Source organism: Sciurus vulgaris (genome assembly GCF_902686455.1).
Source record: "Sciurus vulgaris genome assembly, chromosome: 6".
Taxonomy (NCBI): domain Eukaryota; kingdom Metazoa; phylum Chordata; class Mammalia; order Rodentia; family Sciuridae; genus Sciurus; species Sciurus vulgaris.
The window spans coordinates 37,615,096-37,759,274 of NC_136466.1; the positions used below are offsets into that span (position 1 = coordinate 37,615,096).

Genomic DNA, 144,179 nt, shown 5'->3' on the forward strand with positions numbered 1-144,179 from the left:
CTTTTGGGGGACACCACACTTAAACCATAGTACATCTCTTCAATCTGTCTAGTACAGTTGTCTTTGGATATCCCACAGTGATTGATTCTAGAATACTCTGCAGATCCCTAACACCTTGGATGTTTCAGTCCTTGACATAAAAGAGCATAATATTTGCACATACCCCACCCAACCCTCCCTTGTACTTCCAGCCATCTCTAGATTACTTATAATATCTTGTACAGTGCAAATGCTATATAAATAGTTGTTCTACTGTATTGTTTAGGGAATAAGCATGAGGAAAAAAGATACATGTTCAGACGCAACTTTACACAACATTTTTGATCTGTAGTTGGTTGAATCCATGAATGTGGAACCTAGGAATGCAGAGAACTGACTGTGGTTAAATGATAGAAGAGTGAAACAGACATTAATACCTCATGTACATATATGACTGCATGACCAATGTGATCCCACAATATGAATCATCAGGAAAATGAGAGATTTCACTCCACTTATATATGACCTATCAAAATGTATAAATGTATTCTACTGTCAAGTACAACTAATTAGAACAAATAAAATAATTTTTTTTAAAAAATGGGTTCACTTAGCTGGGTTCAACCTGGAGTTGACTGGTCAATCAGAAGTCAGATATAGCAGGAAATCATTTAAATAATGAACCTCACACTGCTTTAGCAAGTTATTTTAACTTAATGCATTTAAATGCGCATGTACCCAAACAATTTTCTGTGACCTTTGAGAACAGTTCTGCTGCTGGAATTCTGCATTCTCTTTTTTCCTATAAATCACAGCCATAATGTGTCAACATTATGCTTCAGTAAGTCTTAAAAAGGAACAAGAAAAAGCAAGCTGAGTACAGAATCCTTTGAGAATTTTATGGGTTGTTTTCCCCCCTAACACTTTACAGGTCTCTCACCCACATATAATTGAACAGAAATTAATATTTTTAGCGATTAACCTTTTTGAAGTCTTTCCAAAGCACTCAACTTGGTTCTCATAGAAAATAGAACTTTCTTTCTGATCCTTTTTTTTTTAAGTAGAATTTTTTTCCTTTATTTTATTTGTGATGAATTCACTATTTTAATTATGTTATTTAGTTAAATGTGATGAGAAGTGCTGAAATATGAGCGCAAAAAGGAAGAGTTCCTACTTATCCCTTTGAAAGCAAAGTTGAAGATTTTGGAAATGCTTCCATGGCAATGAGTTGTTGTAAGGTAGCAAATACAGCAGATTCTTGCAAAACTGAAACTCAACTGGCAAAATCATACATACGTGGATTGACTCAATTGGAGAATAAACCTACTGCCTTGCTATTCACCAGCAGGCAATGAGAGGTCTGTGATGAGAGGTCAATGATCCAGTGAGGCAGTGACATGGAGTCCAGGTAGAGAATTTCCATGTACTTGCTTAATATTTCTGTGACCCCAGAAGTACCTATGGTTCATATTATGGCCCACTCTTTATCCCACTTCTAATTCTCCCAAAGCAGGCAATGCAATTTTTTATGATTTTCTTTCTTTTATTATTGCATTATATTTATACATAATAGTTGGGTTGATTTTGACAAAAATCATACATTCATTGAATTTAATGTATTTATTCTATTTCAGTCCACAGAACCCTCCTTTCTCTTTCCTCCTCCCTAATCTCCTTCCTCTACCCTACTGGTCTTCCTTTCACTCATTTATTTATTGATTGATGCTTTATAGATACACACAAAGGTGGAGTTCACTGTGGTATATTTATACATAATGCAATTTTCACTACTGAAATCCTACAACATTGAACAGATTGCTTTTAGTAGTGAACTGGGTCACCGTGCCTAAAAAGACCAGCACAACGTTGGACCTATGTCTCTCTTCTCTTAGACTTAAGGCTCATGGCACTTATTTTCTTTTTTCAACTGGTGACAAAAAGTTAGGGGATGTATTTGAGAGGGTTGCAGAAGAGGAGAATATGGTAGCATATGAGACTGGGGAACAGGAAAGCATCCGTTTGTGAAGACCTTGGGTTCCTAACAAAGACACTTGAACTTTATCCTATAGGCCATAAAAGAAGTTGAATCTGTGCCAAAGAAATGACACTGAGGCAGCTGACATAGAGAATGAATCAGAGAAGAATAGAGGCAGGGTGACAGTGAGGAGGTTGCTACAGTCACCTGGGCAAGAGATGAGGATGACTAAAACAATATAGGGAACTAATACAGGAAAGAGGATATCATGTGCCACAAGACCTAACAACAGATTAGCTATGAGGAATGAAGAATGAAAAAGAAAAGTCTCAGACAATGCCCAGGTTTCTGTCTTGACCAATCCAATAAGGTGGGGAAGGCAGCAGGGAACATGAGATCGGGAAGATGAAAGCTTTTGTGTTGGCCATTTAAGCTTCTGCTGCCTGTGAAGCATCTGAGGAAGGATTCCAGGGACCCAGAGACATTCATACCTCCTGGGGAGATAACATCTTAGAAATGGAACTGTTTAAGCTGCTGAATCATATGAAAACTATGTTCTGCCTTGAGGATTTCTGGTTTCTCTTCAATTCAATAATTGGCAGCAGAGCACGTAGAGTGGAACAAATCTTGCTTCGAGGTCATCCAGATCAGGGTGAAAATTCCTGGCTCTGCTAATATGCTTTCCGTGTGGCTGCAGATGTGAGCCTCTCTGAGCCTCTGTTTCTGAGCCTCTGTTTCTTCATCTGTAAGTTTGAAATAAATAATAACACATTCTTCATGGACTATAATGAGCATCAAAAGAGATCGTGGATGTAAAGCACCAAACTCTGATCATAGCTCCTGACACATAGCAGGTGTTCCATAAATGGTGCTAACTAGTAGTTAGCTGTAGTGTTTTACTTGTAATCTATAAAATGTTATTCATTATTTTATTAATCCAATAAAAATCAAAGAGCTGTAATTCTGGAGTGGGGAGTCTAACGACTTGAAGGGATTTTTGAGAACTAGATATTTATTCATCTAAATTCAACAAGACTTTACTGGAATTCTCGGGGTGTGATAGATTCTGGAAATTTAGGAAGAGCCTCCGAATTTTTCCATGCTTTCCCATAGCCCCAACATACTCTCACAGACAAGCATGCATGCAAACAGTCACGATCACCCAAGGGGGGGGGGTTCCCCCAATCACGTAGGAGTTCTCAAGAGCTAAGTTAAACATATTCCACACTGAGCACCAGGCACATAAAGAACAGTCATGCCAAGCCAGGGCCCTGGAGGCTGGGAGCCCAGTGCTGGGCATCAGTGAGTCTTGAATGAGTTTTTACACCAGGAACCAGTGTCCACCCCCGCCTCAGGCTCCCTGCCCATGCACAAGGCTGCCAGCCCATCTGTGTCCTTGAGAACATGCTGGGCTCCTGACCCAGGCAGCAGCTGGTCTACTACCTGCTGCCCCCAACCTGGCTCCTGTCCAACTCTGAGGCAGTGAGGATGCAGAGATGGAATTTGAAGCTAGGAAGGAACATGGAACTCATCCAAGGCATGGAGCGTACAATTCACTGGACCTGGAAACAGAAAGAAGCTTGATTTTGAATATGCTTGGCCCTTTGCCAGCTGTGTGGGTTGGGGCACTTTTCACTCTGAGCCTCAGTTTCTTTGTTTGTACAAAAGGAATGTTAAATATGTTATAATGCTATTGTAAGGATTGTGTAGGATAATACACTATTGGGATTCTTGACTGGAAATGAAAGGTACCCATCTAATGGCAAGTTAAGCAAAATAAACAAAAAACAATAAGGGGCTAATTGTTGATTCAAAGTATTACCCAAAAATTTGAGAGCCGATCTAACTTTAGACACCTGAAAGGTGCACAAATATCATCAAAAAATTTAATTCTCTCTCTCTCTCTCTCTCTCTCTCTCTCTCTCTCTCTCTCTCTCTCTCTCTGTCACACGTCACACACACACACACACACACACACACACACACACACACACTCACACACCCTTCCCTCTCTTTCCCTCTCCATCTCTTTCTCAGTTCTAGTGTCCCCCAGATAGGCTTTATTTTCAGATAAACCTTCCCTTCAAAATGGCAAGATGTAGCCAGGCATGATGGTGCTTGCCTGTAATCCCAGCTACTTGGGAGATTGAGCAGGAGGATCACAAGTTCAAAGCTGGCCTGAACAAATTAGTAAAACCCTGTCTCAAAAAATAAAGAGGGTTGGGGATATAACTCAGTGGGAAAGAGAGAGGAAGGAAGGGAAGAAGGAGCAAAGGGAAAGAGAGAGAGGGAGAAGGAGGGAGAGAGAGAAAAAATCTTTAAGTCTAGCCAGTAGTCTTAAGACTAGCCCTCACTGACTCTGATTGAACTACTTTAGGTTACATGTTTACTTCCTAACCAATTGCTGTGCCGAGGGAGATATCACACTCCCACTGGCTAATGTTGGATCATGTGGACATTTCTGGAACCCTGGATTTCAATCCACTCAACTCTGAGAAAATAACAAGGACTGATAGTGGAGAAAGTAGTATATGAAGGAAAATACATATACTGTTATAGATAAAAGAGAGAAAGGATACTGGGCATGCCAAACTAGGAGACTTCAATAAACCTATGTGTGGATAATTGTCAACAAATACTACCATCTTCATCAGCATTATCATTCTTATTATCATTGGCATCATCATCATCACAGGTGAGTAATACAAAGCACCTGTATGTCCTCATGATCTACTGCTCCTTCTAGGTATTACATTCTCTACCTCTGGCACTTAGGTGGGGTTTACAAGAGCTTGAGGCTCCCCTCCTTACCTAGCCCCTAAAATCATCCAGCCATTGCCTCATCTTTTCTGTGTTCTGAGATGGATCTGCTCTTAATATGGTCTCTGCTCTCCCCAGAACCACGGTGAGATCAATCCCAAGCAGACCACATTTCTTAAAATGGGGAAGATGCAATTTTTCCAAGGCAACTATCTTCATCTCTTCATAGCTGGGGACTCGACTACCACTCTTTGAAGACTCTGCTATGCTTCCATTGTAGACAGAAGCAGAAAATCTGGAAGAGCTCTGGCCTTGTTCTCCAAAGCTCACCATACACCGTGCCATACTTCTAATGCTGTGTCTTTTGAAAAGTCAAAAAAACTTATCGGTTGATAGGCATTTAAAAATATCAGTAGATCGGGCTTCAGGCAAGGCTAGATCCAGCAACTCAACAACATCACTAAGGATCTGGTTTCTTTATCTCTGTTAATTCTGTCTTCTAAAGTGTAGAAGGCTGAAACCCTGATAATCCCAAGAAAACTCCAAGTAGATCCCCAGGCTAATATGTCTACTTGTGTATTGTTTTAGTCATCATTCTCATTGCTGTGACCAACATGCCTGACAAGAATAACTTAAAAGAGGAAAGGTTTTTTTAGGGGCTCAGTATTTCAGAGGTCTCAATGCAAGGATGGCTGATTCCATTGCTCTGGGTCTAAGGTGAGGCAGCACAACAGGGGAAGAATTCAGAAGAGGAGAGCTACTTAATGTTTTAACAGGGGGACCAGGAAGCAGAGAGAGAAGGAAGAGGGGAAAGGGCCATAGGGAAAATGAACCCTTCCAGGGCAGGACCCACTCACTGGCCTCCTCCAGCCATGCCCCGACTTGCCTACAGTTATGACCCAGGCCATTCAAATTAGGATGGACTGATTAGGTTACAGCTCTCACGATCCAATCATTTCACCTCTGAATATTCCTGCAGAAACACAGGCTCTCTGCAGGGACACCTCATATCCAAACCATGACATTTGTCCAGCAGAAAAGTATAATTCTTGGTACCAGAATTTCTAGCTTAATTCTAAGATTAACTCTTATTGGACCAACTTAGACCTTATCCTTGGTTAAGAGAACTATGGTAAGATCAAACCCAAGCAAACCATGTGTCCTAAAATGGGGAAGATATGGTTTTCCATGGGAAATGTGAGGTCCTATAACCATTAAAGAAGGGAGCAATTCCTAGCCAGCAACCAAAAGATGTCCATTATCAGATATTTTAGAGTCATGCTCAAACTGTACCAGGAGATACACTTTTGTGCAAGTCTTTGTACAAGACTTGCCCATGTTCTCTAAAATAACCTACCCTCTTTTCCCTTAAACTCTTTTATAATTGGGAGGCGAATAGTTGTAATTTTTCATCTCATGCCTGGATAAGTTGTGTTCTTGGATGAATCACTAGATAAGTAGTTGCCAGAGAAGTATTGGTGTTTTTGGATTATTCTTTCCATTTTTTTCTGTAATACTGAAATTATTTCCAAGTAGAAAATTTTAAATGAACTAATGTATAGTTCATGATACCAATCCTTTGGTCTCATGGGTAAGATTCATGTCATCTTGATATTTTCCCTAACTTTGTTGGAGAGAAAATTTAAAAAGGAAGAATAGACAAGACTTGGTCAGGATGTTAGGAGCATCAATCTGGAAAGAAACTTCTTAATGTGCATCAAGTAACAAATACGTCAAAGCTTTCCAAACAAAGATTAAGGAACAGGACCTCTAAAAGTAAGCACCTCAAAATGGGCCAAATCTTGCATTTTGAGGATCACAACTCCTGTCTCAATTACCATACTGTTTAATATGGGATGTGGGTTTTCAAGGTGATGAAAAAGAATTGACCAGTTTTGTCCCTTTTCAAACAGAAGTGTTACGGCACTGCACCTGCATCTAGTTAAGCCTGCTTTAGATGATGAGATCCTAGATCTTGAGCCTATACCTGTTGACATAATAGATAGTATATTTTGCACATGAGAGAAGCATACATAGTTTCAGAAGCTCCTCAGTCCAGAGGTTGAACTGTAATGGTTTTTAAATACAACCCCTAAATTCTTTGGCATTGTTCCCATAAAGAGGTATTGTTATGGTTTAGGTATGAGGAGTCACCCAAAAGCTTATGTATGAGACAATACAAGAAATTTCAGAGGTGAAATGATTGAGTGATAACAGCCTTAACCTAATCATTGCATTGATCCACTGATGGATTTACTGGGTATAACTGTAAGCAGGTACAGTGGCTGGAGGACTTAGGTCACTGGAGCACGATTTTTGAGTTTATATTTTGTTCCCAGTAAGCAGAACTCTCTCAGCTTCCAGGTTGCTGTGTCCTGAGCTTCTTTCCTCTTCCATGATCTTCTGCCATGATGTTCTGCCTCACCTCAGGCCCAGAGCAATCCATTGAGACCTCTGAAACCATGAACATCGAATAAATTTTCCCCCTCTAAATTGTTCTTGTTGGTCTTTTGGTCACAATGGCGAAAAAGCTAACTAAAACAGGTTTAATGTCTATTTCCTTTGAGCCAAATCTTGGAGTGAATCAGCCCCAATCAAAGATCCCCACATGGAGAAGAGACTAGCCATCCCTAAGGATCCCTGCCCAAATTGAAGATTTGTGCTCTAAATAGATGATTGTTATTTTCTCAAGTCACTAACTTTTGGAGTGATTTATTATGTAGTAAAAATAACTGGAATACCATGCTCACGGTTGCAAAACACTTCAATAAGAATAATTTTGATCTCAGAGTATTAAGAAAAACCCTTGGGAAAAAAATTTAAGTGCATGAATATTTTGTGCAAAATTGATCTAAACATACTATAAAACTCAAATAATAAAGGAGGCAATAACACCCTTATTGGAAAAAAAATACACCCTCAGAAAAATCATCACTTGATTCAATTCTTATTTGCCCTTGAAATTAGCACATAGTTCCAATTATGAATTGTGTTTTGTTAACTATGTATATTATTAATTTCATCTCATTGTTAAACTCTTAAAAAAGTCCAAGTCAAATCTATTAACTTGCCTTTATGCCAACATTTTAATCCCTCTTTGAGTGAAATCCCCATTGGGTGAAATTCTTTTTTTTTCTGGTCCCCAATTATTCTCAGAAAACTGTATTTGTCAGGGTTCTCCAGAGAAACAGTGTGTATGTGGGGCAGGTGGAGGGAGTGTGCTTGTATGTACATACACATACACAAGCATACACATACATATAGGTTCTGTTTTTCTGGTATATGTCACACACATATATAGGTTCTGTTCCCCTGGAATATATATATTTCTTCATATATACCTATATGAAGAAATTTGTTGTAAGGTATTGACTCGCATGATTATGGTGGCTGAAAAGTCCCACAATCTGCGGCTGCAAATTGGAAACCCCGGGAAGCCAGTGGCATAGTGTCCACTTCTCATAGTGTCCAAACACCTGAGAAGGGATGAGGGCAAGAGAAGAGGTGTCAGAACTTGAGCAATCAGGCAGAGTTAATGTGCCCTTCCTCCACCTTTTGTTCTATTCAGGACCTCAGTGGATTGGATAAACCCACAGATATTAGAGAGAGCCATCTGCCTTACTGGATCCACAGCGCAAATGCTACTCTCTTCCAAAAACACCCTCACAGACACACTCACATGTTTAAACAACTGTCTGAGGCCAATTGAGTTGACACATAAAATTAGTCATAACAGAAACCAATAACCTCTTCTACATGCCAGGACCATATTGCTGTACCCTTTGGCTCTAGGGCCTGCCCAAATAGTTTTGTCATTAGCACCAGAAGAGGTTGTTTCCCAACCTCTCTGAATCTTCTCTCACCACAGCTTGTCTGTCCATCAGTAAACGACAAGCCCTTCCTAGCACCCAAGGAGAAAGAGGATCAAGACAGCTGAAGACAGTTATCCCATGGTGCATTGCTCTAACTCTCCACCCACTCAGAACTTGTCTCTGTTCATCCTTTTCCCTAGTATTGCCCTTGGTTCTCCTTTCTATTCCATATGTATACTTGGATATGTATCTTCAAATGTGTTCAAGTGTGAATGTTTGGATAAGTATTCAAGCATGGTCTTGGATATGCATACAAGTATTTCATATGGATACTTGGATATTGACCTTCAATACATATGAATGTTGCAGAAGGAACCCATCCACAGAGCCAGAACAACTGCAGGGATCCACAACCTGGCTCTTGCAAGCTTGCAGGAAGGATTTTAAATAATTCACAGAGTAACAGCTAGGAGTTTATTAGAATGATGGAAGGTACAGACATTCAGTATAGATCAAACAGGTTGCCTCTGGGAGGGCAACCTGAGTCAGGGGTTTTTAAGGCTTTTGAGTCCTTTTGTTCTTGTTTTGTTCTCTCTGTCCCCCTTAAAAGGTTAATTACCCCTTTGTATAACCCTCAACAAATTTCCTATGTGAGGGTCCTGATGAATTAGTTACAGAATGTGGTTGTGACATCGTTTTGGTGATAACCTGGTCACAGATTAGCTGGGACATGGTCTTGAGGCAATAGTTTCCTTAAGAGCTTATAATTATCCATGGCTGGGGGAAATTGAACATTATAGTACCGTTTTACAGATGCTTGTCTGCTTTGATAAGTTTCCCTTGATTTTAAGTAAGAGTTCCCTTTGTGGTTTGGGGTTTACCTGCTTTGATAAATTTTTTCGTGATTCCAAGTTATAAATAGTTTCCTTCTTTGGGGAAGTTTAGACATTGTGGTTCCCATTTCCAAATTCTTGCCTACCTGGGATATATCTCAGTGGTAAGGCAACTCTGGTTTCAATCCCCATTATTGCAAAAAAAAAAAAAAAGGAGAAGCAGAAGAAAGTAAGAATGTATCAGAACACACAACTCAAACTGGTTTAAACAATAAAGGGAATTTATTGTCTAAGAGAATAGAAAAAGGTAGAGGTAGAGGTAGCTTCAGGTAAGGCTTGATCCAGAGAGTCAAATGATTCCACCAAGAATTCTATTTCATTCCATACCTCCTCTTTCCCTTCCTTAATACTCATCTTAAAGACTTCACTCTAAATCTGAAACTCCTTTTGGTCATGGGACATCTGTCAGTATATGCAAGTGTTACACAAGCCTATTCTCCAATGCTTCAATACCAGTCTCAGAATTGAGTCTTATTAGTTCTGGTTGGCTGACTTGGATTATGTGACTTTGACTGATCTTCATGTAATCTTTGTGGTCAAGAAGAAGTTGAGATAGACCAGTTGGTCTAAGCTAATAAGTCAATACAAACCAATGCTCATGGATGAGAAATGCAAGACACTCTTAGGAAAAGGAAAATGGATGTTAGATGGCTAGAAATTGACTCAAGACTACAAGTTCCACATAATCCTGGAGAGAAGACAAGGTAAGGTACTTAACTGTCCCCCAGGTGATAATAATGCATGTCTGCACATCTCTTTTTAAATAGACTTTATATTTTAGAGCAGTTTTAGATTCACTGCAAAACTGAGCAGAAGGTAAAGATCTGTACCTGCTTCTCCCTTCTTCTCACACATGCACAGCCTTCCCCATTATTAATACCCCACACCAGAGGGATTTATTACATTTTATGATTCCTTTATTACATTTATTATGTTTGATGAACCTACATTAACACGTCATTACCATCAAAAGTCCATAGCTTGCATTAGGATTAATTCTTGGTATTTTATGTTCTAAGGATTTAATTTCACAGTCCTTAAAATCCTCTGTGCTTTGCCTATTCATTCCTCCCTTCTCTAACTTTGGCAAAAACTTATCTTTTTAATGTCTCCATGGTTTTGCATTTTCCAGAATGTCATAGAGTTGGAATCACATAGTATAAAGTCTTTTTGGATTGACCTCTTTAACTTAATAATATGCATTTATATTCCCTCTATGTCCATTCATGTCTTGATAGTTCATTTCTTTTTTGCACTAAATAATGTTCAATTGTCTGGGTGTACCATAATTAATTTATACATTTACGTACTGAAGGACATCATGGTTGCTTCCAAGTTTTTGCAAAATTATGAATAAAACTGCTATAAACATCTGTGTTCAGGTTTTTGTGTAGATATGTTTGCATGCACACCTTTTTACAGTTTACCAAGTTCTTTTTCATCAATAACATCCTTGGAGCCTCACTTTTCTCTGAATGGCAAATAATAGTAACTCCAATATCCAAAGGAGCAAGTAAAGGGCACCTTACTGGTCAGTAACAGAGATGGGATTTGGGTTTTGGTGGGACTGGAGATCAAACCCAGGGCCTTATGCCTACTAGGCAAGTGCTTTACCACTGAGCCACATCCCCAGTCTCCAGAGATGGGACTTGAACTTCAAAATTATGTATTTGTTCTTGACATTGTCTCTGACTTCATAGGAGATGAGTTTCTAAAAGGAGAGAGAGAGAGAGAGAGAAAGGGGGGGAGGGAGGAAGGAAGGAAGGAAGGAAGGAAGGAAGGAAGGAAGGAAGGAAGGAAGGAAGGAAGGGAAAAATCTCAAAGTTGCACCCAAGTGACAAAGCACAAACTGAGCCCAAGCTCTTGGTCCCACACTAGTGTGCAGACATGCCAAGGACAACCTGTTTTGTGCTGTCCTTGGTTCTGGGCACCCTGCCCTCCATCATCTTAGTCTGGCTGATGGCATCCGCCTGCAGGCCCGCGGAAGGAGGGAAGGAGGGAAGGAGGGAGGGAGGGAGGGAAGGAGGGAAGGAAGGAAGGAAGGAGGGAGGGAGGGAAGGAAGGAAGGAAGGAAGGAAGGAAGGAAGGAAGGAAGGAAGGAAGGAAGGAAGGAAGGAAGGAAGGAAGGAACTGTGCCATTGGGAACATTCCCTGAATGCACCCCTAGCTCCAGCTAGCCCTTTGCTTTCCTCCTTCCTCTGTTCTTGGCTTTCTTCATCTAATGTTTATTGAATGCCTACCAAAGCCCAGTGTCCTCAGCATAGCATGGAAGCACTCTCACCTCTAGTTCTCCGACCTCTCCTCCAGCCGCTTTCTCCTCAGCCTCACCACTCCAAGCCAGCTGTCTTCTTCACAGTCCCTCAAGTATGCTGGCCACTTCAGGGCCTTGGCAGTCCCTGTTCCCTACAAACATGGTTCATTCCCTCACTTCCTTCAAGTTTCTGCTTAAATATCGCCCTACAAATGAGGTGTTCTCTGACTCCTCAGAAAAAAAATTTGCCTCAGTTCTCCATTTCTGTTTTAATTTTTCCATAGTAATTATCACAAAGGTCTGACACATTTATGTGCTTATTTTATATCTCCCTCCCTTCACAAGAGGGTAAGCACCTCGAAGGCGGAGGTCTTTGTTTTGCTTATCGATCATTTCTAAGTATCTGGAACTTTACATGGCATATAGTAGGTGCTCAATAAATATCTGTTGAAATAATGAATGTTGTCAGCTAGATATACTCTCTTGCCTTTACGGTTTTCCGGACATGAGTAAGATCAGTTTAAGTGGCCCCCACTATCAGGAAGTCCATATTAAACTCTCCCAGGGCTCTCCTGAAGTCCCTCCTATGCTTAAGTATTCTTCTCCCTCCTTCATGACAATGATGGGGTGACATGACACCCAGAACCCTACTAACTCCAAAGAAACCCTTTCTCCTCTCTTTGACTTCCACCTTTTTCACCCATGAGGCCAGTCAAATGTATTTCAAAATCAATTAGTGAGGTAGAAGACAAATTTTTTAGAAGTGGGGACCTTGGAGAATGGGATCCCACACCCCAGATTAAAACCCCAGGCTAACGCTTGATTGTGTTATTGTTGTTGTTGCTTTGGTTTTGAGTGCCTGAGTGGAGGGCCCCACTCACACTTGGATGCCCTTGCATTCTGTTGCTGCCCCAGGCTTCCTTGACCACCCGAATAGTCAACCCCCAACCCCAAAGAGTTGTTTTGAACCCAAGCAATTCTTTTGTTTTAGGGAAGAAGTATAGGACAAACTCAGGTTAACAAATACATTAAACCATCCCATTATGGGAATAAGAAATTAAAATTGTACAGTTGAACCAGAAAAAGAACAATCAAGAGGGACTCGCCAATAAAAGGCTAGTACACCAAAACCATATAAAACCCCTAGAAAGGGGCTGGAGTTGTGGGTTGGTGGCAGAGCCCTTGCCTGGCATGTGTGAGGCCCTGGGTTTGATTCTCAGTACCATATATAAATAAATAAAACAACAGATCCATTGACAACTAAAATAATAAAATAAAATAATTAAAAAAAAAAAACCCTAGACAGAGAGTTACAGATGTGGGACCCCACCCCTGCTGTGGGAGCTTTTCTTGCTTGTTTTTAATAAAGCTGCTACTAAATTCTCACCCTGTGTTTTCTGCATACTTCATTCTTCAGGTGTCTTAGTCAAGGACCCTCCAGTGCTCACATGACCCTGTGTTACACATTAGTATGTACTTCCTGGGTGGCACCTCACTTTGTCTGAGGGTACTTGGTGTCTATATTTTACTTTTGATCTGTGACTTCAGCTGACACTGAAATCAAACTGGTCCCCTAACATACACTGCTACACAAACATCATATCACTGAATGTTCACAAGGATTCTATAATGCATATATAGAAATGCATATATACAATGCATATATAGTCCTTATCTCCATTTTGCAGATAGGGAAACTGAGGCTTAGAGGTTTCTTCCACTCTGGTCTTTGAAATTGGAAAAATTCTTATGAACTATTGTTTCTCATTTGCCCCAGAGCAATATAGGTATTGCTGTCCTCAACCCCTGGAGATGCCATCCCTAACAGTAAGTCAGGGTCCGATTGCTGTTTTCACTGTAGTGCTCTGCCTTTCATTCAGGTATTAGAAAATTCCAGATTCCCGGCCAGGCAGAGCCCAGAGAAGCTGTGGACACTGGTCAGCTGGACTCTTGTCCGCCACTGCAATAAGCAGCTTGGTGGGGAGATAAACGGATGTGATTATTGGCCTCGAATGAGATTTAGGGATTATCGATGGATTTTCTCTATCCTTGTGGTGGACACAATAGAGAGGGAAGAAACTGTGGTTTCAGAACCCAGAGGAGGGAACTAAACACTTGCGTTGTACCAAAGCTTGAGTGTCAGATGGAACTGGGCTTGAATCCAAGCTCTGTGACCTTGACCAAGTCACTTCTCTGTGTGACTGTAATTTCCCCTGCAAATGAAGTAGAGACTTGCTGACCCATGTCTGTTCTTTAAAATCAGAAGAGGATCACTCTCCAAAGTTCTGGTTTGAAGAATTTTCCATACAACCATAAAGCTCTATGTTAATTACCTCTGAGGATTTTATCTTTTACTGCATCTCCTCAGTAACATCTTGAAATAGCAAGCTGAATTTCTATACACAACAAAAACAGCAACAATAACAGCAGCCAACAGTTACTGAGCTCTTTTCATATGGAAGCACATTACAGGCACATTACCACTTACTCCTCTCAATAATTCTGAGAATTATAGACTCTATTTTATTCTCATTTTGCACATGAGGAAACTTAGTTTCAGGTGTTTGCCTGATGTCACAAAGTTAGCAAAGGGTAAGACCAGGCCTAAAACTCGAGTCTAATTTACCCATAGTCAATACTTAAACCCTTTCCTAAGTACCTCAATTACATATGCAAGATTTCTATAACATATTCTGACATGGATTTGAACTGGCTTACAGAGACTAATCTTCATGCAATCCAAATGAATTACTTTTGTGGGCACTTATTATACTTTCCTCTGAGTCCCTACTTCTTCATTCATAAATTTGAGGTCATAACACTTCCCTCCAAATGGTTGAGGATTGGGTGAGGTATATAAAACGTGTTCAAGGATTTCAATTTTTCCTTCTTCCTCCTCAAAAATTAATATAAATTATCTTGAGAGCATCAATAAAACATAGGAAAAGAAGTCAGGTGCCAATGATGATGTTGGCAATTGTCTAACTACTCAGGGTATCACAATGCTACAATTTTGGAGAAGCTGTGCATTGCGCTGACCGTAGAGTTAATTGATATGGAGTGGAGAAGGCATCGTTCTTCCTAATTCAACACACGCATTGAGCCACTTTTCCCAGCACTGCAGGTGCTATGACTTAAACATGTCCCCCAAAACTTAACCCCCAATCCAGCAATGTTGGGAGTTGAGGCTGTGAGGTCTCCACCCTGAGGAATTGATTAGTTTTATTTTAAAAGAGCCCAGGAGAACAGGTTCACTCTCTTCTGCTTTTCTGCTATATGAGGATACAGTGCTTGTCCCCTTTTGTCCTCCACTTTTTGCCACATGAGGATGCAGCAAAAGGCCCTCATCAGACACCAACTCACTGATCTTGGGCTTCCCAGTCTCCACAACAGTGAGAAAATAAATTTATTTTCTTTTATAAATTACCCAGTTTCAGGTATTGTAGCAGCTCAAAACAGACTAAGACAGTGTGTTCAGAGATAAGCACAATAGACATGCTCCTTGCTCTCGCAGAGATTGCATTCTAGTGAAAGAAACAGAAAATAAGCAATAAAAAAGTAAACAAGACATTTCAAAGAGCAAGTGTTATCAAAAATAAAAGAAGGTAACCATGCAGTATAAGATGGGGTGAGAAGAAGCTATTTTAGGGAATGTGGGCAGATTAACCTTCTCTGAGAAAAAGTCATTTATACCAAGGTCTGAATATTGAGAATAGTCATCTTTGAAAAGAGCTGTGACCCAGAGCCGAGGATGAGAAGTGTATATTCAAGGAATAAAAAGAAATCTATGGCTGTCACAGAGTGAGTAACACTGATACAAGTCAGCCCTCTATAAGTTAGCCATTAGCAGGGTCTATGTGGATCTCCCAGAGGTGCAGAGAAACAGAAGGTAGATTTAGTTCTTAAGCCAAGACTGAATTTCATTAGCATAGTGATCACTAGCATAGAAACAAACAATGGCATATAATGTCATTGCCACAAAATAGAGACCATCAGGACCACAATCCAGGAGTCAAAAGACATCAGATACATATAATAGAGGAAGTCCTGGCTTGGCTGGGTGTTGGCCACCTACATGCCAATATGCTTTTCTGTATGTGGGAGAGGAGAGTGTTACAATAATTCAGCAATCATTTCGGAAAGCAAACCCAGCCTCCTCCCCAGAGTGCTCAGAGGTAAAGAGCAGTGAATTTTTACTTTCTAGAGTCAGCAGCCCAAAGAGTTCTACACTCATGGATTAAGTGATGCTTCTCATCCCTTCTCTTACTTGAATTATTATAGCTACCGCTATGCTAGACTCCTTGCGTTTAGTTTCTTCTAGTTCTACAAAGAGTCACTGAACACTTTCACTGGTCCAAGTTTTCTACAAGCTGTTGTGGAACAATAAGCATGCACCCACAGGTATGGTGCCCTCTCAGAGCTTCAGACATATATCACTCCAGAGTGATATTTCTAGTGTCAGCAGAAAGCACTCTGCAAATTGTAAAGAATTGATCCCATGTTGTTACTGTAGGGATGATCAAGGTGGTGAGGACAGTCGTTAAAGTAGAGCTCTTGCTTTTCAGTGGCTGTCTGCTGTCTATGAGATAAAGACATGGTAGCAGAGTCCAAGCCAATTCCAGTCTAATTTCCCATCCTCTAACACTACACCAGTTTTGTGCTCCATCTGCATCAAATCTCTAATGGTCCCTTAATTTCACACCACAAGGCTCTTGAAGGTTCTATTTCCTCTATCTGAAATATTCTCCCCCTTTGATCTACCTGCAGAACCCCACTAGATCCTTCAAGGTCCAATTTCAGCTTCTGAAACCCTTCCCCACAGCTTGTGTTTATCCCTACCTCCCTTTGTCTGGTAGTATCAGTGGGGAGACCTGGAACCAATCCCCCATGGATACTGAGAAATGACTAAACAATAATTTCAGAGAGTAATAAACACTAAAAAAAAATAAAAAGAAAAAGAAATGATGTTACAGAATAATTGGAGTAAAAAGCATTAGGTAGATGGTCAGAGAGGGCTTTTTTGAGGAAGCAACATTTGAGCTAAAATTCAAATGCCAAGATTTGGCCATGTGAGTCATGGTAATGAGGACCTCAAGCTGGGAAAATAGCAAATATTTTTTTTTAATTTTAAAAGAAACTTGGTATAAAACGGAGGTCATCATAGAGGAAGTCTCTGACTCAGAGAAGAGTTGTTGGTGATAAAGCAGGAATGCTGTCATGTGGGGCCTTGAAGGTTGTGGTAAAAATATAGAAACCAAATGAGCAATCACCTGGAGAAAAGGAAGTTACTTTGAGCCTTGCCTGTGTACATTCCTTAAGCAGATTAAATAGCACATCTATGGTGTGTCACTCGTCATGTTAGAGATGGAGATAAAGTGAAAAGTAAAATATAGAGCCAGTTCTCATGAGCTGGGTAGTTGAGGATATAGACGAATACATAATTATCATACAATGTGTTGGGAAACCTAATAGAGGGATGTAAAGGCTGAGGGAGGGTAAGACGAGGGAGTGAGACTGCAAACACTTTACAGATTAAACATAAGGGGAAAGAGCATTGCAGCCAAAGGGAACAAACAGCAGGTGCTAAGGCACTGTGACAAGCCTGTTGAGAAGGAATGGTCCTCAGTCATTCGGGGAACACAGGTGGAAAGGATGTACTGGGTCTTGTTGGCGAAGGACTTTAAAAACGCTATATCTTTAGAAAGACCTCTCCGGGGCAGGGTTGGTGACAGGGATAAGGTTCTAGAGGCAGTTGGTCTAGTGAGTGGAGCCTGCAACAGAACAAGTAGGTAAAATAAGATCTACGTTTGGTTTTTGGTCACAGAAATTGAGAGAGGGAGAGAGAGAGAGCTTCAAGGCAGGGTGCCCTAGTGAGGGACCCCATAAAGTCTCCAAACTTCAAGACAGAACTGCATGTATGGGGAACTCCCCATGTCTCCCTCCTGGTTTCACTGCCACCTCTGCTGGCGCCCTCTCTCGTCCCCGCCGCCAGCCCCCGCCTCTTTTCTCAGGAAGCTTGGGTCTCCCAGGGAGCGGGTCAGCCCTTGGGGGAGTCCTCTCGGCTCTGTGCCCTGCAGCTCGGCTGGCTTTCCGGGTGGACAGAGAGGGGCGCGGCGCCCCCCGCGCACACATGTGCTAACCCAGGCAGGAGGGAGAGCCTCGGCGGAGGAGTCAAGGAAGAGGGGAGGGAGAGGTGCGCCAGAATCTCGGTCCCGGGCGCCCTGGTCGGCCGCGGAGGAGCTGCAGCCTCCAACAGGTTCGTAGAACGCGCGCTCGCTCCCTGTTGCTGAGCCGCCACCTCCTCCGCCGGAGCAGGTTCGCTGGAGAGACCCTAGCAGAGGCCCCGCGCTGCCGAGCTCCCCGAAGGCGGCTTCCTCCGGCCTCTCCCTCTCTCGGCAGCTCTCAGCCGCCGCCGGCTCTTCCGGGGCGAGGCGGAGGGCGCTACGGCTCCTTCTCTGTTCCGCAGCACCTCCGGGGCCAGCTGCCGCGCCGGGCCGGGCCCTCTTCCCGGGGTCAGCCCTGCACAGGTGGACCCGGGCCGCCCGGCGGGTTCCTCTCCTCTTCTTGTCCCGGTTCAGTACCACGGCCGCCGAGGACAGTGCCTCGCCCCCGCCGGCTGCACTCCCCGCGTCAGCACCGCCGCGGCGGACAGCCTCTGCCAAGCCGCCAGCATCCTGGCGAGCGACGAACAAAGCCCAGGGGCAGGGGCCTCCGGAGTTCCGTGCGGGTGGGCGGCCGCATCGATTGGGAGATTTAGGCTTCTCCCAGAGTTGTGTCAGGGGCGAGCTGGAGAGGGGGGCCTAGTCACAACCGCGCGTCTCTGGCTTGAGTCTGCAGTTGGCCAAGGCCTGGCAGTGCAATGGCGGGTCTCGGCTAGAAGTCGGAAAGAGGGCAGAAGGGGAGTTGGGCATAGGAGGGTCTTGGGCTCCGGCTGGGCGAGCTGGGCCTAGTCTGAGTTGGCAAGAAGGAATGCGCCGCCCCCTCTTTCCTCAGACCTCCACCCTAGCTCAGGACCATGGACTTCAGAGACTAACCCAGATGCCCGCGGCTGGCAGCTGCAATCACTGACTCTGGCCGTCCGCGGAACATCCCTAGAAAGTGTGAGGCTGAGTTTCCGTGGGGGAGGGGGCCGAGAAACCGCCAGGAAGCCGCACGAAAGAACGGGGCAGCTGCAGGCTCCCCCTCCCTCTTGCCCAGTGTTCCACCCCCACCTCCAGAGAAATCCCAGCCCGCAAGGAAGGGAGAGGGGAGGAGGCGACTCGGGCTGCAGGTTGTGATCGCAGCTTAGCTCTGGGAGACTGCAATTAGCAAGAAAAGAGGTTGAGAGAGTTATGAGAAGCTGGGAGGTTCCCAAACAGGGAAGCCAGCTTCGCGGCAGGAAACCAAACCTGGAAGAGAAACCTTTTCTCTGGGAGCTAAAGCTGGGAGGGCCTTCGGATCACGTGGTCCTCTAGATCTCTGATACTCTCCCCCGGAGACTGGGCCTTGGGGGCAGAGGTGATTCACCAAGGTCACTCGGCAATTTGGTAGCAAAATTGGGCCTAAAACCCAAATTCCTTAATTCGTGGGACTGTTGTATAATGTGGAGAAGTCTTATAAAATCCCAGATGCAAGAGTGGTTTCCATTCTGAGTCCAATCTCAGCTCTGTCACTTACTAGCATATGACCTTGGGAAAGGAACCTACTGACACCATCTTCAGTTATTAAAGGGGAATGATAAGATTAATAGTACCCACTTATGGTAAGGATTTAATGAAAAAGCTACGTAATGAGTTTAGTGTCTGTCATATAGTAAATGCTAAAAAATGGTTACTGTTATTCCTTCTGTAAACATGTGCTGAGTACCTATCATGTGCTAAACACTGGCCATGTACTGGTGGGATGAAGTGTCCTAAGGATGTCACAAAACAGCAAGAAAGCAAAAAAGAAAACACAGTTTCAGTGCTGTAATAAGTATGGAGACTAGTAAACAAGGCTGTGAGATTTTGGAAGCAGGAGTGGTAGAAAGAGGAAAAGGACCTCAGACAGATAAAGCTGTGTGTAAAGGCCACCAGGGTGATGTCACCATGCCTGAAGGTCCTCAGGATGGGCACTGTGAATGAGAGTAGAGAGGCTGAAACCAGTTTCTAAAGGGCCTTTTATTATGGAATATTTCAAACCTATTTTGAAAAATACAAAACTCCTGTAATAAAATCCCACATGCCTATCATATAGCCTTAACGGTGGGCCAATCTTGTTTCATCTGTACCAGACCACTCTCATCACACACATCAACATCCACTCTCATCCCCCCCCACACACACACACACCAACCTATTTTGAAGCAAACCTAAAATGTTGTAGGATAGATCACATCTTTTCATGAGGAAAGATTTTAACATCAGTAACAACTTTTTACCATTCAGGTGCTGTACCACCTTGGAAGTCACTGACTCAAATCATGCCCTTCTCTATCTGTCCTGAACATTCCTGTTCTTAACAGAAAGATAGGACACACTTCAGTGATAAGCCACATGCTTTAGAAGAAACTGCTTTAGGAAAAGATAAGTGTGGGGGGAGGCAACTACCTTCAACAGGTGTTCCTAAGACTTATTTAACTCCACTGCCTACACTGGGGCCATAGTCCAGGAACTATTTGAAAGACAGACCAAGAGACAAATTGAGCCCCCAAAAGAAAAAGTGTTTCCCTTTCAAAATAATCTGAATCAGGGACTCATGAGGATAGAAGTTTTATGATTATGGAAATCACTGATTTAGAAATTATCAAGCCACATTTTATAGATGAGAAAGACAAGGGTCAGGAATGGAAAAGAATTTAGGGAAAGTTCTTCAGTGCTGAGATCAGAGCCAAGATCTTTGAACTCATAATTTGGAGTTCTTTTCAGTTCACCAGAGTTCAGCCTTAGAGTTTCTGGGCACATAAATATGGAATGGCATATTCTTCACCAGCTCATAGAGGCAGGAAGAAGAAGAAAGCAAGAAATTTATTCCTGGTTCTCAAGAGGATGGTCATGTTTGCCAGATGGTCTTTGGGACCCTTTCATAAATTGCTCCTCCACATATTTTGAAGTAAGTTGATCATGCTGGCTATCTCTGGCTGCTATGCTAATCTCCTGACTGGCCCCAAAGGCTCTGCAATCAGATACCAGACCTAATTTCTGTGGATTTTTTCCAGTTAACCAGATGCATAGGAAGTCCTTCCTTTCTCCATTAGCCCTGAATTTGGCTGCACATCCCTCTGGACTATAAACCACAGCTCCTTTGATGTGTTAAATGAGTAATGTTTGGCCCAGGCCCTAGCAGGACTCAGAGCTCTTGTGCCTTTTTGGAGCATAATGTCTCTCCAGTTACTGATGCAGTGTGACAGCTATGATGGGTTTATCTGCCCCAATCAGGCTCAAGGGCTCTGACTACACAAGTCAGCATTTTCATTTTTCAGTGAAGCCCTTCCTTGTCCTAATAAATGGGGAAGATAAGATCTCACAAGTTCCCCCAAGTCTTCAGTGGGCAAATAAGAACACATGAAAGGAGTTCTTAACATCCTCAGTGAAGGAATCGTCAACAGAGAATAGCCAATGAAATTGTTCTCTTCCTGGGAAGATGATTCAGGCAAGATAAAGGAAAGTGATCAAGACTGTGAACTTGAGCTTGTGAAATTATCCCAGCTATTAGCCTGCGATGAGACCAATTTAGAGGTATTATATTACTTCCACCTAGTTGGATTGCAATATGTAGAATCCCAAAGGAACTTGATGAGTCTGTACTCATCCTTCAAGACACTTATTCATTGAGTGGCTATTCTGTGTCAGACACTGTTCCAGGTGCTAGTGACATAGCAGAACAAGACACCTCAGATCCCTGCTCTTCTGGGGCTTGTAGACTCACAGTAGACACCATCATTAATAACAATTAAAAAGTAAATATTGAAACATAAATGGACAGACAGATAGGAACAGCCTGTCCAAAACAGTGACTTGGAACTGATGTCCAAATAACAAGAAGGACTCGGTATGTAAGACTGTGGAAAAGAACATTCCATGCAGAGGAATTAGCTCTGGCAAGATCCTAATGTGAGGCTGGGCTGCTTGGGCCAGTGTGGCTTGAGCAAGTGAGCAAGCAGTGGAGTGGCAGCAGATGAGGGCAGAAGAGGACAGGATTAGGAACACAGAGCATTCTAGGCCTGTTCAGAATTTAGGATTTTTTTCAAAATACAATGGATGGTTGCCAGATGGTTTTAAGCAGGAAAGTGATTAAAAATTAGTTGTGTTTTTAAATATACTTAAGGTTGCTGCATGGAGAATGGATGATATGAGGATGCTGGGCTGGGCACAGGGGAGGCAGGGAGGGTGAGACACAGCTTCCTCTGCATTGAGGTGCTTAGTATTCAACCAAGGAGAAAATACACAAACAAGAACAGCAGCACCCTGTCAGGAGGGACGCCTGGGGTACGCAGCACAGTTGAGAATCAATTCAGCATGGGGGCATCAGAGAAAGCTTTGAGGAATTAGGCAATGGATGTTGAGTTGTACCTGGAAAATGAGAGTTAGTAGGGCTGGCACACAGGTGATCAGAGAGGCAGCAACAATGGCAGTGCAGTGTGTGACCCAGGAGCCAGTTGGCCTGAATTCAAACCCAGCTCTGCCCATTGAATAGTTTGGGAAGTTATTTACCTCTGTGTACCTCCATGTCCTCATCCTTAAAACAGGGATGATGAGAATCCAAATCCTTATTTCAAGGGGTTTCTGTGGGGTTAAACAAGTTAATGTTGGTGAAGAACTCAGACGGTTCTAGCACTCAGAAAGTGCCACATGAGTACTGCTAAATTAAAATGTGGCAAAATGGGGGTGGGAGAACAGGAAGCACATGCTGAGGAATGTCAGCTGGAGCCCAACTTACAGAAGCATGGAATCCCAGGACAGGGAACTCCATCTTGCTCAGAAAGCAATGAGGGGTCATCAGAAACATTTAAGCAGGGATGTTAAGAGTGGAGAGTAAGAGAAAATCCAGAGGCCAAGAGAAGGAAGGGTACTTATTCAAAGCTACATAGTCAATTTCAGACAGGATTCTGTTATCTGTCTCCCCTGTTGATCCAATATCTGTAGGAAGGCAAAGGCATTTTTTTAAAATTTTATTCCGCCATTGCATCCTCAGTGTCCAAGATATTCTTAGTAAATATTTGAGGAATACATTGCCAAATTAGTAATTAAATAGAACAGGAAACATCAGAAGCCTTGAATCCTACAAAAGGTCAATGCATCTGGAAGAATGGAAGCCACACGCAGGAACTAGATCAAACATCTAGAAGTGTTGTGTTGGAATCTCAAGTCCCTCCAAACTCCAGGTTTTCTAGTGACAAAAGACACCACTGCCCACACTTCCCCTGCCACCCGCCCCTAATCCTCAAGAAGCATTGTCGCATAAGGTTCAGAAGTTAATCTTGGTAAAGTGCCTGGAAAATGAAATCCGTTCCCCAGACATTCCGTATGGTAATTGCCAATGCAGAGAAAAATCTATCCCTATGTTTGCAAGAGGCAGGTCTTTGTGTTTCACGGCCATTAGAATTCCTGTCTCTGACTCCTTGGGAAACTGTGATGGCCAAGCAGGCAAGTAGGGTCTTGCAGTTCAAGCAGCAGATGGCAAGAGGATCTGTTCCAACTCTCATTGCTGAATGCCTATTCAGAGCAGGGCATGGGCCCAGGCGCTTTTCCAATAGGAGAGAACCCCAGCCCAGGCACTTCCTAGCTGGGAAATCGTAAGCAAGTCCCATCATTTTTCTGAGCTTCAAGTTCATCATTGGTAAAATGGGGATAATACCGCCAGGCCTCAGAGTCATTTTGTTTAGTGACAGGATATGTGCAAACAGGCCTTCAATTCTGTCAGTTATCCTGAGGGGTTGATATTATCTCTCTTCCCACTTGTGGAAACTGAAGCCCAGGGATTGGTTCACTGAGTTATCAACACTCACTGAGTACCTATGTTGGATCAATATCTGTTTTAGGTGCTGGAAAGAATAAGACACACAAGGTCCATATCTTCACAGAGCTCAAGTTCTAGTGGGAGGAGAGAAAACAAGCACGTGAACACATGAAATAATGTTACCAAGTCCTATAAATGCTAGGAGGGAAAGAAAAAGAGGGGGATATGGGTAGGAGGATGGGGGTTATTTATTTTATTTTTTAAATATTTTTTTAGTTGTCAATAGACCTTTATTTTGTTTATTTTATTTATTTATTTATATGTGGTGCTGAGGATCAAACCCAGGGGCTTCACACATGCCAGGTAAGCACTGTACCACTGAGCCCCGGATGTGGGTTATTTAAATAATATCCAGAAAAGACTTTGAGGGAGAAGTATTGAAACCGAGGTCTCATGAGAAGAACCTGAACATGGATAAGCATCCATGCAGAGGAAGCAGAAAGTACAGATGAAAGAGCCCAACAAGGTTTCAGGATAGAAACAAAGTGGGGGGGGGGGTGGGATGAGGAGGACAAGAGAGTTGGATGGGGCCTTGAAGGCTATGTGGAACATATTTGTAAGACTGAGGGGTGGTGCAATCTAAATTGTGGTGAAGTCACACTCAGCCACGCAGGCAGTTAAGGGGCTAGATGGAGGGAAGCCTAGGCCAGAGTGATCCCCTGAATCTTCCTCAGGCCCAGAGGCCCCAGTGCCATCTCTAGTGCAGGTCAGCCAAAGGGCAGGCCAAGAGATGCATCTGCAGGATTCACCTGCTGGGAAATAAATCCTTTAGCTGGAGGACTGCCGGTGGGCACTGCAGTGCCATGCAGGCAGCATCCTAATAGATGAGGCTGGAAGGGGAGGGGAAGACAAAGGGCCAGACAAGAACTGGTGGTAAGAGAGCCATACTCCTCCCATGCAAAATTTAAGGAGGTTCTTAAAAACTCAGCCTTCAGGATAAATAATATTCTATGCAGTTTGTAATTCTGGTGGGGAGGTACTAGGGATTTAACCCATGAGCACTTTACCACTGAACCACATCCCCAGCCCTTTTTATTTTTTATTTTGAGACAGGGTCCCTCTAAGTTGCTTAAGGCCTTACTAAGTTGCTGAAGTTGGCCTCAACTTGCTATCCTGCCTCAGCCTCCTGAGTCACTGGGATTACAGGCGGGAGCCACCACGCCCAGCCACAATTTTTAATTTTAATTTTTTTTTTGGTGACCCTGGGGATCTCACCCAAGGGCATTTTACCACTGAGCTACATTCCAAGCCTTTTTATTTCTTATTTTGAGACAGGGTCTCACTAAGTTGCCAGAGCTGGCCTCCAACTTCCAATCTCCTGCCTCAGCCTCCTCCCAAGTTGCTGGAATTACAGATGTGTGCCACCACACCTGTCTGCAATCTTTTAAAAGAAAATTAATGCAAAAATTCTATGGTGACTAAATATCAAAAATTCTAATAAAGAATTAGAACACAAAAGAACTGGGATTAGGGTGAAGCAAGTAGGGAAAGTCATACATGAGCAAGATCTAGTCCTGGTCCTGGGAGTTTGCTCAGGGGCAGGGACACTGCCTAGGTCAAGCCCTGTTCCCATCCAGCATTGGGATCTAGTCTGCTCATGATAAACTGAGAGTAAGACGTAGTTCCTACTAGGGGGTCTGACCACTACCTGCCTCCTCTGTAGAGACAGAAACCCAAAACGAGGACCACACAGCAAGAAGGTGATGCAGTGGCTGTAACCCAGGGCTCTGCAATGTTGAGTTGATCTGGGTTCATGCCAGCCCTTGTAGATGCAGGACCCTGAGAAAGGTGCATCACCTCTCAGGCCTCAATTTCTTCATCTGTGAACCCAGGGCTGATAAAACCTAGTCCCCTAGGATTCAAAAAAATAATGTGTAAAGTCCTCTAACACCTGGCAACTTGAAGTGTGGTCCACTAAACAAAAGCATCAGCTCCCCCCTTGAGTTGATTAGAAATGCAGAATCTCAGCTGTATCCCAGACCTACTGAATAAGAATCTGCATTTTAACCAGAGCCCCAGGTGATTGGCATACACATTAAATCTGAGATGCTGGTCGATTCTTGGCACAAAAGAGATGCTCATTAAATGTTAGTGCTGCTTTCCTACCCACTGGGCCCTCAGTTAGATCTTGACTCCAGGCAAGAGGAAAAACTCAAGATGGAGAGAAGGGCTCCTGAGATAGACACCTCATTAAATCTTAAATACTCAATTTCTAAAGCCAGGGAACCTGACTAAGCTCTTTGTACATTTCTCCATGTGGGTCCTCCATTTTGTTCATCTGTATAATGGAAATAATAATAATGGGTAACTCATATATTTGTTGGAAAGTTAAACTTAGAGGATATTAGGAAAACACTCATCAGAATGTTTGGCATATAGTAAGTGTTCAATAAACACTTGCTGTTGTTGCTGATGGTGGTAGCTCAAGAAATTGTGACTGAGTACAGCTCATGTGATGAAATGGAAGAGATAACATTTGTATATCTCTTTGCTATTTATAAATCAATTTAGTTTATACTATTTCAACTGATTATAATAACCCTTTGGGTAAGAAAGCATGAGATATACCCATTTTACAGAAAAAAAAAATCTAGACTCAGGGATAAAGTGAATTGTCTAAGTTAATCAGAATTTGCATTCCTGGAGTCTGACACTAAAATCTGTGTTAGTAATGGAGCATCCAACCAGGAAAAAGACCAGCCATAGATTAAGACAATGTAAGGCTCTAGAGATAGTATTGTTCAACCTTCTTATTTTATAGAAGGGAAACTGAGGCCTGTGTTTAAGTTCACTCAGACAGAATATCAGCCATGAGATCAGAGCCCAGCTCCCAAGACTTCCAGTCCAGAACCCTTCCCAGGATCTAGACCCACCTTTTTCATCTCACTGGTCAGGTCCCTGGGCAGGTCTAGTAGTCAGGAGGTATCCCAGCTCCACCTTCCCTTCCAACCCAATCAGAGGAGAGTGAAGAAGGTGGTGTTGCCAAGGTGAGGACTGAGAGGTTCCTAGGACACCATTTGTGAGTAGTCAGGTGGGTTCTGGGCCTTGGGCCTGGGCCTGGAGCTAGAGATGTGGCAGGGACCAGAACCTACCACAGTGATTTTCTTGGGGGTCAGAAGAGGAGGACCTCTAACACCCCTGGGTGGGTCAGCCAGTGGGAAGACTGACTTTCATTGCTAGACTTAGTCCATGAGGCCAAGTTCCCTTCTTCATCAACTCCACACCTTATCAGGCACCAAGTCCTGCTTCCTACTCCTCCCATCTTTGCCACCCTGGAGCCACTGCCTTAACATGTCTCCCTGTCTAACTAACAGATCCCAGGTCCCCACCTTCACACTCCATTCTCATCCCCACATCCTCTGTACTCCTAGAAGGAGTTCTCCAGAGGCACAAAGTGAGCCTATCTCAGCCCCTCTCAGGACCCTCATCAACAGGCCCTGACGACTGTCAGTCTCATCTTTCACCCCAAGGCTCCAGTTGGACTATCTTCCTCCAAGTTCCCTGAGTGGAACACACTCCAAGCCATGCCTTTGTAGATGCTGTGCCTTCTGCCTGGAAACCCTCCCCATGGTCTGCTTGGCCTCCTCTATGCCTACGCCCCAAGCCTGCCTTCTCAGCCCTCCCTGCTGCTCCTGGCAAAGTGAAGCTCTATGCAAATCTGCATTAGAGCGGGAGTCACACTGCATACAACTCACTATTTTCCTGTTTGTGTCCCTCTTAGGCTATGGACTTTTTTACGTCTTGCTCCTGGAATAAGACAGGAGACCTGGGTTACAATCATGCAAGATCAAGTCCTCACTGAGCTTCCTTGCCGTCCTCTGTGAGATAGGAACTATGACATTGACCTTGCCAAGCTAATGGGAATGTCAAGATAGTGGTTGATACACTGAAAATGGGCCCTCACCTGCACAGTGAGAACAACTGGTACATGAAGGGGTTCTATAAAATAAAGCTCCACTCAAGTATAATTGTTCTGGAAGTTAACACTTTTTGATTCCCAAAAGGCTCTAGACCTAAGTCAGACCAGTGTCCTCTCTGCCCATCTGTCATCTATTCAACAAAAACTTACTAAGCACCTACTTTGTGCCAGGCAATACCTGCTATGTGTCAGCAATGTGCTAGCTGTTTTGGACTCAGCAGTAGGGCATCACTTAATTGCATATGTTTATATGTTTTTCTTTCCTTGCCATCTTAAAGGTCAGATGCTTGACCCTGCATACATGTGGCCCTGCCCAAGGACAGGGAAGCTGCCATTTTCTCTGAGATGCCCATTCCCTAGGTGGAGAGCAGGCTCCATCCCACAAACAAGCCCTCCTTAGCTCCCTGCCCCAGCACATCACAAAACAATAACTCTGCCCAATTTCCAATCCAGTTGTGAATTTTAAATTCAACTATTGTCAGCTCCCTGAGAGCAGGAGTCATGCTTGCTGTTTCCACTGCTGTGTTACCGGCACTTAGAAATGACCTGGTATACTCAGTCACTTAGTAACTCATTCCTTTACTCAGCAGATACTTAAAAAGTCCTGCAGAGACACAGGTTCTGGTGAGCAGCTGGTCCCTGCATCAGGGAATCCTATTTTGGCAGTGGGATTGAGGAATTGGGGGTTGTGAGGAAATGCCACATGGGCCGATTATGGGATAGTGCCATAGAGAAAGTTAGGCAAGGTTACACAGTTGAGACCCAGTAGTCAGATTGCTATTATCCAAGTGGTCCAGAAGACTGCTGGTAATATAAGGGACTTAGAGCCAGGCATCTCTGTTAGAACTCCTCCTTTACCCCATACTACATCCATGATCTGGAAGCTCTTTGTTCTTTTGAACTTAAGGTCCAACTCCCATATGTGATATTTGCTCCCATAGGGCCACTGTGAATAGGACTATTACAGTTACTGAAAAGAAGATAAAATAGAGGAGGAAGTTACAGGTTATATGCAGGGGAGGTTAGCAAACACTGCAGGCCCTTCAGTGGCCCAGACCTTAGTGCTTGGCCAAGAGAGGCCCCAGATGCAAAATAGAGCAGGGGCTGGGGTGCAAAGAGGAAGGATTGTAGGTTCAGGTCCCAGTTCCACACTTGCCTCCATGTGACCTTGACCAGATTATCTTCCCCTCTCCACAGCTGTATTTCCAATCTGAAACTGGAAATGAAACATTGACCTAATGTGTGAAAGAAAAATCTAACATGTCAAATAATGCTTAGTCAACAAATGCTTACTGGTTGCCTACATTCTGCCAGGACTTGGGCAAGGTCTGGAAACAGTCATGAAACAGCTATTCCTTGCTTCATAAGGAATGTTTGGTGCCCTCTAGAATAAAACAGAGGAAGATAATTAAAATTTGAGTAATAGGTATCTTCAGAGACATGGTTGTATTTAACAATAAGAACCAGAACTTATACAGTACTTAATGTAGGAAGTTGGTACCTTTCGAAGCCCCATTTTGCTGGGTGTGGTGGCACACTTGTGTTATCCTGGCAACTCCAGAGGCTGAGGCAGAAAGTCAGAAGCCAGTCTAGACAACTTAGCAAGACCCTGCCTCAAAATAAGAAGTGAAAAGTATTTGGGATCTGGTAGAGTGCCCCTCAGTTCAATCCTTAGTACCACACACACAAAGAAAAAAGAGAGAGAGAGAGAGAAACAGAGAAGAAGAAGCCCCATTTTACAGATGAGGAAACTGAGGCTCAGAGAGATATAATAGATGTCCCCAGAACCAGAAATGAAAACTAAATATGACTGACAGTGAAGCATATCCACTGACATTGATTAGAAATCATGTTATGAAACAGTATGTTTATACCATAAAACTGTGTAACCAGCATATAATCCAAGTATTGCCTAAACCAATGGGTATGGTAGGCAACTGCTATCAGGTTAGGTGAAGTGGAGTCAGCAGTTGGGGCTGATGCCTGACAGGACCCCATCCTGCCCAGACATTTGGTATAACTAACAGAATCAGTAGTGACCTTCAGAGACACTTCATTGGCACCTGGGGTCCCATGCCCATTCAGGAAGTCACCCCATAATCGCTCTCCTCACCTTCAAAATTCTCTCTCTTCCTCTAGGAATTTGTGCATCTCTGACATGCTCTCTGCTTTGCTCACTGACTGAAGGCTCCTGCATCCCAGCTTGACCAGGAAGCAAAGGTAAGGGTACTGCCCAGGGTCACACCTGTGGATGGTATTCAGGAAGCACCACTGCGTGCCCCTTCCCAATTTGGGGGCTCTGACAAAGAGGGTCATGATGACATTCCCCCTCTGAGTTCACCAAGAACACTCCCTAAGTTGGAATGAGATGAATCAACTGGGCTATATGGCAGAATGGTGTTGGATGGCATCTGCAGGGTCATATACAATGGAGAAGTGCTTTCTGATGTGTTGTCTTATTCTGAGCTTCCCTCTACCCCACAAAATGAGGTGGATGTTATTATCCCCAGTTACATATGAGGAGACTGAAAAGGGGGAAAGACTTACCCAAAGGTATACAGATGGTAAAGCTAAATAATGACCTATTTTTGCACTTTGTAGGTTGTTGGTATCTGTTTGATGAATGACTGAGCTAATTAATGAATTGCCCAAAATGATTACTGGTCTGAGCTAGAACTTATCTTACCTGTCATCACTAGGTCCTATGCTCTTTCTGCTGAATCTTATCTTTTTACACTAATGGGCTCAACACCCTCACCTCTACTCTCATCCGGTCCCAGGATCTCAAGCATCTTCCATGTGGTATCCATTACCCTCTTCTGCTGTAGACAGAAGGGCAAAGGTGGAGTAGTCAACCTTAGTTCCTCTTCCAGGTGGCTGGCCATACTCAGATCATATCTAGCATCCCTCCATCCACATCGTCTCTTCCCCACCACCCACTACCAGTAATCCAATGTGCCTGGTTGTAAACTTGTTTCTTTAAATAAACAGTCTTGAGTTTCATACCAAATAGTCTTTTAAGAGGAGGAACGACTCCAGGCCACCTCATATTTAGCATACAGTGAGCCACATATTTGCACAGAGTGAGTGTGTGTGGATATAGAGATCGCTTGATCGCTATAGATATCATTGCTCATCCAGATGGGAGCTATTTATGATGCTGAGTCATTTGCAGAGAATGCCACTGAGGGATTCCAGGCTGGGCTCCGAGCCCCAGCATCACAGACCTCATGGCTCTCCTCGTCGTTACTTTTCACAAATGGAAAGAGGAAAGAGAGAGAGAGTGGTCCCCCATCACAGTGCAGGACAGAAGAGGATAATTTGGCTGCAAGAAATACAGACTTTCTCATATGCAGTTCCTGCTTCTAGTCATTGTCCTTCATTCTAAGCTCTCCAGCCTTATAGGTCAACTAATCCAATGCCTCCATTGTGTAGGAGAGAGAACTGAAACCCAGAGAGAAGAGACTTGTGCAGTGTCACCTAGAGCATCAGCAACACAGCTGGTATGAGCCCTCAGATCTGATTGTTGTCCGTGGATTTTTCCACTCCCTCAGCTACCTTCTTCAATTTTATCTTCAGTGTCTTGGCACTTCATTCCTTTGAGGAGTTTTCTGTCCTCTGCAAACTTGGAGATGTCATTGAGCACTTTCTTCCTTAGGATCCTTCAGGACAGGAGCTAGGTCCTACTTGTTTTGGTAACCCCCATGTTTAGTGCAGGGCCTGCATACACTGGGTACTCAAGGCATGTGTACTGAGCATTATATAAAACCAAACTCAAAACAAGTTCCTGGGGAACCCTAGTTCTCCATTTGAAAAAGCACCCATTTATCTCCACCCTCTTTCTTGTCTCTAAGCCAGTTCTCTATCCATGCAAAAATAGACTCCCTCCCACTTACCACCCACCTCTGCCCAATTCTATAATGAATCAATTTTATTAATAGGCTTTGGGATAGAAGCTTGACAAAGGCTTTTTGTGAAAGTCACCCTTTATCTCCCCATATAGTTTCACTTCTCAAAGGATTATAATAAACCAGTCAGGTGGGATTCGGCCTTACATAAAATATTAATTAATCCACTCTTTCCCTCCATACACAATGTGTTTGTTTAAGTATTTAGTGATCTCTAACCTTTATGATAGACTTTATTTGATTGTTGTAAGATACACTGAGATGTGATGCAAATGAGTACAGACTTTGGAATTGGGAGTGGGTTAAATTTCTAGGTGGCCACCTAACTGGTTCTGCATCCACACTGATTGCACAGGTCTCTGTGAATTAAATGAGATAAAGTCTTTAAGGTGTCTGGCACATGGTAAGTGCTTAGGGCAAGTTTTGAATAAACAAATGAATAAACCCAGACTCATATGAACCAGATCCTAAAAGATGAGGGAACAACTGATTTCGTGATCTGAGTAGTTAGTGTCATACAACACCAGGAGGGTGATTTGGGAAGTCTCAGGAAGCAGACCTGAGAGATTAGGCTGGTTTGGATGTTTACAGGCTGGAAAGGGAGATTATTTTCTCTTGTGCAGGGAGTTCCCACAGCTGAAGGAAAAGTTTGAGTCTGGAATCTAAGTTCAAAACAAAAACACTCCTTGAGAGGCACAAGTGTGTCTTGTTAACTGCTAGATTCTACCTTTCCCATAGTAGATCCTGACTAAGGGTGATCGTGAAAAGACAGAGAGGAGCACAGTACTTGTGCACTGAGCTGAATTGACTGGCTTGGTTTGGCCTGGATAGAGTTGATCTGATTGACCTGCTCGAATTGGCTTGGATATTTTTGCATTTAGGGAATGAACCCAACTCTCAGACCTACCAAAAGAGAAACTTCCCGGAACTTGGGCTTAGCTAAGACCTAGTCCTGTAGAATAAAGGGTGATATTTGTAACATTTGGGGATCTTTCAAAGATGGAAGCATCTCAGAGAGGACCGGGTTTATAGCCAGGACTGAGGGGAAAGTGTAGTGATCTTGATATGGTCAGGGGACACAACAAGGCTAAATATCCTTTAGGAAACTTCAAAACATACAGAAATTCTGCTTGGATGTTTCCATATTTTTAAGGCAAAAGGATCCTCTCTTCCTTAGCATAGTACATACCCTGGTGGGAGGTTAGGGGGTCAAATAGTCTCAATGATGAGAAAAGTCAGGCTGAGGCCAGGAGGTAGGCAGAGTTTCCTATTGCAGATGCTGGGACAGTTGTAAATTGGTCCTCTTTTGGAATGAGGATTTGGGGTCTGAACAAGATATGATTTAACACCAAATTTACATCAGGCACTTTTTGCTAAAGGCAGTAATGACCTAGGAACTCTAGTAGAGAATCAGGTAAGACCTCTGGCATCACAATGTGGAAGGGAGGGGAGACTGCATCATTGGGGCACCTTGACCAGCCCTATCACTGCCCATCACAGAATGCAACTAGGCACGTGGGACAAACAGGGCCAGAGCCAACAAATTAATTTCAGGTGAGGGAGGTTTTCAGTATTGTTCTTGGTCATGTCTATGTTTGTCTCACACGTTGATTTTGGGACCATCAAAAGAAACATGTTCTTTCCCTCTCAGTCCCCACTTTGTGCCCTCTAAAAACCTGGATACTGTTTAGACATCAGTGTTTGATGAATGAATAATTAGGTCAGAGTGAGGCTTAGAAATCCAGTGGAATATTTCAAGATGGCAAGATGGAAAATTTCAAGATATCAAGATGGCCAAGGTCCAAAAGTAGAGATGCCCAACCAAGAAAGACAGCATAGACCCAGAATTTGCCCCTCAGGAGTTTGGCTCACAGGGAAAATTGAACTAAATGGAGCCAAGGGATAGGGTGGTGGAGTTTGGGTTTAAAATAAATTTCTCAGAGTCCCAGGCTTCTAAGAAAGATTCTCAAGAACCATTAAGATGGACTTTGGGGGAAAAAAGGTCCTAAAGAATAAGCACTGGATCCCTGAGTCTCACTTCAAGCACAAAAGCTCTACTTTTATTTGTTTTATGTATTGGATTTCCACACATAGTTTTATCTTTAAATGATTATTTGAATTTTAAAAATGTATTTGAAAAGCATGGGTGTCGAAACAGCCTAAGCATTCAGAGGTAGACTGTCTAGATTCCAATCTCAGTCCCATCCCTTTCCACCAGTGAAACTTCAGACATCTACATTCAGCATTTACACTCTCATCCATCAGCAATCCTCCCAGGGATGTGTGAGCATTAGCTTAGGTGCCACGGTATTGCCCAGAGACTGGCACATGTGCGATTAATGTTGTGTAAGGTGATTTTAGATGGTATACAGATGAACATTTATTAATTTAATAGCTCGCAATTGATAGATGTTAGAAATACATCAAACTCTGATTTATGGAAATAATATAGCTTTTCCTTTGAAATAAAATCAGGCATTTTTTTAAAAAAGGAAATCAATTTGAAGAGAAATTCTAAATCAGTGAATAGTACCCATTAGGCAAAAATCATAAAGGTGGCACATGAATGACTGCAGTTTGGGGGAAATTCAGATAACCTATGTAAAACACCAATCATAGTGTCTGCCACTTAGGAAGGTCTCAAAAATTTTAGTTCTCAAGTTGGGAGTGGTGGCCCACACCTGTAATCCCAACAGCTCTGGAGGCTGAGGCAGGAGGATCATGGGTTCAAAGGTAGCCTCAGCAACTTAGTGAGTCCCTAAGCAATTTAGTGAGATCCTGTCTCAAAATAAAATATTTTGGGCTGGGGAGATAGCTCACCTGGTAGAGTGCTTGCCTCACAAACACAAGACCCTGAGTTCGATCCCCAGTACCGCAAAAAAATAAAATAAAATAAAGTAAAATGAAGTATTTTAAAAACGGATGGGAAGTGGTTCAATCCCTGGTACAAAAAAAAAAAAAAAAAAAATTTATCCTTCTTCACTTTAATTTCCTGAGAAATCGGGGCCTAGAACCAGACTTATTTACTAGGGCAAAGCAGATGCCCTGGCCTGGTTGACCTGAAACACAGAATGAAACAGGCATGGGGCAGGGAGCAGTGGGGTCAAGTTCAGGAGGGAAGTAGGGGTCAAATCCAGTCAAGTAGCTGGTCACAGACTCTTAGAGCTGGCGGAGGCCACCAAAGCAGCATTTTTCACAAAGTAGATACAAACCATCAGTGGTTGTGGGACAGTTTTAAGAGTTATTCAGGCATCTGTTAAAACTACTGGGAGGGGGCTGAGGATGTGGCTAAATGGTACTTTCCAAGCACTCATGAGGCCCTGGGTTTGATCTCTAGCATGTGTACACACATGCACACACACAAAAGAAAGAAACACAAAAGTGAAAATTTTTGAATTTAGATCTTTTCCCAAGCTAATGATTTGTGATATCTCTCTAGAAATACTGGGTAATTATCTCTCTAGAAATGCTAGGCAGTGGCAGCAAGCACAACTCCCAATGAGCCATCTGATCATGAGGGGAAACAACCCGACATTGCAGCACACTGCCTTGCCAAGCTAGGGTGTCCTGTAGGCCAGGTGGCTCAATGCATTCTCTACTTGTGCTATTTTATCAGGACATAGCACCACCATAAGTTGAGAAGCATCTGTCCTGATTTTATGTTTTGAGAATGATCTTGTGTTTCCTTTTAAAATGTATGTACTGAAGGCTAAAGAAATGAATTTCCTACTTTTGTTAAGTATAAAGTAAATAATATTCTAAGCAAAATTTATACAAGGAAAAAAAGATAAAAGCAGATCTTAACTGAGGGAAAAGCAGCTAACCTCGCAGGGATACTACAGGGTTCCATGACCTCATAAGCAGCAATGTCTCAGGCCCCATCACAACCTTCAGGGCAAATCTTATCCTGCAAAGGGCAAAAGAGGCCCCATCCTAAGAAGGAGCAAGATTTCTAGGGAAGTAACCCAGAGCCTCCTACTAAGCCAAGAGCTCAAGGACCAGGACAGCAGCTTGGCCAATAGGACCATGGCTGTCATCAGAAGTTCAGTCTGAAACAGATCCCAGGCCTCTAGCAAGATGGGGCCTCGAAAGGATGATCCAGTGTGGAACCAGAAGAGAGTGGGGAAGGAACTGAGAGCCAGCTTGGCATTCAGAGGAATCAGTGCCTTTGAGAGGAACTGTGTATGAGCTGAGCTATGTTGGTAATAAGCAACAGAAACCGACTCTGCCACATTCAAACAAGTGGGTTGGGATGGGAGTTGTCATCAGCTAGTATCCAGAATCAAAGGTAAGGCTGGGATGATTGCCTAAAACAATATCAAGGGGCTTTGAACCCATGGAGGAGGAATGGATTCTGGGCAACCCAAACCAGCAAATATCTATTCTAAGGAACCAAAAGAGTCCCAGGCAACATGGTTCCCTGGCCTCACTCCCTGGGCCTCCTTTCCTTCACCTTCACTGACCAGAGGCCCCATTCCAATCTGGGGCCAGTGCTGAGCTATACCTGGAGCAGGGCCTCTTCAGGCTTCTAGTAAGAGGCTTCTCAATTCCCTGATGCTCTGGGGGCCCTAGTGGAGAGATGCAGGTGGACAAGACTTCATCCCTGGTCTCATGACTGAAAAAGATCTGCTGGGCCAAGAAAGTCTAAAGAGAATTAACTCACTCAGTGATTAAAAACCCTGCCATCTGCAGAGCAGGTAGGGAGCAGAAACACCACGGTAACCTGGTCTATGTATGCCTGTCTACACAGCAGCGACCACCTGCTCTAGTCAATTGTTACCACAAAAGCATGTGACCCCAGAGTAGACAGATATCCTGATTTGTTTCAAGTAAAGCTCCAAATCCAGATTTTCATGGAACACTCCTCGTTTTTCAGTGTTAGTTAACAAAAAAATCATATTGTGACACATACTAGCAGTTTGTACACACTAGACTATCTTCTATTCATCCACTGCAACTCCGCTGAAACATTCTATGACTTACCACTCCTTCTGCCCTGCCATCCTTTCTTCGGACACACACAGACCCCATATTTTCTCCTATCACAGTATTGACCCTCTTTATTATGAAAGCTCCTTGGTTCTTGTCCCTCTTTATTGTGAAAGCTCCTTGGTTCTTGGCTGTAAGCTCCCTGGGGTGGCCCACTCTGTCATACTGTATCCACACCAGGGTAAAGACCAATGCATACAAGGAGGTGCTGTGACATCAGTCAAAGGGGGATACAGGAACTTCAGTGTAGGAGCACTGGGTTATACTGTGACATTCCTGAATCTTGAGATCTTTGGGGCTTAATATAACAAAGGTCTGTTTCTCCCTCAAATGAAGTCAACTGTGGAGCCAGCGTCTCTCCAAGCATCTTCTTTCTAAGCCGTAACTTGGAAATCCAGACTAGCTCCACCTTTATACAGCAGGGGAAGGAAGTAACTGGAGAATTCACATCTAATCTTAAATACCAAAGCCTAGAACTGACACTTATTGATTCCTCTCACAAATCAAGGGGCTGGGAAAATAGGCAAGAGCACATGAGTACTCACCGAGTCCATGTTTCGACTATATGGACTCTGACCTGCAGCTGGCAGTGTAGGGGAACCTTGGGGTCCAAGAGGTGAACTCAGACTCCTGAATCCAGGCTGTCAGGGCCTGAAGTTCACAGGTAGCAATGGTCAATTTGCATGTGTAACTCAAGGTATCCTGAAAAGTGGGAAGAATGGGGAAAGACTCTCATTTACCCAAGATTAAAAATCTTACCTTGTTTTTCTAATCAGTAAACACTAGGAAATGAAAATCAAGTGGACAGAAATAGAGGTCAAATGCCAATGAGCATAACTGTTCCAAGTAAAATTGTCACCAGACCCCTTGGCATCTTATTTGAGATCCACAACAAACCAGAGGCTTCTCTTCTGTGATCAGATGCCATGTACTCAGAGATCCTGACCTTTACTGCACTGTCAGCCTTGGCCAGACCAGACTTGCCAACAGCAAGCCAATGAGCCCCACTCCAGGGAGATCCAAGATATTTGCCATGCCTTCATCAGACTGGCAATGATGCAATAGTCTCCTGGGATAGAACCATTGGATCTTAGACATGCTTTAGAAAAAAGGAAAGCTTGGACAGAGAACTAGCTTTTACTAGCTTTTTCCTAATAAGTTGAATTCTTTACCTCTCTGACTTTTGGTTTAATCATCTCTAAAGTAGGACAATGAGAACATCTTCCTCCCAGGACAATTGTGCAAAGTTATGAGATTACACATTTAAAGGGCCTGGAGCACAGTGGGACCTCAACTAATAATATTTTTCTTCCTTTTCCCCGTTGATGTTGGAGGGATTTAATCTAACCTCCCAGCAGTAGCACCCCTAACTATTGGCAATCATCTAATTCTCATTTGTAAACCTCTGATGACAAGAAGTTCACTGTTCCTCAACCTCCTCAAGCATCCTATGTTCATAATGTCTCTAGGGTCTGATGTCTTTAGGGACTAAGGTTTGAGGAAATGAATCTTGGTCCAACTCCCCTCCATACTCTGGTTGGCCAATCACTACCTTGGCTTCTAGGAGTTGTCCTTGGAAACAGAGTGGTAAAGATAAAGCAGGTAAGAGGATGGAGGTTAGGGAATGTGTGTCCATTTGTGGTTCATAAAGAGGAAACAGGGAAATCCATCTTGAGGGAGACAGGATAGGACTAGGGTCATTTATCGCAGAGAAATCTCTGGAAGACATGTCACAAAACAATGGTGTAGGTTCAACCTCAGATTAAATGCAGGGAGCTTTAGAGGGGCAAATAGGAATCTAAAATAAGAATAAGTTTTCCTTCATTCATTCTGCAAACATTCAGTTTGTCCATTGTGCCAAGTTTCATACTGAGCATGAGGGACAAAAAACAAATCAGTTTCTGGCCTGATCTTAGGGGAATGGTAGGTAAGTAAATATTGATATTAAAACCATATGAGAATCATTGAGATAAAGTGTGGGATGGGTACCACAGAAGTTCAGACAAGGGGTACTTAGCCCACCTGTGGAGGGGTATTCAGGAAAGGATGAGGAGGTAGACAAAAATAAGGAGAGAGGGGACAGTGGGCAGAAGTTGGTCATGGGCAAAGGAACAAAGGTGACAAACAGCCTGGTATGTGGAAAACCTACCCACTGTCCTCTACTGCTTGAGACATGGCAGGTGGGCCTCAGCTGACAATGAGGGCCATAAAAGACAGTTACAAAACTGGAAACTTGTCTCAGGTTAGAAGAGAGCCCTGGAAGGAGTTCTTTGCTTTTGTTATTGTTTTGTTTTCAGGGAAAAAAAAAATTCTTGAAATATAATCCACATTCATAAAGTACTCATAAAAGTTTACAGTTTAATGAATTTTCACAAAGGGGACATACCTGTGTAACCCACCTCAGATCAAGAAACAGAAGTTTACTAGCATCACAAAATGCCTCCTCTTATCTTCCTTCCAGTCACCATCTCACTGCAAAAGGAACCTCTCTCCTGACTTCTAACCTCACAGATTAGTTGGCTTGTTTTTGAACTTCATGCAAATGAAATTAAGCAGTAATTAAACTATTCAGTGTTTGACTTCTTTCATTTAATGTTATGTTTAAGACTCTCATGTCATTGCGCTTGCTTGAAATTCATTTTCATTGCTGTATTATATCCCACTGGGTTATCCTGCCAAAATGTGTTCATTGGTTCTAGTATTGATGGACATTTGGATTATTTTCAGCTGGTGGCTCTTTGGAAAAAATCTTCATACAAATCTTTGGATTAATGCATATTCACGTTTCTATTGAGTGTATGCCAAGGAGTGGAGTTGCTTTGTCTTAGAGGATGCTGTTTCAGCCTTAGCAGATGCTGTCAAGTGTTTTTCTAGAATGATAGTACCCATGTACACTCCCTTCTGTCCAGTGTGAAAGTTCTAGTAGCTCCAACTTCTCACCAACACTTGGCATTTTCTGTCTTTTCCATGTAGATATTCTGGTGAATATGTAATGATTATATAGTTATTATTTGCATTTCCCTTATGACCAGTGAAGTCAAACTCCTTTTCAGATCCTTACTGACCCTTGAACCTCCTCTTTCATGAACTGTCTGTTTAAGAGTCTAGAAGGAGAAGGACAAGGTCTCCATTTTATTTTAGAAAGTTATTTCAGGCAACCAAGAGAGGTGATGAAAATAATAGAAGTAGGTGCCCTGGATGCTCTGGCTAATACCAACGGCATCTCTCTTGGGTACTGGGCTTCATCCACTCCCTCTGCCTTCTTAAATCCTCACTGCCACCTTGAGAGAGATCAAAATTATTATCAACATTTCACAGAAGGGAATGGGAACCTCACAACTGGAGCCAAGAATGGAGTGGAGCCAAGAATGGGGGCCCTGTGTTCATTTTCAAACCAATCTCAGGCTGGACAGACAGCCCCAGGAAAAAATAGAACACAGCTACAAGGACATCTGTCTCACTCTGTAGCTTGCAGAAAAGGAACATGTTCCTCTCTTTCCCTCTTCTTCCTCTTCCCTCTCCTATCACACCCAAGTCATGGCAGAAGTGAGCAGCCATGGGAGGCCAGAGCCTCCCCAATACTGATGTTCGTTGGATGCCCAGTGGTATAAAAGAAGGAGTTAGACCAACTTGGATCTAGTCCTGGCCATGCCATACTCACTGTGTTGCCCTGGACTAGTCATTTTACCTTCCTGAGCCTTAGACTCTTCATCTGTTTATAAACCCTTTCTTCATAATCCCTTTCTTCATAATCCCTTTCTCAGAGACTTGTGAGAGTCTTGAGACAAGACAGATAAAGTGCCCAGCACAAGACAGTCCTAGTTTACTTGGTACACATTCCTCTCTACCCCTCCCCAAAACTCTAGGACTGGTGGGGATCCCCATCCTACCAGGGTCCAGTCCTTGACCTCCCTCCCACCCTAAGTAGCAGGTCAGCATTCAGCATTCTTTTGTCTCATGTAGCTGGTGGAGGGGGGGATGTGGAGCAGGTCTCCTCAGAGCTTGAGAGCAGGTGTGGTGGGGCGGGAACCATATCCCTCCCCCTGGGACCTCTGTCTCCTTGCAGCTGCCTACACTCCGGCTGACAGCCACACAATTAGCCCCAGTAGGGCCTTTCTCTTCTCAAGGGCTCTCATTTTGGAACCCAGATGCCTTTATTTTGGGAGCCTTGCTTTGTAAAGTGTTTCATCAACACTACCTCCAAGTAACATCCCCAGCCCTACCCCAAGCACACCACGCATTGCCATTCTGCCTGTCCTTCCATTCACTTAATCAGCTCAGCATTTAGTGAGCATTTCCATGTGCCATGCTATGTACCAAGATCCCTGTCATGGAGTATCCTCTGCAGTGGAAGAGACAGACAATAAATAAGCAGATGCATACAAGTAACAGGATAACTCTGGATGGTGCTCAGGACCACAGAGAGGATAAAGGGGAAAGTCGTGATGGAGAGGGACCATCAACCAGTCACTCGATCCCAGAGAAGAGTGGGGGAATTCACAGTGGATCATTTCTGGCAGTCTCTGAAGAGAGGGTCACACCATAGATCCCTGAGGGTAAGTCCCAGTAGGGAGCAGCACCTACAGGTCCTGGCTGCTCCTGACTACCATTAGCTAGCTACGTTCCCCCTCCTTTCCTTCATTGCTGAGTCTTACCAGCTCCTCACAATTGTCTTGCATCTCCTGTCCCCAGTGGCAGGGAGGAACTACAGGAACTCTTCCTTGAACCTGGCGTCTTCTCACCTACGCCCAGAGTTCCTTCCCCCAACTATATTGGATTCTGAGCAAATTCAATTCTTTCCAGATAGTTCTGCCACAAAACAGCTGAGACAAGGTACACTTAACCCCAGAAAAGTCCGGCAGATGTTCTCAAATCTTCACACCCAGTACTCATTCTATGGTCTCTCTTCTCAGGTCTTCCATTTCCCTGTTTTCCACCCCTCTCTGACTTGGTCTCTATCTCTGTGTCTAGCTTTCTTATCCCTTCTCTATCTTCCTGTCACTCTCATTCACATCCTAAATTTACTTTTTATCATTTCCTTCAAATAATTTTTTTTTAAATGCATTGAGCCCCTACTGGGTACCAGTCATGGGATTAGGAGCTTGGATCTAACCAAAGATGAGTAAGGCACTGACTGTCCTGCAAGAGGGATGAGTCATGCACTGAAATAAGAGAAGGAGGGATGGGAGCAGAAAGTGACCCACATTATAAAAGAGATGTTAATGGGGCTGCAAAGCATCAAGAAAGGGGATTCCTGGTGGCTTCCTGGAGAAGCTGACATTTTCAGTTAGACCTTGAAATATGGTCATGCAATAAAATGTGAGCTGACTGTGGGAAGGAATGTCCTCTCCAGTGTACTCGCTGTCCAGATGCCATGCATTTGGCTGGAATGGAGAGAATTTTAATGTTATCTTTCTTCTACTTTTACAGTTACCTGATTCTGATTCACTCCCTTTAAAAATCTCACCACCTTCTCTTTGCTCCTTCTCTTTTCCATTCATATTGGTCCCTTCACAGACCTGAAGGCAGAGCTTCCAAGCTTTGTCTTCAATTCCTTTTCCTTACATCCTGTCCTCTCAAACCTGTCTTCCCTCCAGCGTACCTTCTACTTAATCTCCAAGGTATCCTGAGTAAAGCATAGATTTTGTTGGCTGCCAGACCTGGGTCTAAGTCTGCTGACTCAACTCTTCAAGTCTTCATCTCATCATCTGTAAACAGCCTCCAAGGGCTGTTGTGAAAATCAAATAAGACAAAGGATATGGAAATGTTTCCTACTGTTAATGAGGCTCTTTACTGTTAATGAGGGCTCTTTTGACTGCAAGTGACAGAAAAATGACTCGAAATGGCTTACAGGGAAAAAGGAAAATCTGACATTGCTGGTGTCAGACACATCTGGATCCAGGGGATGAAATGATGACTTTAAAACTCTTATCTTTCCTTGTCTCCCAATTCTGGTCTCTTCTATGTTGTCCTCACTCTTTGGCAAGCTGTCCTCTTCAGGTGGCAACATAGCCTCCACCTCTCCACCAGATAAGCAACTCCAATGGAAATAGGCACCCCATTCCCCAAAGTTCTGGGATTAAACATCAATGAATTAATTTCTAACCCATTCCCATTGCCAGGCCTGGGTCACACACTTTCTCCTGGAGCTGGTGATGACTGTGCTCTTCCTGCAAAATCCATAAAGGTCATAAAGGGAAAAGGGGCAAACCCTCCCAAAGAGATACTGTTTGACTGTCACAAAAAGAAAGGGGATTGGTTCCCAGCAACCAATCCCCTTGAGTAATAAGGCAAAGAACAGAGAGGAAAGCAACAGGTTCACTCAAGAAGAGTCTTATCTGATTCCCCAAGGATATGTCAGGTGCCTCACTCCATGCTTCTGCAGCACTTCACTCCTCCCTTATCATCACACTGTTAGGGAACAGACAGATGAGAATGGTGAGAACATGAGGTTAGGAGAATAATTCTATAAAACAGCCCCACTGTGCTGACCCCCACATACTTGCTTTTCCAAGAAGCAATTTACCTGCAGCCCTGCCTGACCTAAGTGGACACAGAATTTGTCACCTTCCTTAGCAAACTACCTGTTAACTGCAGCAGAAATGCAGGCCCAAGATAATACTGATGGGAGGAATCCAGATTTTTGTGACCATATCCTGAAACTCTGGGAGACAAGAAGAGTTCCTCCTAACCATAAAAATCTCTAAGAATATGTAGTTAAGAACCCAATTAGCATGTATGTCTAAAAAGAACAACAACAAAAAAGTATCCAATTAGAATCAGTCAGCATGGGCCAGCCAAGGTGACCTAGAGTTACCATGACAGTGGGGACTTGAAAGTCTGATGTCACCTTGCTGTCAGTCAAAAGTCAAGAGGTGGACCTGGGTGGGACTCTCTGGAAACTTCTCTGGGATTCCCAATAAAACTGGAGTGTAGGAGAGAGACATTGTCCCTGTCCTCTCTGAGAGGACAAACTCTTTACCTTGAGAATGTCCCCTTCCTCTTTTCTTGGTCCTTCAATAGACTCATTCCTGTTTCTCAGAGTAACATGTCTGAAATCTTTCTGACTTGATCACAAGACACAGAGTTTGAAGAAGAGGTCTTCACACTGTCTCAGTTTCTCAGGAGGCCCCAGCTTCATAACAATATTTATCACATTTATTACAATTTTCTATTTACTTCCATCTTCTTCATATAACCTTAAGTATTGGGAGGACGAAACCAGTGCCTGTCTTACCTGTCACTCTACCTCCAATGTTGACAAATGCTGAACTCTTAGTAAATGGTGTATGGATACAAGGATGAACACTTAGATGAATGGATAATACATAGGTGGGTGGATAATGGATGTATGACAGGATAGATGATGGATAAGTAAATGAATGGATGAATGAATGAATCAGTGGTTGATAAATGGATGGATGATTCTATGAATGGATGGTTAGATTTAGGGATGGAAGGATAGAGAGATAGACACATGGGATAGACTTGGGACAAAACTGGTGATATCGGTTTGGAGTATACCAAGCCTGAACTGCCTATGAATAAACAGAGCTGTCCCTCAAGCTGTTGATAGATGGACTTTAAATTCAGAAGAGAGGTCAGGGAGCCATTAACATGGAGACTATAATGGAGGTCATGGAGTAGATCATGATCATGGGAGAGGGTGCAGAGTGGTGTACCCAAATTTCACACAATACATAAGGAACACTCAAATCCAGGGCTGTGTGATGTCAAAGCCTGCCTTATTCCCTCATTCCAAGGCAGCCTGGCCACTACTTGAGGTGGCAGTACAGAGTTAATAGCTCTCCCTTCTCCCCTCCCTCCCCCTCCTCAAACCACTCAGCCAGAAGGGAGCAGCTGCCTGGGAGGACAGAGAGACAGATTATGTAAACTGTGATTGCCACCCACAGGAGGAGGAGGAGAGTGAATAGGTATTGAAATGCGCTTTCAATAATGCATGTCCTCCTCCGCACAGGCCTGGGGCTTGGTGATGGGGAGAGGAGCCTTAAAGGGACCAAGCCTCCTGTCCCTAGAAATAGGACCACAGACCTCCCATGGCTACACAGGTCCTCTGTCCACAATTAGAGATCTCCCTCCATGGACATCCACATTGTGGGTCCCCAACCTCTCACCTGCAGGACACCTTTTCTTCCTGTCCTTGCCCCAATGAATTTGACTTTTTAGATTCTCTTTCCCAAACACACTGCATTTACATCATGATTAATTCATTCCCCCCATTTTTTATTAATCAAAGACACTTAACTGCCAGCCAGAGCTTTGATCAGCAAGAGGTAAGACACAAGGTGATATCACTCTAACCCAAAGCTAAGAAATATGACTATTGTTAGTCAGCCTAACCTTGCTGCCAGAAAATGCCCTCTCTCCCTACACCTCATTCATTACTGTCTTTGGAAAAACTCTAGAAATAAAAGGACCCCAGATTGGAGAGCAGGGATTCTGCCTAACACTCTGATTTCACAGAAGAGGAAACTAAGAAGCAGAAAGGCGAATGAGGATCATTGGGATCTGAAGGCAGAGGCCTGGCCTCTCTCCAAGTTTAACTGACCTAGAACTCAGCAATGAGGCCAGAAAAGGGATTTGACAAGGGGCATAGATTCATCACACTCAGCACCTTTGTTGTGCCCCAACTATGCCCCAGACCCACAAGATAGGGTTTCCAGCTTTGTTCTCATAAAACGTCCCTGAGAGTTGAGATTATCCTTCCTGTTGTGCACAGGAGGAAAATGAACATCCAAGAGGCTTTGTGATTTACATAATTCACATAGCTGGGAAGTGAAGGATCAGGATTCCCTGACTACAAAATTCCTTCTTCCTCACTGGCCTGGCTGGGAGTGGGGCAAGGAAAATATTGAGATCAGATTTGAAGTCCAACTTACTACTTAAAAGCTATATGAGTTTGGTTAATGTTCTTTCCTCTCTGAGCCTCCATTCTGTCATCTGACCATCTGGTTCCTTGAATGATCCAGTGATCACGCATGATAAGACAATGGCATTAAGGCCCCAGCACAGAGTTTAGGGCACAATATTTAAAAATGGCATCCGCTCCCTCCATTGTTCCTGCTTCATATGCAGAAGCCAAGGTGTGAGGACTGATCACTTATATCTTTGCAGATCTCCTAGGTTGTGAATCAGGAAAACATTGCCCAGTTCTCCCAGTTATCAATTACATGAGCTGTTTTCCTCTGGTCCAGTAATTCTAAGACAAGAGTCAAAGATGGGACAAAGATCTCTCCCTCAAGTTTCATAGCTCCCCTGGTCACTGCCATCTGCTTACAGGTCTGGGTTTGTTGATATTGGGTTGGCAATGGCTTAGAAATTTCCGTTGCATTCCTGGAAATCACATATACTTCCCCAGGCAGCCTAATGAAACTAGAGTAGAAATTTCAGCTCCCAGCAACTGGAGAGAGTGAGCCTGCTGTACTCACCATAGTTGCTTCTCCAAGACAAGATGGAAGTTGAATAATTGACTCTCTGGTTTTCCCCTGGAAGTGGTTTTCAGTGAGTAAATGGGGAAAAAAATGTGGTGACTGGGCTGTAGCAGTAAGCAGTTCCTTGGGCAGAAATTCAATGTATAGTTGCCCTCCATCCCCACTTATCTGCCGGGAGGTAGGGATAATTCCAAGACTCTGCAGTGGATACCTAAAACCATAGATAGTGCTGAACCCTTGTTTTCTTCTATACATACATACCTATAATGAATTTTAATTTACAAATTGGGCAAAGTAAGTAAAAAAAAAAAAACACTTATAACAATGTTATTAGAGTAAAACAATATACTATAATAAATTTATAAGAATATGCTCTCAAAATATCTGATTATATTGTACTCAACTTGCTTGTGGTAATGTGAGATAATAAAATGCCTCTGTGATGAAATGAGTGAGGCATTGTGATATAATGTGAAGCTACCATATAAGGATTACTTGAATGAAAGTACTGAGATACTAAGACAGTTGATCTGATGACTCATATGACTATTAAGTGATTTACAGATAGGTAACATATACAGCATGGATACTCTGGACAAGGGATAATTCTTGTCTGGGGCAGGAAGGTGTAGGATGGCATGAGATTCCATCACACTACTCAGAATGGCCTGCAACTTAATTAATTGTTTATTTCTGTAATTTTTCATTTAACGTTTTTAGACCATAGTCGATAGAGGCCACTTAAACTACAGAAAGCAAAAAACCTGAATAAGGAGAGACCACTGAATTGGAGGCTTGAGAGGCACTTTTCTTTGTGATATGGGCTGGACACCCTGGACTCAAGGAAGGATGTGTCCTGACCCTGTCCTCAAGGAGTAAACAGCTTTCGAGGGAAGAAATGGACATGGAGACAGACTAGAGCCATCAGGGAGAGTGAGGGCTGTGATAGAGGCTTGTGCAGGATGGACTGCAGCAATTGGCCAAAACCTAGTCATATGCCTCTACTGGAGCCTCAGGCTAAGCCTTAGCCCCACCTAATCCACCTGAAGGAGATTGAGAGAAGTTCCCACCTCCAAGGAAATGGGGGCACCCATTCTAACAGAAAGGGAAATACATGCTCAGAATGCAAAACTACCAACTTTGTTCTTTATCACCTTACCACATCAGCCTGGGGCTACCCAGCGTGCCCACCATACTTTCAGTGCTTGATATCCATAACTTGATATCCAGAGTTTCTCAACATACCTGTACAATCCAAAAGATGAATGAGCAGACAGATACATTAACCTTTTGCACACTGAAATATAAACCAACTGGAAATATCCATGTATGTACCCATTCTCTCCTGTGCACCCTGGACAGCTCTGGCTGTCATGGGTGATAAAGAGACTCCAATTCTACCCTCAAGGAGTTCACAGTGAGTAAAGTCTATTTAAGGTATAATTCTCTGATAATTTAGTAAAGCAGACTAGAGTCCAAAAAATACATTTCACTGCATATTTTTTCCTGGCACTTGGATGTTTTTATTTGCTTCTAAATTAACTGCTTCTCATGAAAATCATGAATTGAAAATGCCTTTAAAATTTCTCTTTCACTTCTGAGTCAATTTTGTTTTTACTAATAAAAAAAGCCAAATCGTTATCACATTTATTGAACGTCCTCATTGAGGCTGCCTCTGGGAGTTCTGTGGTATATTCTCTGAAAATCTGACTGAATCCTGAGAAGGTGTCCTGGTCCCTTCATTGACAAGAAGGTGAAAGTCTGGAAGTCATTCTATTAGAACAGGAGACTGTAAAAGTTTGAACAAAGGGAGACTCAGGGGCATGTGATCTCTATTGTCAAGTGTCTGTATGTGGAAGCAACTCTTGCTGATCCTGTGAGTAGCAGTTGTAGGGTTTAGGAATAAATTTTTAGCTTCATGTAAAAGAGAAACACCTAGGGATCAGAGTCGTTGGAAAATACATAGACAACCATAGAAGGCAGTGAGCACCTCATTCCTGAAGGTAATTAGGGACTTGGGTGGGAAATGGGACCACATAACCTCAGCCTTTTCAACGAAAAGATTCCTGAACAAAGGGTTGCAATTCTGACCCAGACACTGTTTGGCTATGTGGCTTTGGTTGAGTCCCTGCCCTTCTCAGAGCCTCAGTGACCTAGATAACCCCTGTAGCTTCTCCTCACAGGCATTCACACCTGCCTCTGCAGAGTCAGGTGATTTCTGTCCTACACACATTCCAAAGCTCCCAGTGCCTGAGCAAACCAGCCCACAGAGCCCACAGGTGCAAGGCAGCTTCTGTCTACTCCTTCTGTTCCTAGAGACACTATGATTCACAGCCCTAGAGGATGTTTCCCCCATCTGACAGGTGGAGAGAGTGATGTCCAGGGAAGGAAAATAGCCACCAGGGTAGGATGCATACCCTAAAAACACCTAACTGGGCTCCTTCCCCTCACCATCTCCTTGGCCCCATTGTTGGTCCTTGTTCCAAAGATGATTCTAGGAATTGGCCTTTTACCCCAGCTCAGGCCAAGGGCCTTTGGAGAGGAAGATGCAAATCAGTCTAAGAGCTGGAAAATGCATTTCCCAGGGGTCTCTTCATAAGCTAACTTAGGCTTCTTTCATTTGATTTTTATAACAACCTTGCAAAGAGGTTTTCCCCCAGCTCATGGAAATGAAACTGATGCTCAGAGAGGTTAACTATTGCCTGAAGCCAGCTGGCAAATAAGCAGTGGTGATGGAATTGGAAGAGGCCCACTTCCCAACCATGCACCCTCCCTAAGGATGATGCATGGAAGCTCACCTTCTGGAAGTGGGCACCAACTTCTCCTGGAAGATACTCCTACCAGGAGAGTCAGCCAGAGCCAGATCTGATCTCCAAGTCCCTCTGCCAGTATATGCCAAAGGATGAAAGGGTGATTAGGTAGGTCTGGAACTCCTCCTGTCCTCTGAACTCTGCTGGGTCTTTTAGAGAAGTCACTTGCTCTCTCTGGGTCTCCATTTCCCTATCTGTAAAATAAGGAACTTGTTTCCTCCAGAACTAACATCCTAAGACTCCATTATTCCTAGTCTTTTGCTCCCAAGTCTCCATCAAGGTGGGGATTAAACCTTCTGGCCATACATGGCTGACAGAATATCTTCCACCATATGTCTACCCTGATGTGACCCTGCCATTCTGTACAGATTGAAGAAACTGAGAGATTGTATCACATGCTCAAGATCAGACAGTTGAATGGCACAACACCAGGACTGAGGCCCAGGTCTTTATCACTGGAATAGTGCCTACCCAGAACTCTCCTGGAGACTTAGCTTGTGGCCACAGGATTCACAGGGATGTAAGGGTAAGCCAGTGACATTCTTATCCACCCCAGGGCCCCACCAACTGCCAGATCCTCCTTCCCAGGGCCTCATGGAAGCCCAGTTCCTGCACCATCAAAACTGCTGTGCCTTCTGCTCTTGTTGGGAACCAGTCCCAGGTTGCTCTCTGATGGTCCCTCTCACCCACACATCTGGCCAGATATCCCTCTGAGCTCTCTGATTTGAAAACAGAAATGGATGGTGACTGATTATCCAGAAAAGAAACAATGTTCACTGGAAGGGTAAATGAGGGGCAATGTAGAAAGAGGAGACTAGCGGGAGGAACGGAAGGGAGGCAGCTAGCCCTGTAGAGCAGGCCTGGAGATGCTCATGTGAACCAGGCTGTTCTCCACCCCTGGAGAGTGGCGAGGGGACACAGACAATGATGAGAGATGATCAGGCTTACTGCTACTGCTTAATTTCACAACTCACAAGGGAAGGAGAGAGGAGTAGCCCTCTTTTTTTAGTTGAAAACACTGATACTTACAGACATGAAGCAACTTGGCCAAAGTCAACAGCCAGGGAATGGCAGAGCCCAGATAAAAGCTACCATGTCCTGCTGTCTTCCTGGAGGTATGTGATGCCCCAGCCAGGAGAGGTGAGCAAGTAGCCTTCCTGTAGGAGGAGGAAGTTTAGTGGTGAAAAAACCCTCTGCCTCCATTAGCCTTCTCCTCTTTACCACAGGCTCTAGAACACTAATGGGGAGGCTGGTTATCTCCCAGAGAGACCCTCGTGCATAGCTCCACAGGCAGGCAAGGGACAAGTCAAATTGAATCTCTGAAATCCTCATTCCCCAGAGCTTTCCTGGAAATAGCAGGAAGCTATTTTTAAAAAGCAGCATCCATAGACAGTAACCTGGGAGATGAGTCCCCATCCTGATCCCACCCCTATGAGCTGAGAGCTGAATTCATCCTACTCATGGCTTAGCCAGGTGAAGCAGCTGCAGCTCCTTCACCTGACCCAAGGTCTGGAGAGAAGGGAGGGGACCATTATCTGCAAGAGGGAAATTCAGGCTACTCCAGTGACCCCCAATTCTACCTGCTGAAAGAGGCCTTGGATTACCAAAGGAAATATGCATGTGCTTATGCTGTCACACTGGGTGTCCATGAGATTACGTGCCCGTGTATGGCTTATAAACTGAAGCATTGTATATCTGGGGTGTATATGTGTCTTTGTGTCAGCCCAAGTGTCTTTGTATACTTTGCAAGCATGACATTTAGGTACATGTATTTCTGAAAGCCGGTACATGTTGATGTTAATCTACCTGTGTATATGTGTGCCTGGGTATGTGTGCATCTGTTTATACCTATGTGCATCTGTGTAGCTATGTGCACATGTGTATATTTACATGCATCTGTCAGTCTCCAAGAAACCCAAGAAATAAATGTATGGAGTTTTAGGAGTGGAAGAAGCATTTGCTTTCTCTGAAGCTCAATCCCTTCTCTCCCTACTGCTCAAGAAGCAGAAAGGGAAATTGAAGTTCCGGAAGGAAAAGGACTCACCAAGTGCAGAGAAGACTATGGAGAGCCTCCCAGAGCCATCCCCTTCATAGCTCCGTACTAACTCCATTTTTAAGATCAACAGCTGCTCCTTTCCTGCATGCATGAATGGTAGCAACTAGGTCCATCACACCACTGAGCTTCAGATTGGCTACTAAGGGGTCAGGAGGGGTTCAGAAACAGGTGCATCTGTTATGGGCTCTGAGTAGAATGTTGATTCATTCACCCTTTCCTGTGAGGGAAGAGTGTGAATTAAGCCTGCCATCAGCCTACCCATGGACCCACGGAGACCACAAAGAGGCTGGACATGGTCCTGGCCCTCAAGAGATCCACAATCTGGCAGGAGGTCAGATAAGGTAGATCAAAAACTCTGACAGGGTTAAAAATGTCTAGTCCACACGAACAGAAGCCCAAAGAGGTACAGAGGCAGGGGCAATTGATTCTGCGTACAATGCTAGTGATGAGGTGACATTTGGGTTGACACTGAGAGAAAAATTAGTATGTTAGACATTGAAATGGAAAGGGTGTTCAAAGTTGGAGACACAATTTATACAAGAGTATCTTGTCTACTTCCTGAAACTTTGTTTAAGGACATCCAGCTCCTTCCTGGGCTACCCTAAGATGCTCCTTATTCTGCCTTCCCTGTCTCTTCTCTATGCTTCTGATAGTCCCACCATTTGGAACTTATTCATCCTTCAGCAGATGTTCCTGGGCACCAAAAAGTCTCCTGGTCCTGAATGAAAGGAGTATGGAAGATACCAATGTGCCTTTTTTTTTTTTTTTTTTCTTTTTTCACTTCTGGGCATTGAACCCAGGGCCTTGTGCTTGCAAGGCAAGCACTCTTCCAACTGAGCTATATACCCAGCCCCAGTGTGACATTGAGCGTAGTCTCAGTGTCTGTAATGGGAACTAGAAGTCATTAATAGTCAACCAACTGCAGCTCCTCATTTCCAATGTGTCTGACCCTGTGTCAGGGCAATGAAAAATAGACCAAAGGACCTGTTGGGTCTCTACAAAAACAGAGAAAGTTAAGTTCTGATGGACCCATTTCTGGAGAGAAAATTGAGGCCTAGAGAGATGAACTGACTTATTAAAGTTGTGTACAGTCCTAAGAGCTAAAAGAGGTCTGTGTGACAGTATCTGTGTTTTTTTCTGCTGAGCTGGGCAACTGCCAGCACAACCAGAAATGTGGGCTTTGGAAACTGCTTTCTGCTATTTGTTTGCCTGTATCCAGCTCCTTCCTGGGCCCCCTGCGCTTTCAGTGTTATGCTCCTTTTGAAAGTGCTGACCAAGCTGACAAACTCAAGGGAATCTGTCAACCCTTGGGCTCCAAGAAAATGGAGTCAAACCTCTCCTCCACGCCTCCAAGGAGCCAAGGTGGGCTTGAGGTCTTGCAGGAGCATAGGCAACTCAGGAGACCTGATTGGGCTCCTCAATCTTCCATGCCTTCCAGGAAAGCACCTCTGCCCAGGACTCTTCACTGCTCAGACCAAAAGAAGGAAGTATGCACTGAGAGGCCACACACAGGAAGACCCCAGCACTCTGTGCTCTGTAACATTAACTCAAAAAAAAAAAAAAAAAAAAAAAAAAAAAATATATATATATATAAATACACTAGTCTGCATTGAATCAGCTATAAAGTTTTGGAGAGTTTTGAAATCTCTTTTATTACCAAGTCTTTCTAATCTACCTTTTAATGAGGAATTGCTATACTCACTTTGCAGATGTAGAGATGAAGAAAGCACAGTCTCTGACCTCAAAGAGACTGTGGTCATGAATGTGAACAATCAGCAAGACTCTGGGTTGCTCACATCTGAGATTAGAAGAAGCACAGCAGGTGGGGCAGGAGGGGCACAAAAGGGACTCCCTTTCCAACATGGAGAATATGGGAAGACTTCCTAGAGGAGGTGCTGTCTAAGCCAAGACCTGAGGATGTGTTAAAGTTAACCAGGCAAATGGAAATGGGAAGGAACTGTAGGAAAGAGATCAAAGGCTCAAGTACAAAGCCCAAATTCTAACCATGAGTTTTGTTTTGTTTTGTTTTGGTACTAAGCCATATTCCCAGCTCTATTTTGTATTTTATTTTGAAACAGGGTCTCACTGAGTTGCTGGCTGGCTTTGAACTTGTGATTCTCCTGCCTCAGCCTCCCTAGCTGCTGGGATTACAGATGTGCACCACTGTGCCCAGATAGCTATGACTCTTTTAGGTTTGGTTTTCCACATTCACTGGACAGGTATGGTCTAGAAAAGTTTGGCCATAAGGATCTGGGGTAGGAATGAAAGGCTGGAAAGGGAGTCGCTGATCCTTCACCCAAAGTCAGCAAGTACCCGGACTGTAAGGGACTCTGTCCACCTGCCACAGCCAGTCCTCTTCTTTCAACTTTGTGCTGCCTCACACCCCTTTCTTGGTGACTGAAGTCCTGTCTAACCTGGAAGCAACATTTCTGCAAGTCTCTCAGTCACTGCACTGGGCTCCACCCCTGCTGGAAGAATGGCTCAATGTTCCTCCCTGGGGGACCCCCTTTGGCTGCTGCTTTAGCACAGATTTTGCTTAAGGGTTAATCATATAACATTCTCCAGACCAATAGCATCTTGACATATAACTGAGATACAGAGGGAATCCCTGGATTTGGAGTCAGGAAGCCTTTGGATACCAGCTCTGCTATTTATGCAACTTAGCAAGTCAATATGTCTCCTTGGGCCTCAGTGTCCACAAATATGAAAATAAGGTAATGACACCAACTATACAGAATTACTGTGAGGATTCCAATGAGACACTGCAAGTGAAAACCACTCATAACTATTCAGAGATGTGAAATATAAGTGGGTTTTATTGCTGTGACTATAGTCATGAATAACAATAAGTGTTCATTCATTCAACGAGTATTTACCAAGTGCCATGTGCTAGTCTCTGTTCTCAGAGCAGGAATCTAACAATGAACTGAATAGATGAAGGGACTTCATAGTATAGGGAAAAGACAGATTAGACAATTTCAATGTAGTCATTCACTGCAAAATGATGTTTCAGTCAACAACAGACCAAATATGTAATGGTGGTACCATTAGATTATAATGGAGCTGAAAATTTCTATTGCCTAGTGACCTCATAGCCATCATAAAGTCGCGGCACATACATTATGTGTTTGTGGCAATGCTGGTGTAAACAGACTTGTGTGCTGCCAGTTGTATAAAAGTTATCATATACAATTGTGTACCATACATAATACTTGCTAATGATAATAAATGACTCTGCTATTGTTCTGTGTATTTACATTAATATGTTATCATTATTTTAGTATGTCCTACATCTACTTACTTTAAAAAAGTTTTACTATGAAACAATAACTATGTTATGCCAGCAACAGCCTCACACATCCTATGTTTACTGAGTCCCTTGATTTCATTAAGAGACCACATCAAGAGATTGACGTATACCATCGCGGTTTATGTAAGTACATTCCAGGATATTCACATAGTGATGCATTTCTCAGAATGTGTCCCACAGTTAAGTGATATGTGACTATAATATGATTCATGCTGGAGTAGGGAAGCATGGTAAGCAGGGGTAGTCAGGACCCTGTCACCTAGTTTAGCCTGGGAATTGTAGAGAAATTTGCAGAAGCTATATCCCAATGGAGTGAGCCAGAGCAGGGTTAAAGAAAGGTGCTCCAGAGAAAGACAATAGCATGAGCAAAGGCCAAGAGGCTGGACCAAGGGGTCAACTTGGGACAACACAGAGAGCAATGGGTGAGGCAGGAAGGCAAGCATGGTGCTTCAACTTTAACATAAGATCAAAGTTAACCACATTCTGTTCATTTCTTTTAAACAGATTGCAAGCAATTTGTTGCTTTGCTTTTTTTAAATGTAAAAACTGCAAAATCATAACACATAAATTTAGATCATTTTACAGTTACCGGAGCCCGGTGGAACCCAAAACAAGAATCCAGGGAAAATGTTGGGAAACAAAATGTTGGGAAATAATTCAATCAATGCATAAGACAGAAATAGTGAGCAAAACAGCTCCTTTTTTAAAAAAAGAAATTTATAGCATCAAAAAATCTGAACCATGATTCACTGGAAAATTCTACCAAATATTTAAGGAAGAAATAATATCAATTCTACATTAAATGTTTTAGAAAACAAGAGGGAACCTTCCCAACTCATTTTAAGAAGTTGGCATTAGCTTGATACCAAAACCAGACAAGGACATTCATTACAAGAATAAACCAGTATCCCTCATGAACACAAAAAGTTGCACAAAATATTAACAAATTGAATACACAGGTCAGTACCTTATTCCCAGGTGCTAATGTCTGTGTTACTCCCATTGTTGAAATCAAAGGTTTTGTGAGAATCAAAATTTTTGTTGTAGGTCATTTAGCAAGAAAAGTTTCAGTTGAAAGTGGTTTTTAAAAATTCAGACTGGAAGAAGGTACAATACTGGCTCATGCTACTGAAAACTCAGGTATAGCTGCAACCAGGGTATTAATAATGTCACCAGAAAGCTGGCTCTCTCCATCTCTTCCCTATGCCCTCCACTGGGTTGTCCCATTGTCTCAAACAAGTTCCCCTGTGGGGTGGCAAGATGTTGCCATTAGGACCAGGTGTTTGTTCTATCAACTGCAAATCATCTAGAAAGAGAGGACCTCTTTCTGGGGGAGCCCAGATTTGGGGTTCATCAGAGTATGTTATCTGTGGGTTTTGTCCAGGCTTTCTACCTTCAACCAGAGGCCCTGGGGGCATAGGACAGGAATAAACAATGATCATCATTCCCACCCGCATTGCCCTTTATAATCTAGAAAATCATCATCTCAGTTGATCTTTACCCTGCAAAGTAGGCAGAGCAGGTGCCAATGTCTTGCCCATTTCACAGATAGGGAACATGAAGTCCAGAATGGAGTAGATCGCACAGGTAGTGGGGCCGAAGATTATGTTCAGAGCTACAAGATTCCACATTTGAGGTATTTTCAAGACCCCAACTTGGGTCTCGTAAAGGAGATGGAAAAAGGAAAGGTTTAGTGGGTCAGGGCTAGTGCATTTTCGTGCTTGGTCTCATTCACTCCCCACTCCAAGCCTGACCTGAGGTTTTGGCTAGGAGCCATGCCCTACTCAAGGACACACAGCTAGGAAGGGGAATTCAGACCCCAAGCTGCGATTTCCCATGACCTTCACTCAGCTTTTCAAGGAAGGCCTCCCCATGGCCCCACCGGGGTCAGGGCATGGATGGGCTTTCACATCAGGCAGGGAGGAGATAATTGGAAGCCAGAGTCTTACAAACTTCCCACTTGGCCCCACCCTTCCCCTCTCCACCTGGAGCCAGGGCCATCTGTTCCCCTTTTGTGGGGATGCAGGGGAAGATGAAACTAAATTTAAATACTAATAATACTTAACATTTGTCTGGAAAGTATTTTGCACACTAATTGCTGATTAATCCTCCCCAGGCCCCAGAGAGATCTTCCTGCCTTTGTGTCCCTGACATGCAGACAGTCTGGTGACTTTCAGACTGAAAGGAGTTGGACCAGAAAACTACAAGGTAGATTTGGGGCTTAATAAATATATGCATTTGGTTCATTGTTGCTCCATAGTTAACAGTAAAGTTGGGAACTGGGTCCAAATGATGACTTGGCTAGCTGCCAGCTGCTTGATCATGGGCAGCCCCTCCACCCCAAAGAACCTTGGTTTCCTTGCCTATAAAATAATAATAATGTTCCGTGTTGGTCTGATTGGTCATCTACCTATGTTTGTTGAATGCCCACCATAGGCTGGCCTCTGGGCCAGGTACTGAGATGCCACACTGAACAAGTCAAGATTCTTGCTCCCATGTAGCTCACGGTCTGGTTGGAAAGACAGATAAAAGTAAGAATATAAACACGTGAGATAATTATAGCTTGTGATCATGAGGTTGTTAGGAAATAATTTTATGAATGTATTTTTTAAAACAATGATATACCACAAAAATTCTTCCAGATGGTAGAGTCCTATTTTTCTTGCCACATTTATCTAGAAATCAGACATATGTCCTCCAATAAAAAGGCATAGTAGACAGAATCATGGACCCAGAATTTTGCTGACATGGATGGGGGAGAGCTGTAGTGTATCCTGGGGAACACAGGACACTGATGGCTTCTCGTCCTTACATTTCCTTGAAGGGGGCAGCTGTTTCGATCATTTTTCACATCTTTGCTCTTTTAGTCTCCTTTATGCTTCCTCAGGGCTTCCAGAGCTATCTGCCAACCCAGGTCTTTCTTGTAGAGTTGGTAACTTGTAGCCACATGGTTTTCCAGCTGTGCTCTTTGAAGTCCCAAGACAGGCCTCACAGGCCACCTCAGGGAAAAAAAGCAGACCCACCTCAGGGAAAAAAAGGGGTCTCCAGGCCCACCGCCCACCTCAGTGAGTGCAGGTTCACACTAACTTTTCTCACCTATTTGACTTCCACATCAAATTCATCTGAAACAAGTATCCCATTTCTTTAAAGGAGTTGCCTTCATGGAGATGACTTGGAGTTGGGAGACCAAAACTTAAATCCTGGTCTTCTCTCCTAATACTGAGTAACCCTGAGCAGGCTGGACGCATTGCCAGTAAAACAGGATTGCTGTCTGACCGGAGAATAGAAGGAAAGTCACATGGGCAGCAAACCCAGCATGCAATGCTTGGTTCAGTACGGCATTTTTAAAAGTTGCTTTAAATTAATTAGTTTATTTTTATTTTTTATTGTTCTATCGATGTGTTATAATCATACCTAATAGTGGGGTTCATTGTAGTATATTCATATATGCACATAACATGGTTTGATCTATTTCATTCCCTGGTACTTTTCCCTCCTCTCCTCCTTCCCCCTCAATCCCCTTCATTTGCTCTACTGCTTTCCTTTCTGTTTTCATAGGATCCCATTTTTTAAATTTATTTTTTCTCTCTAGCTTTCACATATGAAAGAAAACATTTGACCCTTGATGTTCTGAGTCTGGTTTATTGCACTGAGCATGATGTTGTCTAGTTCCATTCACTTACCAACATATGGCATAATTTCATTCTTCTTTATGGCCAAATACAACTCCATTGTGTATATACACCACATTTTCCTTATCAATTCATCTATTGACAAAAATCTAGGCTGGTTCCATAACTTGGCTATTGTGAATGGTCCTGCTATAAACATTGGTGGGCATGTATTACCATAGCATGCTGCTTTTAGTTCTTTTGAATAAATACCAAGGAGTGGACTGTGGTGTTTCCCTTCCTAGTCTTTTGAGAAGTCTCCATACTGACTTCCATTGTGCTAATTTGCAGTTTCAGTAGGGCACTTGGTCACATTTTTTATTCTGCATCTTTTTCCTGGGTATTTAACAAGGAAGAATAGAGCTGGGTTGCAATAGCCAGTGACACCACCAGGTGGACCCTACCTGAGGAAGTCATAAGAATGCAAAGCAAATTCACACCTTAGTTTAGGAAGCCTATAGCTTCGAACATTCTGTGTAGCCTCTTCCTTTTAAATGGAAGATACCTCTGCCTTAACTTTACCTTTCCACTGTGGGTGAAAAATCAGCACAATTCATTGTGGAGGAAAGTTGAGAAAGCCCACACAAGCAACATTTTTCCAATGCAAATGACTGTAGTTATTTTAAGTTACACAGCAGGTTTAAGAGGGTCTCGCCTCCTCTGCATTAGTTGGTGCCAGAGAAAAGGGTGGGCATGGCTAGAAAGTAAGGAAATTGTCTTGCAAGAATGTCAAGGAAACATCCCTGCTTATGCACACATTGGGAAACAAGCAGAAGAACACCTTTTTACAGGACTTCTTTCTATATCACACTCAGCTCAAAGAACCTCCTCTGGACTGGCCATACTGTACCATCTCCAAGCCACAAAACAGTGACTATCCTCATCTCACAGAGGAAAACCAGTGCCTAGGAAAGTGAATAATCACTAGCCTCCTGCATAGCAGATGGTGAAGTTGGAATTCAAACTGCGAATTCTCTAAAGAGCCATGCCAGGAATGTCTAGGGTAGAGATATGGAAAGCATTGACCTTTAACTCAAGGAGCAAAAACTTTAAGGGGGAAGCTGAACCCAAGGCAGTGTTTGCTGGAGGCTTTTGTCACCATATATACCCTCTCCTCAGACTATACCCCAACCCATTCCAGCTCCCCCATCAGTCACACACATGTCCCCCAAACCTGCAAATTCACAAAAGATACACTCAGATGCATGGTCAGAATTCAAGGCCACATGGAAAGGCACTTTGTGCAAACTCTCGGAGAGTACATATACAGGCTTACATGTATACAAGAACATGTATACATCTACTTACGCAGATACAAGAACACCATGAAGCACAAAGGCCCACCTAGAGAGCAGTCACATGCACAGAGAGGGAACATACATGCAGGACAGTCCCACAACAGGAAGCTTCTAATGGAACACCCTGGGCATGGAAACTAATGTGTGCCTGCTCCACACATCAATCACCTCAGGGTCCATGTTTCTGCTGCTAGCAAGAACCCTATTTCAGATCTCAGCCTCCTTCACTCTGCAGGTTCCAGAGGATTGAGGTCTCTTACTAGCAGGGACACACAGGCACTTCTACTCTAGGGGGCCTCTCAGGTGGCTTTCAGAAACATGGGAGAGCATAGTGTTCCCAGCATGGGAGCCAGGGTAGGTCTCCCTGCTGTGTCTTAGACCACACACGCACAGTTATTGGAAACACAGACTGGTGGAAACTCCAGATCCCCTCCTGCCCAGCTGTGAGGGACCTTGGACAAGTCTTCATTCTCTCTGATCCTCAAACTTCTCATTAGCAAATTAGTAATATCTCATCTTCTTCTAAGGCATTAATGAAATGAGACAAAGGGTGTAGACCACCTAGTAAGGACTAAATAAACGCTGATTACTTTTCCCTTGATCATACCTTTCTAGTACTTGCTGCTCAACACAGCAGACAGGCAGATGGACATCATTCAAACAGCCACCATGATTCCTCCTGTAGTCCTTTCCCTCCAGGAGCTTTGAGAATTTCAGAGAAGACAGGGACATAAACAGATGATGATCATCCAGCATGAAGCACCATGAATGAGGGAAACCTTGGGCACTGTGGGAACCCAGAGGAGTCTGCCCAGGGGTACCCTGCAGGGCAGGGACCACAGGGCACACTTCAACTGAGAATAGCAGATCTCTTAGTGCCCTTGGAATCATTTTCTCCAACCCCGACACTGATACTTATTGAGCACCTACTGTATAATAGACACCACACATATATATGCCTGTTCAATGAAACAATGCTCCAATAATATAGCAAAGAAGTAATTATTATCTCTTCCTACACAAAAGGATATCAAGAAGGGAGGACTGACCTGTCCAAGGTCACAGAGATCAGAGTTGAGCCAGATTTCAAAGTCCACCTTCTTCCCTATGTTCTCCACTCTCAGCTGCTGTAACAAACAGCCCCACATCTTGGTTGTGTTGTTCTCCCCAAGTTCATTGGGAAATCACACTGTGTCCTCCTGACCTGGACATCTCTTCAGAGCCCAGTACCCACAGATGGTGAATGGCCATGGGTCTATGTCCTGTCACCCCTGACAGGCCCTCTGCCTCAGTGGTCCACCTGTACTAGCACTGGCCTGCACCTGTGTGTGTCGGGCCACCTTTCTAGAACCCAGGGAATCTATTAGCTCTGCCCTTGCTGCAGTCGACTTGTGACAATCATTTCACAGGGGAAGAAATTGAGGAAAATGAGACAAGGGGCCCCTGAGACGAGGACCAGGGCCCATGCTCTGAAGAAGATATCCCATCAAGTTTCCTCTCTAGGTCCCAGGGAGGCGGTGAGTCTAAAGACCCTTCTTACTTCTCTGTGGGAATCAGGAGTCATAGCTCCGAATAGCTAATCGCCCACAGGCCGAACTAGGATTAAGACAGGCTTCCCAGAGAACAGGCTGCTGAGTGAGATGAGTCAGCCAGCAGCAACTGGGAGGGCCAGTCGTCCTGACAGACACGGTGTCCCTCAGCCAGTCTCTGAGTCAGGCAGATGGGGTCAGCTGGTCAGACAACAAGCCTGCTGGCTCACGCTCTCCAAGCCTCTCTCTCCATTCCTGACTTCCTCATGAGCTTTGAGGCAGCACCCAAGCCTGGATGCACTGGCACGACATACACACATGCATGTTGTTGATGGCACGCATGTACACACTCATAGTTAGGCAACACTCAAGAATGCACCCACACACACACACACTTGTGTGTGTATTGTGTAAGGTTGCACACATGCACTTTCTCAGGGTCATGTACAGCCAAACGTGCACACACACACACCTCCACCACAGCGCATGGCCTCCTTCCCATTCATATTGGTGCAAATGGAGGCACTCGGGTTTTCCATTGCTCAGGGGGCTCCTGAGTCAAGGAACCCTAATCCCAACCATCATTTAAAGGTTCAAGGAGGACTGGGGGTGTCAGTCCTCACCAGGGAAGGGTTAACAAAGGAACAAAGCAGAGCCCAGTGTGACCCTTCAGAATAAGGCAGACTGCTACTCTGTCCACCAGAGGAGAAAGCGGTGGTGGAAAGGATCACTGCTAACCTAGAACCCTGGGGTCAAGTAACTAGGCAAACCTTCAACAAAGAGGACTCATGGAGCACACCCTGCCCCCACCCTTGAGACCATCCTACCCCAGAGTCCTCTCTTTTACTGCCTCCTCTTCAGGAGTTTTGCCTCATGTCAGGCAGATTTGAGGGCAGCAGATCTTTGAGCCCACCCAGAAATGACCATCACTACCCACTCAGATAAATCCCAGCATTTCCTCACCTGTAGGACAAGGTTAGTGAGCTTTATGAAAAGAAGATACAGAGTTTATGTGCCACCCTATCTAGGGAGAACTTTGCAGACTAAGACACTGTCCAAATGGCAATTATCATCCACTAGCCTGAGCCCAAGCAGAGGCAAAGGGAAACTGTCAAAAGCACTGTTACAGTTTGGGATGTTAGTGGCGGGGGCAGGGTTGTCCCACACAGGAATGAGGACCCCCAGAAAGACAAGGAGCTGAAGCCACAGAAGAACTCCAAGCACCGCCTTTAGCCCAAAGATGAAGAGGACCACATGGTGAGGCACACAGGTGGCTCCTAGAAGTTGACAGTGACCTCCCAAGATGACGGCCAACAAGGACATGGAGACCTTGGTCTTCCAACCACAAGGAGCTGAGTTCAACCAACAGCCTGAATAAGATCTGAAGCACTAGACTAGAACCTCAGAAAGAGGTTGGCCTCCCCCAAAATCCTAATCATGGCATTATAAGACCCTGAACAGAGGCAGCTGAGTCCTCTGAAATACCTGAACTGCCAAACTGTGACATAAGTGGATGTTCCTTTAAGCTGGAAGGAAGAGAAGAAAGAGGGAGGGAGGGAGGGAAGCAGGAGCTTGTTCCTTTATTAGGAAAATGGGCACCTACCTTCCCAAAATGGTCATTTAACAAACCTTTATTGAGCTGCTACCATGTACTGGGCACTGAGTTTCTCAAGGCCAGTGGTAACAGATAAGGACCTCTCTCGTGAAGCTTCCAGCTACTGGAAAATAGTCAACAAGGAGACAGATGGTTCCCAGGGCAATACGTGCTATGGAAATGTAGAACAGAGAGCTTACCACTTGTGGCTAGGAGGGTGACTTATGGAATAGGAAAAGCCAGAGAATTTCCCTCTGATGAGTTGATCTGAATTTGTACCACCACCTGAAGAAGAGGCCACCAACCAGGTGAAGAATAACAGCCAGGGCAGAGGAAACAGCAAATTCAAGACCCTGAGCCTGGAATGAGCTGGCTATAACTTCAAAAAGAAAAAGAAGCTCTATGAAGCTGAGATCATGTGAATGGATTTTAAAAGGGAGGAATGGGTTAAAAAAATGCATTTGCAGAGAGGAAGGGACTGGATTAGGTAGGACATTGTGAGGAGTGTTAGTCAGCTTTCTGCCACTGTAACAAATATCTGAGATAATCAACTTATAAGGAGGAAAGTTTTCTTTTGGCTCTTGGTTACAAAGGTCTTAGTCATGGTTGCTTGGCCCTATTACCTTGGGCCTGTGGTGTGGCAGTGCATCATGGTTGGAGCACCTAGTAGAGGAAACTACTCTTCTTATGGCAGCTGGGAAGTAGACAGATACAGGAAGGAGCCAGGGTCCCAACACCCACTTCCAGGACTTACCCTCAATGACCTCCTTCCTTCCCTCCCACTGGGCCCCACCTCCTAAAGGTTCTGCCATCTCCCCACAGCACTCCAGGCTGGCAACCAAGCCTTTAACACATGGGCCTCTGCAGGGCATTCAGGAGCCAAACTATCACTAGGACCAAGTAGTGTGTCTGTAAACTCTAAGGGCTGGAAAGATGGGCCTCTGTTTGGGGGACTGGATTGCATTTTAGAAAAGCATATTTAAATGCAGGAGTCCGTAGGATGGACGGAAGAAGCCAGAATAGCTACAAAGCTAAGGCTCACTGGGTTTCTAGCCACCCCTTCACCCAGAACATCCTTTAATGAGGATCTTAAAGAGGAAAACTCCCAGCAAGGACTCCCTTGGAGAGGGAAGTCCTAGGGACTCTAGAGGCCTTCCTGGTGCCCATGACAGCACTTGTCTCTGTTTCTAGCACCGACAGCCTAATCTTCTATATGTTTCTCATTTTCTTCAAAACCACCCTATGTGAGAGTCAACAGCAGACCCTTTAACCACACATGTCCCTCCCCTGCTTATAACCATACATGGATTAACTACCTTAGACCTAAGTCCACAGTCCACTCCAGGTCCCTCAGGGCCCTGCATGGCCTGATGGCCTCTTCAGCCTCGTTTCCAAAACTCTTCCCCAACCCCCAACTCCAGCCAGATGCTCTTCTATTGCACCAAAGCACCAAGCTCATTCGTGCCCCAGGGACTTTGTACCTGCTTTTTCCTCTCTGTGACGGATTATCTTATCATGCAAAAGTTACCTCCTCACAAGGGCTGCTCCCGCTAGAGTAATGCCTCCCCACTTTTGCCTACCACCTCACCTTGTGTTATTTTCTTTGTCTCAAATGATCTTGCTTTGTTTGTTTGGGTGTTATCTGTTGCCCCAACTAAACTATGAGCCTCCGAAGGGCAAGGGTCTGGCACAGGCCTGGCATAGAGTAAGACCTCAGGGGACATTTATAGGATAAATGGATGAACAACATGCCCAAGGTTACATGGCCATCTGACAAAAGAGGCACAATTTACACCCAGGCCTTCAGTTTTCTGAGGCCAGAGTTTACTTCTAGGACTCCAGAACTTTGAGAGATGGGAGGTCTTGGGTCACAGGAGTTGGGAGTCACTTGTGTTCTCCCTGCTTCTGGGCCCTTCCGATATCATCTCCCACAGTCTGAGTGACATGGTTGGCCTGTCTCCTCGCCTACTCCTCTCTCCTGAAATCAACTGGGCGCAGACCTCAGTTAGGAGATGATCAATCCTCCTGCCTACCCAGCTACCATGGCCTTTCCTTTCCTTCCTTTTGAGAACTGGTTTAAAACTCTTTACTTCCAACCATGCACACACACGTACACACCTCACTCCAATACCTGCCCATGTTCTCCCTAGAGACGGGAGAGCCCAGCACTCGCCATTTTGCACCCCCAGGTTTCAATCTGCAGTACTGTGGGAGAAGCATGACCCTTCAGTTCTCCATGCACTGGGATTCCTGGGAGCTCCAGGAGGTGTGATCATCATCCCTGCAGTGGACAGAGGGCTCGGTGAGGACTCAGGAGACCAAGGCACCAGCCTTCTTTGCCTCCCTCGCTGTGTGACCTTGGACAAGTTACTTCTCCCCTCTGAGGTTTAGTCTGCAAAATGGAAACAAGATGAGTTCAATGATCTTTAAGGAATCTTCCAGCTCCAAAGAGAAAGAGATTTTTTTTTTTTAGATATGGTAGCGTTACTGAACACCTACTGTATACCACCATCACATTTTATTCTCACGGCAAACCCATGCCCACACTCGTCTCTGAGGGATAAAGAGATTTGCCCAAGTCTTCACAGAGAGTAGATGACAGAGCTACAACTTGAACCAAGTCTGCATCGGTTTGGAAACTGCTCTAGAACCTTCATTGCCTCAGGCCCCCTTCATTGCCACTGGCCCACACCTACAAGGCAGGCCTTCTGCTCACTCCTTCTGAAGTTTGTGTTTATACAGAATTCCCCCCAGGCTGCTAAAGTGACAACAGAGGTCCTTAGAGCAGCAAGACTGCCCACTCTCCAGGCCTAGCTGAGCTCAGAGACCCCAAAAGTCTCCAGAGGCAGTTAAACCCCAGCTGAGCAACCTTGGGCAAGTCAGTCAACCTCTCTGAGTCTCAGTTTTCTTATATATAAAGCAGGGAGGACCTTTCTTAAACTTGGGAGGTATGGAGACGAGTCCATGAAGTGGTAGCCCCAAGAAGACAAAACAGAGACTCCAGACTGGACTCTGGGTGTATAAATGAAGAGTCAAGGGACCACCGAGGGGCTTGGGGGCCTCATCCCAGGCAATGTGAGGCCACTGCAGGAAGTTTCCAAGCAGGGGAGTGATGTGCCGTGAGGAGTATTTTAGAAAGATTCTTCTGGCAACACAGCATAGGTTGAGTTGGAGGAGCCGCGTGGGGGAGTGTGAGCAGTGCTATGCCTGGGGAACACTTGTAAAGAGCCACCCAGCTCCTCAGAGTCTGAGACTAACTGAGAGATAGAGGCTGGGGATGGCAGTCTCTGCCCACCCAGAGTGTCCAGGACCCCAGGGCCTTTAGCACCCTCCAGGCAAACTCAAACTGGACCCCCCTCTGAGCTGCATTTGCCCTTTTGTCCTTGTGAGCACTTTCTGGCACATCACCTTTGCCACATCCATCAGCTCAGAGCAGCCACCCAAGCTGAGGAGCTGGGATTCGAACTGGGGTCTACAGGACACCAAGTTCAGGGCTGCACCTTGCCAGAGTGGCAGGTACTTTAGGAGAAAATGAGCCAGTCCCCAGGACCCTGCCTAGCCTCAGCTGGGCATCCGGGCCCAGGGCAGAATTAGAGAGGGTGGAAAGTCTCACTCAGTGTGAGTCCCAACACCCCTTGAGAGCTAAGCAGAACTTTCGAGATCACAAACAGGCAGGACCAGTCACCACGCAGTTAACCCTGGCTTCCCTGGGCCATGCTAGTCACAATAATGGAAGAGAAGGTACCATAGGCACCACCTGGGATGCTCAGTCCCCCTTCTTCAATCCCTGTCATTAGCAATGCCTTGAGAGTCAAGCGTCTGGCTGCCAATGCTAACAGTGCTAATCCAAGCTCCCTGCACAGCAGCTGCCTATGGGGTAAACCATCTATGACATTTTTGTGCCAGGCCCTGGGCATGGTCCTGGGGCCAAAGGGACATTCAGAAACAGTTCTGTTCTCTAACGGTCTCCAGGTTGGCTTTGGAGATCATGAAGGTGAAGGGTGATGGGGGAAGATGGCCCTAGGAGATGGGGCGATTTCTCAGCCAACCAGCCAGGGAGCCCCAGGAAGATTTCTCTGAACCCACCCCACCTACGGAGAGACCTGAGGCGGGAGTAGGGTGTCCAGGACAGGGACTGGCAGGGAAGAAGAAGAAGGAGTGTTCAGGCAAGGTCAAAGGCTGAGGCATGATGAGAAACCCAGGCATGGGATGGATAGATTGTGGCCAGTGGGGCCGACACCCTCAGGCCGGAATGAACAGGGTACATGAGCTTCCTTTCTCCCTCATGGAAAATCTATTCCAGTTGGGGAGACAAATAAAAAACATGCAAACAAATATATTTAAACAAAGATAAAATAACTTCAGACAATAGCAAGTGCCACAAAAAACAGGAAACAGGAATGTCACTAGGAAGTGACATCTTGTTTTAAAATAGAGTGAACAGAGAGACCACCTTAATGACGTTTCATTTGAGCTAGAAGAAGCCCACCAAGTAAAGATGTGGGGAAAGTATCTTCTTGGCAGAGGAACAGCAAGTGCAAAGGTCCTGAGGCAGGAACAAGCTTGGCAGTTCAAGGCAGACAAGGAGTCCAAACGACTGGGGTAAAATGAGTGAGGGCAGAGGAGAGGGCAGAGAAAAGAGGAATTCAGTTCACATGGGACCCAGAGACCCAGGAAATGACCTTGAATTTGATTCTAACCATGGTAGTTTTATTCTAAGTTAATGGAGACTTTTAAACAAATATGCCTTGTTCTAATTTATGAGGGTTTTTTGGGTTTTTTTTAAGATTCTTCCACCTGCCACAGGGAGACTGTGTTGGTGTGTTTTAACGCCAACCGGTATTGCTGTGTATGCTGCAATGACACCCACATTTCAGCAGGTGTAAACAGAGAACACATTCATCAACTTCTTGTTGGGTGGTACTGACTTGTCTGCTGTCACCAGCCATCTCCAGGAGATGTCACCCATGCCACCAGCATGGGTGTTTGTGGCTCAAAGCGATGTCCTCAAGTGATGACTAGCAGGTCAGCCACCCCTGAGTCAGGTGGAGGACTGGACTTACCAATCCCATAGGAATGCATGATGGTGAGTTTCATAAGACTGGACCTCAGTGTGTATCTTCCTGGGACTGTTCTTCCAAAAGTTCAGAACATTCCTTGGGCCAGGAATTACTGATCCCAAACTTCATGCATACAAACTCATGTGTGCAGCTGAACCTCCTGTTAGACACTGAAAGTGGAAAGAGAAATCAGACTTGATCTCGAGAAACTCCAGGTCTGGATAACTCAGAGAGCAGAGGCTCTTGAGTATAGGGTTTCTACTCTATAGAAAAAGGTACCGCCCTCCCCCTGGGCAGCCCTGTCCTGGAGAGAGAGAGAAGGCTCCTGGAGTGATGTTCTCTGACCTGGGTCCTGATTGGGATCATAATAGGAGACGCCAGGCTCTGGAGCTGGACTCACCTGAGTTTGTGTCTTGGTTTATCACTTTCTAACTGTATGATCTTGAGCAAATCCCTCAACCTTTCCAAGACAACCTCTCCCCCAGGAGCTCCCTGCTGGCACTGCCTGGCCATCAGGTGACAGGACATGTATTAGCTGCACTGGTGGGCCAGCAGTCAAATCAGTCGTCTCCTGGAACACTAGTGGAACTGTCCCTTTGGGGAAGACCACCATGTGACTAAGCACAAGAAGCATGTAGTTCTGCAGGCTGTCTGTTGGCCACTGAATCAGGGGTCCCAGGGCACAAAGGGGCCACGTATGCAGATGTCATCCCTGGAAACGTGCAGGTCATGCAGAGGCCCTGAGCCACTGCATCAGGATATGTCAGTGGTGTGACGCATCATGACTGAGGGACATGCTGGCGGTGCTGATTAAAATACCAAGGTTCGTAAATGATTTTTTTTTTTTTTTTTTTTTTTTTAGCAAATAAGAGTGGGTCCAAAGATTTCCCTGTAATAATGTCATACTCAGAGTGATTTTCTAACATCAGCAGGATGTGGGGCCCAGGGACAAGAAGAGGGGAGAGGTCGCCCATGCTGCCACCGCTTGCATCATTTGAGAGAGTTCCATGGCAGGGAGTAGATGAGGGTGACATTTGGATTGGACCTTGAAGAAAAGGCAGGTTTGGACACACAGAAAGAGAGAGCCTGGCAGGAGGATGAGTGGGCGGGAGACAGAAGCACCAGCGCTGCCGCAGCACAGGGAACATCCAGAGGTGCTATTTTGGCTGGAATTTTCTCGATGTAAGAGGGCTGGCCAGAAGGTCAGTTGGAAAGGCAGATGAGAGTCACTCTGAGGTGAATCTTGATTGCCAAGGTTGGGAGTTTAGGCTCTGACCAGCATTTTCTTAGAACACCCCTTCCCTAGATGCTTTACATCAAAAGGTTCACGATCAAGTAAGTTCTAGAAATGTCACATGCTGTGCTGCCTCTCTGAGAATCACAGTCCACAACAGCACATTAAAGGCCCTGAGAAGTCCCACAGGGGGAAATCTGTCTGACTTCATTTAGCCCAGGCCCCACTCGCTTGACCACGGGCCCCTTTATTCTCAGCACCTCTGTGAACACCTGCACAGTCCACTTTGGAGATGCTGTGGGAGGGGGAGGTGCTAACGGTTTTGAGCAGGGTCAGAGCCAGGACTCAGCTCCCTAGGAGGGCTGGTAATAGAAAAGAAGCCAGGAGCATCGGGTAGAGGCAGGGAGACCCAACTAGAAGGCTCCAGGGTACAGCTGGTAAGCCCTGAGGAATGCAAAGGCAGCAGCAAGGCAGGGAGGGAAAGATGGAAGGAGCTGGGGAGTGGGGAGGAGGCCATGGCAGGGAGGTGGTCAACGCTTGGTACTCGAGTCAAGCTAAGACACCAGAGAGACGGTACAGCTGTTGCTTATGGCAGACCTGGTAAGAAAAGAATGAATCCAATTTGGGGCATCTTGCACATTAGAAGCCTGTGACAAGTGGCTCTAGTTACTCTGGAGACCATAAGTCTGTTTTCTTGTCTCCCTGAAGGTTGGAAGCAACCTCCTTTGGTTTGAGTTGAGAAGTCCCTTAATGAAACACACCAATGCCATTCATCCATTCATTTCTTTGGTTGACATTTGTTCTGTCTGCCCTGGGCCAGGCCCAAGCTCAACCTACACCTCAAATATTACTTTGTTCTCTGAGAGACAAGTAGATAAGTCAAGTCACCAGGAAGGGAAGTAAAGCACCATGGTGAAACTTGTACAAAGCCCTAACAAGGCAGGGACCAACTGTGCCCAGGGGAAGTGCCATGTGTCCTGGGTTGTACAGTCCCAAGAGGAGAAAGGGTATGGCAGGCAGAGGCACATGCAGCTCAGAGGTGCAGAGAAGGGTTTGGAGAAGAGGAAATGTGGCAAGAGGGAGAACCCATCACAATAAATCACATCATAGCCTGGGCCTCAGGTGGCCAATCTGTGAAATGGGTACACTGGTCACTCCATTGCAAAGTCCACAGAGGAATGACTATAGACAATCCCTCCTTCATTTACCAGGCTCAGACCAGCCATGGGGGCCACAGAGAGGAATAAGACTCAAGGTCAAGGTGAGCTCCGTCCCTGGTATAGAATATCTATTTTTTGCCCTCTGGAGCTTAGGAGGTGTATTGTTGGATTAAAGCCAGGCCTGTCCTCAGCTCCCAGGGGCTAGGTTCCAGATGTGCGTGTCTGGCAGCCACACTTCGGTCCTGGCTCCAGTCGGAGGATCCGTGGGCCGCGCAAGAAGAGGCAGATGTATTTTGACAAGGCTGCCACAGCTTCGGCAGCATCCTGAGTCAAAACAAGCCCTTCTCTTGGGCAGCCCCTGGGACGGGCTATTTCTGCACCATGTCCTTTTTTTTTTTTCCCCACACAGGGGGCTGAGCAGCAATGATTCCAGCTAAAAACAGAAGCTGCCTCAGCTGGAACCCACAATATTCCCCTCAACAACAGACACATCTGTGCAAAACCGTCATGAACTCAGGAAGTCTTTCGTGTGAGCTCAAACCTAGAGCATTTCCCCTGAGAGTCAGTCCAACCCCATGTGCACTCTAATAACCACCAACCCCAGAGAGTGACAGAGAATAAGAAAGAAATCTTTACATGTGTATGAAAACTCACCAATGACAAAGTTTTTTGGTTTTGTTTTTGTTTTTTCGTCAACACAGTAACTTGACAAGGTGGCTGCTATTATGCCCATTTTAAAGATGAGCAAACTAAGGTTTAGAGGAGACCTGACCCTGGAGAGAATGGAGGAGAGAAGATGTAAGCACGTGACCATCAGACTTTCTTTGTAGGGAAAAAAGAGCCTGCAAGAGAGGAAATGAAACTGAGCAAAGGTGGCTATGAGGTTTCTCAGTTAGATCAGATCAGGACTAAAGGCAGGAGTTCCTGCTCTCAATGTCCAAAACCATGCAAAGTCACTTGGACACATAGCACCTTTTTTGGTGGGGGGTTCCAGGGATTCGACTGAGGGATGCTTGGTCACTGGGTCACATCCCCAGCCCTATTTTGTACTTTATTTAGAGACAGGGTCTCACTGCGTTGCTTAGCGCCTCACTTCTGCTGAGGCTGACTTTGAACTCACAATCCTCCTGCTTCAGTCTCCAGAGCCACAGGGATTACAGGCATGCGCCACTGCACCTGGTGACATATAGCATCTTATTTTAATCTTCTGAATGACTTTGGAAATAGGAATTGCTAGCCCATTTTCTGGATGGGGAACTGAGAATCAGGGTGACAGAGCATCTCCTTCCCATTTGGCTACAATGAAATGTCTGCCGAGGGACTTGTTCTTGTTCTTCAGTTCCTTCATGCGTGTACTTTAGCTGAATCCTTGAGAAGGTCTCACTCAGTGCGTCCTTAACACCTCTCCCACACTAGCCCTTTTCCTCCAGCGACTCCAGGGCTGGCCTCCAACCCAGGGCCAGTCAGGCCTTAACAGCACAGAGCCAGATATATTAACAGTGTTTCTGTCTCTTGGCTTTGTTCCCTTCTGTTACCAACGGAACCAGTTTGCTGGTTTAAAGTGGTCCTCTGGGGTTTCTTTTTTAAATAAATGCAGTGAAGGATTTTATTTTACAAGTGAGTGAAATTAGAGAAAAATGTTAAGTCAGTAGCACAGGTGACATGTAGGTGTGGCAAAAACCACAGAGGTGTTACTCCAGTGCCAAAGCCTCACAGGGAGACTGCTGGACCCCGTGAAGCTGGTTCAGTGCCCCTCCTCCAGGGAGCTGCTGGGTCCGCTCATCTTTTACCCCTGCACACCTTCAGGCTCTGCTGTCCGCAGCTCTGGCCTCGGCCCCACACCCCTCACCTGCTGCCCGAGCCCAGCAGCCCAGGGCCTGTTTACAAGTCATTGAGCCCCAGTGCCAGAATTTGTCTGAGATATGCTGGAGTCGGGGAGGAATCCCTTGAGGGTAAAATCATGAAAAAAGAAACGTGGAAGCCATAAGAGACCTCAGAACAGAGACAAATGCCCACAGTGGCCCCTTTCCTTACCAATATCCAAGCTCAGAGCTCCTGGAGAAGACCAGAAAGGTCGATCAGAGACTCCAGAGTCATACAGCCAGAGCTCAGGTCCCAGCTGCTTCTTACTCCGATCTTGAGCAAGTGGCTGCGTATTCTACCCAGTCTCCTCTGTGGAGTGGGATCCTCAGGGTGGGATTCCCAGGGTTGTCAGGAGGGGCTCCTGAATTCATGCAAGGGGAGAACCTTCAGCAGCCCTGGCACGTGACCTGCACCCCATGCATGGTTCCTTCTAATTCACATCAGGCCCTGGTGAGACAATTCACAGGTGTTAGCCCAAGCCTGGCCTCGGCCCTGCAAAGTGGGCTCAGAGAGATGCAAAGCCTTGCTCTAGATCACACAGCCAGGAAGTGCTGGGGCGGAGCTAGGAGCCCAGGCTCTTAGCTTCCTGTCCAGTTCCCTTTCTCTAGCAACCTGGGGCTCCTGCCCACTCTACACTCCCTTCCCCCAAGGCTCCTTCACCTCACAGCTGCTCCCTTCCTTGATTGCTCACCATAAGGGTCTTCCTTTCAACAGGGGACAGCCAGGCCTCCATCTGCTGTGTCAACCTAATAACTCCTTCCAGCACCCCAGACCTTCTGCTCTCCTTGCCTTCTTCCATTGACCCCCTCAGTCACTCAGAAAATGAGGAGTCTTTTTGATTACATGAGAAACCCCCAATTCAAGCTGGCAAAGCAGAAAGAACCAAATGAGCCTCAGTTTTCCCTTAAGTACAATGGAGTCGTAATAGTCCATACGATGCGGTTGATGTGTTAGAGGTGCTGCATTTTAAAGCCTTAGAACTGTACCTGGCAGATAGTAAGTGACCAATGTTCATGGACCACTTGAACTGTTACTATTCTTACCACTAAGAGTAATAAAGAGATGATCGTTAGAGACACTGTTCCATCTTCAAAGAACTCACTGATAAGGAAAAGCCATACACATGAAAACTAAGGTAAGGAAGTCTCCAAGGTCACAGGGAGCTCACGATCCAGTAGCACAAGAACTGATTCTGCAACGCCAGGATGATCCGAGGCTGCAGACATCCAGTGATCCAGTGCCACCGTGGGAGTGAAAAAAAACCACACAATTCGTTTATTCAGCAAACATTTACCAGGTGCCCACCACAGGCCAGGCACTGGGCCAGAGCATCAGGGCTGCAACACTGGCCAGACAGACGTCATCTCAACCCTCATGGGACTTCCACCCAATGGAAGAGGTAAGCCTCGAACAAATAATTATTGAAGTTCAGTCAAGCTAAGAAAAATTATATTATGTCATGAAAAGGTCTACAAGGAAACAGTTTAGTCTGAAGGTAGAGTCAACAGAGGCCTTGTCCCTGAGGAGGTGGGATTTAAAGGGAGAGAGACTGGGAAGGAGAACCGTTGGAGGAGACTGGGAGAGCAGACATTACAAAATCTAAATTAGTTTCACTCCCAGAACTAAACAGGGTGAAATCAGCCTTCTACCATAAAGCAGAATGATGAAGGCACAGCCTCAAGGCAAAATTCCTGGGGTCCAGTCCCAGCTTTGCCACACACTAGCTGTGACACCAAAGCCAATATAATCTCTCTTAGCCCCAGTTGCCTCATCCGAATAATGAACACAATGTCAACTACCTCACTGGATTAAGTAAAATAACAAAGACGGAGTAACTCACACAATGCCAGTAAGTCCTATTTGAGATGCAAATGATAGAAAAATAAATAAGAATTGTTTAAAGAAAAAAGGAATTGAAGAATTCGAGGGAACAATGTACAGATTTCAGGAAGGGCTTGATGCAGCAGCTCACACAATGTCATCAGGTTCAGTGGCTCTCTATAAACTCTGCTTTCTTTAGCTTGACTTTTCTCTTTACTAGACTCCTTTTACACTGTTGCCCTACAGCGCCAGGCTCACACTTCCCAGTCCAGTAACTCCAACAGAAAGAAAATTTATCTAATATTGCCAGAACAAGTCTCATGATTGAGTCTCATAGGATTCATCTTAGGTCACATGTCCATCCTAAATCCTAGGCTTGGAGTATATGCCTGCCTAGACCTTGAGGGAAGGGAGTTCAACTCTATCCAAACTACATGGCCAGAGAATATGGGAAGGGTGATTCCCCAAAGGAATATTAAGGAACTATGAGAAGAAAGGGTACAGGATCAAATAAGATACCTATGTCTACCATAACAATTTGTCCTAGCCCATTTTCTGTTGCTAAAACAAAATACATGAGACTGGGTCATTAATAAGCAGCAGAGGTTTAGTTTAGGAAGACCAAGAGCAGGACAACCTCATCTGCTCAGCTTCTGGTGAGGGTCTCATGCTGCTTCAACTTGTGGTAGAAGATGAAAGGGCATGAGGAAGAGGCAAAACTTGAATGGCAGCCTTATTGGGTAACAACCTGCTCTCACAGCAACTAATCCAGTCCTTTGAGAGGGAGGACTCAAAGGAGAAAGGCATAGATCCATTCATCAATACACCCCATGACCCAGACACCTCCCATCAGGCCCCAGCTCCCAATGCTGATGCACAGAGGAATTAAGGTTCCAACACCTGAGCCTGCACCCCATGCATGGTGCCTTCTAATTCACATCAGGCCCTGGTGAGACAATTCACAGGTGTTAGCTCAAGCCTGGCCTCGGCCCTGCAAAGTGGGCTCAGAGAGGTGCAAAGCCTTGCTCTAGATCACACAGCCAGGAAGTGCTGGGGCGGAGCTAGGAGCCCAGGCTCTTAGCTTCCTGTCCAGTTCCCTTTCTCTAGCAACCTGGGGCTCCTGAACTTTGGGAGGACACAAACCATAGCCCTGAGACACAGGGCAGCCATACCAGACCAGTCAGTGACACACCATTGGTGCTGAATAATCACTTGGTGCCACCTTATCCTACACCCAACCATGGAGTGAGACCCGTCTCCCATTCAGAAGAACAGAGAGACTGAAAGCGAAGATTCCAGGCCAAGACAGCCTGGATCCTCATGGCACTTTCTAGCTGTGTGAACTTAGCACATCTCCTGTCCTCTCCCTGCCTCTTTCCTTGTCTGAAAATGAGCATAACAACAGTACTCACCTCATAAGGTTGTTGTGCATCTTAAATGTGTGTGTGTATGTGTATATGCAGCTCATGTAAAACTCATTTTTGTCAAGCCCCTTACTATGTGCTTCACATTCAGCCAAGAACTTATGCACAGTCTTCATCTAATCTTCATCATAGACATTAGTTACTGTACCCCTGCATTTTGGTTGAGAAAACTGAGGCTCAGAGAAGTTCAGTGATGTGCTTAGGATCACCTACCTAGTGAATGACCAAGCCAGCACCCAGCCCTAGGCCTTCAAATGCATTGCCTGTGTTCCTGCCACGCTCTGCATGGAGCCATGCTGGGGAATCTAACAGCCCAGCAGCCCAAGTCCAAAGAGAGAGCAGGTTTCCAAGGAGAAGGAGGAGAGGTGTTGGGAACATGCAGTTATTTACAGGATGCTGTGTGGGTTGTTGCATGCTGAAGGGAGATGTCCTGAGGTGAGCGGGGAGGGGGATGTGCTGGGTCCTCAGTTTCCTCATCTACAAAACAGATGATAAGGCCAGCCTCAAAAAGTGAGTTGATGGGAGGAAATGGCAAATGCCTGATGCCCACGCCACAGCTGATACACAGTGGATTCTTGCAGGCAGAGGTGGGGGCAGGGGAAATCAGGCAACTGTGGTCTTCATCATGGGGGCCAGGACCTGACCCCAGGGACTGTGGGCCTCAGTTTACCCAGAAGTGAGAGAAAAACCTGCATGGATTCTTAATGGAAGCCCTCAGTTCTCCCCAAATGGCTATTTGTTAAAGAAATTGGGCAAATAAAATCAGGGAATTTGGAAATAACTAAAAGCAAATTCAACCAGGACCCATAGTGGATTTTACCTAATACTCAAAGCCTCCTGATGGCTCCCATCCCAATCTTATAATATCCAGGCCTCTCATCAGAGCTGACAAGGTCCCCACATGACCTTGGTTCCTACACTTCTGCCACCTAGGTCCTGGAAATGGGCTCAGGGGAGTGACCTTCTGACCAACCCTTCTGCACCAGTTCTTCACATGGGCCTCTTCCTGTCCTTCAGACCAAGCATGAAAGAAGCTTTATTGAACATTTGTACTCCATATTCTTTCTCCTACCATGTGGCTTTATTTCTTCAGAGCACTCACCACAATGAATGACCTATCTTTTCATTTGTGTGTTGCCTATCCACTCTACCAGAAACGCTCCATGAGGCAGAATCCTCCTGAGTCTTATTCCATATTCCACGATCAAGGCATGCCTGGTCCAGAGCAGGTGTTCAGGAGATAATGTTATGTGAATGCATAGACGCTGATCTTCTCAGGCATGGGTGTGATGGTTAATTCTAGCTGCTGTTCCCTGCATGCCTCCCAGGGCCAGTGCATGCACTATCTCACTCCATCAATGTGCCCGTGGAAAGTATCAATACTCCACTTTGCAAATGAGGAAACTGGGGCACAGAGGGGATTTACATGCCCAAAATCAAACAATGAAGACAGGGCAAAGTCTAAATGGGAATCCAAAGCCCCTCTGCTTAGCCACCCTGGGAAGAAAAGCTTTGAAGAATAATACATGACAGGCAGTAAGACAAGTTCTTTGGAAAGACATTTCTATAGTTGCGGAGTGCTGAGGGTTAAAAGTTATGAGGTATGTTCCTACAGTGGAGATGACCTATTGGTTTTTTCTTTCTTCCTGAGCATGAGCAACAATACCCTTCCCAGCCCCTTGCAGTTGGTGGATCCAAGGTGCTAGGTCTGACCAATGAATGGTGAGCAGAAACTGGCAGACTCCATCTGGGTCATCAGAGGAGGACTTCAATAATATGTGGATAAGGTAGATCCCAACAGGAGGGTGCAGTTCCCTAGGCCAGCACCTGTGAGGAGCCATCACCACTGAAGAGCAGGGAGGGAGTGGTTACCAAGCCTTGAGATCATATGTGTGTAGAAAGGACCACTGGACAGGAAACATGGCCTTCAGATGAGGGACCTTCCAATGATGCTCTCTTGCTTGCCTCTAATCCATACCAGTACCTCTGATAAGACTCAACTGAAGCCCAAGGACAGAGTGAACTTGTTGATGGTGGCCTGCCACCTGGGTACAAAGCAGGATGGGGACAGAGGAGAGAGGAACTGGAGAAAGAAACAGAAAGTAGCCTGCAAGGTCACTGCCCAGCATGGGAACCTTGGTGACACTCTGGTTCCCTTTCCCTACCACAATGACACTGGAAGTCACATGGTGAGATAGTGGCATCACAAGATGGTGGAACCTCTTTGAGTTCCACTAACTTTGCACATAGCTTCTCTCTCCCACCATAGCCTTTCATGGTCTGACCATTACAGTAGGAAACAACAAAATAAAGCAAAAACAACAAGCTAAGGAGAGATATGTGAGAGGCTATTGCAAAGCCAGAGACATCACTGGGACAACTTGTGATTTGGAATCAGGAGGCCCATTTAGGGCAGAGAGGCCTTGAAATTATGTAGTTCAAAGACACTCCAAAAGTCACCTTGGGATGGTCTATAAGACCAAGAATAAGAGATCTTTCAAATGCATCAAATGAAAAGGAAGTCAGACGAAGTACCAGCAATCTTCTTGATAATCGCAGCTCTGGGAAAGAGCTCAGAAATGAAAAAGAGAGGTACAGAAGATCTGAAGAAACCTTAGTCTCAGCCTGCACTGAGGAGGACCTCGGGGAAATTCCTGCTCCCAAACTGTCTTTTGGAAGTAGGGACACCAAAGGCACTGCTCTCTCAGGCAAATGTTCCAACTCCAATTGACACACTAGATGCAGACAAATCGCTAGAAATGGATGGCACCCACCCAAGAGTGCTAATGCCACTCAAGGGTGAAATTGCAGAGCTGTAGGCCAAAAATATGTGCAGTTTTGAGGGGATGTGGAACTGTGGATATGAAGTTTCAACTTTGACAAAGCTTTAAGTAAGAACTGACATTGCCAGCTCCTTCTCAAGCTTCAGTCAGCATGACCGTAGGTACCAAGTTGTAGGAGGTGAGGAGTGACTTGGAGATCAGCAGTGATCAACTCCTTCTTGAAATGAAAAGATATTATATGGTGGGTCCTTCCAAGGTCAGAAGCTTCCTGATGAGAAGTTATCTGAAGGAAGAAATGCACAGCTCTGAAATGACAGATTCCATCTGGTCTCTTCCAGGTGGCTTAAACAAAACCTAATACAAAGCAATGTAAGTAGGACAGTGGCATTTATTGGCTCACACAAGTGCAAAGCACATGAATGGATAAGACTGAAAAGGATCTGGGTCCTCCAACACCACCATTAGGTCATCAGGAATGTGTCTCCTACCCTTCAATTAGCTCTGTGCTTCTCTGTTGGCATCACCACCAGACAGCTCTCCTGGATAGTGGCAAAATCATCAGATGCTCAGACCCATATTCTGCCAGCCCTGCAAAATTCCATAGAAATAGTCAGTTTCCCATTGGTTCCAGCTGAAGTCCCATGGTTGACTCAAACAGTTTGTGTCACTTGCCATGCCAGAGCCAACCACTGAGGCCAGTTGGACACCCAGTGCTCTGATTAGCTGGTAATGGATCTATTGCCCACCCACAGAAGTGGGGCATAGAGTTCAGCCCAACCCAGATCATAAAGGCTGAATATGGGAAAGGGAAGGGACTCTAAAAAGATATTGGATCTGACAGCTCAAAAATGTATTACCACTTCAGCAAGTGACAGCAAAAAAAACCCCAGTGACAAAACCCTACTATGATGGGCCTAAGTATGGAAGGAACTCATGAGGCTATGTATGTGGACTTAGAACTGCAAAAAAATCTTTGGGAGGGGCATGTGCAAGTGGTTCTAGGATTTAAAAATGGATATCAGAGTTGTTATTGTGGTCGATGACCCAGTGTTATTGATATGAGGTGTCATCCTAAAGCTCCTGTGTTAAAGCTGGAATATTGAGAGGTGAAATGATTAGATTAGGAGAACTGTAACCTAATCAATCCATCCTAGTTTGAATGGACTAACTGGATGGTAACAATAGGCAGGTGAGGTGTGACTGGAGGAGGTGGATCACTGGGGACATGCTCTGGAAGGGTTCATCTTCCCTGTGGTTCCTTCTTTCTCTCTCTGTTTCCTGACTGCCATAAGCTGAGCAGCTTTCCTCTGTTGCACCCTTCGACCATGATGCCCCACCTCACCTCAGGCCCAGAGTGATGGAACTGGGAACCATAGACTGGACCTCTGAAACCATGAACCCAAATTAAATTTTCCTCCTTTTACCTGTTCTTGCCAGGTATTCTAACAAAAAAACTAACACAACCAGCAAGGGGCCTGGGTGTGCAGATCCCACCCCTGAGATGGGAACTTCAAGGCCCATGGGCCAAGACAAGTCATTTCAACCCACACACATAGCACAATACCTAGAAATAATCTGTTAAATATTTGCAATCAGAAAAGGTTTGGGTTTAACACTCGTGGTTAGGGATGTGCAAAATATGGTCCTTTCCTCCAAGCAGCTTACATCCAGTAAGAGGAGACAAGCAAAGATGAGTAAATTTAAAAAGGAACAAAACAAACATCAGAGGGAGTGCTGTTTGTGAGAAGAATAGCAGTAAACAGTCTGGGAAAGGAGACTGAAGTCAGATCAAGGGAGGCCCTCATGGATTTGGACTCGATGCTGCAGGCAATGGTGAGTCATCGAAAGCTTTTGAGCATGGGAGTGACCTGAGCAGGATGAAGCTTCCCCATCTTAATAGAGCCAGATAAGGCCCAGTGGAAAGTCACAGAGATGATCAAAAGGCTGGCCACAGGTCTGTGGAGGGGTACAGGAGAGTAGCAACTGGAAAGTCGAAGGCAGGGGAGCCTTGATCAAAGTCAGCCAGCAGAGCACACCGTGCTTCCTGCCCAGGACCAGGGCAGGGATGATGAGGCACTGGGAAGTCAAAGGGAAGTTAGCTTTGTTCAGCTCCCAAGGGAAGAGGCAAATCTTCACACACAGAAAATCATTTATATAACTGTGACGACCCCACTCCCAAGAGAGGGTGTAGTCTGGAAAGGGAGAATAAATCACTCACAAAAAGCTTCCAAAAGAGTCCCTATGACATCACAAAGGAAGACTAAGGGCTACTGCTCGGTATTTGTTTATTAAACGACCACTTTCTGAGGGTCTTCCTTGAAACCTGAACCCAGAGACATAAGTCAGGCATCCCCTTGTCTTATTTTGTCTTAGCCCTTTTCTCCTTTTGGAATTACCCTGCCCTGTGTGTTTGCCTAGGCAGAGTTCAATTCCTCTAGTAGCTGAGATAGAAATGTGTACATTGCTTTCATCATTATGTGCTGCCTCCTAGGAGAAACCCTGGCATACAATAGATGCTCAGTACATACAGTCACTCCTGGGTATTCAGGGTATTGGTTCTAGGATACCCTTCCCCAATGATACCACAGAAGCTTGAGTTCCCTTATATAAAATACCATAGCATTACATATAACCTACTGCTCATCCTCCCATATATTTTAAATATTCTCTAGATGACTTAAAAATACAATGCAAATGCTATATAAATAGTTATTGTAACATACAGTTTAGGGAATGATGACAAGAAAAATGTCTATACATTTTCAGTACAGTTGCAATGTTTTCCAAATATTTTTGATCCATGGTTGGTTGGTTGGTTGGTTGGTTGGTTGGTGGATGAGGAACCTATAGATACAGAGGGCAGCTTGCGCTTCATCTGGGTCACATGACCTGGGCTGAGCTATTCAATGCATATGATCCCCCTGGCTCTACAAAATATGCATAAGTTCTGTGCAAATACTACACCATTTTATGCAAGGAACTTGAGCATCGAAGGATGTTGGTATCTGCAGGGATCCTGGAACCAATCCCCCACAGATACTGAGGGACAACTATACACAGATGGGCTTCTCCAAAGCCAGTGCCACATGAGGGAGGAGTGGGTGCTGGGTGGCAAAATAAGCTGTGACCACCCTGTGTTTTAAAAAAGAAGAGTGATGTGAACATATGTATGTTTTAGAAAGCCACGATTCTCCTACAAATCTGAAATCCAGTTAGAAATTAGAAGGCAAGAACAGAGGCAGGCACGCTGATTAAAGGCTGGTAGTAAGAGCCAGGCTGAGACAAACTGAGCAGACTTGAGTGAAGGACCATCACAGAGGGGAATTTTTTACATAAGTTCTGAAGACATCCCGTTCTAGAGTTTTGACCTATAGCCCCCATCACTTTTTATTACCTTCAGACTTGGAACCTCCAACTCTATTAAAGATGAGTCCATAGCAAGGTGCTCCTGTAGGACATCAGCATTACTCAAACTCTGGAGCCAGTTTCCCTGAAGCTGTAGACCCAGGCTTGGCTTCCAGGAACCCACCCAATCCCCCTTTAGAAATATGGCCACCTGCAGAGACACACCAATGTCAAATGCTGATTCTCCTGCTTCTTGGCTGTCTTACCTTGAACATGATGCTTAACCTCTCTGAGTCTGAATGTTTTATTTGAATATAAAGTGAAAGTAATGACATTTAAGGTAACGAAGACACAGGAGTGGGGATTAAATCAGATAAAGAGTATGAATCACCTTAGCAAAAACCTCAGTAAATGAAAACTCTTTGTTCTGTAGCCCCTTTAAAATTTTCCCTGGCTTCATCTTCCCAAGACCTCTCCAACCCTTGTTTGCTTGCCAAATAAAAGGGGGTTTTGTTTTGTTTTGTTGCCAGAAAGAAACAACTGGAGGTTGAGTAGCCCAGAATAGCCACTTTTAGATTCATCAGTGGAAAGTTCCTCCTGTTCTTGGTCCTGAAGCCTAAGCCCTCTCTGGGCTACCTTCAGGTGGCTCCCATTTGGGAATGCAGTACCCCAGTGTCTTGTGCTGGAGAGGAAGAGAGAAGGGGCGGGCGGGGGGGGGGATGTGAAGGAGAAAAACATCTTGCCCATTTTCCTCTAATTTTTAAAATCGTTTCCCTCTTGTTCCAACTTAAACTCAGGGAAATTACAACGCAGAGTTTGTTGGTCAAGAAGGTCCTAAAGGAGTCCTCGTCTAAATGGTCACACTGTCCCACACTCCAGAGAAGAATACTATGCCCTGCTGGGGTGTTGGAGGGAAAGAGAATTAACACTTGCTGGGACTGTGCTGCCTCATAACCTCCTGGGAGGTGTAGGTAGGGATCATTCTCTGATGCACTGATAAGAAAACTGAATGCAGAGAAAAGTCACACACCCTAGTCACATAGGCGGAAAGATAAGAGTGCTTCTGAGATTTAACCCCACATTCTTAAGTAGCAAAGCCCATTCCTCATCTCCTTCAGGAAACTTCTGAGATCACTTGAACAGCCCCAGAGCCTGAGGCTGCCCCTATCCCTTCCGGGTTTGGAGCCTCCCATTCCATCTGGCTTGCAAGCTGTGTGTATTTGATTCTCCGCCTCAGAGCTCCCTCTTCACTAGGACAGCACTTAGCGTGTGTATTATCGTGGACTGTTTGCGGGCATCTCTCCCCCGCTCGCTTCTGAGTCTCAGATCTGAAAAGATCTTGAGAGTGTGAATTGGTGCATGTGTTATCTCACGCTCAATGGAGTATTTGCTTCTCTCGCAGTGGAACAAGGAGGGGGAAAAAGAAACTCCAAAATTCTTAAACCTTTGTGTGCATCAAAGAGTGCCTGGCATGTTATAGCCCTACATACATGTTTGATAAATACATAAGTGTGTGAAAAATTCCTACCACAAGGAAACTTGGGACTGGGAGCTGAGTTATGGCAGGAAAGAATATTTAACTAGGAGTTATAAATTTCATGATCTTGCTGCGTAACCTTGAGGGAGTGCCTTCCCCTTTTGGGGCCTATTTCCCCATCTGTACTAGATGAACAGAAAGGTACCCTTTTTTATGTTATACATGTTTCATTGTCTTCCTTCATTCTTTTTCCCTAAATACAGACATATGCGCGCTCGCAAACACACGCACGTGCTTATCAATCTCCAAAATAGTATCCTGTTGCCCTTGGCATTCTCTTTTATTTCCTTGACCAGAGGCTCCATGAGCTTATTAATGTCTGTTGTCCATGTTCCTCAATATTCCTGCTTTAGTAAGACAGCAATAATGTTCTCTCAAATTCATTTTATCAAGATCTGTTTTGTGGACCAGTGTGTGCTGATCCTAAATGGAAAGTAGAAGTCATTTCCTGCTTACCCACTCTGTAAATGCAGGGGTTCTGCCTGCCGGCTGCCTTTGCACCAATATGGAAAGAACATCTATCTTCACAAATGTAGGCGACACTGTGGAGACAGCCTTTCAAGGGACAGGGTGAAAACCTTCCATTCCAAAAGAAGTATGGAAGCCAAAAAATAAAAGTTTTCCTCCTAGAATGGGAACAAAGTCACTCCAGGGTCACTTCAACGCCACAATTCTAGACATTGAGATTCTTAGAATTAAAGATTCTGAAGTATGAGTGAATGGGTGTAATTGGTCAATTCTAAACTTCTGTTAATCCTAAAATATTCTGATTCTGTGATCTCATTTTTCTGTCAGACTAGAGCCGAGGATCAGAAGATTCTCAGATTCCACTGAACCCAGGCAACCAGTGGATGAGTCCAAAATGCCAGGGAATCTGGGGAGAAGATGCAAATTCCTGGGCTGCCATCTCAGATACTTCAGATTGTTTCATGTGGGATGAAGCCCAAGGATCTGCAATTTTTGACAAGTCCCCCACTCCAGTGGTTTGAGTAGGAGTGGGCCACTCTGACATATAGTGCTGTAGGAAGCCTGTAATTCTGTGATTCTAAATGTGATTCTGAAATGGCCTTTTGCTTTTGATTCTAGTATTCTGCAGCTCTTTATTCTATTTCCATGTGCCTAAAGAAAGCCTTCTAAGGTGAAAAGACTATCTTTCTTAGCATGTTTCATAGGGGAAGGAAAAAAGGGTGCCAAGCATCTCAATGCTCCAATGGGGGGTCACTCAGGAAGGGGGTCCCTGCCCTGAGGGCACAGGCAGCAAACTTTGGTGCTGCACTGATGGTGCTGGAGCAAGTCCAGAGCTAAGGATCAGAAATGAGGGGCTTAACTGGGTCTGGAGACCTGCTCATCTGAAGAGTTCCCGGTGGACAGGGACATCTGACCATGTCCTGAAGAGTTGGAAGGACTAGGGTTGGAGGAAGAGAGACAGAAGTCACAGTCCAGAGCTTCAAAAAGAACCAGAGGCAAGAGAGGAAAGATTTATCACCAAAACATCCTCCCTTTGATGGATGGCAGGGGGCACTGCAGACTGGAGTGCAGACATGAAAATGCAAGGTTTCGGGAAAGCTCCAGATGAGAGGAAGCCAACTGTGGGGATATCCTGGGGCACACTGCACGGGCTGGAAGAGGACTGCTTTGACATGCTAATGAGCGCCTGGGTCTGGGGGGTGGGGATGGTTTGAAGGCTGCAGAGGACCTCTGAGGAGCTGTAGGTGGATACAAGGAGGGGAAGGCTCTGAGTGGGGTCAGGGCCCTGGGATGCAGAGGAGCTCCCCAGGGAATCTCCACTAGGACTCCATTAGCACCAATGTTGAATCTGGAACTCTCTTTCTGAGAAGCAGAAATGGAGAATGGAAGGCCTTAGGATTTCTGCAACTTCCCAAACAGGCTAGAGCCAGCAGGCTGGTCGCTCATGATGGCCCAGCTGGTGGGGGAAGAATGAAAAAGGAGGGGTTAGTCTCTTCTAGTGACATATTTTGCCTGCATGCCTGCACAGTGGTGATGACATCTTCCTGCTGCACAGAGACACACCCACACACCTCTACTGCCCCACCCAGTGAAAGTGACATATGTGCCAACACATTGTGACATACTTCTGCACTCTTACCTGATGATGGTTACACAGGATTACACCATTTCATATCCATGATAACACCCTATCACTTGGGTCATCCCTACTTGACAGCAACACTTAGACATACACCATTGCACAGAGATAGTGACATATCCCTAGAGCATTTGTATCTAGTACAGTCTATGTAAATGGGGCCCTCTGTGGTTGTACAGTGCACAACCCGCACAGCTGTATGTGGTTTCCTTGCCTTACACCCAAACCCCCTCATAGTGTCATCGCCATTTTTCTGCTCTAACAAGGCACTTAGCTCTACACCATCACATTACTTCATACCTGAAGGGATACACCACCACACACTGAGAGTCCCATGGCAACAGACCCACATCTGCTCTGCTGCACACTGATGGTGGCACATAGCACATGCCTCACTCCACATGATGCTGCACAGTCCCATACACACAAATGCACCACTGCACATTGATGAGTCTGCCTTCACACTCTGTCACTGCACATTGAAGGAGGCAGATGAGGAGCCTCACATCACACCCTCACAGTAATGGCACCCTCGCCATTGTTGACAACAAAAGAGAAGGCACTCATCAGATGAGCAAGGTGGCCTAGAGCCCTTCTCTGAGCTCCACCCCCGCAGCTCTGTTTCTGCCTCTGGCATTTGGCCACCATCTCAAATCAAGACCAACTCTCCCCCTCCAGGCTCAAGCTAGAATGGCAGGATGTGGAATCAGTCTCCCTGTACCAGCCAGCAAGCTGGGGATCCTCCTCATCTCCCCCATAGCATCCAGGTTGCCCTGTGGACTGAGGCAATCACAAGGAAGAAATAGGCTGACCTTTGGACGGGTGCCCTATGAGAGTCGTTCTCCCTAAGCACGTTTGCAGTCAGTGATACTTGTCATTCCTCACACATTGTTCCTCGATCCTCACACAAAGTACTAACATTAGCTCTCTTAATCAGCTTCCCAGTGAACGTTCAAGGCATACACATATCATTTTATGAATCTGTCTAAATCTGGCCCCAGGACTCATAAATAAAAGTAGAAATTCAGTGCCTGCCAGGATAAGACACCTTAAGCACAGCCATATCCATATTTTACTGGATGACTCTTAGAAGCTGACCACAGAGTCGGCTCTGCAAGGACCAGAGGCTGGGACTGCTCACACTTTCACACACTCAGGCTCACTCAGGGTGAGCTGGATTAGCCATGCAGATGAAGGAAATACTGGCAACCCATAGGACATGAAGTCCCTGATCTGGGTGCAAATTCATGGTAGGTTTTGTGTATGCGTGTGTGTGTGTGTGTGTGTGTGTGTGTGAGAGAGAGAGAGAGACAGAGAGACAGAGACATAAAGACAGAGAGACAGAGAGAGAGGGAAACTGGAGAATGGGGACAACTATAAATGTCAATGTAAAAAAAAATCTGCAGAGCAAAAGTACCATTTCCATAGGCTGTGGGATGTGTCAGACAAGAAGCAGTCCAGTGTGGTATAAGGACCACAGGAGTCAATGTCAGGCAGGCCTGGATTGGACTAACAGCTCTGTCAGAACTTACTTTCTCTCTTTGGGCTTTGACCTTCCCATCTTGAAAATAAGAGTTTATGTAAATTAAAAAGGAAAATGTAATTTATGTAAAGCACCAAAGTTAGCATATGAGACATATTGGAAGCTCAGATTGTTGCTATGCATAGTAATGCTTTCACTAGGAAATGCTTATAATAGTTAACTTTTCTTCAGTAACAGTAGAGTATTTGGGAATCATGTCCAGGCAGGTAACACTAAACAGAGAGCAAGTATTCATCTCTCCACCAGCTTTCTTCCATGTGAAGCATCAATGGCTAACATGTTATGATTTACCCCTGATTGTTCAATGGAATGAAGCCACCAAAACTTGACTAAGCTTTCCTATTCACCAGTAAGACTTGCTGCAGCTAGACACAGTTCAGGTCAGCTCACGCAGGTTTATATAGATTCATAGAAGCCTGGATCAAGGGAGCTTTAGTTGTCACCTAGACTATCCCCTTACCCCAGTACTATCTTCTAGGAATGGTACCCCTGACCTCACAAGAGGCAGCTAAGCTATGACTAAACAGCTCCAACTGAAAAATGGTTCTTCCTCTTAGGACTTGTCAGCTGCCTGTGCCTTTCCCCCACCGCCCTAATTCTATCTCTAGCAATGGCAGAAAGCAGTAACACTCCTCACTCTTTGAAATGGTTGTTTATCCATTCAACAAGAATTTCTTTAGACCAATTTTGCTAGGCATCAAACAAAGTGCTCCCCACCATCCCATCCTCAAATCCTTGAACCTTCCCTATTTTTTTTTTTTTTTTGCAGCACTGGGGATTGAACCCAGGGCCTTGTGCTTACAAGGCAAGCACTCTACCAACTGAACTATATCCCCAGCCCGAACCTTCCCTCATTTGACCTGACTTCCAGATGCCCACCCAAACCACCTTCCTCCCAAGCTTAATATACTGGAGTTGATCAAATCCCATCTTAAAATGTGGTGCCCAGAACTGAGTTGGTATTTTTCTGAAGCCTACATTGGGTGTTTTAGCCCACCTTGGTCAAAGGTGATGCCAATTGTGGAAAAACCCCAATTATAACTAGAGTGCTGCAGGCCAGGTCCCACTTACTGAATATATTGTTGAAGAACATGGAGAAAGAGGGAGAGAGTAAGACTGTGGCTCTTGAAATAATGTGATGTCAGATCTCTGTGCCCAGAACTCCCCTTGGGCATTAGTGGTGAGTCTAAGTCACTCTAATCAAACACTACCCTTCCCCCTCCTTTGGTGTCTGATGCCTTAGGAAATCAGAAAAAAAATAAAGAATGAGCATGCTATTCTGATGACCCGACACTGGGCTAAATAGAGAACTGTGCCATAGGAAAGGGTCTTTCTTACACATAGCCCTTTAACCCACACAAAGAGAACAGAAATGAGCTTCAGAAGATGCCTCTCCAGGTGAAGAAGGTGGTTCCACAAATGCCCTCTGACTTCTAGGGATCCCCCACTTTGAGGCCTCTACTGTGACTTTGTGCAAAGGAATAGATTCCTTTACTGGAATGAAATCACACCTCCTCTCTCTCTCCTGGATCTTGTTCCTCCACAGCTCTCACAGCTCCCTCCCTGGAAGAAAGCCATCCCCTTACAGAAGCAGAAGTCATCTCCACTCTGACAAAACCTTGATTGATGCATAAACTCCTGTAAATTTTTCAAAGGCCTGGTGCAAGTCCCCTCCTCTCTGAAGCCATTTTCCTACATATCAGATTAAAGGAAACAGTTGAGAGCCAAAAGATAGCAGGCAGAATGGAGAGGCTCATTAGGAGAGAATAATAAAACAAAAAGAGTGTGAGGGGAAGAGGAAAGGTTGCTGCAGATGGAAACAGATACTGCCTTGCCTCTTGAAGCTCTCTTCCTTTTCTTTCCTGGGCATAGGAGGAAATAAAACAGGCTTCTAGAATAACTTTGCCAGAGGATCCCTTTTTCTTCACAGGATATTAGATCAAAGGGGGATTGGTGAGTGAGTCAGCTAAGGTCCTCTGCAATTTTGCAGCAGTCTGATCCCTCTGAATCCACATCAGAGGGTTCCTGTGAGGCCCTTACTCACACTCCCCACCAATGGTTCTTGAGCTGTCATGTGATTGGACTATGGTGAGGGGCAGCAAAGACATCTGGGGGTGAGTGGTTTAATCTTGGAGCAGCTCACAGAAAGATGCAAGCAAACAGATGGAACAGTGGTGGCTAAAACAGGGATTCCTCTGGGGGCAGTAGGAGCCCTGAGGACTAGTGTGTCCATTCTGCCTGTATGAACTAGGGAGGGCTTTCCCAAGGAGGTGACCTTGGGAGTTCTGCTTTAAGAACCCTTCCTCCACCGCTGCCCCTGTCCACTGCCTCCTCTCCCAAAGCAACTAGTTTGTGGTCTTTGGAGCTGTGACCAGAACTTCTGGCTACAGGGATTGGGGTGATATGGTTGGCGGGAGTGTCTGCCAGGGGTTGGGGACAGCTAAATGTAGAAGAGGAATGGGGAGTGAAAAGAGAAAAGAGAAGAAAAGAAGGGAGAATGGGAGATAAATAATGAAAGAGAGAGGAGGAGCGGAAGGAGATGGAGAAAGGGAGAGGGAGAGAAAGGGAGAGAAGGAGAGAGGGGGAGACGGAGGGGGAGAGACGCGGGGGGGTGGGAGACAGAGAGAGAGAGGAGAGAGAGAGAGAGAGAGAGAGAGAGAGAGAGAGAGAGAGAGAGAGAGAGAGAGAGAGAGAGAGAGAGAGAGAGAGAATGAATATGAATATTTGAATTTCCCATCTGAAAGGGTAGCGGTAGCACGTCAGGGCCTGGCTGAGGGGCGTGATTGGAGGGCGCCTTCGGCAGCCGCCCGCGGCAGGAGCCGCGGCCCCAGCTCGCCTGACGGAGTTACACGAGGCGGCGGCGGGAGCTGGAAAGAAGGAACCGCCTGGTTGAGTCGGGCCGGAGCCCTGCAGCGGCTTAGACGGTTTCGGGGACGCCAGGTCGGTGCTGGCCGCGGGCCGGGAGGGCGGAGCCGGGCTGTGGGCAACAAGGTCCAGACTCTCGCCTTGAGGCTTCAGGGCAGCCCGGGAAGCTGGAGAGTAAGTCTTTTGCCAAGCATAGCTCCCCAAGATTGCCGGGGTGCTGGAATGGGGGACTGCGCGGCGGCTGCGGGGACCCTCCGGGGCGCCCTCGCCGGGTGCTGAAAGGACAGCTCCCCGCGCTGCAGGCTGCGGGAAGGAAGTGCAGCAGCCACGAACCCCGAGGGAGGTGTGAGCCCGGGAGCCCGACGAGACCCCCGGGCAAAAGCCCAAAATAGCCAGGACCGCCGGAATGCAGCGGGAGACTGAAGTCTGAACCTAGAGAACAACTTCGGGCTCTCAGGGCTAGGGTGGGGGGACGTAGGTCTAAGCTACTTCGGGGTTGCGGTTAACCCTGAGCCCACCATGGCCCTCTTCGCCCCTGAGGAGGGAGCCTCCCCCAGGGATAGAGTTCGGTCTCCCTAGTGAGTCAGAGGGTGGCGGGAGGGAGGCTGACAGACCGAAGGTGGAGGGGAGGAGAACTTAAACGTCGATTGTGGATGGGGGACCAAGAGGACTATTTGTCCTCTTCCCCCAGGAGCTGAGGTTTGAGCAGCTCTTCGGCTGTTTGGGGTCAATGGGAACAGTCTCTGTGCCCTCGCGCTCACCAGCCCCACTCTGCCCCCTCCCTCAGCAAAGTTTGAGATCGGGCTGGGTCTGTGGTTAAGCTTTGTGTGTTGGGGGAAGGGTGCTCTTGGTGGCCAACTGATACCTCCAGGGCAGAGCAGCTGGGGGTACTGGTCTTGGAGAGTGCCCAGGAGAGGGGCTCCTGGGTTCCTGTCCTCTCTTCTGGTGGGGGAAACTGGGAGCCCCCGCCTCTTCCGCTTTTCAGACAGAGCCAGTTACCTACCCTCTCCCATCCTCCACTGCCCCTTTTCCTCCCCAGTGCTTTTCCCTTCTAGGGAGGTGGGGTTGGGGGGGCATAGAGGGACATCCCCTATCTCTGCCACCGCCATTAGCGTGGAGTCCCTTGCAAAAAGCGAGTGAGTGTTGAATTGAGTTGCAGTGAGTATAGCTCGAACTAGAGCCATAAAATCAGAAAAACAGCCACAAGGACAAACACTGCAGGTGCCGGAGTCTGACTGTCAGATGGCGGGGTGGGGGTGGGGGGGCAGTCCTGAAAACCGCCTGGGGCTCAGATGGCCTAGCAAAGCAGGTGCCTCAGTTGGCTGCCTTCAGGCTGGGACCTGCTAGGAGGGAGTCAGGCAGCGAAGCTTAAGACTTGCCCTGGATGCTAGATGCACTGAAGGCATGGAAACCTGGTGCTTGCAGTAGCACCCGTCTCCTGCCCTTTCTCTTCCTCCCCTCCTCTAGTTCAGCATCCTCCCCCACCCCCACCCACCGCACCCCCCCACCACCATCCTTCCCGCGTAGGGACCGACCAAGATTTCCTGCAGAACCGCTAAGGAGCGCCTCCTGGCGTTCCGGCCCAAATCCTCAGCTGCACCTCCTGGACCTCCCCATTCCTGGGGAGCATATGGCAAAATGCACACATGCCAGCAGACGTGCTCACACTACACGAAGTCTAAGTTCAGAGTTAGACATGCAGGGTCATACTTTGAACATGCACACTCACACACTCACTGACACAACATTAAATTCAACCCTGTAAATATAACCTGAGGATCTACCCTATAGTGGATTCAAGAGATAAGATACAGATGTTGTATTGAAAGGAGATCAAAGTGAGGGGAAAGAGAAAGACACTAGACAGGTAGAGCATGAGGTGGAGGCAGGCAATACTGCCCTAGAAAGTGCCATGGGTCTCAGAAGAGGAAGACACTCTCACATCTTGCCAAGGAGAGCCAAGAAATTTCATGGAGTGACGTTTGAGAGTGATCTTTGAAAATTAATGTTGCTGCTGCTGTTGATGTTGATCATGATGACAATGATTATGATAATTTATATTACTGAACACATATTATGTGCCAGATACTGGGTTAAGCTCTTTATTTGCATTATTTCAATGCTCATAACAAGTCTTGATCATTGATAATGGTTGTTTCCATTTTACACATGAGAAATCATTGTATTTGCTCAAGGTCACTCAATAAGTGGTAGAACTAGGATTTGAACCAGCAGAGATGAGGTTAGGAGGTTCTAAGGTGGTGGGGATATCATGTACAAATGTCCTGGAGTGTTTGGAAAGAATATGTACTGTGGGGTCTGGCTGAAGCAGAACCACATGAGAGAGATGAAAGGCAAAGAAGGTGGGTACCAGATTGTGCAGGACTTGAAGGTCAGCACAAGGATTCTGATTGGTTTAACAAGACCATGGGGAACCATTGCAGGTATGTTTGAATGAGAAGATCTGCCCTTTTGGAAGATTAATTGGATAACCATGTAGAAGATGGATGAGAGCAGAGAGAGAGAGAGAGAGTTAGAGGTTATGTGCAAATCCAGAACCTCTAGGCCCTGAACCAAAGCATTAGCAACAGTAGGAGAGAGGAGAGTGAGAGTGCTGGAAGCATTGCAAAGCTACAGTCTCCATATCTGCCTCTCAGTTGTACTCACCAACTCCTTGTGTGATTTGCTGTGCAGTGTCTACCCTCCCTGGACAACTAAATGTTGTGAGATAAAGTGCCAGGACTCCCTCATTCTCTGCCATAGGCTTAGCACCAACAACAGTATCTGGGAGAGTAGATATTCAAAGAATTCAGTATGAGTAAATGAGTGAATGATCTGATGACTGACTGGCATCTTCAGTTTAAGCAATCAGAACAAAGAATACTGAATAAAAAGATGGTTGAATGGAGGAGGCAAGAATGAGATTGATTTTGGACAGATTGAATTGGAGAGGATACATGTAATAACATGCAGTAGAGAGTTAAATGCGCAGGTTTGGGAAAGAAAGATAAGTAGTAGTGAGAGATGAGACTTCCAAGGGAGATAGTAGGGAAAGGAGGTATAGTGAGAAGAAGAGACGAGAACATCTGCATTTTAAAGGAAAGAAAGGAAGCCAGCAAAGCAGAGAAAGACTTATCTGACAAGTAGAGTGAAGACAGCAAGAGTACTGTGTTATGGAATTCAGGAGAAGATGCAAGAAGACTGGAAAAAGTCAGGGAAGGAAGTCATCATTAGCATTGGATGCTATGGAGGGAAGGAGAAAGAGGGCTCTGAAAACACTCCTGGCTGGACTTTAGGAGGGACTCCTGGCCACTCTGATTAGGGCAGTTGGAGTGATGTGGAGTGGCAGGTCTCTGGACCCACAGAGTGGTAAGACTTGAGCAGAAGGTGAAGAAGTGAGACAACAAGTGCAGAGCCCTTCATCAAAACATTAGAGGGCACAGAGATCAAGGAAAACTCAGGGTTCAAGGAGGGAGTTGGAGAAAGAGGGGATAAAAGAGACAAGTGGAGAGGAGATTGAAGATGTAAGGAACAGGAATAGCTGGATGGACCAAGGGGAAAGGTATAAAGAGAGAAACCCCAGAGCACAAGCAAATGGACTGGCCTCAGCCAGAGGAGGAGACTCTGGAAGTTGGAAGAAGGGAGGTTGCAGGAGCTCACAATAGCTGGAGATCCATCATTTGGAGATTCATCATTTTGATAACAACCAACATTTACTGAGCACCATCATTGCCAAACACAGCCTGTAGATTATTCTTAACTCCTCATTTTATCGAGAAGACCTTGTACCAAGAGGTGAGATGAGTTATAAATGGAAGACTTGGGGTCTGAGTCAGGTGAGCCTGACCTCAGAGCTGGTATCCCTTGGTGCTGCTACAAGATGTGAGAGGAAAGTCACCTGCTGAGAGGGAGGGGTCAGGAGTAGGCTGGGCCTTAAAAACTGGTTAGGGGAGTCTCAACAGAATAAACAAGAGATTGCTTAATTGAGAGGGCTACACTGGGATTGAGTGGTGGGGCTTTGAGGAAGACCCAAGAAGCTGGGTCAAGTAATCCCAGCAGGCTAAGTAGCAGCCACCTTGAGTAATAGAGACATAAGCATTGAAAAGATTCAATCCTTGAATAAACGTGCTTTGCAAATTGGGGTATTCAATGTTTGCTGAATGAATGCAGGAAAGCAGAGGCGTCTGGAGAAGGAGATGGTTTGGTGATAGATGGCATTTGAATAGTGCCCTTAAAACACCCAAAGGAAGGTGTCCATGAAAAGGTACATGTAACAGTACATGTATTCTTAACTTATTCGTCACCTATTTCCCTACAGACACATGCATGCACACACCCCTCAGAATCTGCATGAAGGCAGGCTTTGTGTCTTTTGTTCACTGTTACATCCCCAGTGCTTACCATATCAACTAGCACATAGTAGGTGCTCAGTTAATGCTTATTGAATGAATAAAAATGGCAATCTGGAGCCAAGATAAAAAAGAGGTCTAGGTGCCATCAGTGCCAGTGATTATTAAAGCCCCTAGAGGGGATGAGTTCCCCCAGAGAAAGGCTGGAAAGGAAAAAGAGGCAGAGGCTGAGGTCAGAGTCCTGGGGGACAAACTTATATAAGGACAGAAAGAAAAAGAGGAATCAGTAAAACAGGAAGAGCAAGGAGGAGAGGGAAGGGAACAGTAGGAGATGGGGAACCAAGTCACAGAACCAAGAGCAGGGAGGGGTTTGAAGGTACAGATGGGAGGTCAGCAATTCAAATGCAGCAAGATTGCTCCAACAAAAGCAAAGGAAAAGGGACTGGAAGATCATCTGTTTCCAAAGAGAAAATTGCCAGGGTCACACAGCAAGTTAGAGATGAGGCTGGAACTAGAGCCCAGGTATCTTCCTACCAATTTGAAACAGCTCAAATCAGAGTCCTGCATCTCCCACCCCACCTGGTAATTCCTTAAGCTCCATGAAAACACTGAGTAGGAACTCAAGAGTTCCTGAAATCATTTGATTATTGCATTGTTCAATTCCTGTTCTTAAAAATGAAGCTGTTTCTCAAGGCCCTAAAGTCAATCAAAAACATTTTGACTGAGCCGAGCAAACTCCAAACTCAGATTTCTGGGTCATAGTGGGTTCTCTTGCATTTCCTGGAAAGTGTATTCCTTTTTGACCTAAACGTAATCCCCACAAATATAGTGTCAGCAGTGGTTAACATTTTACGGGCTCCAGCTACACCTCAGACATTTGGCCAGTATCCTCTTTTCTCTTTCAGATGTCAGTACAAAGGTAGCCTTAACATTCCTCTGTCTTGCAGGGAACAAACTAAAGCTTTCCTAGGGATTCATAGCAGTATTTTAGCTAGGATTCTGAACCAATTGTGTCTGATGGATACCAAAGTCCCTGGGGATTTTTTTTTCTACTGTGTCATGATCTTCTCTACTCTACCCAAACAACCTATCAGGTGATCTGATCAAGTAGATCTTGGGCCTCCTAGTATGAAAAAAAAAAAAAAAAAAAAAAAAAAATTCCAGTCTGCTGGTATGATTTCTCATTTTGAAGGAAATGAGAAAAATCCATCAATGAATAGCTAATGACCTTGAACCCAACCTGGTTGTAATATGCAGCCTGTTTCTCTGACATTGTTTGCCAGAACTCTTTTTTTTTTTAACAAACCCTAAAGCCCCCAGTACTGCGTGAGATAAGAAGTTCTTGGGGAGTAGACTGGCCTCAGTTAATCATAAAGCCACATCACACTTTGGATAGCTCATGGATGTCTCCATCCACATCTGAAAAGAGAATTGTGATAACTTTGTCTGTTAAAAAAAAAAATCATTGAAACTATAGTTAAAATAAAAAGACTATCTCTGAGTTACAGCATTGGGGTTCATCTCAGAAATGTGGGGGGCATGTGGTAAGAAGAAAGCCAAGGATGAAATCTCCAAGCCCTTTTCCCACTACTGCCATTGGAATAGTTCTACTTTTACAAAATTTGCATATTGAGGTTCCCAATAAGATTTTATTTGGAGAAAATATTTTGAGGTAAAATAATAAAAATAATAATAAAAGTTGGTGATTTAGGGAGAAGGGAAAGAGGACTAACATTAGCAGAGTGCCTACAAGACCCACGCTAGGTACTTTATAAAGGCCCTAAGCTCCAAGAAGATTATAATGTCTCCAAGGCCTCCATGTGTAATTCAAAATAAAAATCAATATTAAGCTATAAAATATAAAATTTGCATGCAGCAATAAAAAAATAACATTTTTCCTTTTGTCTAATTTCCAAAGCTGGGTATATTCATCCAAGCCAGCTGTTCCCATTTTTCCATGCCCCTCTGATTTGCTGGGGCCATAAGCACATGCTCATTCATTTTTATCAGTTGATCCAATGGCCTGGGCTGGATTCTCTCCAATCTCCACAGTAACCCTGAGAAAGAAAACATTGCCATTTCTGTCTCACAGAAGAGCAAACTGGGGGCTTAAAGAGGCTAAGTAACTTGCTGAAGGTTACATAAGGGAGGCATGAAACTGCACCCTGCCCCAAATTCCAGGTTCATTCCAGTATTCCTGGTTTCAAATTAGAACATGGTAAAGATGATGGTTTTAAAATAGGAAGCGTAAGTTGTTTGATGGCACACATGTGTTTGGCACATAGCAAGTGCTCATGAAATAGCCCCTTTCCACCTCCTCTCACTTCCTACCAGGGCATTGCCTTGGCCTCAGACTAATGGGTGCTCAAGTCTGAACAAGGGTGAAGTTGCCCTATGTCAAAGTCTACCACACTGCCTGGGCAGAGGCCTCTCCCATTTGACTCCCAATTTCTCTTTTGCAGGTTAGAACATCTTCCCAAGCCAGACCAGGCAGGGGCGCTGCATGTTAATTCAGCCCTGGGCTAGGGCACATTAACCAGAGCCAGCAGCATGGACTTCGTCATGAAGCAGGCCCTTGGAGGTGAGCCCTGCTTCACCTTCCCTGACACACAGCACACTCCTGACCCGGGTCCTGGCCCAAGTGAGCTGAGGCCCCTCTCATTTCAACCCTGTCTCCCAATTTACCACATCTTCTCCCTTCCCCCCTTCCCACCCCATTATAGGGGCCACCAAGGACATGGGGAAGATGCTGGGGGGAGAGGAGGAGAAGGACCCCGATGCACAGAAGAAAGAGGAGGAGAGGCAGGAGGCACTGAGGCAGCAGGAGGAAGAGCGCAAGGCCAAGCACGCGCGCATGGAGGCCGAGCGAGAGAAGGTCCGGCAGCAGATCCGTGACAAGGTCAGCGCCACCTTTCCTGGTAGAAGAGTAGAAAGGGTAATAGGGCTTCAACCTCCAGCTCCCCTCAATCTTATGCTTTCACCTTAAATCTAGTTCCTCTCTGAGCCTCACTCTTATCATCAGAAAAAAATGGGTGTCAAGGGGATGCCTCTCTCAAAGGCTCCTTATGGAGATTAAATAAGATAATGCACATAAAAGTGCCACAGGACCACAGTGTCTTATGCAAGACCCTCTGGATCAAATATGTGTGGAATTGAGAATTTGTGGATGTTAGAAAAAATACCAGAGTACCCTGAGCACCTGATAGTGTTGTTAGGTAGCACTCCCGGTGAATCTGGGTCTGTGTGCCAAACAGTGCAGTGCCTGTCTGGTAGCACCATGCAACAAATCAAGACTGTAAGTAATCTTCCTTGGTTCAAGCTGAGTGTTGTCACCAAAATTTGTCTCCAAACACAGGAAAATTTTTTAGAAAAACATAGTCTTTTTAGAAAAACATAGTCTTTGTTTTATAAATTATCTACACTCTGAAGAGCAGGTGCATCCTACAGAGAAAGCACCCTTAGCCCCACTGTATAGATAAGGAGACTGAGGCTTAGGAAGTGTTCATGAGCCATGTCAACCAAGTCTGCATGACCTGGAGATTCAGCTCTCTCCTTGTCTTATGTCTCCTTGTGTCCCACCACCCTTCATATTCCTTTCTGCCCTTCTCCTTCCCAGTATGGGCTGAAGAAGAAGGAGGAGAAGGAAGCAGAGGAGAAGGCAGCCCTTGAACAGCCCTGTGAGGGGAGCCTGACCCGGCCCAAGAAGGCTATCCCTGCAGGCTGCGGGGATGAGGAGGAGGAGGAAGAAGAGAGCATCCTGGACACGGTGCTCAAATACCTGCCTGGACCGCTGCAGGACATGTTCAAGAAGTAACCAGCCCTCCTGCCCCATTCCCATTCCACTTGTTACTTTTTTATTTTATTTTATTTTACTTTATTTTATTTTATTTCTTTTTATTCAGTTAAGTCTCAATTCTGAAGGGGAAAACCTCAGTTGGCCTCTGCCCTCCTTCCCTGGCCAGGGGCTCCTCCCCCTCAATTCTCCCTTACACCCCCCTTCATCCCAGGGTATCCATTCCCACTCCACTCCCAAGCATCTTGAAAAAAAAGGATTGACAGCTTTTTTTCAGTAGGGGGCATTGAACCCAGAGCCAAAGGCACTGGGTAGCCTTCTATGGAAACCTAAGTTCTATGTTAGTGTGGTAACCCCCATACATTCCTTCGTGCTCCCCACTGCCAGGAGGACCACTGTCCCCAGCCAGCCAAAGTAATGACACATTCCAGCCCTGCCCAGCATGCTGATCTTTGGCTTCTGATACCTCAGTGGGCCTCAAGGTCAGGGCAGGGGCACTGAGTGGCCTGGCTCTGAGGAAGGGAGTCAGGGTAAGCCTGTCCCATGAAGGCCTAACCTGAGAGGGCTTGGGTATGGCCAGGCTAGGGTCTAGACAGAAGGTTGAGGCTCTTTTCCCCTCTTCCTGGTGATACCCAGCCCAGGAGCACACCCTTCCCCAAACCCCTCCTGGAGAGGCATGGCCCCTGCCAAGCTGGTCCCTCAAAACAGATCCTCATTGGACTTCAGCACATCTGTGGAGGAGCCCTAGGGTAGGGCAACCACTTGTTTCCCCTCACCCCACTTAGGTTCTGGGACCCCACTGCCAGGCTGGACCCAGCTTGCCCAGCCAAGGGGCTGCCCAGACCCCCAGAAAACACTTGGAGCCATCGGGCAGTGATGGTCTATGCCATGGGACCACCCCCCATTGGTGTGGCCAAGCTGCCCCCATTCCTATCCATGCCTCTTTCCCATTTTGTCCTGTCCATGTGCTTCCAGGGCCCTGTGGTCCCCAGGTGGACCCTTCCTGGCCAAAGCCCCAAGTCACTGGGGAGAAGCCAATTCCCACTTGACAGAAGGCATCTGTCCATTCATCCTATTGGCCAAGAACAAACTCTTCTCTAGGATGTATGGGACTAGCATTCGTCCCCCAACTACCCACTCCCTAGATCATCAAGACATCAGTAATTTGTATGAGATGGGATGGGGAAGGAGGGGGAAACAAGGGAGGAAAGTATGAGTCCATCATGATATTGAGTGGCAGAGACTGCAGCAGTGATTGTGTGTCCAGAAACTTTATGCATATATGTATGGTTAGAGTGAGGTGTGTCTTGAGATTGTGTGTGTGTTAGTTATCACATCTCTCTTTTAGAGATTGTATATGTTAGGCAGCCGATGTGTGCGTGCTTGTTTGAAGCGATGTATTTGAGTCATGATTGCGTCCTTAAGTGTGTGCTAACCACCTCATATGTTTTTAAGATTGCATGTGTTAGCTTGTATATGCATGAGTTTTCAAAATGGCATGTGTGTCAGGAGTGATAGGTACATGTTAGATGTAGATGTATGCGTCTGAGAGAAGTGTCAGATGTAACAAGACTGTTGTGCACATGTGTGGGAGTCTGAAAAGGAAGTTGTGTACATAGATGTGTGCTTGGAGAGAGGGAACATAAAGGTAAGATGCCCCCTCCAAGCCCTGAGACCATTGGTCACAGGTGGCTACATCCAACAGGAGACCTTGTCCTTGGCCTAGAGTCCTCCCACCCTTGGAGGGTGCCTGTCTGAGGTTCCCAGAATTCCACTGGGACAGACCCAGGCAGTACCCCAGGAAGCCATGCTAGCCCCCTACCAGGGCCTATCCCAAAAGCAGGGGCCAGGGAGGGGGCGACTTGCCTGCCCCTGAAGCCCCTGTCCCATTGACCCCAGTTTGCATTCTGCGGGTTTTCCATTTTAGTGGATTTATACTTTTATTTCAGAGAGACAGGTGTCTTCTCTGTCCGTTTCCAATAGTTAAAGCCATATCAGTTAGATTGCAATACTTTAAAGATGAGACAAAACAATCCATATGTTTAGGGAACCAGAAAAGTCCCCTGGTCTGTCCCTTCTCTGGGGAGCAGGGCCTCAGCAGCTCCAGCTCCCTGGACTTTCCATCCACCCCCGCCCCCTCCCCTTGTGCCCTTCTGTGGGGCCCCCCAGGGGGCCATTGTCTGTCCGTGCCTGTGTCTGTGATGGGGAGCCACCTCGCACCCCTGTTGTCTGCTTGTCTGTCTGTGTCTTTTATCCTGGCAGGATGGTCATTCTCAAGAGGCCTGGGGTCTCAGACCAGAAACAGGCAGGGCACAGTCCAGGGGCCCTGGACCTCCCTAAATCCTGTGGGAGTCCCACTTGGACATAGGTGTGGATGCCAGTGTTGTGAGAGGTCTCCCCCTTGACAGGGACCCTCAGACCTTGAAGCTGATGCCAGGGCACAAGGTGATGCAGATGAGCAGGGGACCCAGCCATACTAGGTGCACCTGAGGGACCCTAGATTCTCAGATGGTGTCCCTGGCGGTCTCCACAGCCCCTCTGGACCTACAGGGTGGGCTCAGGGCTTCTCAGCCCCACCTCGGTGCCCTCCAGGCTGGGCTGGCTTAGTCTGGGTGCACCTCCCAGGTTCCTCCATTCTGTTCCTGGGCAGCAGGACTTGAGGACTTTCTGGAGGCAGGGATCAGGGAGAGAATTTCTGTCTAGCACATACCTAGCTGTAGCCACTGCCAAGTGATCACTGTCGGGTCCAGAGGGACACAATGACTGTCATTTCTGACAAAGACCTGACTGTGGGTAGAAGTCAATGGGTGGCCCAGAAAGGATGTCTGTCCAATCCACTAGTGAGGGGGACAAAATATGCATGGGATGCTGTAGCAGGGGAAGGGATGTTCATGTGCTATACCTGGAATGGGAGATGGGTGTGACTCACTTGATAGGAGAAGGATGAATGTGTCTCACAGAAATGGGACAGTGTGTATGTAACACACTGAGAGGGAGAGGCCCCAGAATTCAGCACACATACATGAAACCCTGGGAGACTAGGGAAGAGCAATCTGAAAACAGAATGAGGTGCAAGGGAGCACCCATCAGTCACATGGCTATGTGTGCTTGCAGGGAAGGGGAAGGTGACCCAGGTTCCTGTGCCTGGGATTCACCACCAGGGAGAAGGAAAAGAGTTTTTCTGGGTTGCCCTGGGCTGAGCACTGGTGATGGGCCAGGGTTTCCAAATGTGGATGTCCCCTACTCTGGGTACAAAAGCACCCAGAAGGTGTGTCTTTAACTACAAAACTTCATGAGGTGCTCCTTCAAATAGAAGCAGGAAGCTGAAAGGTCATCCAGGTGCATAAGACAAAGAAAGAGAAGGGGAAAGAAAAGTATTATAGCCCAGGACCCTTTGTAGGTGGGGCAGCTAGCAGGCAAAGCCAAGGCTTGTGGCTAAAGTGGGGAGACTCTCCAGCCCTAAGAGCCTCCAACACCCAGCTGTCAGGAGTTCTCACTACAACAGCCCAACTGTTCCATTCTTTTGGGGTTCCACAGGACCCTGACTGCACAGGGAGGCCGGGAGTCAGACTGACTCTGACAGGGGATGTCCCAGGTCCTAAGACATGCCTCCCACCAAATATCCCCTGCTCCAGTCTCCACTCCTGTTGCCCCACCTCTTCACTGGGGAAAGAATGGGAGGTGCTCATGCTGGCCCTGGGGTGGGAGTGAGGAGTCCTACTGAGACCCAGTTGAGATGGACCATCCTGCTCATGCGGGGGAACCCCTTTCCTACATTTGTGCTGTGTCCTTGTTGCTCTGCTTCTTTTAAATGTGTCAGTGCCTGGGGGGGGAGGGGAGGGCCACTCCCTCATGTCCCCCTGAACCTGACCAAAAGCCATGGCTGTTGCTCCCCCCTTTGTATGATGCAAATGCTAAGATGTACAAAACCAACCATGACAACAACAACAACAAAAAGACCTTGTACAGCAGCAATACGTCTGTCTATCTGCTTCTGTCTATCAGCACCACCAGGATTAAACAGAGGCACTGACCCACCATTGAGGAGAAACTCCCACAGAGCTCCAAAGGCCCCAGAAAATCTTCCCATTTTACCCATCTCCTGGCAAGGACATGATGGAAATGACTCCAGAAATCAACTGAGACCAGTTGGGGCTGGTCCCAGAGTTCCAGAATCACTCTATCTCCTTATGCCAACTCTAAACCCCAGAGCCCGCATGTCCCATCTCTCACCACCCTCCCCTCAGGCTCCTCAGGGTGTGTCATTCTGAGAATACCATGAAGTCACATGTGGGCACAGGTTTATAAATCAGTCATTCCACAAATATTGACTCTCTGTCAGACCATGGGCAAGAAGCTGGGGACATACAGAGAGGGCTCTGCTCAGCATTCCTCCTGGACACAGACACTTCCCAGGTCTTATTGTGGAGTCAGGACCAGATCAGAGACCCCCTCCACTCTTGCACTCACTCCAGTACCCCACCTGGAATTAGGCCCCGTTTCTCAGCACTTCCCATGTCTCAGTCACACACTGGTCTCGCACTTTCTGGCCACCCTCTTCCCTCCGATCCATCCTCTCCCCATCTCCCAGCCCCTCTTAGAAGACTTACCGAATGCATTTCCTGCACAACACCCTCCTATGGCCTTGACATCTGCCTATAGGATAATATCTAAATAGTCAAAATGGTTGTGGGTGATGACCCCAAAGTAGGTCAGACTCTCACCCACCTTGATTTTCAAGTGCCTTCAGTCACCACACATACCATGCTGTATTATGTATTGTTTTGCATATCCTATCCCCTCTGCCCTGAATGAATGACACCTTCCCTTTCTTGATATACTCCTCAGACTTCTCAAGATCAAGCTCAAATTTCACCTCATACAATTCCTTGTCCCCAAAGCAGCATCTGTTGCTATATATTCACAACACAGAGCATCACAGCTGAGTGTTCCAAGTCAAGCTCTATCACTAGCAGGATGATCTTGAACAAGTCACTTAACCCCTCTGAGTGTTTGGTCACAGGTAAAATAGTATGATGATAATTGCTCTGACCTCCATGGCTGTTGTGAGAAGTAAATGGGGTCCTGCATACACATTCTTATCTCTGAATGTCAAGCATTCAATGAGTGGCACTTTGCAAATTCTATTATAAGCTGTATCACTGCACATCTCTCTCCCTAACTTAAGAGCTCTATATGGGCAACACATATTTATTATCTCACAGTTTCTGGGTGTTAGGGAGTCTGGGCACAAGTTTAGCAGTGTCTTCTGCTTTAGGATCTCTCAAGAGGCTGCAGTGGCAAGGTGCAGGCCAGAACTGGGGTCTCACTGGAAGGTTCAGCTGAGCAAGAATCACTTCCAAACTCATGTGGTTGCTGGCAGGATTCAGTTCCTATTAGACTGATGGCCAGAGACCATCCTCCATTCCCTGCCACACAGGCTTCTCCATTGAGGCATTTCGCAAAATGGCAGCTAGATTCAAGACCTGTGAGCCAAGAAGGCAATGAAGTCTGCTAGCAACCTAGAAGTCACAATGTTACATAACCTAATTGTGGAAGTGACATCTCGTTACCTTTGACATTTCTTATTGGTTAAAAGAAAGTCATAGGTCCCACCCACACCTATTGGGAAGAGATTACACAAGAGTGTGAATACCATGGTGTGGGATTATTGAGGGTCCTATAAACTGCCTACAACAGAAACTGAGCCAAAAGTCTCCCTACAAACAGAGTTGAGCACAGAAGTTCCAATCCTCTTCAGTCAAAAGGTCCCAAATGGTAAAGGAAGTGTGTCAGCACAGGGGCAGTGATCAGTGACATTTTTTCCCATTGGCCAAACCAAGATCATTCTCAGACCTTCCTTGCAAGCTGTCTCAGACCTTTCAAGGCTGAAGACTGGAGAGAAAGACAACAGGAGGGCTTTGGGTTTTCTTGGGAGTCCATCTGTGTGTTGCCCAGCACCCCACACACTGTCCTCCTGAAACCCAGATCCTTCTTAGTAAACAACTAGGACACTCAGTTGCTTTTCCTCCACTCTCCTCTCCTCTCCTTTCCACTCATTGGATCCCAATGTGCCCTGTGCCCTGGTGATTAAATCCCAGCACCTGTGAGTTTTTATCCTGAAGTTCTTATTCTAGGAATCTTAATCCTCTCTATTGAAGAATTACTCACTGAGCTTCCATCACATGCTCAGCACTGTACTGTGTACCAAGAATACAAATCACACAGCCCTCTCCATCCATCATGTGACACAAGTCAACTGGGTGCTTGGTAAAGACTCCCTGGAAAAGGCAACATCTGAGATGAGTTCTCCCTGGAGCAGGAGGGCAATCCAGGCAAAGGAGTTAACTTGAGAAAAGGCATAAAGAAAACACAGCTAGTTCAATCTGGGTAGTAGGTTAGAGGAGGAAAGTAGGAGATGTCTGCAGGAACTTACTGAGCTCTCAGAGAAGGCTGAGAGTCTGGGGACATCAACTGATGCACCAAGTGATGGAGTTTAGGTTCTATCTGCAGGCCATGGGGAGCCACTGAAGGGTACTGAGCAAAGATGTGACATGATCAGGTGTGTAGATGGAGCAGTTTGGGCTGTGAAGAGAACAAACTAAGGGGAGCTCCTGGGAGGAACTAGGGCAATGTCGAGTTTGGAGATGATCTCTGGAAAAGACAAAGGGATAGGGTAAAGCAGGGATATAAGGGAAGGCAGATTGGCTGAATTGGAGGCGGGGAACATGGAGGAGAGGGCGTCCAGACTAATGCCTGAATCTCTACCTTAGATAGTACCATTCTCCAAGATTTGGAACATGGGTAGGGGACATGAGTTTGAGGCTTCTGGATTTGAGGCACTGGGGAGAGTCTGGTGGGTGGTCTGTGTTCCACCCTGGCTTACCCAGGAGAAGCACAAAAAGTACTTCACATAGGCTAACCCCAGCAAGGTCTCAACAGTTGGCTTCACTACAAGAACAAAGCACCTGGAAAATAAGAAACCTGAAGTGGGAAGGGGATTTATCCATCTTCCCATGCAACCTGGAAATTGCTCCTGTGTCATCCTTGGTAGAGGGCATACTCTTGCCCTAGTCAGAGACAGTCCTTCTTTATCCTAAACTGAAAGCTGCCAGGAGGCAGGGGGTTAATGAAACCTCCCCTAGCATTTCCCTAATTGACTGCAAAATCCTGCTTCCAGACCACTCACTTAGCACTTATAATTAATTGGGGTTTCTTGCCTGATCTGAGAGATGATTCGATACCCCCTGAGGACAATGTTTTCTCAGCTGGAATCCTCCAGCTGGAGACGTCTCTTACACACCCAGCCTCTCCACGGGCACCAACCTGGGTATGAAGGCAGACTTCGGTCTCCAGTCCTTCATCTCTCTGTATGAGCTCAGGCAGGGCCTTTCCCAGCTTGAAACAGAGCTGGCATGTGGTATAGGTTCAGGGAGTGACATTTGAACTGGTGTTACCATCTCCTTGGATTCCAGATCCAGAACATTCACCATATCCTGGTGCAGTCCCAGGGCTCTGCAGCTCTTGAACACATTAACTCTGCTGCTCTAATTGTGGGAGGCACTTGGCATGACCTTGTCTACATGAGGGTTGAGATAGCCCATATTAATATACATAAGGGGAGGGAGAAAAAGGAAAGAGGGTAAGGGAGCTCCCACTAAGTATCTGCTGTATGTCACACACAAGGGCTAATAGTTTTAAAGTCACCACCTCTCCTCATACTGACAGGGACCTATTAGGTCAGTATTATCCCACTATACACATAAGGAAGCTGAGGTTTGGAAGAAGAGGAATACAATGGGAAGAAACTTTGCGTTCTAACTCAGACAAACCTAGCTTTCAATGCTGATTCCTTCCAATCTTGGACGGATGATTTAACTTCTGTGATCCTTGATCTCCTTATTTGTTAAAAACAAAGTATAATAATGTCTAACCCTGCCACTAACAACAAGCAGTGTCATTGAGGATATTAAATAAGGTCATGTCTGAGGATCCCCTATCAGTCCCTGACACTTAGAAGGTACTTAAAAATCAATCACCACTGCTACTAAATACTACCGTTACCATGGCAAAACTGGTGAAGAAAAATAGTAAAAGGAGGAGTGGAAATGAGGGAGAAGAAATGAAAAGAACAAGGAAAAAAATTCATTATAACAACACCCAAATAGTCAATAGAGAAGCCTTGATTTGAAACTAAATTTGTCTTGTGTCTTTTCACTGTAACAACAAGACAAGCTGAGAGTCAAGTGTCATGAGAAAGTTAGGGGACAAAGAGAATGACTGTCTCCTTCAGGAAGCTCTCTTGAATCTTTAGCTCAAAAAAACCTTAGCTACATGTAGTAGTTATCTGTTGCTGCATAACAAATTATCCCTAAGAAACTTAGTGCCGTCAAGTAGTTAACGTTTATTTTTCTCACAGTTTGTGTGTGTCAGCAATTCTGGAATGGTTCCACTAGATAGTTCTAGATTGGGATCTATCATGAAGTTGCCACCAAGATGGCATCCAGAGCTGAAGATTCCACTGTGCTGTGGTGGCTCAGTCACACTGCTGGCAGCCCTTGCTGGCGGCTGGTAGGAGGCTTCCTTTCCAGGGAAGGAAGTTCCTTTGTAGATCTTGAATGCCTTCACAATATGGCAGCTAGGTCATTTAAGAGAGCAAACTGGAAGTCACAATGTCTTTTGTGACCTAGCCTTGGAAGCCATAAACCATCATTTCTACAGTATTCTATTGGTCACCTAGACCAGCTCTGATTTAATATGGAAACACTATATAGAGCATGAATCCAAGAAGGGAAGGTACCTAGGGACAGGGGCTCTCCTGGAGGTTGCCGACCTCACAGTGTATATGTCAATCCCCCTGCAGCTCTTTCTTCAGTTCCTAGTCAGTAAACTTTCCTTCATTTATCCACACATTTAGCAAAGGTGTCCTTGTTCCTTTCTGCCTTCAGCCTACCCTTCCTGGGGAATTTTCCATGACCATGCCTAGGCTAGGCACTGCCTTTCAGACTTGAATCTGCCATGCTTATGGAGCTCATAGTCTGGACATGAAAACGAGCACACAGCATCTCATCAAGAGAAAACATCTGAATTTTTCTCAGACAGACCTGGTTCCAAGCCTGGCTTGGATATTTGAAGCCCTTGAACCTGGAGCACTTAATTTTTATGTCTCAGGGCCTCTATTAAGAGGGACAATAACCTGAAATCCTAGCTACCCAGAGGCCTGATGTAGGATTGCAAGTTCAAGACCAGCCTGGGCAACTTAGGGAGACCCTGTCTCAAAATTTTAAAAAAGTGGTAAAGTTGTAGCTCAGTGGTCAAGTGCCCCAGTTCAAATAAATAAATAAAAGGGATTGTAAGATTTGCAATGTCAGTTTTACAACAAATATGTTAAAATGCCCAGCACATTGTAAATTTTTAAAAAATGACATCTAATACTAATAATACTACAGCTCTAAATAAATGGAGATTGTGCCTACATGCCTGGACAGCAACCTGTCAAGGCTTCCTATGCATCCTAAGAGAAGACTGGGCCCTTGTGCCCCAAAGCTGGCCCCTAGTTCCTGCCTGCCACCTCCTCCCAAAGGCCTAGCCAAGTCTTGCCTTGTCTCTGACAGCCAGAGGCTCCCTGGCTGCCAGCACTAATCAGCAACTCCAGCCGAGACCTCAAATTGATTTGCCATCATTTAGCTGAGAAGCAAGAGCTCTTCTTGACTTGCAGCCAAAATCCATTCTGTGATAGCAAAGTAATCACCTCCATGGCGGGTGTCCGGAGAATGTGATAGAGATCTAGGACAAAAAGTCTCCATCCTACCACCCAGAACCAGAGCCTCACTGCAGCTCCATCTATAGTCCCCACTCCTTCTTCATGCATGTGTACAGGCCATTGTGTGTGTCCTGGCACAACAGTGCCTGTCCAACTGCACTTTGTGTGGCCAGATGCAGTGGTTCTCAAACTTTGCAGCACAGTCAAAAAACCTGAGAAAATATTTTTGAAAAAATACTGATGTCTGATTCCAGTTCCCTGACTTTGTGACTTAATTGGTACAGGGTGCAGTCTACAGCCAAACCACCCTGAATGTGCCTGGTCTCATCTGGTGATGAGACCCATCCTGGGCATGGGGACTTTTAAGTGCTTTCCAGGTAGTTCTAATGGGCAGAAAAAATGGGGAATCGCTAGTCAAATACACACAGCACTGAATCCAGGGGGATGCATTTAGTTACTCCACCATGATTTATTGAGCGCCTACAAGATGCCAAGGACTGTTCTAGGAGCTGGAGATGCCATGCAGAACAAAGCTATTGCCTGCATGGAGTTGACATTCTAGTCAAGGGGTAAAGAACAAAGGAAACTGGATGTGGTGACCCATGCCTGTAATCCCAGCAGCTCGGGAGGCTGAGGCAGGAGGATCTCCAGTTCAAAGCCAACCTCAGCAAAAGCGAGGCACTAAGCAACTCATTGAGACCCTGTCTCTAAATAAAATACAAAATAGGGCTGGGAATGTGGCTCAGTAGTTGAATGCCCCTGAGTTCAACCCCTGGTACCCCCCACCAAAAAAAGGAATAAGTAAATGTACACAGTGTTAAATGACAGTGCTTAAGAAGCCACATGTAGCCAAAGTCAATTTGCATGACCCCTGAGTCACCCACAGACCTGCCCTATCTGTTGCTGACCAATCACTGACTCCACCACCACCTCAGATTCAGACTGAGTCTTTCACTCAGCCATATGGTGACCCCCAATTCACATGCCACCCCCAGCCCTGAAAACACACTAGGTATTGACAACAAGCACAGGTGAGGCTCAGCTCTCATGGTAAACACATAGGTCATGATGGACCCTGATCATTTACTCGGGCTCTAAGTCCTCCCAGGAACCGAAGGCCTACCTCTCACACGCCCAACACTGCATGTGGAAAATGGAGCCCTTCTAGTGCCTCCCTAGCCTTACCACAGATCCCAAGTAGCTCCACTCCCCACAACTGTCCCTACACAAAACACACTGGGTTTTCTAGGGATTTTTACTACTAGCGTCTACAGGCACAAGAAAACAGATGGGCTAAACAGATGGGAAAAGCCTGAGTGGCAAGGTTGTGGGAGCTGGAAGGTCCCTTAGAGAGTATCCACTCCCACCCCCTCATTTTATAGGGAGGCCCAGAGAAGCTAATAAGTAACTTACTCAGTGTCACACAGCAAAGCAGCAGTGGAACCAGAAACAATCCTGGTCTCTTCCTAATCCAGTGCTCCCTAAGACACAGTGCAGAGTACCACCCATGTGGTAAAACAGCACCCTAAATTTCCTTTAGGAGCCCACTCTTCCCTATCGTCTACCCTCGATTTGGATGAAGTGCAATCCAATTAGTGCCAAGTGTTTCCCTGGCCCTATGATTGAGCTTGGGGTGTAAGGCAGGGCAGTGAGATTTGCTGAGGCTGCTGTAGCTCTTCACCAGTGCACTTGAACCTGCAGACTGTGAATCAGGAGTGGCAGCCGCCATGTTGCCATATCAAGTGGCTGAGAATGAAGCCAATTCCAGATGAAGAAATTTGTGAGGTGAACAGATATAGGATTGTAGGGACATCATCTGAAACTTAACCAAGCTGTACCTGTAGGAATTTCTACATGTGGCTTTTTTCATTCCACGCGTCAATAAATTCCTTTTTTATGGTAGTTTGTCCTACTTATCCACCGGGTTATGTTCCATGACCCTGATGGATTCTTGAAACCTCAGATAGTATTGAACCCCATATATACCATATATTCTCTTACATATATGAAGCTATGATGATATCTAATTTATGCCAGGGTTGTTGGCACACACCTGTAATCCCAGAGTCTTGGGAGGCTGAGGCAGGAGGGTCACAAGTTCAAAGCCATCCTCAGCAACTTAGCAAGGCCCTAAGCAACTTAGTGAGATCCTGTCTCAAAATAAAAACAAAAAGGGCTGGGAATGTGGCTCAGTGGTTAAGTGCCCCTGGGTTCAATCCCCAATACAAAATAAAATCTAATTTATAAATTAGGCATAGTAAGAGATCAACAATAATAATGGATCATAAAATAGAATGATTATAACATGATCACAAAATTGCCAGCATCACTACTCTTGCACTTTGAGGCCATTATTAAGTAAAATAAGGGTAACTTGATCACAAGATCTGTGCCGTTGCAACAGTCAATCAAGACAGTTCCTAAGTGACTAACAGGTAGTTGGTGCACACAGTGTGGCTATGCTGGGCAAAGGATGATTCATGACTTAAGCAGGATGAGCAGTATAGCATGAGATTTCATCATGCTACTCGGGACAGCATGCAATTTTAAACTTATGAATTGTTTATTTCTGGAATTTTCTATTTAATATTTAATATTTTCAGACTGCAGTTGACCACAGGTAACTAAAAACCATGAAAGGGCAGATAAGGGGGACTACTGTATTAAAACTAGTTTGGGTTAGATTTCTGTCATATACTGGTCTAACCAGTAAATATAGGAAGTCCTTTTTGGGTCTCCCAAAAACCTTCTTAACCTACATCAAACCATCCTGCTTTCTGATCTCCACCTGCTTTTTATCCTTGATCTTTCTCAACTCTTGGTGTTCACAGAGCATTGCCCCTCTATCCATGTGGCACTGGCTTCTCTAGCTTCTTCCACATCGTGGTGGACAGTAATGGTTCCCCAAAGATATCCATATTCACAGGTCCTTTGAGATCTGTAAATATGCTGTTTCCTTACATGCCAAATAGGAATTAAGGCTGGTAATCACCTGACCTTGAATTAGGGAGATTATCCTGGGTTATGCAATGGGACTCAATGTAAATACCAGTGTCCTTATAAGTGGAAGAGGGAGGCAGAAGAGAGAACCAGGGCAAAGGCAGCATGGAAAGGACTCAGTCCAGCATCCCTGGGATTAAAGATGAAGGCCCATGAGTCCAGGAAAGTGAGTGACTGCTAGGAGCCAGAAAAGGCAAGCAAATGGATCCTGTGAAGAAAACAACCTTGTCCACACTTTGACTTTAGCCCAGTGAGATTGAGCCCCAACTGATTCCTGACGTCCAGGACTGTAACAGAATGAATTTGTGTTATTTAAGCCACTGCATTTGTTGTAATTTGTTAGAGCAGCAATAGGAAATCAATGCACACATTCAAGACCCCCATATTGGCATTCAAGAGATTGGTTGACAAGACATTTCATTCCTTTCTGCAGCCCTAGGTGAGCATTAACCATGTGCCTGACTCATAGCTGGAAGCTAGGAACAGCAATCCTGACCCTCCAGGCACCAAAAGTCAGCCAAAGGACAGGGTAGTCAACTCTGATAGAGCATGGTCAGTGCCATAGCGCAGAAATATGCACGATGCCTCCAGAGCCCAGAGTAGAGCTGCCTAAACTTGCAAGGGGCAGCGAGGATGACATATTCAGGAAGCTTTTCCTAGAAGAGTCAGAAGCTGAGCTCACTCTTGAGTCAGCAGAAATTTAAAACCAAAAGCAGGGTCTGGGAGTATAATTCAGTGGCAGACTGCCTAGCATGTGCAAGGCCCTGGGTTCCATCCCCAGAACAACAAAAAAGGGGAAGGGAAGGCATTCCAGACAAAAGGAAAGGCTCAGAGGTGTGAGGGTGCCTGGCACATGTGGGGAGCTGGTGTGTGAAAAGGGTCGGAGGGAGATGTGACAGGAAGGGTTCTCCATGCACCCCTGAGATGCCAGCATAAGAAGTGTGGACTTCCTCCAAAGATGCTGAGGAGCCACTGAGAATTTTAAGCAGAAGGAGAGATGGAACAGGCAACACAATCAAGGCTGAGGCTGTGAGATGGTCCAGAAAGGAAGGGAAGGCATATGAACTAGGGCCCAACAATAAGGGAAGGAGTGGAAGGAGACAGTGGAGAGCTGAAGGGGAAATGGAATGGGCTGGGTGGGGCTTGCCCATGGTGGGTCAGGGAAGGAACAGATTTGGGGGTGAGTCGTGATTTTCTGGCCTGAGCTAGTGGGCAGACAGTAGAGTCCCTCTTTGAGATGGGGCACCACAGAGGATGATGAGAACAGGTAGAGTCTGTGGAGCCTGGAACAGAGCAAGAGACGTCCAGGAGGTGGCTGCACAGCAGTGAGGTCTGTGACCCAGGCAAGGAGCCCAGTCACTACTGAGAGCCTGCAGGGCAGGAAAGAAGAAAGAAGAAAAGCAGCCTGGGGAACTGCCCCAAGACTGCATATAGAAAGTTCAGTAGATCAACACCCCCGCCCAGCTATCATGGAAGCCAAGGAGTCCCCAGGTTGAGAATAAACCTTGTAGTGGTCATAGGAACCAGCTCCAAGATAGAATCAGCTCCCTGCCTGCATCCAAGGATAACCATGACCATACCTGCTGCCAAGGAGTGGCTCAAAAACCATGATGATAGCTTTAGGTTCCGGAGAACCCCCAATCTCAGCCTTCCCAGCAAAAAAATGAGACCAAAAGGTTTTCTGGTCCAGAGTCAACCTCCTCCCCTCGCCCACCCCAACACACGAACTCCCACAATTGTTTTTTCCCCTTATCCGCCAAGCTCGCCAACCTAGGGAGCATTTAATAACTGGCTGCCAAGTCCCCTGGGGACAGGCTAATGAAGCTGCCTCCCTGCCTCCCGCCTCCTTAAGGGCCCAGAGCTCTGGGCCCTGCCCCTCCCCACCTACTCCCACCTCTCTTAAACCTTCTGCCCTTCCCACTGAAGAAATTAGACCTAGGGGGCCCCCATCTGAGCCCCAGATCATCAGATGAGAAAGAAAGCATCAGTTCTGGGAAAGACTGAGGGAAGGAAACTGTCTGGGCCAGGACACTAGGGACAAGAGGCAAAGGTCTCTGCCAGTGTCTCCTAGCTGAATCTCAGAACATTTGCTAAGTGGCTGCAGGGCACAGGCAGCACCCCCACTTGCCATGTTTCTGGGTGCATCAGGCTGCCACTGGGTTTCTGGCCCCTGGTATCAAAGGGGCCCCAGCTTAGAAGAACGGATGCTTCAGACTTAGGGGGATAGACCCCAACAGACTTAGGGGGAACTTGGCTTCCCTACCTCTCAGAGTGTGACACTGTGGAAGTTTCCTGATTCCTAGAACCTTGGTTCTCTTGCCTAGAAAATGGGGATGATGCAGCTTCAGGCGGAGAGGATGAAAGGAGATCATATATGTAAAGCCTCATACACAGAATGTTAGAAATAAATTATATACCAGAATTTTTCAAATTGCTCTCCCTGGCAAGGTGAGGTATCCAATCAGGATGTAGTGGTTGCCCTGGAAACAGGTTTCTCTGTACAAAGGGTCAGTGGATGCCATGGGGACTGGGCTCACCTCTCCAGTTTCCCTTAGGCTGGTTTTGTCCCTCCAGGGTTTGGTACTATTTCATAAAATCTTTTTCCTCCTCTTGCTTCATCACTACTAATCCCTGGAGGGCTTCATCAGATGGTGTCCATGTTTTAGGCCCATGAATTGTGAAAGCTCAGATTCTTCTATTGCACCTCCTTTCTATAAATTACAGATCAAGACTGTGCAGGGAGGACACAGGATGCTTCCCACTCTAAGGAGCTTATCACAGTGTACCTGAACCACACCAGCTGGTTCCTCATGATGAATGCTTTTCCTTATCTCCTCGGCAAGGGCTATTCTGTCTACCCCATCTCAGATGCCCTGGGCTTCCCTTAGTGCAGGGTCACAGGCCAGGATATAAGGTCCTCTGGACTTTCATGAGGGATACTTGCTGAGTTTGCTGGTCAACTATCTCTGCTTCTCTAGGTGCAGGTTCCCAGTATGACTGTAGGATACAACCCCTCCTCCACTCTCAACCCCTATAGTTTTGATTCCCAGGGTTCCAGGGATGGTCACATGACCAGGCATGACCAGTGAGAGAACCACATTCTCTTACCCAAATGATTGGTTCAGGCATGCTCATGTGTGATCTGACCATCGAGCAGACCACATTCCTCTAGCCATGATTAACTCAGGCATGGTCATGGGACAGATCCAATCAGTCTACCTAGGACTTTAGCTGAAACCACTGAGAAAAAGGGTCCCTCTTTCCTCTACCGTGACTGAGCAGACCAAATGAAGGTCTGGAGCAGTCAATGGTGATGTTGCCACCTCATGGTAAAGCACGCAAAAGAGAAGCTCACCCATGGGAAAGCAGAGCTGAACAGTGGTGAGTCACCTGTTTGCGCCTTTGAGCACTACCGGAGCTTTTCCCCTCATTCAGAGGGCAAGACTCTTCTTTCCATAGTTATCAAACTTAGAAACTCCAACTGCAGCATGAATGAGTCTTGGCAGCAACGACTCTCACATTTTAAAGAAAGCATTGACCTCTGGATTCAGTCAGACATAACAAGCTGCAGCCCCCAGCTCTGCATTCCTGCACACTCGACCTTGGGCAGATCACATCTTCTGTATGAGGTTCAGTTACATTCTCCCTGAAATAGGGTTAATTCCTGGACATAGGTCAGAAGATCCCATGTAATTTCCTTTGTGGCAATATACTACTCCCACTTTTCTATCTTGTGAACTCTTACTTGCCTGCAAAACCCCACCTGGTGTCATCTGCAGAAGTCTTAGCCTTTCCATTATACCCCTTCAGAGATAATTCAGATTTTCTTCAACTTTGGTGGGGTTGTGTCCTGCTAAATCCACCAGAAGTTGAGCATATAAGTTTAAAATTCATTTAATATACCTAATCTCCCTGATATCATAGTTTGGCAACACTTTACACTGTAGGGCACTAATTATTTGCCCTCATAATTAAGTGGCTGATTGGGAGCTGTGGCTTACAGCCGCCACGCCACTCAGCAACATCAGAAAGTATCATACTGCACACTGCTAGCCCAGGCAAAGATCAAAATTCAAACTGTAGTTCCCATTAAATGGGTATTGCCTTTGCATTAGCATAAAATAAAAATGTGTTCATTTGAACTATCATTAAGTCAGGAGCCAACTGTATGTACTGAGTGCTTACTGCATACCAGGCATCATGCTATTACTCTTAATTTGTGTAATAAACCTAAAGGGTAGGGACTAAAATATTTCTGATTTGGAAATGAGACATCAGAAGTTCAAAATAGTCTATTTACTTACCTAACATTATACCCTCCACTCTAGTCTTTTAATTGTCCATTTTGTTTCATTTCATTCTCTCTCCTAAAAACGATGAATTCTGTGAAGCTTGTTCATCTCTTCATCTCCATCCATTCATCCAAGAGCCTTTAGAGCAGGCTGAAGCACCCACACACATTCTGACAGCAAAGAGAAACCTGGAAATATTCCTTCTATTCATCCCACCCCCTCACCTTCGACCTACTTGTCCTAACCATAGGTCCTGGCATTCACTGAGAGGCCGGACATTCATGGCCCCTGGAGCCCACCTGTGAGCAAAGAAGAAAAAGGAAGCTTCGGCTGGCAGAGGCTTCAAAGGGCCAGCTTTTGTTGGCAGCTTTAGAAATATCTGCTAGACACATTAAGTTATCAAAGCAAAGACAGAATAAATAACAGTGGAAGGGAAAGCTATTCATATTTGTTTATATCTACATTTAAAAAACACTGGGAAAATACACAAGAAACTAAGGGTTTATTTGTGGTAGGGGGTTGGGAATAGAGTGGATGGCAACAGGTGTGGGAGTTAGTTTCTATACTGTTTTTTTTTATTGCTTTTATTGTTGAACCCTAAAAGTGTATTATTTATTTAAAATAAACAGATTTTAAAAATTTTAAATAACAGAAGAGGGAAGCCCATTCCGCATAAATTGACTGTAACTGTGCAAAGACAGAGACCCTGTTTTGCCGGAGTTCAGAAGAAACCACACGACAGGAGTTTAGTGTGAAACAGATTTTTGAAACGCGTGTTTTTTCCATTGTAATCTTTTTATCACAGTGAAATACACATCGTATAAAATGTACCCTCGGAATCATGTTTAGTTGTACAGTGGCAGTAGGTACATTCATATTATTGTACAACCATCCACCATCCAGCACCTCAGCTCTTTTCATCTTGCAAATCTGAAACTCTGTGACCATTAAACATTAACTCTTTATCGCCTCTCCTCCCAGCCCCTGACAACTGCCATTCTACTTTGTCTCTATGAATATGACCATGCTACTATGTATACATACATACAGTGGAATCATAGTCTTGGTCTTCTTTTCTTTCTTTCCTTCTTTCTTTCTTTCTTTCTTTCTTTCTTTCTTTCTTTCTTTCTTTCTTTCTTTCTTTCTTTCTGTATGCATGTATGTATGACTGGTTCATTTCAATTGAGCATAATTACCTCAAGTTTCATTCATGTTGTAGCATCTTCTTTTTTAGAGATGAATAATATTCCACTGTATGTATACTAGATTTTGAATACCTATTTATCTGTCAATGGACACCTGAATTGTTTCCACATTTTAACTACAGTGAATAATGCTGCTATGAACATTGGTTTACAAATGTCTTAACGCTTCTGTTTTCAATTTCTTTAAAACTGGGTGTATACTCAGAAGTGGAATTGCTCCATTATGCAGTAATTTTTTGAGGACCCTCCATACTATTTTCCTCAATTTTTAAATATTGGTAATTACTGCATTTCACCACATTAAAAAGCACATTTTTATGTATTAACATCACTGAAAATGGGGGCTAGCTTATAATTGTGGTATGTTAGAGTTTGTGAGTTTTTTGGGGGACTTTTTGTTGTTTATTTCACTTAGTGTTACATAAAATAGAGGCCCACCTTGCAATTAATCTCATGGTAGAGTAATAGAATAATAGAGTGAAGATAATGTAAATAAATGTTTTTAAACATTGGCAGGTCAAAGAGAATATGCCTGAGAGTTGGAGCAGCCCCTGGCTCAAACTGGCCTGGCTCCTGTGTTAGGTCATTTTCTATTGCTTTAATGAAATATCTGAAGCTGGGTGCTTTATAAAAATTTTTGTTTAGTTAATAATTTAGAGGCTAGAAGTCCAAGATTGGGCAGTCCCATTGATTTGGCCTTTGGTGAGCCCCTTCTTGGCTGGGTTGCATTTTGGTAGATGACATCACAACAGCAGAACACAAGAGGAGAGACAGGAAATCAGAGCAAGATGAGGGGCAGTGGACCCCACCTCTTAAAGGTTCCACTACCTCTCAACGGCACTGCACTGTGAACCAAGTCTCCCGCACATGAACCCTTGGAGACAAATCACATCCAAACCATAGCACTTCCCCTCAATCATCCAGTTCCTGCTGCCTTGTCCCATGGAACACAATGTGGCCTGGTTCTCAGTCACCCTGTTCCCTCACTGGGGAGAGGCCAAACCCAGCTGGCAAAAGTAGATGTTAATAATTATGTACTGAATGGAAGTAAGACTGGCTAGGGAATAATTTAGAGACAAATTGAAGTCAGAGTGGCTCCCAGTCCACATGGACTCAGTGCCAGGGCCAGAGACAACAATTCACTCCCTGGGGAAGACTGAGCAAAGGATCTGTGGCCAAGAGGTCATTTGAGAATCTGAGTGTTCCAAATTCATGGGCCAAAAAATGGTGTATATCTGGTGGGCCTTCAAAGAATCAATAGCTTAAGCCAAAGGAGGAAAAGTGTTTTAACACAGTTGAAAACCCTGGGATGGGATGGGAGGGTTTGCCCTGGGAGCAAAGTCAGAGAGGCAAGCCCCATCCTTAAGGGTCCCTGACCTTTTGTGCAGAGAAACCTGTTTCCAGGGAAACCAGCACCTCCCAACTAGATGATCTCTTTTGCCAAGAAGTACAACTTAAAATACTTGTGTATTGAATACGGGGAGAACAAACAGTGCACCAGGCCTTGTGCCAGATAATTTATACATATCTTTGCTTCATTATCACCGTGAGAATCTGATCCTCTCTCCAGATAAGATTGCTGATGGGGCTCAGTGACAATAAACGATTAGCCCCAAGGTCATACAAAATTTCATCCAAATCTGTTTGACCCCCAAATATTTTCTTCCATTTCCCTGAGAAACTGGAATTCCTTTGATGCTGAGTCCAGCCTTATGAACCCCAAAAAACATAGCAAGCTATGCAGTGTCTTCAGTCAGCAACACAGATATACCTCACATGAAGACATGTGAGTCACATTTTGAATTAGCACGTGGCCCACACAGGCAAGTCCAGTCTTTGCCCTTTCATCCTCTCCCAGGGAGGAAAGGTAGTGATGTTTTTTTTCATTAGCACCTTCTCTCCTTGATCTTATAGCACCTCAGTTTCTCTTTAGGAAAACTCTTTTTTCTAATTTCCCATTAAGAGGGGCTGACCTCATTCCCCCAGGTCTAGGGATAGGCACAAGACCCAAACCTGGCACAATGAGTGTCTTCCCCTAGGATTTATCCTAGAGTTATTAATCATGGGGGTTTTCTTCACCAGCTCTTTCTGCCCATGTTGCTGACCTGGCAAGATGTGGGCCTGGAGCTGTTGGAGGCCATCTTGGCTTCACAAGGAGAGACTGTGTCTGAAGTGAGGCCAATCCAGAAAACTTAAAGATGGAGAGACAGGTGAATACGTAGAGGGAGGGAGGGAAAGAGGGAGAGGAAGATGAGGGGAGAGGGGCCCCCATCCTTAATTCCTGCATCCATCCATTCCTGAAGTTATCTCCCTAATCACATAAACCAGTAAATTCTTTTCATTCCTTAGATTATTTTGAGTTATAGTTTTATTGATTATAAATATCTTCAAATACCTATAAGTTACATAATAATTGTTTGTAGAGTCCTTATCAATTAGTCAAGCACTATCCCAGGACATTTCTATCCTTATTTCATAGGTAAGTGAATCCATATGTAGTGGAGTGAATCCTGTGATACATTCCCAAGTCTCCATTCAAGAATAAAGGCTCCGCTGGACATGGTGGTGATCCTAGCAACTTGGGGGCTGAGGCAGGGGGAAGTTCAAGGCTAGCCTCAGCAACTTAGTGATACTCTGTCTCAAAATAAGATAGGGACTGCACTCCAAAGTTGCTGCAGGACCTGGTCAACACATCCAGCAGGAACATGGAACTGGATGGGAGATGGCCAGGACCTAAGGTTGGGTAAAGAAATATTTATCAAACTTGGGAATATTCTCCAGGATGAAGGATTTAACACTTTCACAGGTACTCCAGGAGAAGGTGCTCCTGATGACTGACCCATGGGTTCAATCTTTGGTACTAAAAATAGAAAACAAAAGAATAAAGGCCCTGTTACTCCAGCTGTAGGATGTGCCACCATCAGACAGCCTTCAGCTATCAGTACCTTCAGGGATGCCTCAGCAGAAGAGGTCTGTCAACATCCAGCATCTGACGAACATTGGAGTACAAAGGCCAGGCCCTTTGGCCCCAACTCAGGACAACTCTAAAGGGTCATTCCACCTTCAAAACTCCCCATGCAGTCAGTCACGGATGCCAACTGGACTTTCCTCTCCATTCAATTCTGCTAGTGTCCTTTCCCTTACACAACTGGTGATCCTAAGACTAACTCTTAATTAATATCCTGCATGCTACCTCCATCACAGAGTCATCTTCTCAGGGTTCCAACCTGTTACAGGTGGTACTTAAAGTGTATCAGGAAAGAAGATACTGGGATGAAAGTCCAGAGCTGAACTGCCGCTCAGCTGGCAATAAGAAGCCCTTCACAGATAGCTCCTGGGATAGCCCATGGCCCTGCAAAAGAGAATTCATTCACTGGTGTGATACACTTGAGAAATATGGGGAAAGAGTAACTATAAGAACAATTATATTGGGTGGCTATTACAAAAAATGAGCATGATTAATCAGTCATAAAAAGCTATCTGGGAATGCAGAAGGCCCTTCTATTGACATTTACAGGGGCTTTCATGGCACGCAGCAGGAAGGCAAAGAAAGTGGAAACTAGATTCAGGCACCAAAACAAGTTCGACTCCAACTAAAGCAGGACTGCCATGCCAAGATCAGGGATCTGGTTAGAAAAGAGTGAAACCCTGTGCATGGGATGGGTTGAAACTCTGTCAAAATATTCACTGTCCAGATTCCTCTGAATGCTGTGAGCCTGCAGAAGAGGCCCACCTTCCCACTTGACAACTAGGCAGAGGCCTCTCTACAAGACAGCACACCTCCCACTCAGCACCTGTTCCATTTCTCCTCCTGACCATTAGGCTAATACTATGGTTTGAATATGGATTGACTTGTCCAAAACCCTTTGAAATTTCATTCCTAATATGGTAGTATTGGGAGGTGGGGCCTAATGTGAGGTGTTTGAGTCAAGGAAGGACCACCTTCATGATTGAATTAATGCCATCTTATGGCAGTGAATTCTTCCTCTTATTGGACTACACTTGTTACTGAGAGAGCACATTGTTACAAAGCAAGCCTGACCCCTCCCCTGTCTTCTATAGGTGATCTTTCCCCTCTGCTCCCCCTCAGGAGTTTAAGCAGCACGAGGTACTCACCAGAAGCCAATCAGATGCTGATGTCATGCTCTTGGATTTCCCAGCATCTAGAATCATGAGCCAAAATAAATCTGATTTCTTATAAGACATCCAGTCTCAGGTATTCTGTTATAACAACAGAAAACAGACTACACTAATGATTAGGGTTAAGTCACATCATAAATCATCTATGGACATATTGAGCCAGATAAACAAAGTTGGGAGCTAAATTCCAAAGGAATTGCAGGACCTGGTCAATGCAACCAGCAGGAACATGGGCTTGGATGGAAGAAGGCTAAGACCTAGGTTGAATAAAGGAGTGTTTATCAACTTTGGAATACTTTCCAGATGCAGGATTGAAAACTCTCATAAGTGCCCCTGGGAGATGGTACAAACTCACTATAGAGATGGCTTGCAAAAGCAGTGGCCAACACCAAGTGAGAGGTGCCAATGACAAATGATGGCAGAAGAGATAAAAAGGTTCAAGGGCACAACAAAGGAGATGTACTATGAAAGGCCAGGACCTCACCCCCTGTCCTGTAGAGGCCTATGTGGCACACAGCAGCAAACAACTTGCTGCTACCCAAGGCTGTCAGTAATGCACAATTAGTTCACTGTTGGGAAGAAGAAATACAATTGATCAACAAATATATGAAAAAAGGTCAACATTTCTAGCAATTAGAGAAATGCTAATCACTGAGATTTCATCTCACTCTAGTCAGAATGGCAATTATCAAGAATACAAACAACAATAAATGTTGGCAAGGATGTGGGGAAAAAAGTACATTCATACATTGCTGGTGGGACTACAAATTGGTGTAACCACTCTGGAACGCAGTATGGAGATTTCTCAGAAAACTTGGAATGGAACCACCATTTGACCCAGTTGTCCCACTCTCTTGGTTTATACCCAAAGGACTTAAAATCAGCATACCACAATGATACAGCTGCATCAAAGTTTATAGCAGCTCAATTCACAACAGCTAAACTACTGAACCAACCTAGGTGTCCTTCAACAGATGAATGGATAAAGAAAATGTGTTATGTATGCACAATGGAATATTACTCAACCTTAAAGAAGAATGAAATTATGGCATTTATGAGTAAATGGATGGAGCTAGGGAATATCAAGCTAAGCAAAATAAGCCAATCCTAAAGAACCAAAGGACAAATGTTTTCTCTGATACGCAGATGCTAATCCATGAAAAGGGGGTGGGGCTTGGGAAGAATAGCGGTATTTGGGATTAGACAGCAGGGAGTGAAAGGAGAGAAGGGAGTATGGGGGTAGGAACTGTAGTAGAATGAATTGGACATTATTTCCCTATGTGCATATATGATTACATGACCAGTGTAACTCTACATCATGTACAACCAGATGAATGAGGAGTAATACTCTATGTATGATGTGTCAAAATGCATTCTACTGTCATGTATAACTAATTAGAACAAATTTTAAGAAACAAAGATGTTCACTGTTGCCTTTTCTCTCTGGGCCACTGTGTAGCAGGAGATGCCATTATAGAACTGGACTCACAGCAGTAGGGATTCCCATTAAAGGAGCCCTGAAAAAGAGAAGCCATCTGTTTTAGTCCACTCAGGCTACTTTAACAAATACAGTTGTTCCTCAGTATCCTCAGGAAAGGGAGAATTGTTCCAGGACACCCCCATGGATACCAAAACCTGAGAATGCTTAGGCGTTTATATTAAATGGCATGGTATTTTCATATAGCCCACACATATATCTTCCCATACACTTTTTTATAATTTTTTAGTTGTAGATGGAAATGATACCTTTATTTTATTTATTTATTCTTTTGTGGTGCTGAGGATGGAACCCAGTGCCTCACATGTGTGAGGCAAACACTCTACCACTAAGCCACAACCCCAGCCCCCTCCCATACACTTTAAATCACCTCTAGATTATTTATAATACCTAATACCAGGCAAATTCTATGCAAATAGTTGTTATACTATATTGCTTAGGGAATTATGATCAGAAAAAGAGTGTGTGTTGAGTACAAACAAAAATTTTTTGAGTATTTTCAATCTATGATTGTAGAATCCATGCATGTAGCATTCACAAATATGCAGGGCCAATTGTATATTGTTTATTTAGAGATCACTGGGTGGGACCTTGGGGTCCAGTAGACCCACTGTGAGCTAGACCTATGCCAGAACTCTGTTTATCACCTGGCCCCCTTAGCAGAGGCCATGATAATGCTTTGAGTTTCCCCTTCCCCTAGTTCTCTGAGTGACTTTGGAAAGGACTAGGGAACCCCTTGGATAGAATCCACAGCAGTCAGATTTGAGCTCCAAATTAAGAATGACAGTCCACTTACCACCTAAGCAGCTCAACATTGCGGAGTTTCTCTCATAGGATGGGGGAAGGAACATGTTCTGGAAGAAGAGAGAAGCCTCCTCACCCATCCCCAACTTTGGGCCATTCAGATCTGAGGATCCCAGAGCCTCAGCATTCTAGCTGCAAGGCCTTGAGAAAGTCACTTCACCTCCCTGAGCTTCCGTTTCCCCAACTCCAAAGCAGGACCAAGAAGACAGACTTGTGACTTCTTGTGTGGCTTCAGGGAGATGGCATTTGTATGACTCCTGGCATGCAGAAACCTCTGAGTAAACGCGACCATTATTATTCAGGAGCTGTGGAGCTAATTAGCCTGGCTGCTGATGCAACAGAAATTCACAGCGCGGCAACTGGCCTGCCGAAGAGGACCAGGCTGGAACATCTCATTTTGACAAATGGCTTTTGTTTACCCACGACTGGCAAACAAACGCTCCACGAAGTGCGGCTAATCACCTAAAAATAACAGCACATATGTTCTCTCTGAGGAATGTTCCTTGCTAACAAGCACTGTGGCTGTGGGGTGCTGGGGGATGGGGTGGGGACATTCTGCAATCCTCTGAGACAAATACAGAGGCCTCTTTTCCTTCCTCACCAAAGAAGGAAAGAGAGCCACCCAAAGGCTCTGGGCATTGGTCTTTCTGTTCCCCACATCCATCCTGCCACCCAGCCCCACCAGTGCCAAATGCAAATCCACCCCCCGCCTTCCCACATCTTCTGGTTCCTATCCCCTAGTCACTGTCCTGGATTAAGTCTTACCACTCCTTGCTAGGGCTCGTGCCACAGTCCCCTTGCAGCCCTTTCAGCTCCATCCTACTCCAGAGGGATTTTTCTAACACATACCTACCTTGTTGCTCCCCAGCTTAGCAACCCCATGGCTTCCTGTATTTGAGACCATTTCAATCTCACTGTTCACATGTTAGCCTAACAGCAACACTCAACCCTCATGATACCCTGAGCACACCACTCTCAGCCTCTAGACCTTTGAAGATGCTTGGAGTAAGGCCATACCTCTATCTACAACACCTCCATGGCACTCTCAGCCAGCTGCTTTGCTTTAGATGACATGTCTGAGGACAACCAATGAGTGGAGTCTTTCCCAACTCCAGGCCATGTACCCAACTGCTTCCTGGTGGTCTCTTTCTGGTTATCTAGTAGGCATCTCTTATTAATGTGCCCCAAACCATGCACATAAACACAGGTTTTCCTGTGATCTTTCCAGTTGCTCAGGCCAAAGCCTCCTCAAGGAGCCCTCCTTGAGCTTCTTTTCTCTCTCTCACCTCAAAACCAACCCATTAGCACATGGGATCAGTTCAGTCTTCAAAGCACTTCAAGATTCCTCTGCACTTCCAAACTGCCACAGTGATACACCTATCCCATCTCTCACCTCCAACAGGTACCCAGTTCCTGTCCTTACCTGATACAGTCTAGACACCACAGAAAGGACCCCTTTAAAACTGGTCACATCCCTTTCATCTTCAGCCTCAACACTCCAATATCTTCTATCTCAGAATAAAGACCAAGTCCATGAAGGCACACAACTAGTGTGGCCAAATTGAGCAAATTAAAAATGCAGGATGCCCAGTTAAATTTGAATTTTAAGGACATGATGTTAAGTGAAATAAGACAGGCACAGAAAGACAAATACCACATGATCTCACATTTATGTATGGAATATGAAAAAGTCAAACTCATAGAAGCAGAGAGTAAATTAGTGGTTAGCAGGAGCTAGGGTGTGGGGATATGGGAGGACTGAGGAGATGTTGGCTAATGAATACAATATTAGATGGGAGGAATAAATTCAAGAAATCTATCATGCAACATGGTGACTAGAGATCATAACAATGTATCGTAATTTTGAAAATCGCTGAGATTAGATTTTAAGTGTTCTCACCAAAAAAAGATAAGTATATGAGACAATGCATGTTAATCAGTTTGATTTAGCCATTCCAAAAAGGTATTCACATTTCAAAATATCACATTGTATACCATAAGTATGTATAATTTTTATTTGTCTACTAAAATAATTTTAAACAGAATAAATAAAGGAGTATCAGGAACTAAAATTTGTGGGGGGTTTCAGAGAGATGCAAATTTGCATACTTCAAACTAAAAAACGCTTGCTGTTTATCTGAAATTCCCACTGAAGTAGGAGTCCTGTATTTTTCCAGCAGCCAAACCCACAGCCTGCGATGGTCAGGGCCCACCTTCACTCTCCTTATGACCCCTCCACCTACCACCCTCCTTGTAGTCATGGCCCCTTTGCTTTTTCTACAGCCCAGAAAGTTCTTCTACCCCAGAGATTATGCACTTACACTCCCTCTACCTATCAAGTTGTCCCCCAAATATCCAGTAGGCTCACTATCTTGCCCTCTTCAGGTCTCTTCTCAAATAGCGCGTAACCTGTACCATCCAATATAAAATAGCAAACACCCTCTCACAGCTCCATTTCTTTTTTTTTTTTTTAAGAATCTGGAAAAAATATCATGTATTTTGTCCTTTATTTTTCATCCAAGGAAATAGATATGCTTTAAATTTCCTTTTTTGTTGTTGTTCTTTTTAGTTATACATGAAAGTAGAGTGTATTTTGACATAGTATACATACATGGAGTGTAACTTCCCATTCTGTGGTTATGCATGACGTGGAGTTCCAATGGTCGTGTATTCATATATGAACACAGGAGAGTTATGTCCAATTCATTCTACTGTTCCCATTCCCATCCCCGCTCCATTCCCTTCATTAACCCATGTCCAGTTTGGTGAACTTCCACTCCCCACATGAGTCAGCATCCACATATCAGAGAGAACATTCAACCTTTGGTTTTGAGGATTAGCTTATTTCACTTAGCATGATTGTCCCCAGTTCTATCCATTCACTGGCAAATGCCATAATTTCATTCTTCTTTATTGCATTCTTCTTTATCCATTCACCTATTGAAGGGCACCTAGGTTGGTTCCATAGCTTGCCTATTGTGAATTGAGCTGCCATGAACATTGATGTGGCAGTGTCACTATAATATGCTAATTTTAAGTCCTTTGGGTATATGCTGAGGAGTGGGATAACTGAGTCAAATGGTGGGTCCATTCCAAGTTTTCTGAGGAATCTCCATACAGCTTTCCAGAGTGGTTGCACCAATTTGCAGTCCCACCAGCAATGTAGGAGTGTACCTTTCCCCCCACATCCTTGCCAACATTTACTTTTACTTGTATTTATTTGTTCTAATTAGTTATGCATGACAGCAGAATGCGTTTCAACTCACTGTACACAAATGGAGCACGGCTTCTCATTTCTCTAGTTGTACACGATGCAGTCACACCATACTTGTATTCTTGATAATTGCCATTCTTGAGTGAGATGAAATTTCAGTGTAGTTTTAATTTCTCTAATTGCATTTTACATTAATGCATAATTTAAATTAATTTGCATTAATGCATAACCTCTAAATGCATAATTTGCATTTCTCTAATTGCTAGTGATATTGACCATTTTTTCATATATTTGTTGACCATTCATATTTCTTCTCTAAAGTGTCTGTTCAGTTACTTTGCCCATTTATTGATTGTGTTATCTGTTTTTTTGGTGTTAAGTTTTTGAGTTCTTTATATATATCCTAAAGATAAATGCTCTGAGATGCAGGTGGCAAAGATTTTCTCCCATTCTGTAGGCGCTCCCTTCATGTTCTTGATTGTTTCCTTTGCTGTGAAGAAGCTTTTTAGTTTGATACAATCCCATTTATTGATTCCTGATTTTACTTCCAGTGCTTTAGGAGTCTTGTTGAGGAAGTCAGTTCCTAAACCAACATGATGGAGATTTGGGCCTACTTTTTTCCTAGCAGGTGCAGGGTCTTTGGTCTAATGCCTACATCCTTGATCCACTTAGAGTTGAATTTTGTGCAGAGTGAGAAATAGGGATCTAATTCTATTTTATTACATATGGATTTCCAGTTTTCCCAGCACAATTTGTTGAAGTGGCTCTCTTTTCTCCAATGTATGTTTATGTCACCTTTGTCCAACTGTTTTTATGTGGATTTGTCTCTGTGTCTTTTCTTGTTCTATTGGTCTTTATGTCTGTTTTGGTGCTAATATCATGCCATTTCTGTTAATATACACAGCTCCATTTCTCCATACCACTTTTCAACTTCCATTAGGAAGTCATCTTCCTAAAAGCAAAGAGTTTCATCTATTTTATCTCTGCTATACCCCCATACTTAGAATAGTAACTGGAACATAGGCATTCAACAAATATTTTCTGAATAAATGATACCTCCCCTGACCCACCCACAAGTCACCTGGAAAACTCCACCTTTAACCACTAGGACAGTTCCATGGTCTCTTCTCTGTAAAGTTCTCCTGACTGCACAAGTATCTCCAGGAGGAGAAAACCACCCCCAACTGGTGCTCCCAGGGGTTGGGATTGCTCATCACCACAGTATAACGTCACCTGTCCTCCCACAGCACCCAAGACTTCAGGTATATCGATCACATTTCCTTAAAACAAAAAACAAAAAAAACATAAAAGGGGCTGGGGAGATAGCTCAGCTGGTAGAGGGCTTGCCTTGCAAGCACAAGGCCCTGAATTCGATCCCCAGTACCACAAAAAATAATAATAATAATAATAATGATAAGCAACATGTGCATGAGGACCATGAGATGGTACATTTGAAATCGGGATATCTGGAGAATATCCAAAGAGCCCTCCTTAGTTCTTATTATAGTTGTTATCTCTCCCTTTACTGGTTTTCTCACTAGACTATGAGCCCCTCTAAGGTGGGATTCATGTCCCATTCACCTTTTTATCAACAGCACCCAGTCAGTGCTAAGATATGGGAGATGCTCAGCAAACGTGTGAATGAATGAATGAGCGAATTAGTACCTAACTGAGCAAAGAGAGGAACAGCAGAAGACACGAACAGAATTCCACTTCTAAGCCTCCCTGCACGGGCTTCTTCGATTCCTATTGGAAGTGGGGTATTGAAGGTAGAGTATGAGGTTTAGCACTCATGGGAAAAGAAGGATAACTGAAGAAGGAGGAGAAGAAAATGAAACTACCATTCCCTCCCCTCTGGTTCATGTTCCACAAAACATATCTATCCCCATGGCTCTTGCTAGCCCTGAGAAGAAGCTTTTATCCCCTGATCAGTAGAAGAGAGAGAAGTCCAAAGAGATGGAGCTATTTGCTGAAGGTCAAAGGGGAGGACAAAGAGAAAGAGCTGAGACTCACTCCAAAACCATTCAACCCAAAAGGCCACCTCACATAGCACTGCCTTTCCAACTTGCCCACATTTACAATGACCAATGGGGCCAGTGGAGGGGGTTGTATTTCCTGGATTCATTTTTGCACAGCCACTGGAGGCCTTCAGAGCAGGAAGGAGGAACAAATCAGATAGAGGACAGGGACCCTGTCCAAGTCACAGCTATTTGGCCACTCTTCCTTCTGGACATCTTGGAGACCTGATCTGTCTGCCTGATTCCCTCTTTGCCTCTCACCATAGTTCCTTTGCCCACACCAGCTTCTGAGCCAGCTCTACACAGACGCCTATACTGAATCACTGCATTTGTCTCAAAAAATTTTTTGATATTAATGTCATTCTGCACTAATGAGTCCAGCCCACTTGGTCCCAGCTGGAGCCTCTGATGTCTGCTGATTAATTAGTACAGTGCTCTGAGGGGAGGCAAAGTAAGGGGAGTGGGGAGAGAGATGGAAGAGAAAGAAAGAGAAGAGCAGTTTATAGAATAGAAATAGATTTCCTCTGCTCACCAGTGATTGTTTTTCAGTTGGTTATGAAGGAGACACTAGAAAGTCACTCCCTCCTTGGCCACTTACTGTCCCCAGGTCAGGAAAAATTAGACACAGAGATACTTCCCCAAAGTGCAAAGAGATGGGATGCAGGAAAGCACAGGTCAGAAGTTAGTAGACCTTTATTCTGACTCATTCCAGCTCTGCCTATTGTTGCCCAAGAAAAGTTGCTGGATTTCCCAAAGCTCATTTTTTCCCGTCTGTGAAATGGGAACAAAAATTCCACCCCTGTACAAAATGTAGAATGCTCAGGTTTGACAGCTTGGCTTCCAACTCCAACTTTTCCACTCATGGGGGCTGTGTGGCCTTAGAGAAATAACTTAACCTAACCTGCAAAATGGAGTGTTTGAAACACCACCTCATGGAGTTGCAGTGAGAACTGAATGAGATAATGAAGGATCAGCTTGACCTGGCACCCAGCAGGATCAATACACAGGAGCTACTGTTACCATGTCCAGAAATAGTCAATTAAGCAAAGCTCATGACTCAACTTACACAGTTACCAAAAAGGAGACACAGTAGATGGTGCTATCCAGGGGCTGCCCATATTGAAATGTCTTCTGCAGTGTCCCTATTTAAGGGACCATCATTTTCACTTTATAGAAGAGGTAACGAAGGCTGATAGAAGGCTTGATTGGTCTCAGGTCAGAGAATAAGTAAACAGCTGAGCTAGGAACTGAATGCAAGGGAGACTTGCCTCAAAATGCAGACTCTTTCCTCTTTGCCATTCCTGCACATCGAATTTTCAAAATTGATTTGCTAAAGTCATGAGTCTGCAGGCATCATCCTAGTTTCCATCTGTGTGATCGTGATACTTTTGTGTCATAGCTAATCATTTTTTAAAGCAGATCATAATCCCCGTCCTATACCCACCTCCTGGCTGATGTGCAGATCAGCTGTGTAAGGGTTCTGGCAACGGGACTGGGATGAGCCCATGAGAGCAGAAGTTAGCATCATTCCAGGACCTGGGTGGCTTGGCTTACTATTACACATTCATTTATTCATTCATTCAACAGCATTCACTGAGTCTAAAGATACACATTCTAGGCTTGGAGGATAGACCAGGAAATAAGAGAGATGACATTCCTGCTTTCTTGGAGTTGAAATCCCTGGGAAGAAGATAGACAAAAGACAAACAGATACAAATGTTACAGAGGTAAAAGAAGCAGGATAAGGAGGCCACTAGGCAGTGAGGCTCTTGTGTCTATAGTGTCTCAGAAAGTCTCTCTGGTGACATCGGAAGCTGAGATTTAAACCAAAATTAGACATGATGTCCAAGGGGAAAGTATTCTAGGCAGAGAAAACCACCAGTTCAGTTTTGGTTCAGGGAAGTTGCTATAACAAAATACCATAAATGAGTAGTTTATTGTCTTAGCCAATTTTGTGCTATTATAACAGAATATCAAAGACTCAGTAACTTATAAAGAAAGTAAGTTTATTTCTTCCAGTTCTGGAAGCTGAGAAGTCCAAGGTCGAGGATCCCACATCCAGTAAGGGCCTTTCTGCTGCATCATCCCTCAGAGGAAAGTGGAAGCACAGGAGAGAAGGGAGAAAGGAGCAGTGAGAGAGAATTTATACTTGTATCAGGAACCCACTCCTGCAGCAAAGCATTCCTCTAGTTGAAGGGAAGAGCCATCATGACTAATCAACTCTTAAAAGACCCACCTCCCAACACGACTGAATTGGGGAATATTTCTAACACATGAAACTTGGGAAAATTTTGCTCTTCAAACCATAGCACTTAGAAATAGACATTTGTTGCTAACAGTTCTAGAAGCTGAGAAATCTAAGATCAAGGTACTAACAGATTGAGCATCTGGGGAAGGACCACTTTAAGAGAAGGGTCAAGGCAGCTTCCCAGGACATCTAAGGGTGCTAATCAAATTGATAAGGGCTCCACCTCATGACCTCGTCACCTTCCAAATGCCTGTCTCCTAATACCATCACCTGAGGGATTAGGTTCTAACATGGGGATTTGAGGGGCTGGGGAGGACAGAAGTATTCAGCCCACAATAGACCCAGAGGCTGGAGTGTATCTGTTTTGTTCAAGAAACAGCAATGGAGCCAGTGTGGCTGGAGTAAGGGGGAGAGAGATGGAAAAGGGGATTGGTAGAGACAGCAGATGATACAGAGCCTTGTAGAATTTATACTGTTCAACTTGGAGGCTCTGATTTATCATTTTCTCATTTGTTGTATTATTTGCATTTCCTTTGCCCAATAATTTCCCATTTCTGACTAGATAAAACCCAAACTCCCTGGCATAGCATTCAAGGTCTTTTGTAACTTTTCAGCCTCAGTTCCATCTCCCCCCACCACACAGCAGGGCTCCCCAATCTTTCTCCACCCCTTCGTCACACCTCTGTGCCTTTGCCCCTGTGGGTCCCTTGACCTGGCCTCACTGAGACTGACATTTAACAAATAGTGTGCCAGGTTCTCTGGGAGGTGCTGGGGAAACAGGAATGAATGAAACTGCCCCATTCCTGCCCATCTGGTGTCTAACAGGGAAGGCAAACATTAACTAGGTAATGGTGGAAAAATAAATAGTTATCCCTGCATATCCATGGGTTCTGCATTCATGAAGTAAACCAACTGAAGGTCCAAAATATTCCAAAATATTGTGTCTTACTGAACATGTACAAACTTTATCATTGTCATTATTCCCTAAATGGTACAGTACAACAACTATTTCCCTTGCATTAACATTGTGTTAGGTATTATAAGTAACCTAGAGATGATTACAGGGGCTGAGAGAACTGTAACTCAATGGTAGAGCACTTGGCTGGCATTTGAGAGACCCATACAGGAAGATGTGTGTGGGTTAGAGGCAAATTCTACATCATTTTAGAGAAGGGAATTGAGCATCCATGGATTTTGGTATTGGCAAGGAACCCTGGAACCAACCCTTTATGGATACTGAAGGACAACCATAATTACCATGAAGGTAATTGTGGAAGTCATAACAGTGGTTAATAGTGAGCCTGACTACTCTGGAGTGGGGAGGGGATCAGAGAGACCCCATTCATTAAAGCTGAGACTCAAGAATAAGCAGGAGTCAGCCCAGAAAAAGGTAGGGGATGCCTCACCCTTAGCAAAGAGCACAGGAGAAGATTGCAAGGGGAGAGAGGAAGGAGAGAGCTCATATGACCATATAGACCACATCAGAAGTTGGGTCTTGACAGTGAGGTCCTCACAAGGCTTCACTGCCAGGGCAGCACCTCCTAACTTCTCACATGGTACTTCCTCTCCTCCCTCAGCTTCCTCCTGGGCAGGCATCTGAGCCAGGTCAGAAAGGGGGCTTAGCAAACAGGCAGTGCCTGCCTGGCTCAGAGCTGGGTAAACAAGACTCTGGCCTGCACCTGCAGCCTGCAGCTGCACAGGGATAAATATTTGCTTGCAGACCTGTCTTGACTAATGAGTGTTTGGGCATCCGCCCAGGGAGCTAGTAGGAATGGGGCCAGTCCCAGGAGACTTCACACCTCACTTCCTAGTGTCCTGGGGTACAGGACCCAGACCTAGGAGCCACCAGCAGGGTATCCCCAAGGGCTTCCCCCAGTGCTTCAGAAGAATCCCTAGAATCCTGGTGCCCGGAAGTAAAAGACAGAGAAACACCCTGAAAATGGCAGTCCACCCCCAGAGCTGTATCTGTCAAGGTCCTCCACCCTTTCTCACTCAATTCTCCCCCTCCTCCTCAAAACAATACACACATGTTAGGAATCAATTAATTCTGCTTTATGGGTTCAATCCCCAGTACTGCAGAAAAAAAATTAATTCTGCATCAGATAGTTGGACATAACTGAAGAATTGCACACATCGCCTTCTGATTTTTTTCCACCTGGTGCAATATTAGATATTCAAAAGAATAAACAAAATCATAATATAGGTTCATAATCTTAAAAATCAAATTGTAAAAAAGATTATTTAGTTGAAAATTAAAGTCCCCTGACTCCTTAGTCCTACTTTCCCAACTTGTATTCATCTTAACTTTGGTAAGATTTCATTTTCATGTCAACATAAATAGCATCGGATCACACATCCTGTTCTCCCCTAACAACATAGTATACCCTAGACACCTTTCCACCCCCGTACATCCGGGGCTACCTCATTATTTTTAGCAGCTGAAATTTATTCCATGGTTTGGATGTACTGTGATTCATAGAGATTGTTCCCTTTTAATGGGCATTGGTTCCAGTTTTTACTATTACAAATAATTCTCTACCAAATGGCCTTTTACTTGCATCTTTGCATATTTGTTGGAGTTTATTTGTAGAATAAATTCCAAGCCAATGGGTGAATATCTTGTGCATTTTTACATTTAGCAGACATTGCAAAATTACCCTCCAAAAAGGTTAGGTCACTTATCCCCCTACACTGGCAGCCCATGAAAGTGCTAATCCCCCACCCCCAGCTCACCTTTAGCTCTTTGACAAACTCACGGGTGGAAGACAGTATCAGTAGTATTTGCATTATTAGTGAAGTTGGGTATCTTTTAGGTGTGTGTCATTTGTATGTCTTATTCCAGTGAACTGCTTCATCATACACTTGGCTCATTTTTTGTAGGAGCTTCTCTCTTTCATTTCAGCCATGTTTTAGTATCTACTCTAGGGTGGATATCATGCTCGACTCTCTTTCATGAAACTTGGGATAGAGTATATCTGCCCTAGGACCGGGGCTAGAAGTAATGAAGATTTCCCACGTGGGGCATTCCCAAGATAAAAGGGAAGTCGCCAAGCCCTGAATCCTGAAAGACTTGAAGCACTTGATTACAAAATAACTGGGCCTCTATTTCCTTGTCAGTAAATAGAAAAATACAGCAACTACTTCCCTCAATGGAAAAAGCACAAATTAACCTCTACATGTCAGCATAGTTTCAAGAGCAAGGGACCAAAAATCAATCAAAATGCAGAAAGAAAAAGGAAATGCATTCATTCATGTGATTAAAAGCTGAAACTCCAGGAATGGCTGGATCAAGTACCTCTATCTTTCTCCATTTTCAGTTCTGCTTTTCACTGTTTGCTTCATTCTCAACTAGATATACTAAGATAGTCCCCAGCCTGTAAAGATATAGCCTATTGATTGAACAATCCATGGAGCTCCAGCAAAAACCCTGGAACTAGCTGTGATTGGTCCAGTCTGTGTCATATGTTCATCATCGAGCCAATCACTGAAGCTGGGTGATAGGAAATATAAATTAACCAGACCTGAAGCTGAGATATGAGGATGAGTCCTGCATGAAGCAAATGACCTGAACAGGAAGATGATAAAAGTTGACTTCCATGACCAAAAGAATGGGCAAGCTAAAACTACAGATATCCCTCTGCTGGATTCTAACCCTTCCATAGCTGTGTGACACTAGACAAGTATTTCTCTGCAGCTCTGAGTTCCCCAAGCTCTAAGATTTAAACTCAACCATTGGTTCTGATGTGTATAGCAGCAGAACTTTTTACTTTAAATAAATAATGTATGAAACCCAATATAGAATAGATAAAAGCTATGTTTTATTAGTAACTTTGTCTTATTTAATTCAGTATTAAGCGAGACCAGGATTTGCTATAATAACAAGTAAAACCTCAACAGCTCAGCCCAAAGGTTGGTTTCTTCCTCATTTCACACAGTTCAGGGCAGGTCAAGAAACTCATCTTGGCAAATCTCCTCCATCTCTCCAACCAGTGATCCAGATACTCACTCTCTTACCACTTATGGTTCTACCAAAATAAAGCCCTATCCTCTGTGAAACAGGAAAAAAGAGTGTATACCACTTCTGCCCACATCCTAGTGGCCCTCACCTCAGCATCCAGTCACATGCCTCAATTCAAATGCAAGAGACTCAGGAAATGTAATCTTCCTCCTGCTGGAAAAAGGAAAATAATACTAGTTTTGGTATCTCTACATAAAATCTATAATATTGACTTCTTACAAGCTGTTAGTCAACTTTCTGTTACTGTGACAAAATACCTGAGATAATAAACCTATAAAAAGGAAAGGCTTATTTTGACTTAAAGTTTCAGAGTCCATGAACAATTGACCCTGTTGTTTTGAGCCTGTGGTGGCACAATACATCATGGCAGAAACATATGGAGAAGAGTATTGTTCACCTCATGATGGCCAGGAAGCAAACAGAGAGAAAGAGGAGGAGTCAGGGCCCCAATGACCTAACTTCCTTCCACTAGGCCCCACCTCCTAAAGGTTCCACTGCCTTCCAATAGTGCCATGAGCTAGGGACCAGGCCTTCAACACATGGACCTTTGGGAGACATTCAAGTTCTGAACCATAGAATTAAGTCTATCACTAAGAACAAGGAAATTGTTTTGACAGGTTAAAAAGAATAAGAAATTAGACAGTATGGATGACAGACGCAGTCATATTTCAATCCCAGAACCTACCTTTTTAAGCCACAAAATTTTAAAACATTTTTAAGATGCAAATATGAAGAAAATTCCAGGTTTCCAAGGAATAGGAGTTGGACATGTTAGCAGTATTTGAACTTTCAAATACTGTTTTGTTGCTGTTTTTTTTCAATTTCAGGATTCTCTATAATTACACAGACATAACAGGAGAAACTTTAGTGTCAAACTTGCTGACATTGAAGCAAACAGCATAAGAAACTGTGTTGGCCATCTCCAAAAAGTTAAATGTTAGTATCCAACATACATAAGATTTCTCATTATATTTTGTGTTTACTTTCATCATTATAACAAAATAGTCGAGATAACTAACAAAAAGAAAAGGTTTATTTTGGTCACAGTGTTTGAGTTTTCAGTCCATGATCAATGGAACCAATTATTTTGGGCTGTGGTGAAAGCATGTGGTGGAATAAAACCACTCAGATCACAAGCCATGTAGCAAAGAGAAAGAGGAAGAGACAATCCCACAGTCCCTTCAAGGACATACCCCCAGTGACCTAAGATCCTCCCCCAAGTACTACTTCCTAAAGGTTCCAGCCCCTCGCAAAAGCACACCCTGACAAACAAGTCTTTAACACATGGGCCTTTGGGAGACATTCATGATCCAAGCTTCAGGAATTTATTACAATGTCTGAACAGTTAAACATATATTTAAAATATGAAGTTTAAGTAAAATGTTTGTAAAAGTCTCAGTCTTGAAGAACACAGTGCTAAGTGATCTTTGAGCTTTATAATCCATACATATAAGTGAAGTCCTGCTGGCTGACCTCAGGCAAGATGTTTTACTCATTAGGACTTAGTTTTCTCATCTATAATAGGAACTGTTGAGCAAACTCAAGGGCCTTGATGTGGGGGGGCAGGGGGAGACCAAGGTTTGTACAAGCAGACATCTGTGACCCAGTTGATTGCCTATAATTTAATAACCTGAAAAGGGCATTAGCTTGAAACATATGAAATAGCTGTTTTTATAGATCAAAACTGACCAGATATGGTCAAATATTATTTTGCATGTAATATAAACTATTGTGTGAAAACTGATAGCTCATGGACATTTTGTAGACTATAGGCATGTTTTATTTTAATCTTATAAATTCATATGGGAAACAGATTTCTGATCTCTTTCAAAAAAAAATAGATCTTTAAAATAAAGCATAGGAGAAAATCTTTGTAATCATGGGTTAAGCAAATTTCTTAATTATAGCATTAAAAGAATGATCCACAAAAGAAAATGTTGATAAATTGTATTTCATCAAAATTAAGAATCTCTGCTCTTCAAAAGACAATGTTACAATGTTAAGAAAATGAAAACAAAACTGGAAACTTCAGTATGGAGGTTCCTCAAAAGACTAGGAATGGAACCACTATGTGACCCAGATATACTAAAGAACTAAAGTCGTCATACTATAGTGATACAAGCATTCCCATGTTTACAATAGCAACAATTCACAATATCCAAAGTATGTAATCAGCCTAAGTGTCCATCAGTGGATGAATAGATAAAAAAAATGTGATATATATACACAGTGGAAAATGAACGTTAAGTGAAATAAGTGGAACTCAGAGGGTAAAGGTCATATGTTTTCTCTCATGTGGAAGCTAAAGAGGAAAAGGAAAAGAAAGGTAGGGGGATCTCATGAAAATCAAAGGGAGATCAGTAGAGTAGAGGAAAGGGACCAGGAGGAGGGAGGGAGGAAAAGGGGAAATACTGGGGAATGATAAAAGCCATATTAGATTATTATTTTGTGTGCATGTATGAACATATAACAATGAATACCAACATCATGTACAACTATAATGTACCAATAAAAAGTGGAAGAAAAGTCACAGACTTGGGAAACATATTTGCAAATGATATGCAGAATCTGATAGTTTAAAATATTCACACCCAGAATATTCATATATATATTCATATATAAATAACCTTCATGTCACAAAGACTGAAGATTATAAATTTCCATTTATATGAAATGTCTGTACAGGTTAATCCACATACAGACAGAAAGCAAATATACAGTTGCTTAGGGCTAGGGCTAGGGCTAGGAAGGGAGGTATGGGGTATTGGGAAGTCATAGCTAAAGGGGATGAGGTTTCTTTTCAAGATGATGAAATGTTTTAAAATGAATGGTGGCAATGATTGCATGACTCTGTGAATATACTAAAAGCCACTGAACTGTACATTTTAAGTGAGGAAATTTATGTTATGCTAATTTTATCTCAATAAAACTGTTACAAAAAAAGAACCCTAAAACTCAACAAGAAAAACGAAGACAGAACTTAACAAGGAAAAGTTCAAGCAGGCACATCACCAAAGAAGACATGCAGATGGTTAATAAGCACATGAAAAGATGTTCAACATAATTAGTCTTTAGGAAAAGCAAATTAAAACTACAATGAAAGCACACTACACACCTATTACAATGGCCTTTAAAAAGAAAGAGTGGGATCCAAGATGGCGGACTAGAGGGTGACTGCATCTCCAGTCGCTCCAGAACCCAGGATTCAAGAAGGGGAGGCATTAAGAGACTCAGACTAAAATAGAACCACGGGGTGAGTCTCCCCCACATGGTGAAGCTCGGCCTGGGCTGCAGGCCCAGATTCGGGCGGCTTATTAGAGTAAGGCAGGGCAGCTAGAGTCTCCCCCAGGCAGCCCTGAGCACTCCGGCGGTGGGCTCCTCCCACAGGGCTAGATACGCCAGCTTCTCAGAGCAGGTCCCCCAGTGAGAGCCTTTCCACACAGAGCCAGCTCCAAGCTCTGGAACCAGTAGCAGGCTAGGGACAGCTTTCTTCGGAAGTACTGCATTATCAAGTTACTCCAAGACTTCAGGCTACTGAAGGCTGGGAGGTGATACACTGGAAATCTACAGGGACACTATAAGCAAATAGAGAAAATCTGCAATATCACAGAGTCCCACTGACATCTGACCAATATGAGAAAACAAGGGAAGAAAATGTCCCAAACAAACCTAGATACTATATCAATAAAACTCAGAAGAAACGTCAGAAAGGGAGTTCAGAATGTACATAATTAAAACAATCAGGGAAGCAAATGAGGAGATGAAAGAGCAAATGCAGGCATTGAAGGAGGAGATGAAAGAGCAAATGCAGGCATTAAATGATCGCACCAATGAACAGTTAAAAGAGCAAATACGGGAAGCAAGAGATCATTTCAATAAAGAGTTAGAGATATTGAAAAAAAAAACCATAAATCCTTGAAATGAAGGAAACAATAAACCAGGTTAAAAACTCCATAGAAAGCATAACCAATAGGATAGAACACCTGGAAGACAGAACCTCAGATATTGAAGACAAAATATTTAATCTTGAAAACAAAGTTGACCAAACAGAAAAGATGGTAAGAAATCATGAACAGAATCTACAAGAATTATGGGTAATCATGAAAAGGCCAAATTTAAGAATTATTGGGATTGAGGAAGGCTTAGAGAAACAAACCAAAGGAATGAACAATCTATTCAATGAAATAATATCAGAAAATTTCCCAAATCTGAAGAATGAAATGGAAAACCAAGTACAAGAGGCTTATAGGACTCCAAATATACAAAATTACAACAGACCCACACCAAGGCACATTATTATGAAAATACCTAACATACAAAATAAAGACAGAATTTTAAAGGCTGTGAGAGAAAAAAAAAAAAATTGCATTACATTCAGGGGGAAAACAATACAGATATCAGCAGTTTTCTCAATCCAGATCCTAAAAGCTAGAAGGGCCTGTAACAACATTTACCAAGCCCTGAAAGAAAACGGATGCCAACCAAGAATCTTATAACCAGCAAAACTTACTTTCAGATTTGACGGTGAAATAAGATCCTTCCAAGATAAACAAAAGCTAAAGGAATTTACAAAAAGAAAGCCGGCATTACAGAACATTCTCAGCAAAATATTCCATGAGGAAGAGATGAGAAACAACGATGCAAATCAGCAACGGGAGGAACTAGCCTAAAGGAATAGCCAAATAAAGGAGAAACCAAATCATGTCAAAAAAACAAAAATGAGTCAAATGACTGGGAATACAAATCATATCACAGTAATAACCCTGAATGTTAATGGCCTGAACTCATCAATCAAAAGACAAAAGACATAGAAAAATCCAACAACATGCTGCCTGCAAGAAACTCATCTCATAGAAAGAGATACCCATAGACTAAAGGTGAAAGGATGGAAAAACATACCATGCACACGGACACAGCAAAAAAGCTGGAGTATCCATCCTCATTTCAGATAATGTGGACTTCAAACCAAAACTAGTCAGAAGGGATAAAGAAGGACATTACATACTGCTTAAGGGAAGCATAAATCAGCAAGACATAACAATCATAAATATCTATGCACCAAACATTGGCTCATCCATGTACATCAAACAAATCCTTCTCAATTCCAGAAATCAAATAGACCACAACACAATAATACTAGGTGATTTTAACACACCTCTCTCACCACTGGATATATCGTCCAAACAAAAATTGAATAAAGAAACCATAGATCTCAATAACACAATCAACAATTTAGACTTACCAACTTATATAGAATATACCATCCAACAAAGAATGAATACACTTTCTTCTCAGCAGCACATGGATCCTTCTCTAAAATAGAACATGTTTTATGCCACAAAGCTACTGTTAGCAAATACAAGAAGATAGAGATACTACCTTGTACTCTATCAGATCATAATGGATTGAAATTAGAAATAAATGACAGAATAAAAAACAGAAACTTCTCCAATACTTGGAGATTAAATAATATACTATTATATAATGAATGGATAACAGAAGACATCAGGAGGGAAATTAAAAAATTCTTAGAAGTAAACGAGAACAAAGACACATCATATATAAAATCTCTGGGACACTATGAAAGCAGTACTTAGAGGAAGATTTATTTCATGGGGTGCATTCAACAAAAGAAGTAGAAATCAACAAATAAACGACTTAACACTACAGCTCAAAGCCCTAGAAAAAGAAGAGCAGACCAACACCAAAAGTAGTAGAAGACAGGAAATAGCTAAAATCAGAGCCGAAATCAATGAAATTGAAACAAAAGAAACAATCGGAAAAATTAACAAAATAAATATTTGGTTCTTTGAAAAAATAAACAAAATTGATAAACCCTTAGTCACACTAACAAAGAGAAAGAAGGAGAAAACTCAAATTACTAAAATTCGGAATGAACAAGGAAATATCACAACAGACACGAGTGAAATACAAAACATAATTAGAAGCTATTTTGAAAATCTATACTCCAACAAAACAGAAAACCTCGAAGACATCAACAAGCTTCTAGAGACATATGAATTACCTAAACTGAACGAGGAGGACATACACAACTTACATAAATCAAATTTCAAGCAATGAAATAGAAGAGGTCATCAAAAGCCTACCAACAAAGAAAAGTCCGCGACCAGATGGGTTCTCAGCCGAGTTCTACAAAACCTTTAAAGAAGAGCTCATTCCAATACTTCTCAAAGTATTCCATAAAATAGAAGAGGAGGGAACCCTCCCAAACTCATTCTATGAAGCCAATATCACACTGATACCTAAACCAGACAGAGACTCATCAAGGAAAGAAAATTTCAGACCAATATCCTTAATGAACATCGACGCAAAAATTCTCAACAAAATTTTAGCAAATCGCATACAAAAACATATTAAAAAGATAGTACACCATGATCAAGTTGGTTTCATCCCAGGGATGCAAGGTTGGTTCAACATCAGGAAATCAATAAACGTAATTCACCATATTAATAGACTTAAAGTCAAGAATCACATGATTATTTCAATAGATGCAGAAAAAGCATTTGATAAAATACAGCATCCCTTCATGCTCAAAACACTAGAAAAAATTGGGGTAGTGGGAACATTCCTTAACATTGTAAAGGCCATCTACACTAAGCCATGGCCAATATCATTCTAAATGGTGAAAAACTGAAAGCATTCCTCCTAAAAACTGGAACAAGGCAGGGATGCCCTCTTTCACCACTTCTATTCAACATTGTCCTCAAAACTCTAGTCAGAGCAATTAGACAAACCAAAGAAATTAAAGGGATACGAATAGGAAAAGAAGAACTCAAACTATCCCTGTTCGCTGATGACATGATTATATATTTAGAGGAACCTGGAAATTCCACCAGAAAACTCTTGGAACTCATAAGTGAATTCAGTAAAGTAGCAGGTTACAAGATCAATGCTCATAAATCCAATGCATTTTTATACATAAGTGATGAATCTTCAGAAAGAGAAATTAGGAAAACTACCCCATTCACAACAGCCTCGAAAAAAATAAAATACTTGGGAATCAATCTCACAAAAGAGGTGAAAGACCTCTATAATGAGAACTACAGAACACTAAAGAAAGAAATTAAAGAAAACCTTAGAAGATGGAAAGATCTTCCATGTTCTTGGATAGGAAGAATTAATATTGTTAAAATGGCCATACTACCTAAAGTGCTATACAGATTCAATGCAATTCCAATTAAAATCCCAATGATGTACCTTACAGAAATAGAGCAAGCAATTATGAAATTCATCTGGAAGAATAAGAAACCCAGAATAGCTAAAGCAATCCTCAGTAGAAAGAGTGAAGCAGGGGGTATCGCAATACCAGATCTTCCACTCTATTACAAAGTAATAGTAACAAAAACGGCATGGTATTGGTACCAAAATAGACGGGTAGATCAATGGTACAGAATAGAGGACATGGACACAAACCCAAATAAATACAATTTTCTCATACTAGACAAAGGTGCCAAAAATATGCAATGGAGAAAAGATAGCCTCTTCAACAAATGGTGCTGGGAAAACTGGAAATCCATATGCAGCAGAATGAAATTAAACCCCTATCTCTCACCCTGCACAAAACTCAACTCAAAATGGATCAAGGACCTCGGAATCAGACCAGAGACCCTGCATCTTATAGTAGAAAAAGTAGGTCCAAACCTTCAACTTGTTGGCTTAGGATCAGACTTCCTTAACAGGACTCCCATAGCACAAGAAATAAAAGCAAGAATCAACAACTGGAATAGATTTGAACTTAAAAGCTTTCTCTCAGCAAAGGAAACTATCAGTAATGTGAAGAGAGAGCCTACAGAGTGGGAGAATATCTTTGCCACTCATACTTCAGATAAAGCACTAATTTCCAGAATCTATAAAGAACTCAAAAAACTCTACACCAAGAATACAAATAATCCAATCAACAAATGGGCTAAGGAAATGAACAGACACTTCACAGAAGAAGATATACAAGCAATCAACAGATATATGAAAAAATGTTCAACATCTCTAGTAATAAGAGAAATGCAAATCAAAACTACCCTAAGATTTCATCTCACCCCAATTAGAATGGCGATTATCAAGAACACAAGCAACAATAGGTGTTGGTGAGGATGTGGGGAAAAAGGTACACTCATACATTGCTGGTGGGGCTGCAAATTAGTGCAGCCACTCTGGAAAGCAGTATGGAGATTCCTCAGAAAGCTTGGAATGGAACCACCCTTTGACCCAGCTATCCCACTCCTTGGCCTATACCCAAAGGACTTAAAATCAACATACTACAGAGATACAGCCACATCAATGTTCATAGCTGTTCAATTCACCATAGCCAGATTGTGGAACCAACCTAGATGCCCTTCAGTTGATGAATGGATAAAGAAACTGTGGCATATATATACAATGGAATATTACTCTGCCGTGAAGAATGATAAAATTATGGCATTTGCAGGCAAATGGATGAAATTGGGGGATATCATGCTAAGTGAGATAAGCCAATCTCAAAAAACTAAAGGAAGAATGATCTCGCTGATAAGTGGATGAGGACATATAATGGGGGGTTGGAGGGGTTAGCGTTAGGGTAAGGGTTAGGTTTAGGTTTAGAGATAAGGAGAGTGGTAAGAATGGAGGAAGGAAGGACTGTATAGAGGGAAAAGAGGGGTGAGAGGTGGGGGGGGAGGGAAAAAAATAACAGAATGAATCAAACAACATTGCCCTATGTAAATTTATGATTTTTAATAAAAAAAAAAAAGAAAAGAAAAGAAAGAATGACAGGCCAGGCATGGTGGCACACATCTATAATCCCAGTGAATCTATCCCAGTGATTTGGGAGTCTAAGGCAGGAGGATCACAAGTCTGAGGACAGCTCAGGCAACTTAGGGAAACTCTGTCTCAAAATAAAAATAAAAAGGGCTGGGGGTGTAGTTCAGAGGTAGAGTGCCCCTGAGTTCAATTTCCCATACTGCTAAATAAATAAATATTTTAAAAATACTGTCAAAGCCAAGTGCTGACAAAGATGCCCAGAAATTGGAACTCTTACACATGCTGGTGGGTGTGCAACATGGTACAAACAGCCACTAGGGAAAACAATTTGGCAATTTCTTGTAAAGTTAAACATACATTTAAATGACCCAGCAATTCCACTTTTATTCACCCAAGTGAAATGAAAACCCAGATTCAAACACAACCTGCCCACAAATGTTCATGAATAGTGACTATATCTGTAGTCACCAAATGCTAGAAAACAATCCTAATGTCCTTCTACTGGGAAGTGGATAAACCAACTGTTGTACATATTCAATGGGTTAGTTAGTGCATAGTAATGAAAGACTAATAGGCGTGCAGGTAACTCCAATGCATTATGCTAAGTGAAAGCAGCCAAACACAAAAGGCTACCTACTATGATTCTATTTATATAACATACCTGCAAAGGCAAAACTACAGAGACAGGAAACAGATCAGTAGTGGCCAGAGGCTGAGGGTGAGAAGAATAGTGACTCTAAGGGGCATGAAGAAATTTCAGAGGTGATAGAAGTACTCTATTCTTGATCATCATAATAGTCACACAACCATGCATTTTTGTCAAAACTCATCAAAATATAAACTTAAATAGGGTAAATTTTATAGCATGTAAATTATATATCAATTTTAAAAATAGGAAATCCAACCAACAGTGAGCCTGTACTCCTCAAAGTCAAAATCAACTACTTTCCTTAAGGCAGGGCACTGTCCAGTTACCCTCATTACTACTCAGTCAGCTGGACTTATTCACCTGCCTGGACTTTGTAGATACTTATGTGTTAATTCTGTTTGTCCCACAGTGCAGGTATAAAATAGCAAAGAATCTCTAGCAGTTAGAGAAATGCAAATCAAAACAACTCTAAGATTTTCTCTCACTCCAATCAGAATGGCAATTATCAAGAAATTAGCAATAATAAGTGTTGGCGAGGATGTGGGGGGAAAGGTACACTCACACATTGCTGGTGGGATTACAGATTGGTGCAATCACTCTGAAAAGCAGTACGGAGATTCCTCAGAAAACTTGGAATGGAACCACCATTTGACCCATTTATCCCACTCCTTGGTATATACCCAAAGGACTTAAAGTCAGCATACTACAATGATGCAGCCACATCAATGTTTATAGCATCTCAATTCACAATAGCTAAACTATGGAAACAACCTAGGTGCCCTTTGACAAAGAAAATGTGGTATATACACAATGGAGTATTATTCAACCTTAAGGAAGAATGAAATCATGGCATTTGCAGGTAAGTGGATGGGACTAGAGAATATCATGCTAAGTGAAATAAGTCAATCCCCAAAAAACCAAAGGCCAAATGTTTTCTCTGGTAAGCAGATGCTGATCCATAGTTGGGGGTGCGTAGGGAAGAATGAAGGAACTTTGGATACTGCAGAGGGGAGGGGTGGGGCAGTAGAATGAGACAGACATTATTACCCCCATATACATGTATGATTACACTACTGGTGTGACTCAGCACCATGTACAGCCAGAAGAACGGAAGTTATGCTCCATTTGTTTACATTGTGCCAAAACGCATTCTACTGTCATGAATAACCACTTAGAACAAATTTTTTTTAAAAAGCAACATTAAAAAATAGCAAAATATATTTAACTGCTAAAAAGTGGTGATTTCCTAACTAGGATGCTCTCTGTAGTTAGTACTTCCCAGACTATCCTAATTCCTGCTTTATAGTCACATGGCAAGTTCCTACTCATTCATAAAGACCCTATCTATGCCTTATGTACACCACCCCTCTCTCTCAGACTAAGACAGTTATCCGCTCTTCTGTACTTCTGCAGTTCCAGAGTAGACCCATCTTGTGGTATGTATTTGACCCTACTGGAATTAGTAATGTCCTTATAGTCTCCCCTACCCCCACCAGACAGTCCACAGTGG

At 44.4% G+C, this 144,179-nt stretch overlaps 1 protein-coding gene across 5 annotated transcripts; it reads left to right on the forward strand.

Moving 5' to 3' along the window:
• The first annotated feature begins 17,331 nt into the window (after window positions 1–17,331).
• Window positions 17,332–101,043, forward strand: CPLX2 (complexin 2). Of its 5 annotated transcripts, none has more exons than XM_079144297.1 (5): window positions 17,332–17,455; window positions 29,705–29,785; window positions 95,736–95,854; window positions 95,997–96,172; window positions 96,890–101,043. In XM_079144297.1, the coding sequence occupies exons 3-5, from the start codon at window positions 95,824–95,826 to the stop codon at window positions 97,085–97,087; spliced, it is 405 nt and encodes a 134-aa protein (XP_079000423.1). In that variant the 5' UTR covers window positions 17,332–17,455; window positions 29,705–29,785; window positions 95,736–95,823; the 3' UTR covers window positions 97,088–101,043. The 5 variants fall into 5 exon arrangements, with proteins under 5 accessions (XP_079000423.1, XP_079000422.1, XP_079000424.1 ...); XM_079144296.1 differs by lacking the exon at window positions 17,332–17,455 and adding an exon at window positions 17,689–17,926; XM_079144298.1 differs by lacking the exons at window positions 17,332–17,455; window positions 29,705–29,785 and adding an exon at window positions 56,277–56,298.
• Window positions 101,044–144,179: the final 43,136 nt, after the last annotated feature.

Bases quoted from the DNA above. Each gene is read 5' to 3' on its own strand.
- CPLX2 (XM_079144297.1), top strand. From the start codon at position 95,824: ATGGACTTCGTCATGAAGCAGGCCCTTGGAG. The intron at 95,855-95,996 runs GTGAGCCCTGCT...ACCCCATTATAG, and splicing joins CATGAAGCAGGCCCTTGGAG to GGGCCACCAAGGACATGGGG. The intron at 96,173-96,889 runs GTCAGCGCCACC...TCTCCTTCCCAG, and splicing joins GGCAGCAGATCCGTGACAAG to TATGGGCTGAAGAAGAAGGA.